Source organism: Carcharodon carcharias, chromosome 2, assembly GCF_017639515.1.
Source record: "Carcharodon carcharias isolate sCarCar2 chromosome 2, sCarCar2.pri, whole genome shotgun sequence".
NCBI lineage: Eukaryota > Metazoa > Chordata > Chondrichthyes > Lamniformes > Lamnidae > Carcharodon > Carcharodon carcharias.
In genome coordinates, this window is record NC_054468.1 from 19,025,252 (window position 1) to 19,157,405 (window position 132,154).

At 41.4% G+C, this 132,154-nt stretch overlaps 2 protein-coding genes and 1 long non-coding RNA gene across 4 annotated transcripts; 1 reads left to right on the forward strand and 2 right to left on the reverse strand.

The window, feature by feature from the left end:
- Positions 1-1,627: 1,627 nt before the first annotated feature.
- On the reverse strand, positions 1,628-31,641 carry LOC121274267 (thioredoxin reductase-like selenoprotein T). Its single transcript, XM_041181482.1, has 6 exons — positions 31,436-31,641; positions 18,311-18,421; positions 16,524-16,650; positions 13,698-13,785; positions 10,415-10,570; positions 1,628-3,890 (listed from the first exon to the last, which is right to left on the reverse strand). The coding sequence occupies exons 1-5, from the start codon at positions 31,567-31,569 to the stop codon at positions 10,446-10,448; spliced, it is 585 nt and encodes a 194-aa protein (XP_041037416.1). The 5' UTR covers positions 31,570-31,641; the 3' UTR covers positions 1,628-3,890; positions 10,415-10,445.
- Positions 31,642-59,151: 27,510 nt separating this feature from the next.
- On the reverse strand, positions 59,152-104,129 carry eif2a (eukaryotic translation initiation factor 2A). Its single transcript, XM_041179253.1, has 14 exons — positions 103,988-104,129; positions 98,792-98,861; positions 97,253-97,327; positions 96,389-96,507; positions 83,899-83,998; positions 81,938-82,020; positions 79,663-79,736; positions 78,137-78,281; positions 75,907-76,023; positions 70,742-71,313; positions 62,691-62,801; positions 62,351-62,467; positions 62,071-62,136; positions 59,152-59,513 (listed from the first exon to the last, which is right to left on the reverse strand). Exons 1-14 carry the CDS (start codon positions 104,013-104,015, stop codon positions 59,448-59,450), a joined length of 1,743 nt encoding a protein of 580 aa, XP_041035187.1. The 5' UTR covers positions 104,016-104,129; the 3' UTR covers positions 59,152-59,447.
- A 154-nt stretch (positions 104,130-104,283) lies between these two features.
- Positions 104,284-121,478, forward strand: LOC121272602. 2 transcript variants are annotated; one of them, XR_005941893.1, is made up of 4 exons: positions 104,284-104,523; positions 108,803-108,919; positions 109,918-109,993; positions 120,449-121,478. It is a non-coding gene; the product is annotated as an uncharacterized LOC121272602 (long non-coding RNA). The 2 variants fall into 2 exon arrangements; XR_005941894.1 differs by lacking the exon at positions 104,284-104,523 and adding an exon at positions 106,513-106,637.
- Positions 121,479-132,154: the final 10,676 nt, after the last annotated feature.

The following is a 132,154-nucleotide window of genomic DNA, read 5'->3' on the forward strand; positions in this document are numbered from 1 at the left end:
GTTATGTGGATAAATTTGAGAGATGGGATTGTTCTTGAAGCAGAGAAGGTTGAGAGATGTGATAGAGGTGTTCAAAGCTGGAGGGGTCAAGAGCCAGAAGGGACAGATTAGTGATCAGCAAAAGAACCAAAGGCAAAATGAGGAAAAGTTTTTTTTTTAAATGTAGTGAATGATTATAATCCAGAATGCACTGGCTTGAAAAGGTAGTGGGAGCAGATCCAAATCATGGTTTTCAAAGAGAATTAGCTAAGTACTTCAAATGTAAATAAGTTCACCTGTTAATTTTTGTTAACTGATGGTAGAGGCACATTGACTGCCTTTCAAAGCGGACAGAGAAACATGTTCGATATCTCAGGTAATCTTCCATAAAATGTAACGCTAAATCTTTACTTATCCCGTTGAAGTCACACACGAGCTTTCAAGATTATTTTTACAGGAGATGAGCTTCCTTGCTGTGAACACAAGGAAAAGTCTGAATTGTACACAGTGATTAACTGCCTTATTCACTCAAATCTATTTGATTATGTCAGGCAGAAAGGCCACATTACATTAACAATTGAAATGTAATTGCAAAGGCTTGAAAGCACAAAATAGTTGATTGTGAAAAGATAATTCAACTCTGTTCTACTACAGTTGGGGGGGGTCTTGATGAATTAAAATTTTTAACCATTTTAAAGCATAAAAAAGCATTGATCAGAACAGAGTTCTTTTTTAGGGTCATATCAAGGATGTACAGTGCCTTCCTGCAAATTCATTTGGGGCCAAGGACCATTGGACATGAATGCAAACATACAGGAACACAAAGACAGCCAGTAAATCATCCCTTTAGGCACAATGCTTTTAAGATATGCTAATGTGAATGCTGCAAAGCAGTCTCCTCTATTACACATACTATGCATAACAGTATGGGATAAATTTCGACTGAGCATTCAGTGGGGAAGAAACAGGCATTATAGTGCAAAGACATTTCTCCATCTACCTTTTAAAACTATTCTTGAACAGCCTCTGGCAAATATGAAACATCTCAACCATTAAAAATAGAATTGATTTATTAAAATTTGAAACTCTTACTTCAGAAGAATGCAGAGAGATCAACATTTCCAAGGTCAGCGATGGAAAAATGCAATGAAGTCAAAGATTTTTTATAACACCTAAAGTAGCAATTATGAAGAGAAATATGGGCTCAGGTTTTAGATCTGATACAGAGACAACAAACAGTTTAAACTTCAGCGCCATCAAAATCATGGTAATTTGGACTCACCTAATTGTGTCACCCAATACAAAATGACATTGCCAAGTTTGTGACAGCCTGAACACTTTCACCAAAACCCTGACTGCCTAGTCTGGACAAAAGCAGAACGTTTGAGACGCAGCTCAGACTTTGAATGTAATATAAATACTATATTAGGAATGAACACTCCTCCTGCATGGCTAAATATAAAACACATTAGCTGACCAAATCTGGCTGTTGCTCCATGACATCCAGGCCATCAAGCTTACTTATGGTTCAATCAAGTCCTAGGACTGGATTGTGCGAGGAAAGGTATATAAAGTAGTAACTTTTAGATGGGGTTGAGGGGGTTGGGGGGGTAAGAGAGTAAGAGAACAAAAAACAGACACGAAGATCAACAGTCTTTTTCAATTTACTTGCTTTAGAAAAATCACCATCATCAAGCATCTTGGTAAAAGCAAATGCCCGTGTCTCAAAAACAGACTTTATTGAAAGGTTTGAGAAGAGATTTACTAAGGATGACATTTTGTAACTTGTTCTGCAAAAGATGAGAACTCAGAACAAGACAATTAAGATGGTCTAGGTGAGACACAAAACGTTATTTCAGATAAAGCAGAGGGAAAAAATTGCAATCAAATTACAAGGAGAGCAACACAACACATGAATGTTCAAAACACACTAAATTGACAAGACACTTACATCATGTGAATTCAAAGGTCTAAAGTAATTCAAAATTTTTCAGCAATATTAGGAATAATGATACTTTTTTCTCATTTATATGTGGAACTATGACCAAAGGGGTTTTTATTTTATAAAGGAAAGATATCAATACTCTTTAAAAATAAAGTGCATTTTCTAATGGGTTTAAGATAGTACAGAATGTAAAGATACACACTGTTTGAAATCATCTATATTGAAGAAAATATTGTATAGCAAGTAAACTCAAGCTGCAAAAGTCAAAAGTCACATGCTGGCAATCTCATCTTAAGTCTTTCAGCACAGTGACCAAGTATAAAATAATCTCTGAAAATCTGATACATTAAGTTGCAACTGAATTTACTGTATGGGGAATATCTTTATGATTTGTGATGTATTTTATGTTTATCCTCGCTCCTCACCATCATCACTCTCACCCATCCCCTACCTCCTCAAAAAAAAACTTACATGGTGGGGAGAGGAGATCTGTTGAGAAATAATGACATTACTGGGCATGGTGTCCTGGGGCTGCTTGACTTTCTTTCCATCTATCCCTCAAAAGTTTAGTGAGTGGTAACCAATAATTCACTGAATTGACATATTTTATGTTCCATTTGATATTGCAAATCGATACAGACTGTCAAAAGGTGGTCTAAGGTATTAGAAGTATTTAAAATATTTAATTGAGACTGTGTGCATCATCTCAAAGTTCAGCACAGTGCAGCCTTCAAGGTATTCAGGGAATGTTGTGGGTATCTCCATTTATAACAAAAAATAAGATGTGAATCAGGAGATTCACAAAGAAAGGTATATCTGACATTAGCAAAAATTCATATTAAATTCTGCCAAGGTACACAAATAATCAGAAGCAGACGGAAAAATAAAAATAAAATTCTAATGCACGGCAGCGGCATTATAAAATTGAATTTTGGCCAACAAAAATGTGTTTTCCATTATGTTTCAAAATAGATTTCAGAAATGCTGTCCACGTATGAATTTTTTTTTTGCCACCCCTACAAATAAGATCAATTGCCAGTTTACAGTTGATCCAAAGTCGTCAAGGACTAATTATGCATTCCAATTAAATTTGAGGGATTTTTCTTCCTTTTAAATTCCAACTTCAACTTCTAACACTAAACTGTGTTTAAACATGGTATTTTGATTCTTTTATCTGTTAGCTTTCCAATTCCCTAGGCTCAGGGTTCAGTCCCCTGGTTATATTATTCCATGTACAATCAAAGACATATTTAAACTGACTTTAGGCAGCATTCCACTGGTGTTATTTTTCCCTACTTGGCTAGTTACACCTTCTGAAACAAGACTGAAACAACTAAACCCCAAATTTAGTTTTAAAAAATCATAAACTGAAATGGTTATTTGCTCCATCATATGATAAAGTGTTCAGGCTGCTTGGAAGCTCTGGGATAGGGCATTAAAAAAAAACCTTTTCCTTGTTGGCAAATGTTTCAATGTATGGTTTCAAATTAACAACACTTGTACAATGTACAAAAGATAAACCGAAGCCAACTAGAGTGGACTTGAATAGATTTTCACCAGGGCTACAGGTTAAAATGCACCTGCATTTAAATTATAATTAAATTCTAAAGTACAATATCAAACATAAAATTTATAGTATACCACTCATTTAAAACACAAAATAACAGAATTGTTATTTGCCATCTGTATTATTTCATTAAATGTTGCCATAAAGTCATATTAAATTACATATAAAAAAGAAACTATGTTCATATTACAATCTGATATATGTGCAGTACACTACAAGGTGAACATGATCAGTGTATCCGAGCACTGAAGTCCTTTCCATTTTTAAGAGGAGGTTTTCGAAGGCATGGTACGACTGATGTGGAGAACATCCAGTCTGCACAAACAGTTAATGCTGCTTTAAGTGCAGTCCTTCATAGTCATCAGTTTTACCCTTCTCAGAAAGCATCCACTAAAATACCTGCAAGATAAAAAAAGTAAAGTAAGAAATGAGAACTTTGTCTTACCTTTCAAGAACTGAGGTTGCACAACTAGTTACGTACTATCCACTACAAAATACAAGAACGTTTTTAATGCATTTAAATAGTAATGAAATACCAATATCTTGTTAAATAATTCAACTATTCAACTGTAGATTAAATGATTGCAATAATAAACTCCATCTGAATAGCCTTGTACTTGTCTTGAAATTTGTCCAGAAACATTAAAGGATTGTGGTCTGTACAAACAATTGTTTCTGACAAATTGTTTGCCACATAAATTTCAAAATGTTGCAATGCTAACGCCAAACCCAAAGTCTTCTTTCCAATCGCTGAATATCCTCTCTGTTGTGCATTCAACTTCCGTGAAAAATACCCTATTGGTTTTTCAATTCCAGTGTAATCTTCTTGTAACAGTATGGCCCCAATGTTTATATCACTTGCATCAATGGCTAACTTAAATTACTTGGTGTAATTGGGTATTGTCAAAACTGGTGTTGTAGTTAATAGTTTCCAAAGTATCAAATGCCTTCTGACATTCCTGCACCCATTGAAACTTTTTGTTCTTTTTTAATATTCAGTCAGTGGAGCAACCACACTAAAATTTGGTACAAATTTCCAATAAAACCCACTCATGCCCAGGAATATCAAAACTTCTCATTTTGTTGTAGGCACTGGGAAATCCACGATAGCTTTGACTTTCACATCTCTCGGAGCCACCTTACCATGTCTAATGATATGGTCTAGATACAGAACTTGCAGAAATTCACTTTTAGCCATGTTCATCACCAAATTAGCTTCTGGTAATTGAGTAAATAATTCTTCCAAATGTTGTAAATGCTCATCCCATGTCTGACTGAACACTATCAAGTCATCAATATAAACAGCACAATTGCTTAGACCTTAATTACTTTGCTCGTCAGTCTTTGAAACGTTGCAGGTGCATTCTTTATACCAAATTGCATGACTTTAAACTGATATAGTCCATTTGGCGTCACAAATGCTGATATCTCCTTTGCTCTCTCCAATAACTGTACTTGTCGATTTCCTTTTAGCAAGTCAATCTTTGTAGTAAATTTTGATTGTACTGCGAAAATGGGACAATCTTCCAACCGCGGTATAGGATATGAATCCACTTTTGTCACCTCAATCACTGTTCGATAGTCTGTGTTCTCCATCTGGTTTCGGTGCCAATACAATAGGCAAACTCTAGTTACTGCAACTAGACTCGATGATATCATTTTGAAGCATGGAGTCAATTTCTTTCTGTACTTGTGATACCTTTGCTGGATTTAATCTCTAAGGATGTTGCTTTACCAAAGATGCAACTTCTGCAGACACATCATGTATAGCTAAATCTGTCTTCCCCAACTTATTTCCACAAATAGGTTTGTGTGACTGCAATAGCTTTTCTCAATCAATGACACTTATCTGAAAGCTAACTTAATATGACATTTAAATTTTAAAGTGCCCCTTAATTATCCAATTTGATTAGAGGAAAATCAATTTCAGAATCCCACATTTCTACTTCCTTCTCACTATCTACCACCACTATTACCTCCTTTTGATCCTCTTCCCTGTCAAAGTAATTTTTAAGCATATTTACATGACATACCCTCTGCTTCTTTCTTCTATCTGGAGTATTTATTAAACAATTTACTTCACTCCGTTTCTTTTAAATCCTGTTAGACCCACTAAACCTTGCCTTTAAAAAGTCACTCAGTACTGCTAACAAAACTAGCACTTTCTCTCCAGCAACAAAATTGCAAGCTATAGCTTTTCTGTCTACTTTCACTTTCATCGCTTACTGTAATATCTTTAAATGTTCCCTAGCCAACTCACATGCTCTGTCTAATCTCTCTGAAGTTTGATGCGTGATCCAGGAGAGTAGTTTCTGAATTTTGACCCACCAATTTCTCATAAATTAATTTCAGTGATCCCCTTGCCTCATGACCATAGAATAGTTTGAAAGGACTAAAGATAGTCAATTCAATAGGAGTGTACTTAATATCAGACAGCAAGAATGGAATTCCTCTATCCCAATCCTGTGGATAATCCTGACTGTATGCTCTCATCATGGTTTTTAGAGTTTGATGCCATCTTTCCAAAGGCCCTTGTGACTCAGGATGCTAAGCTGTTGACTTAAATTGTTTCATCCCCAAACTGTTCATTACTTCCTGAAACAGCTGAGACATAAAGTTTGAACACTGATCTGATTGTATTCCCTTAGATAAACCACATCTTGTTCAAAAAATTCAGTTAACTTTTCCAGTCTCCTTTGTTGTAATGTTTCTCGAAGGTATTGATTCAGGAAATCTGGTAGACACATCCTTTGTCAGTAAATACTGATTTCCACTTTTAGTCTTAGGGAGGAGTCCTATAAAATCAATAATGACCCTAGTAAAAGGTTCTTCAAATGCTAGAATTGGAATTAAAGATGCCAGCTTAATCACTGCTTGTGGTTTCCCCTATCACCTGACATGTGACATGTTCTACATAATTTGACTACATCCCTTTGCAATCTAGGCTAATGAAAATGTTCTTGCATCTTCACCTGTGTCTAATTCCTAAATGTCCCCCCCCATTGGAATTTCATGAGCTTACTCAATCTCATTTCTGTACCCAACAGGGATAACAATCTGATGCAACTCCCTCCAGCTTTCATTTGCTGAAACGTGATATAGCCTCCATTTTCTCATTAAAATATTACCCTAAGGTAATTCTGGAATACATTTCACCTTTGTTTCTGAGTAAGCTGTCTGATATAAATGTTGTAATGCAAATTTTTTTTCTATAAACCCCAGTAACTGAGTAAAATGCCGAGCTGAATTGTTCTTTGGTCTTTCTTCCTGAACAATGTGATCAAACACAGTGTCAGCTAATTGGATTTCCACACCAGCTCCCTGCCTTTGAGCTTCCTGCTTTTGTTTCAACTTATGAGTCTGTGATCTCATGATTTCATAATCTGAAAACAACCAGCATGTTCTCTGTGCAATGCTTCTGTTGCAGGCTGCTCAACTACCATAGGCTTCACCCACATTTGCAACCTAGCTATTTCATCACCCAGGATAAATTGAACCCTTACAATGGGCAATTTTTCCAACAGTTACTTTACCTGTTTTCCACGTACTCTTTAAATTTACCTTCCACAGGGGAATAGGTTTAACATCTCCATGAACCCCACTTACTATCACTGGTTCCTGCAATACTCCCTCTGAACAACAGATATCACTATCCCACAATATTAAGGATTGACTAGCCCGTGTCTCTTAAAATTTTAAGATCTTTACCTATTCCACCCTACACACACGGAAAGACTTTCCCTTCACATACAAAATCTCTAAACATTTCTGCAACCTGCTCCTCTGAATTATCTTGGGTAATTAATGAACACATTCCCACTTTTTTCCCTATCTCTTATTCTCTATTTTTTACCTGTGCACAAACCACTGGTTTTTCCTGTGCCTGAACCTCAGAACCCACAGTACTTTTATTTCCAGAACTTTTAATTCCAACAGATTTTCCTTGCAATTTCCAGTGCAGTGTCCAACTTTGTTACAATGAAAACACCTCATTAGAATGTCACTTTTACTCTCAGCACTTTTTTTATACTGAAAAAAAAGCTTCCTAGGAATTTCCACCTACTCCTCTTCCCTGACTACCCACCTTCCTTTCACCTCCCACTTTCTATCCTTTTCCGATTTAAAAGGGTGACATAAAAAAGATTTCGCTCTATGAACTAACTCAATCATCAGCTAACTCTGCTGCTTGCCTTACCATTTGAATCCTCTGTTCCTCCACGTGAATTCTCACTACCGAAGGAATTGAATCTTAAAATTCTTCCAAAAGAATTACTTCTCTAAGAGCTGCAAATATGGTCTCTATTTTTATTGCCCATATCCACCAGTCAGAATTACTTTGTTTTACTCTATCAAGCTCAATATAAGTTGCCCAGGCTGTTTTTTCATATTCTTAAATTTCTGCCTGTATGCCTCAGGAACCAACTCTCATGCACTCAAATAACCTTTTTTACCACATCATAATTCACCGACATTTTTTCTGACAGCGAAGCATAAACCACGTGCTCTACCCACCAACCTAGATTGTAACAGCCGCCTCCAGTTTTCCTGTGGCCATTTCATCTGCTTAGCTATCTTCTCAAATGAAATAAAGAATGCTTCAGCATTTCTTTCCTCAAACTTTGGAAGAGCTTGTACAAATTTAAACATCTTCCCACTAAGTTTTAAGTTAAAGGTTTTTTTCATCATCAGAATTTTCCTCAGAATCTTTGGTTTCATTTTTTAACTTCCAGCTTTTTAAGCTGATATTCTATCTCTTTCCTTAAATTTCTCTCCCATTGCTAACTTTTCCCTCTGGAGATCAAATTTTCACATTTCCATTTCTTTTTGAAATAATCTCTTTTCCCTCACTTTCTGCTGCCTCTAATTCCAGCTTTTTCATTTCCAATTCTTTTTCCTTTTCGTTTGTCTCCAATTTCTCAGTTCCTTTGCTTGTTCAAATTCAAGCCTCTTCATTTCTAACTGAAGCCTCACTACCTCCAGCCGTGACTCACTAGTGTCAGGTTTCAGTTCCAAATTTAAATGCTGTGCTATACTTTCAATTCCATCTGATTTCTTAGCCCCTGCAGGTAACCCCAATTGTAATTTTTCCACCAATTCCAGTAGCTTATCTTTAGTTACCTTTTGTAAACCAGCCAAAATTATAACTTCAACTCCCAAACAAGTCTGAGCAACTGCCAAAGCCATATTGTGGTCTCACCACGACAAAAAACCTCACCCCAGCTCCTGAATTCAAAGTGCTTCTCGTACTCGTAACCTTAAGATTCACCAACTCCAAAAAAAATCAAGGAATTTCAAATATATCCTGCAAAGAGCCCCCAATTTTTGCTATGACAAAGCCGATGGTAAATGCTGTTCCTCAGAGGGAAACTTGAAACAACTGTCACAAATAATTTTCAATTTGTATAAATTTCGAGATGCATGCCTTGAATTCAGTAGTAATGAGACCAAGATCTTATAGGCTTTTTTATAAAACTAGATTAAATATTTATTAATGAGAAATGATTTTAAATACATAGGTCTAAAAATTACTATGATAATTTCTAAATCCCCTATTCAATCTAACTCCCACTTACACTTTCGTTAAGGCAACATAAGATACACAGATTTTAAATGACCCAGGCAAAGAAACGTGTAACCCTGAACAAGTCGAATTCCAAGAGGGTTTTCTTAATTTTAGTCCTTTGAGGACAGCAACTTGAGGCATAGATGCTGAAAGCTTTTCAGACACTTGTAAGATCTTAAAACTGTGTACACTTACAAACAGTCTTCTTTGTTTTATACATATGTTCCTCTTTGAATGCAAATACCCATTGTTTCACTATGTCTTTGAACTTAATTTCCCTGATAATAAAACCCTTTCATAGCACTAAGTTTTACCAGTAATCTTTGGGAAAAATAAATACACTTTCTAAACTTCACCTGGCTAGGTGACACATTTCACACCTCTGAAAACAATCCTAGCCTGGTTTATTTAAAATTGTAAATGTCCCCATCTATGTTTTTAAACTTCTCCATGTTTACCTAATTAACATTTCAAACCTAATCTCTCTTCTTAGATCAAAGCACCCAGACTAATTCAATAAGTCACACACAGACACATCCCACTATTATTCTATTTTACAATAAATTCCAATAACATTATGAGAATTATTATACTTTTCTTGACAACTGCGCGAACCATAAAAGATTCATGGCACTATTTGAAAATCAGAAGCTGTTCTTGGGTCCCAGCCAACATTCTTCCCAAATAAGACAAGTAAAATTAGATTAACTGGTCATTCAACTGTGTATTACTCGACTCTGCTAGATGGGATCCTCAACTGGTCACAAATTATAATTCATTCCTATGGAGCAGCCTGTGTTCTCACCCACGCAAAGGCAAACCATCCCATGACTGTATCCTCTCTAACCTGACTTGGTTTCTAAGTCCCTGTAAATTAATTTCAAGATTCTCATTCTTGCTTCCAAGCCTCTCCGTGGTCATGCCTATTCAACCTGTTTTGTCGATTCATTTATTCATTGCCCCCCTCCGCTATGCCATTCATGGCCATTCAGTAGATCCCCATAGATGCTATCTCAACGCCACACTCCCCGCATTCAACAATCCCATGTTCAACCACGCCTTCAAACATTTGCCCTATTCCTCTCAATTATTCTTCCTGCTCAAAATCCAAATTTTCCTTCCTTGTAAACAGAAGAATGCTCCTGTAACTGAAGAAAGCTATAGAAATATGTAACCTTTTCAAGCAGTTGGTTTAGTTTCATTAATACCTAAGAAAGTTGATGATAAAAAGTAATGTCAGTAAATATCCCAAGAAATCAATGGTAATTAGGCTGAAATGGATGCTGTATTTAACAAAAGACATTTCTCCAAATATATTTCACACATTAAATAAAATTTTACGTTTGGAAGGATTACTCACAGAAAAGGCTTTCCAATGCCTTAAGGTCTAGCTAAGATCGATGAAGTGGGATTGAATCCATGTGTACATTGAGTTTCATTTCATTGTCCAGAATCTGCACAAGTTGTTGCATGGATGGAAGATGACCAGACTCGAGTTTGGACCACACTGGGACATCTAAAGAAGAATAGAATAAAAAGCTCTTAACCACAAATTATTATCACTTTGGATATGACCGGAGGGAGAACTTCAGATCTGGTAGGACAACTAGTTCAAATCCACACAAAACAAAATGTGTAAATCCTACCCCAAAACAAGCTTTTAATATAAACACAATACCATAATGGATGAAAGATATGTGAAGTTTTTGTTCTTGGTTGAGTTTAAGGTCTAACTTAGCTGCGTGAATCAAACATTATGCTACACCAAGAAAAAGTTGGAACAAGAAGTCCAATTCACAAGGGAAACTGCTGCTGAGGGCTATGATTCTATCTGATCATGTGGATAGGGTGTGTTTAGGAAACTCTGCTTGCTAGTTTCTGCTAATGCAGTGGAGCATGTTTTTGAAAATCTATACATGATGGAATACACGTTTATCACATACCTGAACATAACTTATTCATGAAGTCGTGTCTGAGAAATTATGTTGCTATCCATCACTGGTTACCTGCATCGGTGCAGGTAAAATTTGTATAAATAATGGTTAATCAGAAAATAGGTTTGAATATTGTTCTGCAACTGACACCTTTGGTGGCACCTGTGCATTGATGGTGTGTTATCCTATTGAGTGTTACAAATTCACTCATATCATTATACAGAATTGGCAATTTTTCAATTTAAGCTGCATCTTAAGGGTGGAACAACGAAAAATGGTGGTTCTCAAGATATATGCAGAAATCATTTAGCAGTCGAGATGGGGGCAGGGGGTCAAGTAAACGGAGTTTCCCATTGGTGCCTTCAGACAATTCCAACAAGCTGGGTTAAAAATGTCATTTCCAAAAAACAGATAGCCTTAACCTATCATGCCCTCACAGTATTGCACTCATCAGCATGGCAACAGAAAGACAGGATCTAAAGAGAGCGGCCGGCAGCTTTCCTATAATGGCATTAAAATTGCAATGGTCAATCAGGTAAACAGAGCTGCAAGATTTCTGTAATGAGATTTATCTCGAGCTCGTAAAAGAAATAAATGTCACTTTTTGAGAAAGTGATGCTTGCTCCCGCTACCTACCAACTTACAGAGCATCCATCCATCCATCACTTGCTGGTAATTAGGCTGCTCCTTCTACATTAATAGGTGTAGCAAAATAGGAGTATTTCTGTGCGATCATGACTCAAGGATTACATTTTTTTTTTACAATGTTTAAGATAAACACAGCAAGCAACAAGAGTTGACAATGAATGTTGCAGACTAGTAGCGCAATAGAGAAAGCATCAATTGTACAAAACTAATTCTTAACCAAATGGGATCTACGGCAGAAAGGTCTCAACTTAGAGACCTTGAATATCAAAGAAGTTTGCTTAATTACTCGGTAGACAGCTTATTACACTAAGCCTATTCTTTTAGCAATACTGTGAAAGTCAATGTGTCCTGATGAGATGCACTCTAAACCACTGAAGGGAATCAAAGATGAAATGGAAAAGCTCTTCTTACAATCTTTTAATCATCACTAGCTATGCAAATTGTTTTAAAGGGCTCAAATGTAACCAATTTAACAGCTTTGCTCAAACACAGAGACAATGATAAACTGGGTAAATAAAGATCAGTTAGTTTTATCAATTAGGAACATAAGAAATAGGAGTAGGCCGTTCAGCCCCTCGAGCCTGCTTCGCCATTCAGTAAGATCATGGCTGATCTGATTTTGGCCTTCATTTCACTTTCCTGCCATAACCCTCAACTCCCTTGTCAGCCAAAAATCCGAATATATTCAAGATTGAAATAGATGATGCCCCAACCTGCATGGCCTAGTGGGGAAGAGAATTCCAAGCACTAAAGACCCACCGAGAGAAGAAATTTCTCATCTGTCTTAAATGCCTTATTTTTAAACTGTGTCCCCTGCTTCTAGCTTCCCCATGAGGGGAAACATCCTCTCAGGGTCTTATAAGTTCCAATAAGATCATCTCCTATTCTTCTAAACTCAATGAGTAAAGGCCTAACTTGCTCAACCTTTCCTCATTAGATAAACCCCTCATCCCAGGAATCAGCAGAGTGAATCTTCTCTGAACTGCTTCCAACAAGTCTGTCCCCACTTAAGGTGACCAAAACTGTACACTGCACTCCAGGTTCAGTCTCACCAATGCCCTGTATAGTTGGAGCAAGACTTGTATACTCTAACCCCCTTGCAATAAAGGCCAACACTTCCATTTGTCTTCTCAATTACCTGCCATACCTGCTAACATTGTGTGATTCGTGTACAAGGACACCCTCACATTTTCCCACATTATTTACGCCCAAATTGAGGAAAACTTTAGAATTCACAAGCTAAAATGGAGTATTTAGATTGATCAACCTGATAATTTGTTAAGGCAAGTCATGTTTGACAACTCCATAACACCTTTGATTATCAAAAAGCTATCAATCTCAGATTTAAAATTAACAATTGACTTATCAACTGCCATTTAGTGAAGAGAGTTCCAAACTTCCACCATGTATTTCCTAATTTCACTCCTGAAAGACTTTAACAGACAGAAGAAGAAAGGGTTATGGTTAATGAGAGCTGCTCAGATTGTGGACGGGTTGGAAGAGGTGCACTCCATAGGTTGCGACTACTTTTATGGACTTACGCAATATGGAGCATGAGAGTGAAATTTGCTAACACAAAGGAAGGGAGCCAGCAAGGGTGTAAAACAATTCAACAGAATATAAACAGATTAATGGGCAGAAGTTGCAAATTTAACACAGAAGTGTCAGATAATGCCTTTTTTGAAGGAAAAGCAAGGAATGGGATTAAGGAACAGGAGCATACGCTGAACAGATAGATACTGAAGGGTTAATAGTTCAAAAGCTGTGATCAAGAATTATCCTTATTCTGTTGATGTCATTGAAGGAGACAAAAGGAAACAAAGAAACATTAATACACCATCAGAACAGGATGAAATTATGATTCAAACTGCAATCACTTTTTGTTCCTTTGCATTCCTGGAATTTTTTAAAATGGCATCAAAATGATTTAACATTAACTGATGACACAAAAGATCTTGTAGCCTCTCACTGATATACAATTTAGTTCAGTTTCAGGATTTTTTTCACATTTGCTGGACTGCCATATTTAAATAGAAGCACAAATGGAGTCTTATTACTTACCATTTAATGTAATCTCAAATGCACCAGTAGACATACACTGATTTTCAATCATGTTACTAAGGAAGAACACCATCATACATGCATAGATCTAAATAAAAAATAAAATAAATACTGTCAGTTTTAATGCAATTGTTTTACTTGAAATATTTCCCAACTACATGTTTCTTCTGTCATTGTCTGAAGTCAGGTTAAAAATAGATGACAAAAAATGCACTGAAACAGAGACTCCAATACTTCTTGAGATTGTAGATTCTACACAAGGCAAATTAATGACACCAACAATAAGGAAAAGGAGGGCATGGGGAAATCCAAAACAGGCTTAACAGTAGATTACAGGTTTGAATCTAAGTTTGTGGTGTATCATCCCAGTTAGTGATGCAGCAATCGGTGTCAATATTTCAGGGCTGACAAAGAAAATCAGCCCTGGAACCAGCTAACTACACTCCAGTAACTCCTGCGAGAAAGGATTCAGTTGTCGGCACGGCATCACGCTCAGCCATGATGCCATTCCTCAATAATCAGAGCCTGCTGCCATTTGCTGTTTGGCCTCACACATAAAGGGTGGCCACTTGGGAACTAAAAGAATAATGCGTTTCTGCTGTAACTGTGTCTTACACATTAGCAAGCACCTTCAGAAATAGTGAGTGGGGTGAAGGAAAGGGTTAGAAAGAAAAATATTGGAAAGAAACTCAAAGTATACAGCGTAATATTTTGACAATGTAAATGCATTAAAGACAAATCTTGACACAGGAGCTCCCACAAACAAAACTGTCCAGCACTACAAGATTTTATATCTTACAGGAAATTTCTATTTGTTCTATCAAGAGGTGCAGACCCAAATGTCTATTTTTCCATAAAATAATATTTAGATTCTATCAAAAATACTTCTTCACATAAATAATTGCATCCAGCCTCTTCTGAAGTGGTCCATTTTGCTCAAGCATGGAAAGCAGGCACCATCTGGTGGTAGGTTACAGTAATAAACTTATAGAAACTCGAACTCAAGTTCTGTCGAAGGGTCATGAGGACTCGAAACGTCAACTCTTTTCTTCACCGCCGATGCTGCCAGACCTGCTGAGTTTTTCCAGGTAATTCTGTTTTTGTTTTTAACTTATAGAAACTGTTTAGTTCATTGTTCTGCTTCCATAAAAATAAACCAGTCTTCTCCAGTTTTTAAGGCGGAACGTCCATGCAGGTGGCGCTACCATTATCCATTAATTGTACTGCAAGTGAGTTTTTTTTTTAATTCATTCATGAGATGTGGACGTCCCTGGCTAGGGCAACATTTATTGCCCATCCCTAATTGCCCTTGAGAAGGTGGTGGTGAGCTGCCTTCTTGAACCGCTGCAGCCCATGTGCTGTAGGTACATCCACAGTGCTGTTCGGGAGAGAGTTCCAGGATTTTGACCCAGAAACAGTGAAGGAACGGCGATATATTTGCAAGTAAGGATGGCGAGTGGCTTGGAGAAGAACTTCCAGGTGGTGGTGTTCCCAACTATCTGCTGCCCTTGTCCTCCTAGATGGTAGAGTTGTGGGTTTGGAAGGTGCTGTCTGAGGAGCCTTGGTGAGTTCCTGCAGTGCATCTTGAAGATGGCACAGACTGTTGCCACTGTGCATCAGTGGTGAGTGAGTGAATGTTTGTGGATGAGGTGCCAATTAAGTGGGCTGCTTTGTCCTGGATGGTGTCAAACTTCTTGAGTGTTGTTGGAGCTGCACTCAGCCAGGCAAGTGGAGGGCATTTGATCATACTCCTGAATCATAACCTGAAAGGGTGGTCAGGGTGGAATCCCTCATCACATTTAAAAAGTACTTAAATATGCAATTCAGGTGCTGTAACCCAAGGACTATGGAACAAGAATTGGAAAGTGGGATTAGGCTGGGTAGCTCATTTTTGGCTGACACAGAGGTGGTGGGCAAAATGGCCTCCTTATGTGCTGTAAATTTTCAAAGTTTCTACCTCAATACTGCAACAGTCACTGTGTTAAAGATAATCATTTTCAGCCAACTATTTTAGGTCACTTCATGAAGTTGGTAGTCTAGTTCACTGTTTACTAATGTTCCAAGTCCTGCACCATTGCTAAACTGCCAAGTAGTTCTGTGTACAACTCCATCGTGAGCTTTTATATCTAACTGCCTGTCAAAACATCAGCAGCAAATGTGTCTAAAACAATGTTATGTGGATTTTAAACAGTAAGATAAGCACTTACATATATAAACTTGCTGTATAACACCAATTGCAACCACAGTGAAAGACACATGCTGGCAGCTTCAGTTGCATATCAATGAATCCTGATCACTTATTAGTGCCTTTGGGTAGAAATTTAACAAACTTCCAGCCAATAATTCATAGCAGGAAGTTTAACATTTTCAGAAATTTATCTTGTAAATGATTTGTTAACAGAAGAACACACATGCTGTTGTGGGGCAATTTGCAGAACTGAGCAAGAATAGCCAAAAGTTTCTTCTCCAATTCTAAAAATGACAGCAAAGTTTTGCACAATATGTATAATCCACGATCTTGTTTAGTGCTGAGTTGCCAATCTAAGGTATGCTTCTATGGACAGCTCGCATGCACCTCCAACCAACTGGCTCAAGGGGCACCTCTACCGTCAGTTTGTCCCTGGCATGACAATTCAAGGGAAAAGAATGACTTGGGAGTTTAAAAAAAACCCAAGTATTCTTAAACAATCAAGGCTAGTCATGTTGCACAAGTAGAGAACTTTACAATATAAACACAACTTACATTTGGTTGCCCGAATTGTTTTTAAACATTACTTTTGAGGAGAACTTTTCTATAGCTGTAGCAGTTTTTTCTGCTACTTTTACCTTGTTCTGCTGACTCCATTGCCAGATGCCAGGTGTTTCCATGCCCAAACTAGGAAAGGGGTCTTTACCAACTATGATTAGTCCTATTAAGACCAGCTTGAAGACTGATAGAAAGGATGCTACGTGTCTGTAAATAAGAAAATACAAAAAAGTTGAAGTTAAGTCCTTTGCTATATATTATTTATATGGTCCTGCTTTCTATGCTGTGCTCTTCCACTTCAATACTAAACCCTTTGATCAGAACAGAAAAACATACGCTACATATGACTGCTGGAATACAGTCAATGCTCCTCACCAGTCAGTTCATTGAACTACTGGATTAACAAGACAACCCAAGAAAAGCAAACAACAACAACATCATCAGTTGGGCTCATCATCCTCAAAAACCACATCATCTTGGCTCAGCGACAGTACCCTCACTTTGGAGTCGAAGTTGTGGGCTTAAGCTATTCTTTAGGGCTAGCGCATACTATCCAAGCCGAACACCATAGCTTGTACTGAATGCGCACTGGATTATCAAAGGTGCCGTCTTTTGGGCAAGAGGTGGAATAGAGATCCCATCTGCTTGTTTAGTTAGACATAGAAGATCCCATGACACTATTCAAAGAAGCAGGTGGAGTTCAGTATCTTGGCCAACATTATCCCATGGCAATAATACCAAACAAGAGATTTATTGATGATTGATTTAATTTTGCTATTTGTGGGGCCTTACTGTGTGAATTTGGGTATGATGGTTGCTTACATGATAAGAGTAACTACCCTTTCAAATAAATTGGTTATCAAATACCTTGCAACATCCCAAGGCCTCTTTTTAGCTATCATAACTTTGTCAACAGAGAATCCGGCTGTGTTTTGGACATCTCCAATGTTTCTGCTTCTACCACCCTGCAAGCTATATTTCAAGCATTTATCCATCTTTGAATAAAGATGTTCTTCATACCGATTTTAAATTTCCTCTCCGCTAATTTAAGTTTCTACGTCCCCAGGTTTTACACTCCTGGCTTACTTTAAAGTATTATTTGACATTTATCTCATTTAATATTTTTGTAAACTTCAATGAGCCATTTATTAAGATTGTAGCTTCACGCCTGGAATCTCTCTGCTTGCTTTTCCCTGCACAATTATCATGACAGTGATCATAAACGAACACATTGTTCTGGGTCTGAGCTGTGAATTGTAAAGCTGAAACATAACCTCAGGAACTTCCAGTGTTTTGACACTATATCCTATCCTTCTACTAAACAGTTTGCTTTGTAAAATAAAGTTTTCACCATATTGTTCCAAGAACTCAAAGTTTGTCATCAGTTCTATGACCCTTCCTAAAGTTCCTGTTGTCAATTTGATTCAAACCAACTCTCAAAACTTTAATTTAACAATGATCAAAGAAGTCAGGCATTTAGCAAGTGACACAGCCAGTCAAAATCCTTCTCCAAATCTGTATCCTCAGTCACCCTTGGTTTTGTTATAGAGCCCATTTTTTTTTTAAAGTATCACTAAATGGAAAAACTTATTTTCTGAGGAAATTACCTTTCATTTCTGACGGATAGTAAAATTATAAATCAAACTCTAACAGAAGTCTCTAAATTAATGTCTCAAAGACAAATGCATGTGTTCATGTCAAAAAAACACTAAATACATGTTCAGTGCTGCCAGGATATACTCAAACAACACTTGCTAATCGCCATCCAGGGAGAAGGTTGCCACAGTGGGATATTGGAGAAAGGCAAGTCACTTTTTAAAACGAAAACTTAATCCACATTTTAAAACAACTATAAAACAGAAAATACCTGTAGATAGGTTGTGGAAGGTAATTTTCTCCTTCAATACGGATGTCGGGATACCGCTGGCTAATAACCCGCGTATACTCCTCAAACACCTTCCTGTATCCTCAGGAGATACTAGTGAGAAAAGAAGAAAAATTAGTTGAAAGGACTAAATTATCTGTATCAGCAAGATGTCTTCTTCATATGCTGTTTTCTTTGGACATCAATGTAAAACTTAAGATTTTAAGCTATCAAAACAGTTTTACACCAATAGTTTTATAATTGGCAGCTCCCCTGATAGGCTTGTGGATAATGACACTGCTCATTCAATACCAGAGCAGAAGGCACCAGATTTAATCTGTCTACAGATCAGAGTGCCTGGGATTTAAAAATTAGGCAGGGTTTCCTATCCTGACAGTTATCCCATTACTGATACTGGTAAATGGACAGTGAGCCAGACAAATTCAGCTTCACTGCTTTCCACATTTGCAAATTCTACATAATCAAGAGGACTGACTACCACACCGAAGTACCAGAAAGCTGCCAGCACTCCCAGCAAGAGTCAAGCATCTGCAGTAAATGGGGAATGGGAGGAAATTATAAATAGGTCATATGCTATGATTTCTGACATAATGCAGTGCAATCTAAAGGAGGGAGCTACATATTTTACATCATGTACACCTAACATGATAAAATAGACAAAGCAGCAAGACTGAAGAGGTTTTTTGATTCCATAAATCATGTAACCACAAAAATGTTCAAATAACATAAGTTAAAAATAGATAAAATATAGTTGAAACTTATTAGCTCTGCCAGTACATTACATACGCACAACAAAGCACTTTGGTTCTGATTGCCATTGTGGCAGAAATAGCAGACAGCCATCCACATCACACATGAAAGACTAATACCCAGCATGGAAGCACAACAGATGCCGGAAGTGGAAAAAACCTAAGCTCCAAATAACTATTTAATGTGCAGAACACTGAACCTGTACCTAGTTCCTAACACTTACATTTGATCTATAGAGGAGAATGAGCAACCAAGTGATGTTTATCATTTACTGAGAAAGCCAATCACCGTGGAGCAAATATTAATTGTCCTAGACGGTTGCACAGTTGCATTACTTATCCTGAAAACAAATTTTCAAAGTGATGCCTTAGTGTTTCAGGTGATGAGCAAAGAGGACTCAAATGGAGACTGGTAGCTTCTGCTCACCATTTTCCAAATTCACAAAGTTGTCTCTGTAGGCCCTTTTTTGGTCAGGTTAAAATTTTGAGAAAGCCAGAATACAAGTTGCTAAATTTGAAATTGCTAAAACATGCTCACTGATGCTCAGTTTGAATTCTGCCACGGTCACTCAGCTTTAGACCTCATTACAGTCTTGGATCAAACATTGACAAAAGAGCTGAACTGCAGAGGTGAAGTGAGAGTGACTGTCCTTGACATCAAGGCAACATCCGAATGAGTGTGGCATCAAGGAATGCTAGCAAAACTGGAGTCAATGAAAGTCAAGAGGAAAACTCGCCGCTGGTTGGAGTCATACCAAGCGCAAAGGAAGTTGACTGTGGCTGTTGGAGGTCAATCATCTCAGTTCCAGGACATCACTGCAGGAGTTCCTCAGGGTAGTGTCCTCAGTCCAAACTTCTTCAGCTGCTTCCTCAATGACCTTCCATCATAAAGTCAGAAGTGGGGATGCTCGCTGATGATTCCACAATGTTCAGCACTATTCGTGACTCCTTAGATACTGAAGCAATCCATGTCCAAATACAGCAAGCCCTGGACAACATCCAGGCCTGGGCTGACAAGTGACAAGTAACATTCGTGCCACACAAGTGCCAGGCAGTGACCATCTCCAACAAGAGGGAAGCTAACCATCGCCCATGACATTCAATGGCATTACCATTGCTGATCGTGGGGGATTCAACATTCTGGGAGTTACCATTGACCAAAAACTGAACTGGAATAGCCATGTAACTACTGTGGCTACAAGAACAGGTCAGAGGCGAGGAATCCTGCGGCAAGTAACTCATCTCCTGACTTCCCAAAGCTTGTCCGCCATCTACAAAGCACAAGTAAGGAGTGTGATGACATATTCTCCATTGCCTGGATGAATGCAGCTCCAATAATGCTCAAGATGCTTGACACCATCCAGGACAAAACAGCCTGCTTAACTGGCGTCCCATCCACAAACATTCACTCCCTCCACCATTGATACACCTTGGCAGCAGTGTGTGCCATCTACAAGATGCACTGTTGGAACTCACCAAGCCTCCTTAGACAACATTTCAAACCCACGAGCACTGCCATCTAGAAGGGCAGTAGTTACATGGGAACACCACCACCTGGAAGTTCCCCTCCAAGCCACACACCATCCTGACTTGGAAATATATCTCCATTCCTAGTGAATTCTAGGCAGGCATGAAAACTTGTGAGCTGCTTCCATACACCATTTCACCACTTGATTAGAATGCTTGTAATCAGTCAGGAGTTTGGATCCTTCATATTAAGAGTAACAGATTTGGCAGAAGTGATATGTTAGCACACACTCAATGCAAGGGTGCCAAAAATACAAATCCGCAGTCGAGAGAGAGATCTGGTTAATAAAATATCTCTAGCAACATCTAAATGCTCTTAATCATGGAACAGATACTCTTCTGCTAAACCCCTCTACATTGCAACTTCCACCTCTGTTTTTAGAAATTCCCTTTACAACCCTTTTCTTTAACTATGCTCTTGCCCTCTCCTTCCTGGATTCTTCTGTTCCTATTAATTTTCTTTCTTCCTTGGCATCCACCTTTTCTTTCCTCTGGCCCATAAAGTGTGAAGTATTTAGACATTTACTTATGCCCACATGTCCGTCCTTGGCCTGCTGCACTGTTCCAGTGAAGCTCAACGCAAACCGGAGCAGCACCTCATCTTCCGACTAGGCACTTTACAGCCTTCTGGATTGAATATTGAGTTCAACAATTTTAGATCATGAACTCTCTCCTCCATCCCCACTCCCTTTCCGATTCCCCCCTTTTTTCCCAATAATTTATATAGATTTTTCTTTTCCCACCTATTTCCATTATTTTTAAATGTATTTCCATCCGTTGTTTTATCTCTACCTTTTAGCCTTTTTCGATTCCTCCACCCCACTCCCACCAGGGCTATCTGTATCTTGCTTGTCCTGCTTTCTACCCTTAATTAGCACATTCCTTAGATAATATCACCACTTTCAACACCTCTTTGTCCTTTTGTCTGTGACATCTTTTGGTTATCTCCACCTATCACTGGCTCTACTTGTCCCACCACCCCTTAAACCAGCTTATATTTCACCTCTCTTCTATTTTTACTTAGTTCTATGGAAGGGTCATTTGGACTTGAAACGTTAACTGTGTTCCTCTCCGCAGATGCTGCCAGACTTGAGTTTTTCCAGGTATTTTTGTTTTATAAGTGTTTCTTCCCTGACTGCCTTCAGCTGGAACACACAAATTATCTGCTTTTCAAATGGCACCAGAGAAAAAACAATCTTTCCATCACTTCTTTTGCTGAGCTTTATATTTTTTCTGCATACCTAAATGTAACCCGTGTCTTACACTGCCAGCACATTCCAGGCTGGTGGTACAGCATCAAGGATCAGCAAAGTATACTTTGAATTTGGACTGAGCACACAGCAACACAAATTATTACAGATCAACATTTTGCTGTTTTTCCCCCAGGCTTCAGCTTAAAATGAGATTTCTTTTCGATAAAGGAGCCCTGAATCTTTAACACATTACCACTTCCAATATTACAATAGTAACTACACTTTAGAGTACTTCATTGGCTGTAAAGAACAGAAGAAATAGAAATTGGCCATTCGGCTCTTCGAGCCTGCTTTGCTATGCAATACAATTATGGCTAATCATCTGCCACATCTCCGCTTTCCTGCATTATCCCCATATCCCTTAAAATCCAAAACACTTATCGGCTTCTTTCGGGAATATATTCAATAACCGCACTTCAACAGTCTTCTGGCTAAAGAATCACAAAAATTCACAAACTTTTGAGTGAAGAAATTGCTAATTTTAGTATAAAATGGCATACCCCTTTTTCGGAGACTGTGACCCCTGCTTCTAGACTCCCTGGCCAGGAGAAACATCCCTCCAGCATCTATCATATCAAGCCCCTTAAGAATTTTATGTTTCAATGAGATCATCTCTCATACTTCTATGGAATAGAGGCCTAGTCTACTCAATCTCTCTTCCAAGGACAATCCCCTCATCTCAGGGATCTTTCGAAGTCAAGCATATCCTTTTTTGGGTATGACGACAAACAGTTCACAGTACTCGTGCGGTCTCAGTAAGATCCTACACATTTGCAGAAAGACTCCTTCACTCTTATACTCCAATCCCTTTGTAATAATAACATACCACTTGTTTTTCTAATTGCTTGCTGATCCTGTACATTGTGATTCTTGTAAAAGTACACCCAGATCCCTCTGAATGCCACCATTTCCTAAACAGAATTACCTGGAAAAACTCAGCAGGTCTGGCAGCATCGGCAGAGAAGAAAAGAGTTGACGTTTCGAGTCCTCATGACCCTTCAACAGAACTAGGTGAATCCAAGGAAGGGGTGAGATATAAGCTGGTTTAAGGTGTGTGTATGTGTGTGTTGGGGGGGGAGGTTGGATGGTGGGGAGAGAAGTGGAGGGGGGTGGTGTGGTTGTAGGGACAAGCAAGCAGTGATAGAAGCAGATCATCAAAAGATGTCACAGACAAAAGAACACATAGGTGTTGAAGTTGGTGATATTATCTAAACGAATGTGCTAATTAAGAACAACACCTCATCTTCCGACTCGGCACTTTACAGCCTTCCGGACTGAATATTGAATTCAACAACTTTAGGTCTTGAACTCCCTCCTCCATCCCCACCCCCTGTTTCTTCCCCCTTCCTTTTGTTTTTTTCCAATAAATTATATAGATTTTTCTTTTCCCACCTATTTCCATTATTTTTAAATATTTTTAAATCTTTGACGCTCCCCCCACCCCCACTAGAGCTATACCTTGAGCGCCCTACCATCCATTCTTAATTAGCACATTCGTTTAGATAATATCACCAACTTCAACACCTATGTGTTCTTTTGTCTGTGACATCTTTTGATGATCTGCTTCTATCACTGCTTGCTTGTCCCTACAACCACACCATCCCCCTCCACTTCTCCCCACCCCCCCACCTTAAACCAGCTTATATTTCACCCCTTCCTTGGATTCACCTAGTTCTGTTGAAGTGTCATGAGGACTCAAAACGTCAACTCTTTTCTTCTCCGCCGATGCTGCCAGACCTGCTGAGTTTTTCCAGGTAATTCTGTTTTTGTTTTGGATTTCTAGCATCCGCAGTTTTTTGTTTTTATATTTGCCACCATTTCCTAGTCTCTCACCACTCAAAGAATGTTCTGCTTTTCCATTTTTGCTTGCAAAGTGGATAATTTCACAATATATACCATCTGCCATGTACTTGCCCATTCACATGATCTAATTACATGCCTTTGCAGCCTCAATGGGGTGAATGGCCTCCTCCTTTGTCATAATGGCTCTATGCATTCTCCTCACAGTTTATTTATGCAACTTAACTTTGTAATGTATCCAAGTTTTCTAACTATGCATTCAGTCCCCTCATCTAACTTGTAAATAGGAAAGGTTCAAGTACTGATCCTTCCAGTATACCACTTGTTGCAACATGAACAGTCGGGAAATGACCTATTTGTTCCTACAATTTTCTATCTATTACCCAATTCTAAATCCATGCTAATATATTATACTCAATTCCATGAGGCCTATTTTTGTAGTAATAATCTGTTTTGTGGCACCTTCTATAATGCTTTTTGAACATTCAAACATGCTACATCCACTGGTTCCCCCTTATCCGCCCTGCTAGTTATAACCTCAAAAAACTAATTAAACACATTTGGGATGTTCAAGGTTGTAACAGGCACTATATAAATGCAAGTTCTTTAAAGTCTTTCTTGGCCTTTTTTAATGTTTAAAAACACCACCTTGCATGGTACAAACATATAAAAAGGATGGGTAATATAAACCTGGCCCCATCACATATGGTGCAACAACCCAATGTACCATTTTTCCACTCCTTAACCCATCAAATCCCTTGGGAGAGGCTAAAAAGCAAAACACTCCTAGAAAAACAACACTCCTCAGTCCAAGCTGAAGCAGAATCAACCTGACACATGATGCAACAAAATCTACATCATACACATTGATCAAGAGGTCGACACAACCAAATTGGTCAGATCCAACTGCTGAACAATTCAGATGTCTTCAAAATTATTTTTTTTTTTAAAACTTTCTGGAAAAATAGCTGTGCAGCAAATGGACCTAAATCAGCCATCTTATTGGAAAAGTAGTGCGATGCATTGTGCCAAATTGACTCTGCTTGAGAAACTGTTGAAAGTTAATCAGAAATAACAAGATTAAAGCTCAGAAATGTTGCAAGATTAATAAAAGGCCAATTCAGGTGATATGCCAAGTACAGACAAAATGACAAACAACAAGCTGCCATTTCAATAAGCAAAACTATTACTGGTCCTGAATTTACAACTACAAGTTTTACCATATTTAATAGGTTGAAATGTTGAGGCTCCTGTTCAGAGATTGCAGTGCAACTGCAAAGGGACCGTTTACTGTTCTGTAGCGCACAGAGGGAAGTGTGTTACCAGAGTCTAACCATTCAGCACATTTTGCTCTGCTTATACAAAGGACGGAAAGAATTTGTAAATATCCTGCATGATGGCGGCACCTCATGGGCTGATCAAAGTAGACCTGACATCAAATATAATTGGAACAATCTGGTTACTGAGCAGCATGGAAGGCCAGAGTTTTGGCTGTTATTTGAACTTCATTCCACATCATTGGTCATGTTTTGCTATCAGCATTTTTTTTTGCCAGGTGGAGGGTGGGGAGAGAAACCTTTTGTAAAAGCCTCTTGAAATGAGTAACGATGGCAAGAAAGAGATTAAAACTTTCTGGTAGCACATTATATTTATTTTAGTTTGCAAACTCCAGTGCACATTTAAGAAAATAAAAAATCTCAGAATATTTACAGGGCTGGAAGCAAGGTTTATTTCATAAACCTATAGAATGATTAATCAGTTCAGTTAACCTCTGGACAATCCTTCTGCTCCCTCATCTTACTGAGAGAGATAAATGCAGTGAACAAATAAGCAAGCAATGGCACAATACTGCTGCATCATACCTGACCAAAACATATCAAGGCCTACAAAAGCACCTGCAACTGAAAACCTCAAAGCAGCTACTTATTCATTGATAATTGTACCCGGTGGAATTAAACTCCATCCGTGTTATCATGAAAGACAGCAATATGTTCTAGCCACAATGCCTATATTGTTAACCAAAAACCATAATATAACTTGGCATTATATAATTTGCTGTGTTGTATAATTTGGTAGGCTGTTTTTTTTTTAAAAGAAAAATGGTGGAAAAAACAGGAATTGCTAGCCAACATTATAAATATTTCCTTCTTCGCAGGTACTCTCTCATTCTCTTTTAAATCTGTCATCATTTGCAAACTACCACACCATTTGTAACCTCTCTTTCCACGTCAAAGTCCTTCAACGCGTTTGTAGGTCTCAAATCCATGCCCATCTGTCATGCAACCGCATGTTTCAAACTCATGAATCAGCTTTGATTTGGGACATTGAAATGACTCTAATCAAAGTTCACTGTGAATGTAACTGAGATACATTCATCCTTCGACATAATCAAGCACACCCCATCCTCCTCCAATGCTTATCGTCCATTGTCCAGCTGAGTTTCCCCCCAGTCCCAAGTTTATCCAGCTAGTTGTAGCCACAGAATCTCCTGCAATGACTTCTTTTCCAGACCCCATGCCATTATTTCTGGAGTCTTCCAAGGATCTCTTTGGTTGCCTCATTTCTTATCTACTGTCCCCCACACAACTTCGGCAACAAATGTTGGCCGTAACAGCAATGATCACAATCAATTAAAAATTAAAATTAAAAATAATTGTCCAAAGTCATAACATCAGGTTCCATATGTATGCCGACGACACCCAGCTCTAACTCTCAATTTCTTTGGATTCTTCCACTGGCTGTGTTGTCAGCCTGACTGTCTATCTTAAGAAGCCTCAATTTCCTTCAAGTGGCAAAATAAAGTCACAGTCCTTGACTCCCATCATAAATTCTGATTCCTTGCTACCAATGTTATTCCTTTTCCTGGACATTGTCTTGGGCTAATACTGTTTTCAACCTCAACATCCTAACTGACCCACCCCACATACTCTGCATCACAAAGACCTCCATTTTCATCTCTACCCCTACCTCAGCACGCAACTCTGCTGCCCATATCTTAACCTGCTTACCCATCACTGTTCACTGACCTATAAAAGCTCCAAAGCCAATACCTCAAATTTAAAACAAAAACAGAATTACCTGGAAAAACTCAGCAGGTCTGGCAGCATCGGCGGAGAAGAAAAGAGTTGACGTTTCGAGTCCTCATGACCCTTCAACAGAACTAGGTGAATCCAAGGAGAGGGGTGAAATATAAGCTGGTTTAAGGTGGTGGCAGTGCGGGGGGGGGGGGGGGGGGTGTTTTATGGACAAGCAAGCAGTGATAGGAGCAGATAATCAAAAGATGTCACAGACAAAAGAACACAGAGGTGTTGAAGTTGGTGATATTATCTAAACGAATGTGCTAATTAAGAATGGATGGTAGGGCACTCAAGGTATAGCTCTAGTGGGGGTGGGGGGGGCATAAAAGATTTAAAAATAATGGAAATAGGTGGGAAAAGAAAAACCTTAAATTTAAACTTGTTTTCATCACAATCAGATTCCTCCATAGCCTCACCCCTCCCTATTTCTAGCCTCTGAGCTCAGCAACCCTTCAAGAACTCCTCATTCCTCCAACTCTAATCTCTTGTTCATTCTTCATCCTCTCACCTACACCCATGCCTTCATCTCTCTAGCTGCCCAAGCTCTGGAATTCCCTTTCTCTCTCCTCCTCTTTAATACTTACCTCTTCACTCACCACAGCCATTGTACCTTGGGCTCAGTAGCAATTTATGTAACTCCCATTAAGCACCTTAGGATGTTTTTCTATGTTAAAGACACTACATAAGTGCAAGCTGTTGTCATATAACAAATCCAATCTCAGTAAGCTTGTGTGAATTCTAGATATTTTAAAAATTCAGAAGTACATCCATCACTAAGCTTAAAACTACTGGTGACAATGTTACTGATACCATTGTATTTCAACAATTGAATCTCAGGGCTCAAACAAACTGTTCAAGCTCCATCCAGACTATAAACATCCCTTTATTCACTACATAACATAGTACTCTGAAGTGTGTTTCACGTACCACCAAGTGATTAGTGAACCTTCATCCCTTCACAGCTAACTCATACCACCAAACAGATTCCACAGGCCCCAGAACACCTGGATGAGTGTAGCTCCGACACCATCCAGGACAGAGCAGCCCACTTGATAGGCTCCCCATCAGAAACCCCAACAACCGCTGTGGTAACATGGTTGCAGTGTGCACAACCTACATGATGTACTGCAGCAACTTATCAAGGCTTTTGAAACAGCACTTCCCAAACTCATGATGTCCACCACCTAGAAGAAAAAAAGGTAGAAAGTGCATGGGAACACGACTCCTCTAAGACCCTCCAAATCACACAACATCCTGACTTGGAAATATAATGCTTTTCCTTCATTGGCATTGGGTCAAAATACTGGAATACTCTACCTAACAGCACTTCGGGAGCACTTTCACCACAGACTGCAGTGGTTCAAAAAAAGCATATCACCACCTTTTCAAGGGCAATTAAAGCTAACCATGCCAGTGACACCCAGATGCTGTGAATTTATTAATAAAGAAGCCATCAGTACCACACCTAGCATGCCATTCTTCACTAGGCTGCACACAAAATCAACAGCCTACTAAAAATGTACAGCATCAAAACAGAGCCCAACTCTACTCACACCCAAAGTATGCAAAGCAATAGCGTCCAACAGAGTTCACTGAGCATTAGGAACAGAAACCCTGGATGAACTTTCCACACACTATCCAAGGAATTCCCTGGCCATTTTTGGGCATAACTGGGATCAACTAATTAAGCGCAAATTAGGGACTGAATCGGGGTAATTTACCACACTGTGTGCCAATGTTATGAATGTGCTATCTTGGTTGCTTCTCTTGCTACTGCTTGAAAATATTATGGATTTGAGCCCATACCTAGGCTGACATTCCAGTTCAATATGGCAGTGTGGTTGCAACGTTGAAGGTACAACAATGAAGACAAAATATTCAACCAAGACCATGCAAGATCTGATGAATGTTAATGGTCACAATGCATTATTCAAAAAGGAGTCAAAGCCTCCTCCAGTACCCTGACCAATGTTCCTCACTCTACCAATATAACCTTAAAAAAAAGTATTAAACTGGTCATCTCTGATGAAGGATGTTTGCTGCATTTGCCCAAGTAACATCATCACACCTTGGTTTGTGAGCTGCAAACTTTTATCAACCCAATAAAGGCTGGGCAAATTTGCAGATGATAATCAATTAGCAACACAATTCAGTAAATACAAAATGTGTGAATTAGTAGAACAGGTGACACGTAACATATAAAGTGCTGCACACAAATGCTGCATTAAAATGGTGTCAAAAAAGCAAAAGATCAAGTTAAGAGATTTTGGGTTTTAACAGATACAGCTAGGCACTGTGCAGCATAGAAACGAGACTACTCAACTCTATGAAGTACAATCACAGGAAATCACAGACAAACCATGTATGGTTTTGGTCAGACCACACCTTCCATACTGAGGACTTGTCTGGGCACTTAGCACAAAAGTGATATTCAAGATACGATAGCAGACTACAGAAGATCCATAAGGCTGATAGCTAGCATAATTAATGCGAGGAAAGTCTAGGGGAAGGTACTTGAAAGGAACTGACGAAGAACTAACCATATGACCATAAGACATAGGAGCAGAAACTAGGCCATTCAGCTCATTGAGTCTGCTCCGCCATTCAATCATGGCTCATAAGTTTCTCAACCCCATTCTCCCGCCTTCTCCCCGTAACCTTTGATCCCCTTACCAATCAAGAACCTATCTATCTCGGTCTTCAATACACTCAATGACCTGGCCTCCACAGCCTTCTGTGGCAATGAATTCCATAGATTCACCACTCTGGCTAAAGAAGTTTCTCCTCATCTCTGTTCTAAAAGGTCTTCCCTTTATTCTGAGGCTGTGCCCTCGGGTCCTAGTCTCTCCTACTAATGGAAACATCTTCCCCACATCCACTCTATATCTGAAAGAGGCACATAAAAGTTGGTAAAATGGTATAGAAACCATTTCAAACTAGATTTCAAGAAAAGAACAGGGCACAGTCTTCAATCCAATAAAAAGCACGTTTAGATCTGTTGCCAGGAAGTAACTCTTTGTACCAAAAAAACCCAAATGGAATAGACTTACACAGAAATTGCTGGACAAATAATGACCAATGGTCCACCTTCTACCATTCTGGTAACTGTATTACAACAACTCTATTATTGCTGTTGTCAAGTAGTGGAGGTGAAAACCCTGGAATTATTTAAAAGCAACTAGATACTGCAATGGAGGGGCGGGTGGGGAAGCAAGTATAGGCCTTCCTGAGTAGATGAAGTAAGAGGAAACTCAATTCATTTTTAACTTAAGATATGATTAGAGGCCATATAAACAGAAGTAGTACTGACACCGAACAGAAGTTGAAAGAGGAAAATATCTTCTGTTTTTGGTCCCCATTTATTTGGTGCTTGCTGACAGCAGATTTCTACAATAAAAGACCTGTGTACAGCATTCAACCCTGTCTGCTCCATTATGCATATATACACACCAAATATGTATACAGATACACCATTTTGCCAACTTTTATATGCCTTTTTCAGCTTAGTGCTTAGTCACTTTCAAAGTTTCTCCAGCCTTTCCACATAGCTCTCAAAATCAGCCTCACAGATCACTCCTGGTGTTTGCCACCATAAGTGCTCACATGTATAACATAAGACAGACAGAAAAATCAAAACTTACTAGATAAAAACTTAAAACATTCTGAAGAGGCTTGACAGGTTAGGTGCTAAGAGGCTGTTTCCCGAGCGGGGAAATCAAGAAGCGGAGGCACAGTTTAAAATTTAAGGAAGAGATGAGGAGAAATTTCTTCTCTCAGAGAGTCATTAGTCTTTGGAATTCTATCCTCCAGTGAGCAATGGAGACTGGGTCATTGAACATATTCAAGGCCAAGTTAGACAGATTTTTGATCAACAAGGGAGCTAAGGGTAATTCGGGGGAGGGGGGTGGCTCCAGGAAAATGGCGTTAAGGCCACAAATCAGATCAGCCATGATCTTATTGAATGGCAGAGCAGGGTTGACGAGCCAAATGACCGATGGGTATCCTACTCCTATTTATCTTCTTATTTCTAAGCCTGCAAATGTTATAAAACACTTGAGTATGATAGTGTATTACGTATCGGACATTTCCAAACGATTAAGTTTCTCCCCCCCCCCCTCCCCTCCCCACCGCTCTCCAGTGAAGAATCAGCCTCGTCAAGATCTTCCCACCGTGCCATAAATGTTCACGTGGACGACAATTTGATTGAAAAATCAAAAACTTACTGCACAAATAACTAATCTTAGCCTGAAAACGTTTTAACTTTGTGTTTTTTTTTTACACTAGGTGTGTCCTATCAGGCTTCTCCAAAACACAAATCGGTGAAGAAAATAGAAGTCAACAGGTCAAAATCTAAAAAAAAAAATTATAGTAAAAATATAAATTAAAATTATAGTCAACGGGTCAAAATAGAGAATTTCCATACGCAATTCCTAGAGTTTAATTTTTTTTTTGCAAACCCCCCCCCCCCCCAAAAAAAAATAAATATGCTGTTAGCATCTTATGCAACCTCCTCCGCCCTCCCCAAGATTTCAGTGTCATGTGGACGACATGCAGAGCCACTTCCTACTGGGACTCGGGCCTAGCGCCTCTCGAAGCTGAGCCCTCGCCTCTGGGTGGGTGAGTGAGTGAGTGAGTGAGTGAGTGCCGGGCTAAAGACACCCTCCCGCGGGCTCCAAGCCCCCGCCCTCACCCCGGACTCACCAGATCTGGAAGCGCAGCACCGGCCCGGTAACATACTGCATCTTCAGCCGCTTGTCGGCCAGCCCTTGGCCCAGGTTGCCGAGGCAGGTGAAGGCGACCAGCAGGAAAGAGAGCGCGACAGAACCGAACGCCATTCTCGCTGCGGATCCAATGCCGTCACCGCGGAGACCGAGCCGGCTGGGGGAGGGAGGAGTAGCAGGAGGAGGAGGAGGGAGGGTGTGGGAGGGGAGAGGGGGCGGGGCGGGCGAGAGGGGGCGGGAAAGGGCGGGGCGGGCGAGAGGGGGAGGGAGGGAGGGGGCGGGGCCGACGAGGGGGTGGGAGGGAGGGGGCGGGGCCGACGAGGGAGAGGGAGGGAAGGGGCAGGGCGGGCGAGACGGGGAGGGAGGGGGCGAGGCGGGCGTGAGGGGGAGGGGGCGGGGCGGGCGAGAGGGCTAGGGGAGGGAGGGGGCGGGCGAGAGGGGTAGGGGAGGGAGGGGGCGGGGCGGGCGGGCGAGAGGGGGAGGGCCCACTGCTGCCTGGCTGAGCGACACGTGACCGTCCTAGCACGTGGCCCAATCTAGACGCGGCAACTTACTTTGAACTGGCCTCCCTCAAGTCTCTGTTCAACAACATTTCTCTGGGTGTGTTTTGTATGGGAATAGGATAAATACTTGGAAAAGGAAAGACAAATTGCAGAGTTAGGAATTGAGGCACCAACTGGAGGGCTCTTTTATAGAACCAGTATAGACACCAATGGGCAGAGTGAAGTACAAGAGCAGGTCAGAGGCTGGGAATCCTGCGGCGAGTAACTCACCTCCTGACTCCCCGAAGCCTGTCCACCATCTACAAGGCACAAGTCAGGAGTGTGATGGAATACTCCACACTTGCCTGGATAAGAGTAGCTCCATGAAACTCGATGGAGCCCGCGGGAGGGGAGGGGAGGGTGTCTTTTGCCCTGCACTCAATCACTCACTCACCCAGAGGCGAGGGCTCAGCTTCGAGAGGCGCTAGGCCCAAGTCCCAGTAGGAAGTGGCTCTGCATGTCGTCCATATGACACTGAAATCTTGGGGAGGGTGGAGGAGGTTGCATAAGATGCTAACAGCATTTTTTTTTGGGGGGGTTTGCAAAAAAAAATTAAACTCTCGGAATTACGTGTGGGAATTCTCTATTTTGACTTGTTGACTATAATTTTAATTTATATTTTTACTATAATTTTTTAGATTTTGACCTGTTGACTCTCTCTCTCTCTGTTATATTTTGTTCACCGATTTGTGTTTTGGAGAAGCCTGATAGGACACACCTATGTGTTGTTTTTTTAAAAAAACTTAAAATGTTTTCAGGCTAAGATTAGTTATTTGTGCAGTAAGTTTTGATTTTTCAATCAAATTGTCGTGGACGTGAACATTTATGGCACGGTGGGAACCACCAGGGAAGATCTTAACAAGGCTGATTCTTCACTTGAGAGCTGTGGGGAGAGGTTGGAGAAACTTAATCGTTTGGAAATGTCCGATACGTAATACACTATAATACGCAAGTGTTTTATAACATTTGCAGGCTTAAAAATAAGAAGATAAATAGGTGTAGGTATAGGCCATTTGGCCCATCAACCCTGCTCTGCCATTCAATAAGATCATGGCTGATCTGATTTGTGGCCTTAACTCCATTTTCCTGGAGCCACCCCCCTCCCCTCCCCTCCCCCGAATTACCCTTAAGCTCCCTTGTTGATCAAAAATCTGTCTAACTTGGCACTGAATGTATTCAATGACCCAGTCTCCATTGCTCACTAGAGGATTGAATTCCAAAGGCTAATGACTCTCTGAGAGAAATTTCTCCTCACCTCTTCCTTAAATGGGAACCCCTTATTTTAAACTGTGCCTCCAGTTCTTGATTTACCCGCTTGGGGAAACAGCCTCTTAGCACTTAACCTGTCACGCCTCTTCAGAATGTTTTATGTTTTTATCTAGTAATTTTTGATTTTTCTGTCCGTCTTATGTTATACATGTGAGCACTTATGGTGGCAAACACCAGGAGCGATCTGTGAGGCTGATTTTGAGAGCTATGTGGAAAGGCTGGAGAAACTTTGAAAGTGACTTAAGCACTCACCTGAAAAAGGCATATGAAAGTTGGCAAAATGGTGTATCTGTACACATATTTGGTGTGTATATATGCATAATGGAGCAAACAGGGTTGAATGCTGTACACAGGTCTTTTATTGTAGAAATCTGCTGTCAGCAAGCACCAAATAAATGGGGACCAAAAACAGAAGATATTTTCCTCTTTCAACTTCTGTTCGGTGTCAGTACTACTTCTGTTTATATGGCCTCTAATCATACCTTAAGTTAAAAATGAATTGAGTTTCCTCTTACTTCATCTACCCAGGAAGGCCTATACTTGCTTCCTCCCTCACCCGTCCATTGCAGTATCTAGTTGTTTTTAAATAATTCCAGGGTTTTCACCTCCACTACTTGACAACAGCAATAATAGAGTTGTTGTAATACAGTTACCAGAATGGTAGAAGGTGGACCGGATGTTCATTGGTCATTATTTGTCCAGCAATTTCTGTGTAAGTCTATTCCATTTGGGTTTTTTTGGTACAAAGAGTTACTTCCTGGCAACAGATCTAAACGTGCTTTTTATTGGTTTGTAGACTGTGCCCTGTTCTTTTCTTGAAATCTAGTTTGAAATGATTTCTATACCATTTTACCAACTTTTATGTGCCTCTTTCAGATATGATAGAAATTACCCTGCAATTTGAGAGGAAAAAAGCTGAAATCAGATGTAACGGTATTACAGTTGAATAAAAGCAACTTCAGAGGCATGAGGGAGGAGCTGGCCAGAATTGACTGGGAGATGAGCCTAGCAGCAAAGACAGTGGAACAGCAATGGCAGGAGTTTCTGGAAGGTAATTTGGGAGACACAGCAAAAATTCATCCCTAGGAAGAAGAAGCATACTAAAGGGAGGACGAGGCAACCATGGCTGACAAGGGAAGTCAGGGACAGCATAAAAGCTAAAGAGAAAGCATACAATGCGGCGAAGAGCAGTGGGAAACCAGGGGATTGGGAAGCCTACAAAGACCAACAGAGGACAACTTAAAAAAAAAGGAGGGCGAAGATTAAATATGAGGGTAAACTAGCCAGTAATATAAAAGAAGATTGCAAGAGGTTTTTAGATATAAAAAGGGTAAGAGAGAAGCAAAAGTGGACATTGGGCTGCTGGAAAATGACGCTGGAGAAGTAGTAGTGGGGAACAAAGAAATGGCGGAGGAACTGAATAGGTACTTTGCGTCAGTCTTCACAGTGGAAGACACGAGTGACATCCCCAAAGTTCAAGAGAGTCGGAGGGCAGAAGTGAGTATGGTGGCCACTACCAAGGAGAAGGTGATAGGAAAACTGAACGGTCTGAAGGTGGATAAATCACCTGGACCAGATGGATTACACCCCAGAGTTCTGAAGGAGATAGCTGAAGAGATAGTGGAGGCATTAGTGGCGATCTTTCAGGAATCACTGGAGTCAGAGAGGGTCCCAGAGGACTGGAAAATCGCTAATGTAACCCTCCCTGTTTAAGAAGAGAGTGAGGCAAAACTCGGGAAATTACAGGCCGATTAGACTGACGTCGGTCGTTGGTAAGATTTTAGAGTCCATTATTAAGGATGAGATTTCAGAATACTTGGAAGTGCATGGTAAAATCGGGCAAAGTCAGCATGGTTTCATCAAGGGGAAGTCATGCCTGACAAATCTGTTAGAATTCTTTGAGGAGGTAATGAGTAGGTTAGACAAAGGAGAGCCAATGGATGTTATCTACTTGGACTTCCAGAAGGCCTTTGACAAGGTGCCGCACAGGAGGCTGCTCAGTAAGATAAGAGCCCATGGTGTTAGAGGCAAGGTACTAGCATGGATAGAAAATTGGCTCTCTGGCAGGAGGCAGAGAGTGGGGATAAGGGGGTCCTTCTCAGGATGGCAGCCGGTGACTAGTGCAGTTCCACAGGGGTCAGTGTTGGGACCACAACTTTTCACTTTATACATTAAAGATCTAGATGAAGGAACTGAGGGCATCCTGGTTAAGTTTGCAGATGATACAAAGATAGGTGGAGGGAAAGGTAGTATTGAGGAGGCGGGGAAGCTGCAGAAAGATTTGGACAGGAGAACGGGCAAAGAAGTGGCAGATGGAATACAACGTGGGGAAGTGTGAGGTCATGCACTTTGGTAGGAAGAATAGAGGCATAGACTATTTTCTAAATGGGGAGAGAATTCAGAAATCTGGAGTGCAAAGGGACTTGGGAGTCCTAGTCCAAGATTCTCTTAAGGTTAACTTGCAGGTTGACGTGGTAGTTAGGAAGGCAAATGCAATGCTGGCACTTATTTTGAGAGGACTAGAATATAAAAGCAGAGATGTGCTGCTGAGGCTTTATAAGGCTCTAGTCAGACCACATTTAGAATATTGTGAGCAATAGTTGGGCCCCGTATCTCAGGAAGGATGTGCTGGCCCTGGAGAGGGTCCAGAGGATGTTCACGAGAATGATCCCAGGAATGAAAGGCTTAACATATGAGGAACGTTTGAGGACTCTGGGTCTATACTCGATGGAGTTTAGAAGGATGAGGGGGGGATCTGATTGAAACTTACAGAATACAGAAAGGCCTGGATGGATTGGACGTGGGGCAGATGTTTCCATTAGTAGGAGAGACTAGGACCCGAGGGCAGAGCCTCAGAGTAAAGGGAAGACCTTTTAGAACAGAGATGAGGAGAAACTTCTTTAGCCAGAGAGTGGTGAATCTATGGAATTCATTGCCACAGAAGGCTGTGGAGGCCAGGTCATTGAGTGTATTTAAGACCGAGATAAGATAGGTTCTTGATTGGTAAGGGGATCAAAGGTTACGGGGAGAAGGCGGGAGAATGGAGTTGAGAAACTTATGAGCCATGATTGAATGGTGGAGCAGACTCGATGGGCCGAATGGCCTAATTTCTGCTCCTCTGTCTTATGGTCTTTACACAGATGCTGCCAAACCTGAAAGAGTCATATTCAACAACAAAAACAAAAATAGCTGGAAAAACTCAGCAGATTTGACGGCTTCTGCAGAGAGGAACACAGTTAACGTTTCGAGTCCATGTGACTCTTCATCAGAACTAAAGAAATATAGAAATGTGGTGAAATATAAGCTGGTAGAGGCGGGTGGGACAGGTAGAGCTGGATAGAGGGCCAAAGAAGAATTGGAGACAAAGAAGAGATTGCCAAAGATGTCGTAGACAAAAGGACAAAGGGGTGTTGACAGTGGTGATATTATCTAAGGAATGTGCTACTGGTGACATTAAGGGTAGAAGGCAGGACAAACAAGTGGCAGATGGCCCTAGTGGGGGGAAGGGATCGAAATGGGCTAAAAGGTGGAGATAAAACGATAGATTTAAAAATAGGTGGGAAAAGAAAATATATTTTAAAAATATAAATTATTGGAAAAAGTTGGATCGGAAAGGGAGTGGAGATGGAGGAGAGAGTACATGATCTGAAGTTGTTGAACTCAATGTTAAGCCCAGAAGGCTGTAAAATGCCTGGTTGGAAGATGAGGTGCTGTTCCTCCAGTTTGCGTTGAGCTTCACTGAAACATTGCAGCAGGCCAAGGACGGACATGTGGGCTTGAGAGCAGGGTGGAGTGTTGAAATGGTAAGCAACAGGGAGGTCTGGGTCATGTTTGCAAATAGACTGAAGGTGTTCCACAAAGTGATCACCCAGTCTGCGTTTGGTCTCTCCAATGTAGAGGAGACCGCATTAGGAGCAGCGAATGCAGTAGACTAAATTGAGGGAAGTGCAAGTGAAGAGCTGCTTCACTTGAAAGGAGTGTTTGGGCCCTTGGACGATAAGGAGGGGGGAAGTAAAGGGGCAGGTGTAACAGCTTATGCGGTTGCATGGGAAGGTGCCGTGGGAGGGGGTTGAGGTGTAGGGGCTGATGGAGGAGTGGACCAGGGTGTCCCGGAGGGAATGATCCCTGTGGAATGTCGCCGGGGGTGGGGGGGGGGGGGGGGGGGGGGGGGGGGGTTGAAGAGAAGATGGGAAGATGTGTTTGGTGGTGGCATCATGCTGGATTTGGCAGAAATGGCGGAGTTCTAGCAAAAAGGGTAAATAGGGTGGTCAACAGGACTTTAAACTAGAAAGTGGGGGGGGGGGGGAGGGTAAAACTCCAAAAATAAGACTAATGGGAAACAAAGCAGCAGGTTAGCGTGTGTGTGTGGGGGGAGGGGGATGGATTCAACTTCATGGAAAATTATGAAAAAAACTGAAAAGAAAGGAGAGCCCAGGAGAGGCTATTAAAGTCTCTAGAACACAAATATCGGACAGAGTGTTTGGAAAAGGCTAGGAATCTAACTTCAAGCACATCAGATAAAGGGACAACAATGAGAAAGGGGACAGGAAATACAGGACTGAAGGTGTTGTATCTGAATGCACGCAGTATATGAGATAAGGTAAATGAGCTTGTAGCGCAGATTGAAATTGGCAGATATGATGTGGTGAGCATTACGGAGACATGGCTGCAAGGGGATCAGGACTGGGAGCTAAATATCCAAGGATATACATCCTATCGAAAAGATGGGCAGGTTGACAAAGGGGGTGGGGTTGCTTTGTTAGTAAGAAATGAAATTAAATCAATAGCAAGAAATGATGTAGGGTCAGATGATGTAGAATCTGTGAGGGTAGAGTTGAGGAACCGCAAAGTTAAAAAAACCATAATGGGAGTTATGTACAGGCCTCCGAACAGTAGTCAGGATGTGGGGCACAAGATACACCAGGAGATAGAAAAGGTGTGTAAGAAAGGCAAGGTTACAGTGATCATGGGGGATTTCAATATGCAGGTAGACTCGGAAAATCAGGTTGGTAGTGGATCCCAAGAAAAGGAATTTTTGGAATGTCTACGAGATGGCTTTTTGGAGCAGCTTGTGGTGGAGCCCACTAGGGAACAGGCAATTCTAGATTTAGTGATGTATAATGAGGCAAATTTGATAAGGGAGCTTAAGGTGAAGGAACCCTTAGGAGGAAGTGACCATAATATGATAGAAATTACCCTGCAATTTGAGAGGAAAAAGCTGGAATCAGATGTAACGGTATTACAGTTGAATAAAGGCAACTACAGAGGCATGAGGGAGGAGCTGGCCAGAATTGACTGGGAGATGAGCCTAGCAGCAAAGACAGTGGAACAGCAATGGCAGGAGTTTCTGGGAGTAATTTGGGAGACACAGCAAAAATTCATCCCTAGGAAGAAGAAGCATACTAAAGGGAGGATGAGGCAACCATGGCTGACAAGGGAAGTCAGGGACAGCATAAAAGCTAAAGAGAAAGCATACAATGCGGCAAAGAACAGTGGGAAACCAGGGGATTGGGAAGCCTACAAAGACCAACAGGGGACAACTAAAAAAGAAATAAGGAGAGAGAAGATTAAATATGAGGGTAAACTAGCCAGTAATATAAAAGAAGATTGCAAGAGTTTTTTTAGATATATAAAGGGTAAGAGAGAAGCAAAAGTGGACATTGGGCTGCTGGAAAATGACGCTGGAGAAGTAGTAGTGGGGAACCAAGAAGTGCTGGAGGAACTGAATAGGTACTTTGCATCAGCCTTCACAGTGGAAGACACGAGTGACATCCCCAAAGTTCAAGAGAGTCGGGGGGCAGAGGTGAGTATGGTGGCCATTACCAAGGAGAAGGTGCTAGGAAAACTGAACGGTCTGAAGGTGGATAAATCACCTGGACCAGATGGATTACACTCCAGAGTTCTGAAGGAGATAGATGAAGAGATAGTGGAGGCGTTAATGGTGATCTTTCAGGAATCACTGGAGTCAGGCAGGGTCTCAGAGGCCTGGAAAATCGCTAATGTAACCCTCCCTTATTTAAGAAGGGAGTGAGGCAAAAGACGAGAAATTACAGGCTGATTAGCCTGACCTCGGTTGTTGGTAAGATTTTAGAGTCCATTATTAAGGATGAGATTTCAGAATACTTGGAAGTGCATGGTAAAATCGGGCAAAGTCAGCATGGTTTCATCAAGGGGAAGTCATGCCTGACAAATCTGTTAGAATTCTTTGAGGAGGTAATGAGTAGGTTAGACAAAGGAGAGCCAATGGATGTTACCTACTTGGACTTCCAGAAGGCCTTTGACAAGGTGCCGCACAGGAGGCTGCTCAGTAAGATAAGAGCCCATGGTGTTAGAGGCAAGGTACTAGCATGGACAGAAAATTGGCTATCTGGCAGGAGGCAGAGAGTGGGGATAAGGGGGTCCTTCTCAGGATGGCGGCTGGTGACTAGTGCAGTTCCACAGGGGTCAGTGTTGGGACCACAACTTTTCACTTTATACATTAATAATCTCGATGAAGGAACTGAGGGCATCCTGGTTAAGTTTGCAGATGATACAAAGATAGGTGGAGGGAAAGGTAGTATTGAGGAGGCGGGGAGGCTGTAGAAGGATTTGGACAGGTTAGGAGAATGGGCAAATAAGTGGCAGATGGAATACAACGTGGGGAAGTGTGAGGTCATGCACTTTGGTAGGAAGAATAGAGGCATAGACTATTTTCTAAATGGGGAGAGAATTCAGAAATCTGGAGTGCAAAGGGACTTGGGAGTCCTAGTCTAGGGTTCTCTTAAGGTTAACTTGCAGGTTGACGTGGTAGTTAGGAAGGCAAATGCAATGTTGGCATTTATTTTGAGAGGACTAGATTATAAAAGCAGGGATGTGCTGCTGAGGCTTCATAAGGCTCTGGTCAGACCACATTTAGAATATTGTGAGCAATAGTTGGGCCCCGTATCTCAGGAAGGATGTGCTGGCCCTGGAGAGGGTCCAGAGGATGTTCACGAGAATGATCTCAGGAATGAAAGTCTTAACATATGTGGAATGTCTGAGGACTCTGTGTTTATACTCGATGGAGTTTAGAAGGATGAGGGGGGATCTGATTGAAACTTACAGAATACTGAAAGGCCTGGATAGAGTGCATGTGGGGAAGATGTTTCCATTAGAAGGAGAGACTAGGACCCGAGGGCAGAGCCTCAGAGTAAAGGGAAGACCTTTTAGAACAGAGATGAGGAGAAACTTCTTTAGCCAGAGAGTGGTGAGTCTATGGAATTCCACAGAAGGCTGTGGAGGCCAGGTCATTGAGTGTATTTAAGACCGAGATAGATAGGTTCTTGATTGGTAAGGGGATCAAAGGTTACGGGTGAAGGCGGGAGAATGGGGTTGAGAAACTTATGAGCCATGATTGAATGGCGGAGCAGACTCGATGGGCCGAATGGCCTAACTTCTGCTACTATGTCTTATGGTCTTAGGATGATCCTTTGAATGCGGTGGATGGTGGGGTGATAAGTGAGGACAAGGGGGACCCTATTATGGTTCTGGGAGGTAGAGGAAGGAGTGAGGGCGGATGCGGGGGAGATGGGCCGGACATGGTTGAGGGCCCTGTCAACCACCGTGGATGGAAAATTCATATTCAACCTCGGCTCGAAATGTTAACTCTGTTTCTCTCTCCACAGCTGCTACCAGAGCTGCTGAGTATTTCCAGGACTTTCAGTTTTTATTCTTTCTGAGTTGCTTTGTTCCATGATTATATGTGCATAAACACACACACATATATATACACTATCACATCCCAGTACATATAAGAAGAAAAACATGAAAGTCTTATAAGCCTGCTAGATTCAAATCCCACTCAAGGACTTGAGCATAAAAAAATCAAAGCTGATGCTCTGACGCAGTTCTGAAGTGGTGCCGCACTGCTAGAGGTGACATCTTTCAGATGAAATGTCAAACTGAAGTCTTGTCCTCCCTCTCAATTGGGTGTAAAAGATCCAATGGCGCTATTTCGAAGAAGAGCAGTGGAGTTATCCCCAGTGCTTTAGTCAATATTTATCTGTCAATTAATGTCACAAAAACAGATTATCTGGTCATTATCACATTACTGTTTATGAGAATTCGCTGTGTGCAAATTGTCTGCTATGTTTCCTACATTGACTATAGTTCAAAAGTACTTGATTGGTTGTAAAGCACTTTGGTATATGCTTTGGTTGTGAAAGGTGGTATATAAATGCAAGTCTTTTTTAAAAAAATAGGAAGCTGAGGGAGTTTTAATATAGGTATATACAATTATGTGGGGCCTAAATAGTATGGATAGGTTGAAGGGTCATGAGGACTCGAAACGTCAACTTTTTTCTTCTCCACCGATGCTGCCAGACCTGCTGAGTTTTTCCAGGTAATTCTGTTTTTGTTTTGGATAGGAAAGACCTGTTTCCCTAAGCAGAGTTGGCAATAACCAAAGGGCATAGATTTAAAATAATAGATAGAAGGATCAGGGGGGAAGTAAGAATTTATTTTCACCCAGAATGTGGTGGGAGTCTGTATCTCACTTCCTGAAATAGTGCTGGAGGCAGAAACCCTTAAAGCATTTAAAAATACTTGAATATGCATTTTAAGTGCCATCACCTGTAAGGCTATGGACCAAGGACTGGAAATGGGAAAAGGCTGGATAGCTTTTTTGACAAGCACAGGCGCAATGGGTCAAATGGTCTCCATCTGTGCTGTAACTTTCTATGATTCGATTATGAGTGTTGCAAGTAAGTATCCAAAAAAAGCATTTAAGGTACAGAGTAAATAACTTCACCAGTAGTTACGGAAAGGCCAAATGAAGTTTAGGGTACAGAGCTTCCGCTGGAATTGCAACTTCAGTCATTACTTATTTCACTGATATATTTTAATCAAACAGAATTTATTAAGTGTTTTGGAAACTCATGAGATCTGGGAGCCTAAAGCAGTCCTTGACTTTACAGCAAGTTTGGTGGTTTTTTCTATATTTGTGTTCGGTCATTTTACTACAAATAACACATGGAGATCTTCTCCAAGATTATTCTCCTTAAAGATGGTCGAGAGGAGATTTGATAGAAGTTCAAAATTGTGAGAGATCTAGACAGAGTACAGAGAGAAATGGTTCTCTTTGGCAGCGGAGTCAAGAACTAGAGTGGACAGGTTTAAGGTGAATGGCAAAAGAACCAAAAACAGCATGAAACATTTTTTTACACAGCCAGTGTTTGGGATTTGGAATGGTTGAATGTGGTGGAGGCAGATTGAATTGTGGCTTTCAAAAGGGGTTTGTCTAAGCACCTGAACATATATAAAAGTGCAGGATTACAGAGAAAGGGCAGGGGAGAGGGACTCGCTCAATGCTCATACAAAGAATCAGCGTGGATTCAACAGGCTGGATAACCTCCTTCTGAGCTGTAACCATTCGATGATTTGATTCTAGTTCAGATGTTTTCTCTTTTTTTTTACACTGCAGTGTGCTTTACGAAGGGTTCAATAAAATGTATAACCTATCACACATGCATTATTTGCTACTTATGAGTGAATATCTGGGTTGGACTGTAAACTAATCTGAGTTCAAATGATCTGAGCACCAATGAACATTATAAATGTCTCAGGCTTTCCTTTAGTGTTTAATTATGTCACATGATATCTTTGGTCAGGTTACTATCTGTAAACATTCCTTCGTATCCATGATTCCCTATGGAGCTACATAAATATCAGAGCTGCTGGTGCTAAAAAATACTTGAGAGCATTCCCTTTAAACACATTCCAATGTCTACAAAAGCTTTGTCTGATAGAAAATGAAGACTTGTATGTAGATACAGATATCATAAAAATAGTTGGTGGTCAAAAGGGAATGATAGACAATGCATGCTGCTTCCCACCATGCAATTAATGGATTAACCTTACAACTGGGATGTTATAAAATGCCTGAAATTAAATAATCCAATTAAATGCATCAAGTTTGGGATGTATTAAGGCACAACAAAAATACCAAATTTTGAGTAGATGACTCAATGCCCTTCTGCTCTACGGGAGGTTTCTGTCCTCCCTGAGCTCGCCTTAGGACACTCAAGGGTGACATTGATATCATAAATCATTCGGCCCATTGTGTCTGTGCAGTTCTCCGCAAGAGCAACTCAGCTAATCCCGCTTCCCGCCCTTTCCCCATAGTCCGGCAAGCATTCTCTGTTCCGGTGCTTATCCAATGTCCTTTTGAAAGCCACATTTGTATCTGCCTTGACCACACGCTCAGGCACTACATTCCAGATCTTAACCACTTGCTGCATCAAAAAATCTTTCCTCCTGCCACCTCCGGCTCTTTTACTAATCATCATAAATCGGTGTTTTCTATTTCTTGACCCTTACACCAAGGGGATAGCTTCTCCAAATTTACTCTGTCCAGACCTCTCATGCCTTTGAATGCCTCCATCAGCTCTTCTCTCAAGCTTCTCTTCTCCAAGGAGAACAGCACCAACTTCACCAATTTATCCACATACAGAACAGTTCTGATGACAGGTCTTCGACTTGAAATGTTAACTCTGCTTCTCTTCACAGATGCTGCCTGACCTGCTGAGTTTTTCCAGGATTTTTTTGTTTTTATTGAAGGTGATTTAAGGACTGGCCACCAATGGTGAGGTGAAGAGGAAGGATGCACAGAAGACTAGAGTCAGAGGACTGGGGAGGGACGTAAGGCTACAAGAGGATGCAGAAATAGTGAACTGAAGCCATGAAATAATTTGAATAGGAACCATCTATATTCCAGGGAAAGCAAATCTAGGCTATGTAATTCTTCTTTGTCATCTAACACTTAGAGACCTGATATCATTCAGGTGAATCTGCACTGCATTCATTTCATGGCCATTATATCATTCCTGAGGGGCTGTGCTCAGAACTGTACACGATACTCCAGATGTGGTCAAACCAGGAATTTGCATAGCTGTAGAAAATGTAATGCCTTTTATATTCTATCCCTCCAGTTATAAAGGCTTATTCCATTTGCCTTTTTGATTATCAAATTGTGGCTGAGTAATGGTCAACCTGTAACCATTCCAAAATGTGAAATACCCTTTTATGAAGGCCAAGCAAATGTATGGTAAAGGTATAGGGTATGGTACCGTTGTGATAATGTAAATGGACTAGTAATCCAGTAATTTCACCATGGACGTCCAATCCCTCTACACCTCCATCCCCCACCAGGATGGTCTGAGGGCCCTTAGCTTCTTCCTCGAACAGAGGCCCGAACAATCCCCATCCACCACTACTCTCCTCCGTCTGGCTGAACTTGTTCTCACGCTGAACAATTTCTCCTTCAACTCCTCTCACATCCTCCAAATAAAAGGTGTGGCTATGGGTACCCGCATGGGCCCCAGCTATGCCTGTCTCTTTATGGGGCATGTGGAACATTCCTTGTTCCAGTCCTACTCCGGCCCCCTTCCACAACTCTTTCTCCGGTACATCGATGATTACTTCGGTGCCGCTTCATGCTCTCGTCGGGACTTGGAAAAATTTATTAATTTTGCTTCCAATCTCCAGCCCTCCATCATTTTCACGTGGTCCATCTCTGACACTTCCCTTCCCTTCCTTGACATCTCTGTCTCAATCTCTGGTGATAGACTGTCTACCAATATCCATTACAAACCCACCGACTCCCACAGCTATCTCGACTACAGCTCCTCACACCCCGCTTCCTGTAAGGACTCCATCCCATTCTCTCAGTTCCTTTGCCTCCGTCGCATCTGTTCCGATGATGCTACCTTCAAAAACAATTCCTCTGACATGTCCTCCTTCTTCCTTAACCGAGGTTTTCCACCCACGGTTGTTGACAGGGCCCTCAACCGTGTCCGGCCCATCTCTCGCGCATCCGCCCTCACGCCTTCTCCTCCGTCCCAGAAACATGATAGGGTCCCCCTTGTCCTCACTTATCACCCCATCAGCCTCCGCATTCAAAGGATCATCCTCCGCCATTTCCGCCAACTCCAGCATGATGCCACCACCAAACACATCTTCCCTTCACCCCCCCTATCGGCATTCCGTAGGGATCGCTCCCTCCGGGACACCCTGGTCCACTCCTCCATCACCCCCTACTCCTCAACCCCCTCCTATGGCACCACCCCATGCCCACGCAAAAGATGCAACACCTGCCCCTTCACTTCCTCCCTCCTCACCATCCAAGGACCCAAACACTCCTTTCAAGTGAAGCAGCATTTCACTTGCATTTCCCCCAACTTAGTCTACTGCATTCATTGCTCCCAATGTGGTCTCTTCTACATTGGAGAGACCAAACGTAAACTGGGCGACCGCTTTGCAGAACACCTGCGGTCTGTCCGCAAGAATGACCCAAACCTCCCTGTTGCTTGCCATTTTAACACTCCACCCTGCTCTCTTGCCCACATGTCTGTCCTTGGCTTGCTGCATTGTTCCAGTGAAGCCCAACGCAAACTGGAGGAACAACACCTCATCTTCCGACTAGACACTTTACAACCATCCAGACTGAATATTGAATTCAATAACTTTAGGTTGTGAGCTCCCTCCCCCATCCCCACCCCCTTTCTGTTTCCCCCTTCCTTTTCTTTTTTTTCCAATAACTTATATAGATTTTCCTTTTCCCACCTATTTCCATTACATAAAAAAAAAATTTTTTTTTTTACATCTTTTATGCTCTCCCCACCCCCACTAGAGCTATACCTTGAGTGCCCTACCATCCATTCTTAATTAGCACATTCGTTTAGATAATATCACCAACTTTAACTTTAACACCTATGTGTTCTTTTGTACTATTGTTGTTGACATCTTTTGATGATCTGCTTCTATCACTGCTTGTTTGTCCCCACAACCACACCCCCACTCCACCTCTCTCTCTCTCTATCTCTCCGCCCCCCACACACACACCTTAAACCAGCTTATATTTCAACTCTTTCTTGGACTCGAACTCAAGTTCTGTCGAAGGGTCATGAGGACTCGAAACGTCAACTCTTTTCTTCTCCGCCGATGCTGCCAGACCTGCTGAGTTTTTCCAGGTAATTCTGTTTTTGTTTTTGTTTTAGTAATCCAGTAGGCTTGGACTAATAATCCAAAGATTTGAGCTCACCCCCACCACAACAGTTGTGGAATTTAAATTCAGTTAATTAAGTAAATCTGGAATTAGTGCACCTGGAGTGTGACCTGATATCTGGAGTGGTAACAGTAGGAACTCATTGTTTGACTGTAGACGGAGTTGACTTACTCCTCGGAAATGATTTAGCTGGGGCGAAAGTAATAGCTTCTCCAGTAGTTATGGAAAGACCAAGTAAAGTCAAGGAGACAGAGCAGTTGCAGGAAAACGTTTCAGGAATTTTTACTTGTGTAGTAACCCGAGCAATGGCTAAACAAGTTGCATCATCAGAGGTAAAATTGGCACCACAAACAAGTACTTGGCTTTCTTTGTGGATTTGGACAATCCAAAGGAAACGTTCGGTAAGTTGTCTCTGATTGTGGCTCAGCAAGCCAATTCAGAGTTAAGTAAAGTGGCATAATCAGCTCAAACTGAAGCTGAAGCAGTAGGGGTTCTGGAATGCTATTATATTAAAAGTGGGATTCTGATGAGGAAGTGGAGACCTCACAGACCTGCGGATGAAGAATACACCGTTGTTCATCAGGTAATGGTACCGCCCAAATATCGTCAGGAAATATTAAGGGTAACTCATGAGATTCCTATGGCAGGACATTTAGGGATCCGAAAGACCCATGCATGTGCAACATTTTTACTGGCCAGATCTTTACAGGGATGTGGTGCAGTTTTGTAAAACATGCCAAATGTGAGAAAATCAAAACTTACAATCAAAACTTAATCCCCATATCAGCTTTAGGAGAACCGCTTACTAGGGTGTTAGTAGATGGTGTGGGACCGTTACCGTGCACGAAAGTGGGACGCCAATATATCCTTAATATTATCAATATGGCAACTCGATTCCCAGAGGCTATCCCTTTGAGAACAATTACAGCAAAGGTCATGGTAGAGAAGTTAACCTAACTTATTTACTGGATATGGATTATTGATGGAGAATCAGTCAGATCAAGCTTCCAATTTTATGTCTAAAATTTTTCAAAACACAATGAGTAGTTTAGGTATAAAACAGTTAAAGTCCACGGCGTACCATCCACAGATACAGGGAGCTTCAGAGAGGTACCATCAAGCTCTCAAAACAATGATTAAAGCATATTGTCATGAATATCCCCATGATTGGACAAAGGACTGGACTTTCTTTTATTTGCCACCCATGATTCACTGAATGAATTTACCAGTTTTAGTCCTTTTGAATTAATCTATGGACATGAAATAAGAAGTGCTCTGAAATTAATCAAAGAAAAGTTTTTAGGACAGAGGGACGAATCTTCAATGTTAGATGATGTGTCCGTGTTCCAGGAATGGCTCACAGGAGCCTGCAAAGTGGCTCAAGAACACCATTAAAGCTTCTCAAACAAAGATGAAGGAATGGGCGGATAAAAACAACTGAGACCCAAACATTTCAACCAGGGGATGAAGTGATAGTGTTATTGCCTTTGCAGAAGGATCCTCTGAAAGCACAGTTCACTGGTCCATACCAGGTAGTTAAGAAGGTTAGAAAAGTAAATTATTTGATAGACACCCCAGATTGCAGGGAAAAGAATCGGCTATGTCACATCAACATGATAAAACCATGCCATCATAGAAAGGAGGATAGGAAGGAGCAGGTATGTCAGGTAGTAAGGAGAGTGGAGGATGAAGGATACAAGAGAATGAGGCAGGAGATTTAGACAATTGAACCTGTTTCTATTCGATTAGCTAATTCTGAAATATTAGGACAGTTAGACACCATGTTCTTATCGTTAGAGGTAGAAGATCTAGAGAGGCTACTTACAAAATTCAAAATAATCTGCAGGGATGAACCAGGGTGTACAACTTTAGCCACGCATGATGTGGATATGGGGAGGTCCTCTCCTATAAAACAACACCCTCATTGTTTAAGCCCGAGAAACAGGCTCAGGTAGAAGAAAAATCCAACATGTTGAAAAATCACTTAACTGAACTTGTATTGACTGTCCCTAACTTCACTAAACCCTTCAAGGTGGCAATTGATGCCAATGGCTTGGGGATGGTGCAGACTTATTACAAGAAGATGAATCACACATAGAAAAGCCAGTGTGATACTTTTCTAATATGTTAAATCAGCATGAAAAAGATATTCTACCATAGAAAAGGAAACCCTGGGATTATTACTGGCTCTAAAACATTTTGAGATATATGTCTGTCATGGCTGCAAAGAAACCCTAATATATGCTGACCATAATTCCCTGGCCTTTATAGAAAAGTTTAAGACTCAGAATGCCAGACTGTTTCAATGGAGTTTGCTGTGACAGCCTTATAACTTGAAGGTTGTCCATATTGCTGGAAAAGGTAACATAATTGCTGATGTGTTATCCAGGGTGTAATTTTTGTTACTTTAATATAGAAATCAAAAGATCAGAACTTATACAGAGATTCCGTATAAGGAGTGAGTGGGAACGGGTGAATGCATGTTTACAATTTTTACATATATATTGTATTTGTAAAACATATTGTATATGTTTTGTAATGAAACACATTTGAAAATGGCGTTTCATTTCTTGCGGGTGGGGGCATGTGAGGAACCTGGTTTTTTGGAAAATTTGAAGGACATTGAATTTTGGACATTCTTTCTCCTGAGTTATTTTTAAAACTTTGCAATGTTATTTTGGGGCTGTGAGTATGCTATTATTAAGATGTTAGATATCTGGCAGGGAACACATGAAGAGAGAAGAGATACTTTGTACATCTAAGTTACTAAAGAAATGCTGTTGCCAGGCTAAAGACACTTGCTGCTTGGTTAAAAACACCTGGCCAAAGAGAAGTATTCTTTGAACATCTTAGTCTAAAAGACTGTCAGTCAGAGAGTGAGTGTGTGGATGCCGTAGAAGCAAGTTGCCAGAAAAAGACTCTCTCTTTCCCTCTCTCTGCCCCACCTTTGTGTTAAACTTTCCTCAGAAATGTCTCATCAGGATAACTCATATGTTTTTTTGAGAGTTTGCAAAGTTATGATAAATAAGTCATCAAGGACAGCTTCACCAAAAAATCCATCTGAAGGAACTTCCAGACCTACTATGACCAGGATTGTGTGAGATCAACAGTGTTGAGATCTCTTCAAATTTTATCCTTTTAAAAGAAACTTCCCTGTACTCCAGCCTCTGCATGGGACTTTTTGTTTTGTCCTGTTTGTGTTTGTGTGTCTGTACGGAGGTTCAAATATCTGTTTTTAAACAGGGGAAAATCGTTACACATCAAAACTACAACTTGTATGTTAACCAGTTTATTAAACTTGCTTTAGAAATGTAGCTTGTTTTATAATAAAACTGTTTTTGTGTTTACTGAAAGGAGCCTGGTTGGAGCCTTTTTTACGCTGGGAACAATAGTATCGAAGGGTAACAATTGGCCAGTTTTGTGGGTGAACTAAACATTTAAATTATTGTTGCAATCTGTGGAGAAGTGGGGCTAGAATTAACTGTGCACTCCTCCTATCATGGTCTGTAACAACCACCTCAGTCCATGTGATGTAGGCACACCTACAGTGCTGTTAGGAATGGAGTTCTAAGTCTCTGTCCCAGCAATAGTGAAGAAACAGTGTTACATTTCCAAGTCAGGGTGCTGTGTGGCTTGGAGAGGAACTTGCAGGCTCACCACCACCTTCTCAAGGGCAATTAGTGATGGGCAATAGATGATAGCCTTGTTAGTGAAGCCCATGTCTTGTGAATAAATAAATAAATAAAAACTTCTCTTGTCTGGTAGCACTTGTTTCTTTGAAGGATTCTGGTAATTCTGCAATCAACAGTTGTGGACTGAGTTCATCATTGGTTTTCAGAAGACCAGCTTATGGAAGTCAACCAACATCATGGGAATAAAACTCTACTTCAAACTTGCAAACCTGTCAGCAACAATCAAAGACTTGCCTGACCAGTCTCATTGATGGGAACAGCTTCTTCACATTTGTTGCACAATTAAAAATGGCACTGTTACACTTTCCTTCAGGTATTTTGAATATGCAAATATGTCTCTAGAGTTTGGAGTGATTTGACTTTGTGATTTTCAAAGCTCTAGTTGCCTTTTCTCTTGGTTGCACCAAATCCATAGTTTATGGATCAGGACTTTATTTTTTTGTTTAGTAAAGCAAAAGAGAAGTAAAACTGAGTGTAATAAAGCACAGAGCGTAAATTTATGACAAGCAGTTTTGAACCTTTATTCATAGAATGAACACAGCATATGTGTGCTCATTCTGTTAATGTCTAAAGCATGAATTGAATGAGATGGATGTATTCACTAAGATATTACACTGAATTTTGATTCAATTTTTATAAACCAAAAACACTCTCTTCCTGGTATATACAGGACCTTTGTTTGGAAATGATGTGTTGAAATTCTGCTGGTAGTATTTGGATTGCTAAAACTGAGATTCTCAATTCCAGAATGCCCTAAACTTTTATCACATCAATTTTAACTCTGGGGAATAACCTATAACCATGGTTCCTTCATACATTTCCCCCTGCTTCTCTCCTAACATTGCTGACTCAATGTGGCCAGTGGCCAACTTCCATCCAGTACCTCAGCTAAGTGGCTTCACTTCACATGTCAGCATTTCTCAAGTCTGCCTAGAGTGTAGGTCAGGAGGTAACTGGACTATGAGGGCACAGAAAAGTCCAACCCCGTTCTCATTCAACATGCATTTCACAGGAGAAGTCCTTCAGCAGGAATCATGTTTCCCTCAGACTTATTTTTATTAATGAATCATTAGTTGAGTGATTTTATTTTTCCAAAATACTGCATTAGTCAATGAGCATTCTGCGACTCTGCATTTTCCAATCTAAAAATCTGCAGAAACCATGCAATGGTGGGATGTAGATTGCAACCCTCAACATTCTGAATTACCAAACTAAGCTACAATGCTGTAAAGACTTGCATAGAACTTACAACACAAAAACAGGCTATTCAGCTGGGCAGATCTATGCCAGAGTTTATGCTCCACATGCCTTACTTCATCTCACTGCACCAACATATCTTTCAATTCCTTTCTATCTCATTTCTTTATTTAGCTTTCCCTCAACAGTGGCAGAATGAAAGGAAGATACTTATTGAAGTGATGGGAAAGTTACTGGGTGAGACAACCAGTTCAGGCAGGGATCCACTCATGCAGCTGGTTTGACTATGATAGTGACAAGAGCCTGGAATCAGGGGTCATTCATGGCTAGGAATTGTGCATGGTTCAGGAAAGCCAATGAGGAAGGTATATTGCACAAAGAGGGAGCGGCTCGGTTCCACTGATGAAACAGTGGATAAAGGGACTGTCCACTCTAAGGCTGAAACACTATCCCTCCCTTAAGCAGCAAAGAGGTGAATGACCAGTGATTCTTTTTTATGTATTTATGTAGTTACTGGGGGAAAAAAAATGAACATGCACTTGAGTAGAATCACTAAGAAGGATAAAAGCAAAAAAACTGCAGATGCTGGAAATCTGAAACAAAAACAAAAATACCTGGAGAAACTCAGCAGGTCTGACAGCATCTGCGGAGAGGAACACAGTTAATGTTTCAAGTCCATATGACTCATAAGTAGAACTAAGGAATAAAAGAAGAGGTGAAATATAAGCTGGTTGAATTGGGGGGGTGGGGGGGAGGTGGTGGTGGGACAGGTAGAGCTGGATAGAGAACCAGTGATAGGTGGAGATAGCCATAAGATGTCATAGACAAAACGACAAAGGGGTGTTGATGGTGGTGATATTAGCTAAGAAATGGTGATATTAAGGGTAGAAAGCAGAACGAGCAAGGTACAGACAGCCCTAGTGGGAGTGGGGTGGGGAGAAGGGATTGAAATAGACTAAAAGGTAGAGATAAAACAATGGATAGAAATACATTTAAAAATAATGGAAATAGGTGGGAAAAGAAAAATATATATAAATTATTGGAAAAAGCGGGTGGGGATAGAGGAGAGAATTCATAAGCATCACTATGAAGGAATGTTAGCCAGTACAGCAGAGGACTTCTTTGTAGTGGCATGGGATCTTCAATATCTGCTTTAACCACCATGATAGATGGGGACATCCAATAGCCCAACACACCCACAGTACTGCACCAGTGTTAACCTCAGAGTTTGAACACTAAACCTGCTTTAAGCAAGACGGCTACCATTTAAACGAAGCTGATGCTGCATGTTAGTTATTCAATATGATTTCACTCATATGCTAGACTACTGTAACTTAGTTAAGGTTGTGCGAATCTTGAATTATGGCATCACCTAGTGGTTTAAAAACCATGTCAAAAAATACATGGATATGTAACAACCCTCTATTTGGCTCTGTGGGTAGTACTCTTGTCTGTCAGAAGGTTGCAAGTTCAATCTTCACTCCAGGACTTGAACGCAAACAGGGGAGCGTTTCCTGTGTCTGTGCCCAGGATCATTTGAACTCAGCAATAATCAGAAAAATGGGCACGTCTGTAAAAGAATGCAACCGATTTTCCTCATTTAACATGAAATTGTAGCCTGCATGTGTTATACAAGAACTTGTATACGCCATTCAACCCAATGGACTTGCTCCATTATACATACACATTATAGTATGTACTTTGTGGCCTGAGGCTGGGTTCCAATCTTACCTGTCCCGTTGAATGTGTCCTTGTCTCCCTTTGTTCCTCATCCACATGCTGCATCTTAGCAACATAATTTGTAAGTATGGGGCCAGTTTCACATCTAGGCTGACAATATCCTTTAATCTTAATCAATCCCTTCTATACCCTAACTGTGGTCTTGATAGCCTTCCTAAACTAGGGTGCCCTAAAAACTGGATACAGTAGTCTAGCTGTTCCATTTGTATAGCTTTAGCATTACCCTTTTGCTTTATATTCTTTCCTATACTTATAATACATAGGATCCATTTATTCAAAAAAAACACATTCCTGTCACTTTTATAGATTTGCATATACCAGCTCCCAAGCCTCTCTGTTCCTCCTAAAACCTTATCATCGACTGGAATGCTTGCACTCAAGCAGAGGAGAGACCTTATCCTGAGTGAGACACAGCCAGAGTGAGTGTGGGTATTGGCAATTTGGTGCACAGTGGGACTTGAACTGGTATTTCTTCCTCTTTAATTTTTGTAAGTTCAGTAGTCTAGTTAAAAGGTTGGTAAGGTAGTTGACTCAGCTGACTGTTAACTGTCAATCACCTGAAGCCTGATTAGAACAGAATTACCTGGAAAAACTCAGCAGGTCTGGCAGCATCGGCGGAGAAGAAAAGAGTTGACGTTTCGAGTCCTCATGACCCTTCGACAGAACTTCCAGTTCTGTCGAAGGGTCATGAGGACTCGAAACGTCAACTCTTTTCTTCTCCGCCGATGCTGCCAGACCTGCTGAGTTTTTCCAGGTAATTCTGTTTTTGTTTTGGATTTCCAGCATCCGCAGTTTTTTTATTTTTATTTTGAAGCCTGATTAGGGCTTGAATAGGTGTTGATTACTATTTGAAGCTTAATCAGTGTGAGTCACCTCAGCTCTATTTAAGAAAGGGACTATTTAGAAGCATGCTATTGTGCTTGCACTTGAGCAGGGGAGAGACCTCATAGTGAGTGAGTGAGTGGAGTGAGTGGAGTGAGTGGAGTGAGTGGAGTGAGTGAGTGAGTGAGTGAGTGAGTGAGTGAGTGAGTGAGTGAGTGAGTGAGTGAGTGAGTGGATTGGCAATTTGGTGCACTGTGGGAATTCAGTGCAGAGGGGAAGAGGTGCTCTTTGCATTTTTTCTTTGCTGTCCAACTTCTTAAATCTTCAGAGAGTGGTCTTTCCCTGCTGCAGCAGAAGAGACTACAAGGGAAAGGAATCATTGCTAAGTATTGGGCAAGGTTGGATAAGTATTTACTACTTTAATTGCTTATAGTTTCAGGTCTTTTTGTGGTTTATAGTTTGTATATTCTGTAGTAACGAGGATCAGGAAAGAAGGGCCCTAGAATAATTGATTTAAAAGATTTAATTTAAAGGGATAAGTGATGGCAGAAGAGTTCAAAGCCGTGGCATGCTCCTTGTCCTCCATGTGGGAAGCTGGGAACATTTCCACTGCCTGGGATCAGCATGTATGCAGGAAGTATGTCCAGCTGCAGCTCCTGGAAGCTTGAGTTTCAGAGCTGGAAAGGCAACTGGGGACACTGTGGAGCATCCGTGAGTCTGAGAGCACCGTGGATAGCACGTTTAGAGAGGTGGTCAACACTGCAGCTGAAGGGACTTGAGGAAGGGAATGGGTGCCCACCAGACATTCCAAGAGAAATAGGCAGGTAGTTCAGGAGTCCCCTGGGGTCCCGCTCGCAAATCGGTATTCCATTTTGGAGGCTGATGAGGGTGCTGGTTCCTCCAGGGGGTGTAGACAGAGCCAAGCTTCTGGCACCATAAGCAGCCTGTCTGTACAGGAGGAGAGGAAGAGCAATAGTAATAGGGGATTCTATAGTCAGGGGAACAGATAGGCACTGCTGTGGCCGTCAATGTGACTCCAGGATAGTGTGTTGCCTCCCTGGTGCCAGGGTCCAGGATGTCACTGAACGGCTGCAGGGCATCCTGAAGGAGGAGGGTGATAAGGCAGAGGTCATGGTGCATGTTGGTACCAATGACATAGGTAGAAAGAGGGATGAGGTTTTGCATCAAGAATTCAAGGAGTTAGGCATTAGACTGAAAAGCAAGACCTCTCAGGTTGTAATCTCTGGATTACTCCTAGTGCCACGTGCTAGCGAGCTAGAAATAGGAGAATAGCACAGATGAATATGTAGCTTAAGGGTTGGTGCAGGAGGGAGGGTTTTAGATTCCTGGATCACTGGAGCCATTTCTGGGAAAGGTGGGACCTGAAGAAGTGGGACAGTCTACATCTGAACCAGGGCGGGACTAACATCCTTGCAGGTGGGTTTACTAGTGCTGTTGGGAGGAGTTTAAGCTAATTCAGCAGGGGAGGGGACACAGAATGTTAGCAGAATAGGGACACGTCATCAGAGGGAGTACAGCTGCATTAAGTTTCAAGGGATTAAGGCAAGGCTGAATGGCCTCTACTTTAATGCCAGGAGTATTACAGGCAAAACGGATGAGTTAAGACTGAGGATTGACACAAGGAATTGTGATCTAGAAGCCATCACTGAGATGTGGTTGAGGGAAGGGCAGGATTGGCAGCTCAACATTCCAGGATATAGAATCTTCAGGCGAGACAGGGGAGGGGATAAAAGAGGAGGAGGCATTGCATTATTAGTTAAGGAGTCAGTTACTGCAGTAAGGATAGATACCTTGGAAGCGGCATCGAATGAAGCTTTGTGGGCAGAGCTTAGGAATAAAAAAGGGGCAGCTACATTGTTAGGTCTTTATTATAGGCCTCCAGATAGTCAGCGGGAAATTGAGGAGCAAATATGTGCACAATTTGCGGAGGTGTGCAAAAACAATAATAGGGTAATTATATTAGGTGATTTCAACTTTCCCAACATTAATTGGGATAGACATGGTGTCAAGGGCTTGGATGGAGTGGAGTTCTTGAAATGAGTACAGGAGAACTTTTTAGGCCAATATGTAGAGGGTCCACCAAGGGACGCTGCATTGCTGGACCTAATTCTGGGGAATGAAGCCGGACAGGTGGCTGGCGTGGTAGTGGGCGAGCATTTTAGCGATAGCGACCACAACATAGTACAGTTTAAGTTTGTATTGGACAAAGAAATCGACAAGTTGCATAAAAATGTTTTGGATTGGGGGAGAGTGGATTTTAGTAAAATAAGGCAGGATCTGGCCAAGGTAGACTGGGAACAACTACTTATGGGGAAATCTACAGAGGAACAGTGGGTGGTGTTCAAAAAGGAAATGGGGAGGGTACAGGCTCAACATGTTCCATCTGGGGTGATAAGAAGAAGTATCAAGCCCAGAGAACCATGGATGACCAGGGATATTCAGGATATGATTAGAAGAAAGAGGGGCTTTTAGCAGGCACAAGGGGAGCAAATCAGTGGAAGCAGTAGTGGAGCAAAGACAGTGCAGGGTGGAGCTTAAGAAAGCAATTAGGAGAGCAAAGAGGAGTTATGAGAAAGCTCTGGCTGGTAAAAGTAGGGAAAATCCCAAGATATTCTGTAAGTATATCAATGGGAAGAGGATAACCAGGGAAAGAGTAGGGCCCATTAGGGACCAATGGACAATCTATGGGTGGAGCCAGAGGACATGAGTAGAGTGTTGAACAAATACTTCACATCCATCTTCACCCAAGAGAATGAGGATGAAGGTATGGAACTCAGGGAGAGAGACTGCGAGGTTCTTGAGCAAATTGACAAGGTATTGGAGTTGTTGGCAGGCTTAAAATGGACAAATCTCCAAGTCCGGATGATTTGTGTCCCAGACTGCTGAGGGAGGCAAGGGAGGAGATCGCAGAGGCTCTGACCCAAATTTTTAATTCCTCTCTGACCACGGGAGAGGTACCAGAGGACTGGAGGACAGCTAATGTGGTTCCACTATTTAAGAAATGTTGTAGAGATAAGCCAGGGAACTACAGGCCAGTGAGTCTCACATCAGTGGTAGGGAAACTATTGGAGAAAATTCTGAAGGAGAGAATCTATTTCCACTTGGACAGCCAAGGTTTGATCAAGAATAGTCAGCATAGCTTTGTCAGAGGGGCGTCATGCCTAACAAATTTGATTGAATTTTTTGAGGAGGGTAGTGCAGTTGATGTAGTTTATATGGATTTCAGCAAAGCCTTTGACAAGGTTCCACATGGGAGACTTATAAAGAAGGCAAATGCACATGGGATACAGGGTAATTTAATAAGATGGATTCAAAATTGGCTTAGTTGTAGATGACAGAGGGTGATGACAGAAGGATGCTTTAGTGACTGGAAGCCAATGTCCAGTGGCAAATCACAGGGATCTATGGTCCCCTATTATTTGTCATTTACATAAATGACATAGATGACTATGTGGGGGGTAGGATTAGTAAGTTTGCGGATGACACAAAGATTGGCTGGGTGGTTAACAGTGAGGTTAGGGTCTTGGGCTACTGGAAGATATAGACAGGATGGTCAAATGGATAGATAAGTGGCAGATGGAATTTAACCCTGAAAAGTATGAGATGATACACTTTGGAAGGAGTAATTTGACAAGGAAGTATTCAATGAACGGCATAACACAAGGAAGTTCTGAGGAACAAGGGTTCCTTGGCATGTGTGTCCTTGGATCTCTGAAGGTGGAGGGGCATGTTGGTGGGGTGGTGAAAAAGGCATATGGGACACTTGCTTTTATCAATCGAGGCATAGCTTACAAAAGTAGGGATGTCATGTTGGAGATGTATAGAACCTCTCACGTGTCGGTGAAGACTCGATGGGCCGAAGGGCCTCTTATGCACTGTGAGATTCTGTGAATTTTCTCTTGTTAACTTTCCTAAAATGTATCACTTTCCATTTCTCAGATTTAAATTTTACGTCCCTCTGGGCAGAAAAGCTCCTGCTAGCAACTAGTGTGTTCTATCCTTTAACTGATTTCCTACCCATGCTGTCATATTGACTTTATTTCTCCACTTTAGTTATAAGTCTCCTATCTGGCAACTCATCAAAAACCTTTTGAAAATTCACATATGCAGCTTCGGTCATTTACTCGAAGGAATATTACATTTGTCAGATGGACCTAGCCTGGGTAACCACAGGTTAAGTCATTTCAACATCTCTGGTAGGAACATTTTGGAATTATTAATTACAGATGCAATCACTAAATATCGAAATGATCAGAAAATAACTAGAAGCAGCTAATACAGCTTTCATTAATTTTCAAATAAAATTATACTTGACAAGCTTGATAGAGTTCTTTGAGGTGGTGACACATGATAGATGGGAAAAATACAGTGCATTTGGTGTATGTGGACTTTCAGAAAGGTTTTGACAAAGTACCACGAAAAAGAGACTGTGGGAGAAAATCAATGGGGTGTAGAATAATGGGAAGAGGGGAGAACTGGTTTATAGAGAGGTAAAACAAAGAGTAGAAGGGTGGGTGGAAGTGGATAACAGTATTTCACTGTATTTTGTTCTGGGACTGTTTTCATTTACACGAACATATTAAATAGCATGAGTAAACCATTTGGCCTCTTACATCTGCTTTACCATTCAATAAGATCATGGCTGATCTGATTGCGGCCTCAACTCCATATTCACGCTCACCTCCAATAACCTTTGGCTCCCTTGGTAGTTAAGAATCTACCTCTGACTGAAAAATATTTAATGTTCACTGTCTATATCAACAAATTTGGTATGCAGGGATTGAGAGAGGTTTGGCAAAGCCTTTGGAAGAAACTAAAATAGAGGCACACTAAATAATTCTGAGGGCCAAACAAAAATGCAAGATGAAATTGACAAGGTAGTGGAATGGAAAAATAAAGTGGCAGATGCCAGTAAATGTAAGGTGGTATATTCTTGTTTAAAAAAGTCTATAAATCAAATACTTAAAAAAAACTTTGAAAAACCAAAAATTGTACATAATATTTGGAAATAATTTTTCACTGAGTTGAGATCTGAACTTTCTTAACTTGTGCCACGGAATCAATCCTGGCTCAGTGGTAGCACTCCTGCCTCGGAGTCAGAAGGTTGAGGGTTCAATAACTACTACAGAGATCTCAGCACATCATCTAAGCTGACACTATAATGCAGTACTGAGGGAGTGCCACTTTTCAAGAGAGTACTAATCCTCGGTGCCAGTTGTCCTCTCTGGTGGCTATAAAAGAGCCCATGGCACTATTCGAAGAAGAGTTGGAGCGTTCTTCATGATGTCTTGACCAACATTCAAATCTTAACCAAAACAGATTATCTGATCATTATTTCAATACTGTTTGTGGGACCTTACTGTGTACAAATTGATTGCCTCATTCCCTGACATGACATAATGACTACATTTTATTGGCTGTATAAACACTGCAATGTGCTGAGTTTGCAATAAGCATGATATAAATACAATTTCCTTTTATATTGAATAGCTAAATGTTAATCTTTGACTACAAGACCAAAGAAGTACATTTTACTGGCAGAACACAGTTTCTTTTATTCTCTTATACTAATTTATTTTAACACTGTCCAAATCTTTTACATTGCATAGAATTTAGATTTTTATCACACAAATTTCACAATGAAAATAATTTTCCAATGCACGTGAAACCAGTGCCTTTTGGGTATATTTACAGACCCAGTTCCAGGTCTTCTAGCTCCTTCAAAAGAGCATCTTCTTTCTGCATTTTCTCCATCTGTAAATAGACAGAGTTGAAGTTAAAAAGAAATCACAGATAATAATAATGATACAGTTATAACTAGGTAGCCAGAAAAGCTCCTATCAAGAAAAATCAAATTTGGCTTCCCCAGAAGCTCAATTGGTAAATTAACTGACATGGAATTGAAACTAAACACCAGAAAGGTCTGAGATTTGATCTTTATTCTTCCCAGAACAAGCTGGTCTTGGCCAAGCTGGCATAGCATGTTCATTTTATCTTGATATCCCAGGATCAGATGGAAAAAATAAACCAGAGTTTATGTTTGTGGTTACTAAGCAGTGACGCCTGTTGCAAAGTGTTTGTTTGTGGATGCTAGGCAAAAACAAGATTGCGTTCAGAAATAAAAATAAAAAACTGCGGATGCTGGAAATCCAAAGCCAATGTCAACTCCAAATTAAAGCTTGACTGGTTTAAGGTCACAAATAAAATAAATGTCTACCAATGGAGGAAATTGGAGGGCCAACAATAGTTACATGTTAACCATATACTTGAAGAATGAAAAATTGCTTTCTATTACACTGCTTGATTGAGCTGGTTCACGGAAAATTTTACTTTTGCGATTATGCAAATCAATTTCTGTGGCAACTCAAACTGCAACCTAACCGGTGCAACTTGAAGCGGATTTTGGGCACCATTTCTCAATGGTGCCCAAAATGGAAGCTCTGCCCCTAGGACCACACATGATAAGTTGTGACTTATGATCTAATTTCATCTACAAGGGAGTCAAGGCCACAATCAAATCAGCCACAAACTTATTGAATGGTGGAGCAAACTTGAGGGGCCAAATGGCCTACCCTTGCTCCTACTTCTTATGTTCTACATGCCTGGACCTCCTCAAGTCTCTTTGAACCTCTACTGTTTCTAGTTTTTCACCATTTGGAAAACATGCGGTTCAATCCTTTTTACATCCAAAGCGGATGACCGTGTACTTTTCCACACGCTAATTCATTTTCCAAGGATTTTCCCATTCATTTAATCTACAAACATGCCTTTGTAATTTAATGCTTCCAACCACACTTACAATGTCATCTATCACTGTCACTGGCAAATTTGGATTTGTGGCTTTCTATTCAATCAACGTGCAAATTTCTCCTTTTTATCCAATTCCCTGCATTTTGCATGAAAATGATCAGAATACTGGTTATAAACAGTATTTCAATACAGCAAAATATTTTAAAAATGGAAAGAAAAATTTGCAAATGCTGGAAAGTCAGCAAAAAAAATCAGAAAATACGTAGTCGGCCTGGGCAGCATCTGAAAAGATGGGTTCCTATTTTCAGTGTGGAGACTTGATATTTGCAGCTTCTGTCTGTTCCTGTCAACAAGTTACATATGCATCTGTGTATGATTATGCACAGTATGTGCTGGTGTCTCATGGCAAAGTCTAGCCTCCAATCATCTTGGAATGTTCTTGCCATTGGATTGCCAAGATTGCATGGCAGTCGGTGTGCAATGACCATCCCACGTTAACAAAAATCTTGCACAGCCATGTTCCAATCATCAAAATGAAGTTCGGGACCTGGAATATCAGGACCCTCATGAACAACCTGAACAGTGACAGACCTGAGCGCCGCACCACCATCAAAGCTCTGGAACTCACGCGCCTCCACATTGACATTGCTGCCCCAAGTGAGACACAATGTGCAGGAGAGGGCCAACTGAAGGGATAAGGTGGCAGATATACCTTCTCTGGAAGGCCTTCCAGAAAAGGGACAATACTGCCATGGGCTGGACTTCGCCATCAAAAATGAGCTTGACTGGCACCTCAGCAACTCCCACTGTGAGAGAAACTAGTGCTTCATGCCTGCCTGACTCACCCTAATGAGGAATTAGCATGCCACTGTCACTCAAAACCAGTGATGCTGGGCAGGACATGTTGTTCAAATAGCTGACACCAGGCTCTTGAAGCAACTACTCTACTTGGAACTAGGTTATGGCAGGAGACTCCCAGGAGGTCAGTGGAAACACTTTAGAGATGTCCTCAAAGCATCCCTAAAGAGTAAAACATACTCGTCAAGTCATAGGAGACCTTGATTTGTGGCTGACCAAAATGGAGAAGGTTTATTCGGGAAAGCACCAAACACATTGAGAGACTTCTTTGGTAACATGGAGAGGTGAAATTGAGGCACCACAGAAACCTGCAAGGAACCAACCACCCAACCCTTCAAGCGCCACCTGCCCACATGTAGCAGAGTCTTCAGATCGCGCTTTGGACTTGTCAGGCATTTCAGAACCCATCGAACCAGAGTTGAAGCAAGTTATCCTCGATCTCGGGGGGCTGCCTAAGAAGAGATAGAGAAAGGGTAACTCCAACCTCTGTTTTCTCTGTCAGACGCTGACAAACCTGCTTTTGATTTTGGGGTTTTCTGTTCCAGTGCCTCAAACTGTTAAGACACTTTGTTGGGGTGGAGAACAGGGGCCTTTAGGAGACATCCTAATGAAGACAGAAACCAAACTGAGAATCGTTCAGTCCTTGGTTATCTGCAAGCAGTGTACAAGCCCCTAGATGTAAAACTTTAACTTCTTTTAGTACCTGATTTTTTTCTAGTTGCTTTCCAGATGCTTCTTGCTCTTTTAATTGTTCAATTGCTTTAAGTTTCTGCAACAAAAGGAGTCCTTTAGTTAAGTAGTGAACAGTCACAGGTTTTGAGATGTAACCAACAAACCTCAGAAACCCATTTCTGTGATAAATGAATTGCAAAACAGGCACTTCCCTCTGCGGAAAACTCTCTAATCAAAATAGAAACATGCCGACAAATGTACATCAGCTTGTGCTGCTGTTCCTCTTTCCCCATTTCTTCCCAAGAACTTACTTTTTTGATGTTCTTAATTTTCTTATCGACTTCTGGGTCACCGTGGCCCTCGGAATATTGCACAGCTCTAGGTTCTTGGTCAGATGGTGCTTCTTGTGTAACCTCTGACTTGCTCTCCTGCAGGTGGGGGGGAACAGGGAAAGAGGGTTATTAACATCAAGAATCCCTGTTAGCAGATCAATGGAGTTGTCCCATACACTTTCCTCCCTTGTAAATCAATGTTGTTATCTGCTTGCCTAACAACTTGCACCCACAGGGAGCAACTATGTGAAGAGAAGTTGTCGAAATAATGGTGATTGCGATGGTGTTTTATAGATGCTCAGCTAGGATGCAAAAATACCTGCTTTGCTGCCTTTCGGGCCTCCCGCTTCTTTTGATTTTTTAGAGCGGCTTTTGAAAGTTGCTTGTCTGTAGATTGTGGTTTCATGTTCTGAGGTGGCTCCTCTTCGTGCTAGTGGGAAAGAAAATAAGTTATGCACCAGATCAAATCTCGGTCCATCTGCCTCATGAAGCATTGTGTTAGCTGCAGGTGTACATGGTGTGTTTGTTTTTGTTCTTTATTAAGATCTGTCATCAACAGTTTTTGGTTCAGACGTACATATGTTCATTTTGCCATGAGAAAATTCAAAGTTGCCCAGCGCAGAGCCATTTCTCAACCTCAAGTAGGTTATGCAACATTTCTTACCAAATTTATTTTAAATCCACCCAACATCTTTCCTTCCCCTCTTGATAATTCTTGCTGGGTGCTATACCAGGTGGTCCTCCAGTACCTCACTTAAGCGGATATGTGAGAGTTTGACACTGAATGTTTGCAGGTTATTTGGCCTTTGGCCGTATTATTGCTAAGCCAGAGCCTGTCCTCACCTGACAAAAAACCTGACTGATTTTTCTATTTCTGGCACGAATACATTCAGGTTTTCCCTCTCTAATAGCACAGTGGGTGTACCTACACCGCATGGACTGCAGTGGTTCAAGAAGGCAGCTCACCACCACCTTCTCAAGGGCAATTAGGGATGGGCAATAAATGCTGGCCCAGCCAACGACGCCCACATCCCATGAATGAATAAAAAGGTAAATTATCCCAGTTGAGATCAGCAAACATAGAAAACCAGGGATTTTCTTTACCTGTGTAGCATACTGGACAATACTAGTATTAGCAGTGTCAACAAAGAAGCTAATTCTTATTAAATTTAAATGTATATGCATTTCTTAATTTTGAAAGCCAAGCATTTTGAAGGAACAGTGGTAACCATCGTTTTTCCTTGCTCATTATTACTGGAGGGAGAGATTGAGTAGAATAGGCCCATGCTCTTTGGGCTTTTGAAGAATGAGGGGCCATCTTATTGAAACATCCAAGATGCTGATAGTGCTTGACAGATGTATTCAAATCAATTTTTATCAAATACATATGTGAATCACTGAGCTTGACAAACTAGATACTGAGAGGCTATTTCCTCAGCTCAAAAATCTAGAACGAGAAGTGTCAGAATAAGGGATCAGCCATTTAGGACTTATTCACTGAGTATTGTGAATCTTTGGAATCCCCTACTTCAGCAAGCAGGGCATACTTAGTTGTTGAGTATACCCAAGGCTGAGATTGATGGATTTTTGGATTTTAAGGGGATCAAGGGATATGGATATTAGGTGGGAAGTGGAGGTGAGGATAAAGATCAGCCATGATCTTATTGAACAGCAGAGCATGAATCGAGGGGCCGAATGACCTATTCCTGCACCTATTTTTTTATGTTTATACTGATCTCTTGAATATATTTGACAGGGTGAGCACAGGCCAGACATTTTCCTGAGAGAGGGCTAAAATTAGAGGGTGAGTCACAAGTCATATTAATTACATAAAATATTACCATTACGAACTGGGAGCCAGCAAGATAGAGCCTTTGCCTGAGTTGGCGCATTTTCCATTTACCGCTGATCTATCTGACAGTCTCTGAATGAAATCAACAGTTTAGTACCTCATTTAGCAAACTCATTCTTTCATAGGAATGATTTGTAAGTTTTTGTAGGCCATATGGGTATGCTTCATTGAGCTCTGTGGTTCACATATGAATGTGTTCAAATTAATTTTTACACAACTCATTTTAGGGATATTAACAATCCTTGGGTGCTCTGATTTAGGATTTAACCACCTAAGAAGTAACAAGCCTAAAAAGACTACTCCACAAATACCAAATTCAAACAGGTCAAGCCAGTGAGTAAGAAATACAAGTGCAAATAGGACTGAGTTGCCATGTGGTCCAGGTGCTGCAGGTCAAGTATCTCTGTCGTATAGAATCTTTAAGACTGCCCTGATCATTCTCATTAGTCTGAGTTGGGATATGAATCCAGGAACCAAGAGCTAAAAGCATCACATCACCTGACTCCGCAAGCTGTTTCCAATCAATAGATTTTACTTCCCTATCATTAAGTGATCACGTGACTTTGCTTAATAGCTGCCTGCTACAGTAATCTTCATATTATAAAGAAAATGCAGTACACTGTAATAAAGGAAAACATTTCTGCAGTCTACTTCAATTCAAAAGTGAAGGGAAAAAAATTACTTTGAAATACTCAACAATATAAGGGCATTTCAGATGTGCATTTCAAAGATGAGTTGGCTGGTCCGTCAATCTTTTCTGTTGACGGTGCACCCTTACTAAAGAGATGCATGAATTTCACAATGGCTCTGATGCGTCATTTTTTAAATTAGGTGTTTGCTTGAGTTTTAGGACTGTCTGGAGTTGAATACTGCTTTTAATGTGCACTTTATAAAATATAGCTTTAAAATTTGTTACATCTTCATGCATGTACAGGGCGAGGCTACCCCACATTAGTGGGTAATCTTACTTAATCAGAATGACACTTCTGTATTCGAGCTTCCAGGTTAGGGTGGAACCTCATCTCCCTGTCACCTGAATGTCATGGGGAGATGGCTACATTGTTGGAAATGGTAATAGCCTGCTACTTGTGCAACATGTATATTTATCACCATTTGTCAACCCAAGCCTGAATGTTGTCCAGTTCTTGCTGCATGCTGGCACAGACTACTTCAGTATCTGAGATCCTGCAAATGTTACTGAACACTGTGCAATAATCAGCAAACATCCCTACTTCTGACCTTATGTCGTTAGGAAGGTAATTGTCGAAGCAGCTGAAAATGCTTGGGCCTAGGACACTATCCTGTGGAACTCCAGAAATGATGTCCTGGGGCTAAGATGATTGATCTTCAACAACCACAAACATCTTCCTTTGCGCTAGGTATGACTCTAGCTGGTGGAGAGCTTTCCCCAGATTCCCGTCACAGAATCGTTACAGAGCACAAGGAGGCTATTTGGCTCATTCATTGACTTCAATTTTGCTAGTGTTCCTCGGTACCATACTCAGTCAAATGCTACCTTGATGTCAAGGGCAGTCACTCAAACTTCGCCACCGGAATTCAGCCCTTTTGTCCACGTTTGGACCAAGCCGGTAATGAGGACTGAAGCCGAGTGCTCCTGGCAGAACTGGGCATCTGTTGAGCAGGTTACTGGTGAGTAAGTGTCACTTCGCAGCAGTGTTGCCGACACTTCCGTCACTTTGCTGATGACCAAGTGTAGATCAATGGGACTGTAAAAGGCAGGATTGAATTTGTTTTGCTTTGTGGACGGAAAAAAAATGGGCAATTTTCCACTTTGTTGGATAGATTCCAGTGTTGTAACTGTACTGGAACAGCTTGGCTAGGTGTGGCTAGTTCTGGAACACAAGTGTTCAGCACTACAGCCAGGATGTTGTTAGGGCTCATAACCTTTGCCATAGTGCGCTCAGCCATTTTTTGACGTCACGTTGAGAAAATCAAATTGACGGAAGACTGGCATCTATGATAACAGGGTTCTCAGGAGGAGGCCAAGATGGATCATTCAATCAGTACTTCTGGCTGAAGGTGGTTGCCTTATCTTGTCTTTTGCACTAGTGTGCTGGACTCAGGCAGCATTGAGGATGGGGATGTTCATGGAATCTCCTTCTCTGTTTGTTGTTTAATTGTCCACCAGCATTTGCAACTGAATGTGGCAGGATTACAGAGCTTTGATCTGCTCCACTGCTGTGGGATCACTTAGCTCTCAATATAGCATGCTGCTTCCGCTGTTTAACAAGCATGTAGTCCTGTGTTCACCATGTAGGCATCTCATTTTTTTGTATACCTGGTGCTGGTCCTGGCATGCTCTTCTACACTCCACATTGAACCAAAGTTGATCCTCTGGCTTGATGGTAATGGTAGAGTGAGGGATATGTCTGCTGTTGATGATGATGACGAGGCTAACAACACCTCATGGATGCCCAGTTTTGAGCTGCCGGATCTGTTCTGAATCTATCCATTCAGCATGGCCACCCAACACAAGTGAGGGTGTCCTCCATGTGAAGATGCGACTTCATCTTCACAAAGGCTGTGCGGTGGTCACTCCTACCGACACCATCATGGATAGATACATCTGCGACAGGTAGATTGGTGAGTACATAGTAAAGTAGGCTCAATCTGGCAGTTATGTCCTTCAGGACTTGGCCAGCTTGATCAGTAGTGGTGTATCCTCTATGATGGACATTGAAGTTCCCCACCCAGGAGTAAGTTCTGTGCTCTCCCTCAGTGTTTCTTCAAAGTGGTGTTCAACATAGAGAGGTACTGATTAGCTGAGGGGGAGGCAGAGTAATCACCAAGGCTCCTTTGACAGCACCTTCCAAACCCATGACCTCTCCCACCTAGAAGGGCAAGGACAGCAGATGCACGAGAACCCCATCACCTGCAAGTTTCCTTCCAAGTGACATGGCATCCTGACTTGGAAATATATTGCCATTCCTGCACTGTCACTGGGTCAAAACCTGGTACTCTCTTCCTAAGAGCACTGTACACCACACCGGTTCAAGAAGGTGGCTCACCACCACCTTCTGAGGGGCAGTTAGGGATGAGCAACAAATGCTAGCCTTTTCAGTGATACTCACATCCCAGCAAAGATTAAAACAACAAAAAAAAAAAAAATCGGCAAAAGATGTCATTGCCCATTGTTTGACTGGATGCCATGAAACTTCATGAGGTCCAGAGTCAAATGATGAGATCTCTACCCCATTATATACACTCTGTTGCCACCTTTGGTGGGTCTCTCCTGTCAGTGGGACAGGACATACACAGTGATGGTGATGGAGAAATCAGGGACTTTGCTGTAAGGTATGTTTCGGTGAGTATATCTATGTCCGTCTGTTGCTTGACTAGTCTATGGGACAGCTCTCCCAGTTTTGGGACAAGTCCCAAGATGTTCATGAGGACGACTTTGTGGGGCAGGTTGAGCAGGTTTGCTTTTGTTGTTTCCGGTGCCTAGGTCGATGCCAGGTTGTCCATCCTGCTTTATTCTTATTTGACTTTTCTGTAGCAGTTTGTTATAATTGAGAGGCTTGCTGAGCCACTTCAGAGGTAGTTAAGAGTCAACTACATTGCTGAGAGTCTGGTGTTGCATATTGGTGACACCAAATTCAAATGGCAGATCTTCTTCCCAAAGAGACATTAGTGAACCAGATGGGTTTTTAATGACAACCTGGTATCTTCACGATCACCATTAATGAGGCTGGAGTTTTTAACTCCAGATTTATTTAATTAACTGAATTTAAATTCTCCAGCTGCCAAGATGGGATTGAACTCATATCTCTGGATCATTCATCTAGGCTGACCACTCCAGGAAGATGACGATACTATAATCCCCTATTATCCCATTGCCTTTTGTGGTGCCTTGTTGAGTGCAAAAAAGGCTGCCATGTTTCCTACATTACTCTACAGCAGTGACTTTGATTGCTTGTGAAATGCTTTTGGACAAGTGAACAAAACTGTTGCCACTGTAAAATGTGTGAACAAACACAAGAATGCTAAACTGCTCTGTCTCCAGCATGGTGGTTCAGATGCCCTGAATGAATGGGAATATATATATTTATCTCCATCCCACTGTCCTGTGAATTTAACCCACTCAGAGTTAAATTTAGCTCATTCATTGTCGGAGGAATGGGGGGGTTCTGGAGCCAACACTCTCTCCTTCCACTTTTAGCACTTCTCCGCAGTAGAGTTTATGGGGTTAGTTTCCAATTGTGTTGTGGTTTGTTGGATGAGGTGCTGTCACATGGCAGTTTGCAGCAAGTTCTTCCCATGCACTGATTTAGCTCATTGCTAGCATCTTTAACATATTGCACAAATAATTCCCTGTAGTGGATGTAACAAGACAGGTTTGGGAGAAGGTAGCTCCTCAGTCCACTTGAGCTCCTCCTCCTCCTGCAGGTACCAAGCACTGAGAGGGTACTGGCGACCGGGGATTTCCATTGGATTGGTCCATGATTGGCAAAGGACTGCAGTGGTTTGCTGTTGCCTTCTGCAGTATGGCCGACCAGGAAACTCTCCCGCTCTTTACCGCCTGCTATTGGGCATATTGGAAGGATTTGCAGGCTGATAATCAACCTGCTTGGCCATGTAATGCATGCACCTTCCACAGCCATCAAGTCCTGGAGTGGGACTTGAAGCTGGAATTCCTGATCCAGAGGTATGGATGCTACTACCTTGCCATAAGACCTCCACCCACTTGAACATGCCCTGCTATTTTTATGTGTTCACATGAACCCCGAAGACAGACAAATAGGCCACAGCGTCATGTCCCATGCAAAGGGGCAATGTAACACTCTCTCAATACTGCCAACTGCACACAACTGGTGGAAGATTGAAAGTTCAAATCCCAGTATGGACTCCAGTACATAATCCAGGTTGACAATTATGCAGAGCTGAGGGAGTGATACAGAGGTGCCATCTTTTAAATAAAGCTCTAACTCCATCTGCCTTCTCTGATGATGTATAAGATTCCATGACCCTATTTAAAGAAGGGCAGGGAGTTACCTTGATGTTCTGATCAACATGGCTGCCTTGACCAACACCACTTTAATCAAATTATCTGGTCATTCATTCATTTGTTAGTTATTAGGATTTTCTGTGAAAAACAATTGCATAACAACAGCAATGAGGATTTTTAAAAAAATTCATTCACTGGATTTGGGCATTGATCATTGATGCCTAGGTCAGCATTCATTGTCCATCCCTAATTGCCCTTGAGAAGGTGGTGATGAACCACCTTCTTGAACAGCTCTGGTCCATGTGGTGTAGGTACACCCACAGTGCTGTTAGGGAGTTCCAGAATTTTGACCCAATGATAGTGAAGGAAAGGCAATATAATTCCAAGTCAGGATGGTGTGTGCTTGGAGGGGAATCTGCAGCCCTTGTCCCTCTAGGCGGTAGAGGTCGTGGGTTTGGAAGGTGCTGTAGAAGGCACCTTGGCAAGTTGCTCTACACACTGCTGCCACTGTTTATCAGTGGTGGAGAGAGTAAATAATTAAGGGAGTGGATGGGGTACCAACTAAGCAGGTTGCTTTGTCCTGAATGGTGTTGAGCTTCTTGAGTGTTGTGGGAGCTGCACGCATCCAGGCAAGTGGAGAGTATTCCATCACACTCCTGACTTGTGCCTTATAGATGGTGGACAGGATTTGGAGTGTCAAGAGGTCAGTTACTCTCAGCCGAATTCCCACCCTCTGACCTGCTCTTGTAGCCACAGTATTTATATGGCTGTTCCAGTTCAGTTTCTGATCTGATGAAGTGCTTTATAAATGCACTGGAGTGTCAGTGCTCAAATCTTGCAGTATCTGAACTGCAGTACTTGAATCCATAACTTTTGGACCCAGAGGTGAGAGTGAACTAAAGGGTGCTGATGCATTAACATCTAATTTTTCAATTTATCATTTCCTGTTACATTCATTCCTTTCCCTTAAACATTCAGGTGGGCCAGGAATATAGTGCATTTTTTTTAGGAGTCTCTCACCCTAAGTTCTGAAATGTTAATCTGGCTTCAATACACATGGGAGAATGTAGCGTAGTGGTAAAGTCACTGAACTAGCAGCCCAGAGGCCCAAACTAATGGAGACATACATGCTCTGGGGACATGGGTTCAAATCCCACTATGGCAGCTGGTTGAATTTAAACTGAGTAAATAAACCTGGAATTGAAAAGCTGGTCTCAGTAAAGGTGACAAATATTCTTTGGGGAAGGAATTCTGCCATCCTTACCCAGTCCGTCCTACACGTGACTCCAGACCCACAGTGATGTAGTTGACTCTTAACTGCCCTCTGAAATGGCCTCGCAAGCCACTCAGTTTAAAGGCAATTAGGGATGGGCAACAAATGCTGGCCTTGCCAGCGATGCCCACATCCCATGAAAGAATAAAGAAAAAAAATTCATAGCAGGCTTCTGATGATGGGAAATTTATAGCAATAGCAAATAAATTACTAGAAGTTGTACAAATTTTAAAAAGGGAATCCAAACTCAAATAAGCAAATGTACTGAATCACACTCACCAATTTTGAGCTAGTTATTGGCTTGTTTCTCAATGCTGGGGGTCTGTAAGCCTGTGCAGGTTTGACGTCAATACTAGGAACATCATTGGGAACAGTCTGATATTTGATGGCCTTTTCTGGGAAAGCCCCTTCTACAAACGGCTGCCACTGCACTTCCCAGAGTTCAGAGTTTGATGGCACCTCAATTTTGTGACGGACTGCGCCACTGTAGTGCCAGATCTTGTAGCCGTTGCTAACCCGTAGTCTTGGTGAGCAGGTTGCTGTGACAATGTGCTCTCCATCCGGGCACCAGGAAAAGAAGGTTGTATCAGCGGCTTGGGGCTTAGAAATCTGCTTGTATTTTTTTACGTCCCAGACTTCCATCTGTCCTCTGAGGTTTCCAAAGCCCGCTAGCACGAGGATGTGTCCCTGAGGGCTGTAGAATGCCGCATTCCGAGGGCCAGTGCCAAAGTCAAAGACTGGGTCACACTTATGGTTGAAGACAGTAGCTTTGGCAGGCATGAAACCATATACAGCGCAAAATTCAAGTGAGTTTGGATTCCAGACCACATCATAGATTGGGCCATTTTTTGCTGGAAAAAAAAAAAGAATTGTTTCAACAATAAGATGCTGGTACTCTACTTCAGTGCATAATGACAATAAAAATGGCTTCCATTTACACAGCATCTTTAACTGAGGAAAAATGTTGCGAATAACCTCACAAGGGGTAATCTGACAAAAATGATGCCAAGCTAAAGAAGGTATCAGGAGCTTGATGAATTGGTAGTATTCTTGCTTGAATCAGAGGATTGAGAGTTCAAACCTCCTAATATACTTCAACATATAATTTAGGTTGACATTTCTGCAGTGCTGGGTGTAAGGAAGTCCACGTTTAACAATTAGTCTTTGTTTAGATTTGTGTCATGATCAAGTAATAGAAGTATATTAATCAATTAACCTTAAACTATATTCCGCTTAATTGTAATCAATGCAGGATACTAGTACATCATTTGACTGGCTCTTTGTAGTTGACAACTCAGACAAACCACGTGGCCTGATGCAAGTGCAAGCCACCTTTTTATGGTTAAATTACAGAGTAAATGCTGCAAAGCCATCAAGGTTGAGCAGTCCCAGTCTAGGACCATCATACTCCCTGGTAATTAAAACTTATCAGTGGTACTTGATACCTATGACTCAGAGGGGAGTTAGAAAGGTCTACTGTGTAAAGGAAACAGTTGTAAAGTGTTGAACATTCAGCCTTATATCATAAATTAGTGCAGTTTTTAAACTTATAATGCCTTAAAGCAGTAAATATTTGTGTATTTATCTTTTGTCTATGTATCTTTTGCTTAGGATTAAGTTCTGTAATCAGTTTTTATAGCTATGTAGTCCTTCTGACTCATATTCAATCAAATGTGTCACGCTGTACAGGGAGTAGAGCTATATAGATTGAATGAACTTGCATTTATTTTGTGCCTTCTCATGCCTTGTAACGTCCTTAGGTGCTGAAGTGTAGTCACTGATATTGTTTACAAACATGGTAACCAATTAGCGCAAAACAGGGCCCCACTAACAGCAAATGAATCGATGATCAGATAGGTTGGTTGATCAACTTATGTTGGTTGAAGGAGTGAATGGTGGTCGGAGCATTGGGAGAACTCCTTCACTCCAGATAATTGTCAGTGCGTCTAGGCTGAATTGGGAAGCAAGAACCACGTTAAGCCAGTAAAGTTGCTGCCTAAATTTGTTAAGTATTACCTCTTGTTGAGTTACATCACTAAATTGTCTCCTATTGTCTGAATGATTTAAGTCTCAAAAGAACAAATTAATATTAAGTGAGAGCAGCCTTATGGATATGGAGGTTAAAATACCCTCAAAACCTTATGAGGGAATGCCAGATTTGGATTAGACATTAAACAAAGGTCCTGCCTACTCAATTATGTGAAAAGGATCCACTGACAACTATCTGGAGCGAAGAAGTTCTCCCAATGCTCCGACCATCATTCACCCCTTCAACCAACATAAGTTGATCAACCAACCTATCTGATCATCGATTCATTTGCTGTTAGTGGGGCCCTGTTTTGCGCTAACTGGTTACCATGTTTGTAAACAATATCAGTAACTACACTTCAGCACCTTAGGACATTACAAGGCATGAGAAGGCACAAAATAAATGCAAGTTCATTCAATCTATATAGCTCTACTCCCTATTGGGTATGACTATTCCAATGCTTTCCTGAATTGTCTCTCATCTTGCACCCTTCATAAACTTGACTTCACCCAAAACTACGCTGCTCATGTCCTAATTTGCACCAAGTTCAGTTCACCCATCATGCCTGTGCTTGCTGACCTACACTGGCTCTCAGTCCGTAAACATCTTGCTTTTAGAATTCACATCCTCATTTTCATTTCCTCCATGGTCTCGCCCCTCCCTATCTCTGTAACCCCCTTCACCATTACAACCCTCTGAGATTTCTGTGCTCCTCCAATTCAGGCCTCTTGAAATCCCTGAATGTAACTGCTCCACCATTGGGTGGCCGTGCTTTCAGCTGCCTGGACCTTAAGCTCTGGAATTCTCTCCCTAAACCTCCCGCTCCCCCTTTAAGAAATTTCTTAAATCCTATGTCTTTGACCAAGTTTTTGGTCATCTATCCTAATACCTCCTATGTGTCTCAGTGCCAAATTCTGTTCGATAACAATGCTGTGAGGCATCTTGGGACATTTTTATTAAGTTCAAGGCGCAAACGCAATTCGTTGTCGGCTTGAGGAGCAAAAACATGCATTACAGGCTAAACAAGCATATGGAGTTTTAGAGGTTTACAGCACCCAAGCAGGCCAGTTTGGTCTATTGCATCTACCCAGGTTCTTTGCTAAAGAGCAACGCAAAGCTAATGACACAATACACAACATGGTGGCCACACAGCCAGAGAGAAAGTAAGGCAAAGAAAAGGGAGTGGCTCATCATCCATTGGAGGAGCACAGCAGGCAGGGTGACTCGAACAATAAATTCCTGGTGACCTCAATTTGTCTCACCGGCATAGGGCAAAGAAAATCACAAGCAACAACACGGCAATTTTTCCTTTTTTTTTTGCTCTGGTTAATAGAACATATTGCACTGAAAGGGTCCTGGTGGAGCTCTTTCTGTAAAGTAATTTATATTTCAGAAGGTAGATACAGATGAGGAAGGTCATTCAGCCTATCCTTGCTCATCCATCTATAGACCAACTTCATTACAGCATCCAGCTGTTCCTTGCTTCCAACCAAGGCTGTTGCTCATTTGAGCACGTGTCTTTGGCCTTCTCTCACACTTCATTTGGAAGTAATGTTCTATATTTACGTTTCCTGTACAGTTTTGCTAGACTGCTCCATACCCAAGGTCACTCTGTCAATTCTAGAAACTGCACAATATTTACATCAGTCCGAAATAGCCTGGTCTGTGATTTGTATACAGGTGCAGAATCAGGAACTTTTTTGCTGTTCAAGGAACATCCATTCTATCACAGCACAAAACAAAGCAATCTAATGCATGGCTCCTCTCCTCAGCACAGGATATTTGAATTAAATAACTAATACAATAGTGGGAAATCCCCCCTTTCCCCTAACGTTAAAGTCCAAATGAACTGGCCTGGTAAGTCTTGAAAATGTTAATCTTGAGCGAACCTCTAGGTGTTGACCTCCGTCCATTTTACTTTCCTTATTGTAAGGGAGTGCATAGATTTTGTTTGATACTTCCCCTGACAGCATAAGCACAGTGAGGAGCTCACCATCCTGACTTGGATATATTCCTTCACTTGTCGCTGGGTCAAAATCCTGGAACTCCCTTCCTAACAGCACTGTGGATGTACCTACACCACATGGACCACAACAGTTCAAGAAGGCAGCTCACCACCATCTTCTCAAGGGCAATTAGGGATGGGCATTAAATGTCGGCCCAGCCAGTGAAGCCCACATCCCGTGAATTGAAAACCAAGTGGGAAATCATGGATACTAATCCAAATCCAATCATTGCATGAAACCAGCAAAGCATTGGGGTTCCCAACTCTGGTTGGGCACTTTCCTGGGGTGGGGTTTGATCGCATGACAGTTGATCACATAATTTTATTGCAGTTTGCAAATGTTATTACATTCACGGTATAAAGGTTAAGCACCATGCCCTCACCAACACATTTACCCCACTCTCCAATTTATTGAAGCTGCAATGTTGATACTAAGCTCAGGTATTTCCATTAAATGATTATTGCATTGTTAGGGAATTATAACGATTGCTGGTGATCAGTAAAAAAACTCATTTTATTTCAGCTGTAACCAAAAGTGCAATTAAAAAGTAAACAAATTTGACAAAATATAAATCAGAGATGTCAGAAATCATGTAACCATGTTAGCAGCTTTAAATTACTAAACTTAGTCAATCAAAAAGGTCACAACATTAGTAATTGTGCAGTGGTAACAAAACAAACACATATCAAGAAGATTTATTTGACTTCTGTCACCTCAATGTGTGAAAGTTACTGTTAACAGTGGACAAAGTTGAAATTTTCGGAGAGCAGGCAGGCAATTCCCAAGCCAGAAGACAGGCAGAAATGATTGTGGGGTGGGAACTGCAAGTACTAACCACAAAGAGACTGAGACAAACCACAAATGCAAGGTGCTTTTCTTCCAGGTTGTGAGCAATAGTGCTCAGAAAGTCAAACTTTAATTCTGAGAAACTCCCAGTTTAAAATATTAAATAAACAAGCTGCAGGGCAGTTACTTTGATGTTAATACATTCAGGCAAAAGACTGTACTCTTATGCTGGGATGTTAATGTAGCTGGAACATATACAATAATCAATTAGCAATCACTAACCTTTTTAAATTATCGGATTATAATCCAGCACAGGCCAAATGTCTCAACTCAAATATCTCTCAGAATTTTCCTTTGACCAAATGTGTGCATCAGGGGACACAAATATCTTAGCACTCAAAAGTTGTCATTTCCACAATCCTATTTTTCCAGTAAATCAACCGTTATCTACTAATAACAAGCAAGTTTTATTTGTTAAGGGGAATACTAGAAATTTACAGTCAATTACTGTGAGTACCTTTGACATAGTTGTGGGAAACCGAAGTTACTTGAGCAAGCAACTGGCAGGCATCAGTAGCTTTTGTGGCTTATTTAAAAAGCAAATGTGTGAAAAGAATACTCACGCAGCTGCACTAATGCACTTTCTCCATTGGATGCAATATAGTGCAGGGTTTGTTCACCGTAATACGATGCTCCAGACTTATCTACATCCGTGCTGGCAATTACCAACACAGCAGTTCCTGCAGGAAGGCAATATCCATTAGAAACCTCAAGACTGCAACAATTTGCATTAATATAGTGCCCTTAACATGGTAAAACGTCCCAACTTCACACAGTCCTGGTCAAACACCAGAACACATCGGAGATATTAAGACTGGTGGCCTTAAACTTGGTCAAAGAAGTAGGTTTTAAGGAGTATCATAAAAGGAGGAGAGAGCGGTAGAAAAGTTTAGGGAGGAAATTCCAAGCTTAGGGTCTCAGTGGCTGAATGTACAGCCGTCAATGGTGGAACAATTAAAATTGGGAATACCCAAGAGGCCAGAATTGGAAGAGCACAGGGATCTCAGAGGGTTATAGGCCTGGAAAAGGTGACTGAGACAGGAAAAGGTGACTGAGACAGGAAAAGGTGAAGCCGTGGAAGGATTTGAAAACAAGGATGAAAATTTTAAAATTGAGGTGTTGCCTGACCAGAAATGAATGTAGGCCAAAAAGCACAGACATGATGGGTGAATGGAACTTGTTGCAGGTTAGGATATAGGTGGCAGAGTTTTGGGTGAGTTCAAGTTTATGAAAACTGAGAGATCATTGAAATAGTCAAGGCTGGCAATAACAAAGGGCAAGGGTTTCAGCAGCAGAGGATGTGAGCCAGTGACAAAGATAGGCAATGTTACAGAAACGGAAGTAGGCAATCCTGGTGATGGAATGGATATGTGGGCAGAATCACACCTCAGGGTCAAATAGGATAGCAACTATGGTCTAGGTTAGCCTCAACCAGTTACCAAGGCAAAGAATGGAGTCAATGGCAAGACAGCTGAGTTTGTTGAGGGGAAACGAAGGCAATGGTTTTGGGTCTTCTCAACATTTTCCCAAGACTATGAGAATGTTTGGATATTTATAATTTGTTTAAACACTTCATACAATAAACTTTGTTTTGCTCCCTCTTTCTCTCTCCCCATTTCTGGCTACTCCTGCACTAAGGATGTTGACTCATACTCAGGTATCTGGGACACAGATATGGCCTATGATACTTGACCAAAGGAGCCATTCTGGTTTGAATCAGTGCCATGAGGCTATTTAACAATAGGAGGGGAATGAAAGTATTCAGTCGTAACTCCTAACCCTGATCCTACCCTCATCCAGCATCCACACGCATGTACTTTCGAGCAGATTCACTGGATAGTAATGTGAAGCAAGAATTCTGCCTCATTTTTCTCTTCCTAATTGACTGGCAATTGCAGCACTCCTATTGTCAGGTCATGCAACTTTGTGTGATTCAGTAGCAAGATGGGGGAAATTACTTCATCCATAAAGTTCCTATTACATCATTACATTTTCGTGATGACTTACTGGGTTCTTCCTCTAAACCAAAAACCCCAATTTCTGAAGTTGACAGTCCCCAGGAGTAATTATCCATAAAGCTGGGAATTGGAGCTGTATTTCTCTGCAACTTACATTAGTTTAAGAAATCCAATTATTAATAATATTGAAATATTAACATAGACAAAAGCTAAATTTTACATGTCTTTACATTAGAGACCACAAGAGGGCAATATACTGGGCAGCAGAGCAAAGGGAAATGGGTTCACATCCACAGGGAAAATCCCTAATCTCAACATGGCAATTTGAGAAGGACGATGATTGGAAATGAAGGTGGTCATATCAGAGGGCAAGACAAACCTGCACATCTACTACTGGCTGGCTCAACCTACAAACAGCTTGTTTGCCCACCTTGTCTTTCATGGTATGATGTATGGCATGAAGCAGCCTAAAAGAAATGTGGCGAAAAGAAAAACCTGGAATATTCAGAATGAGACTTGGGAATTGTGGAAGTGAAGCATACTCTAGCAATACTTTCCAAAATCTGCAACTACTCCTTTCTGAGAGTTATACCAGAGATCATCCCAGTCATTCAAACAGGCCCTGGCATTCAGTTATTATCTTCATGTGTCCTTCTTCACGGGGTGAAGTGACAGTACAGTTTTTTTCCCCACTTTGTAAGCTGTGACATTGAGCACTCAAACTAGCTATATAATCGTTCAACTTAATGATAAGTGCCTTAACTTTGGAAATATGGCCTTTTTTTTGCAAGGATGGCAACTTAAAAGTATTAGTCTCAATTCAAGTAAACCTTACCTCTCTTATTCCAAAGCATTGTCACTTTGTCAGCCTTAAAAAAACTTTTATTTGCCAAAGCAGAGGCAGGACCTTCAAAGTTTGGGTATTGATACAATCGAACAAATGACGGCGCACCCTTTGATCCAGGCACGTAAACTGCGACCTTTTACAATAAAGAAAAAAGTTGGATCTGGTCAATTTTGAATTTGTAATTCAAAGTATCGTCTACACAGGCGTCTACTACCTCATGTACAAACCCCCCCACTTTATGTAAATACATCATCAGCCCATTAATAGACATGACCGTCCTATTTACAGACGTCCTAACGTCACGTCCAGATGTCAGACGTCACCAGCTCACGTACAGATATCATCACCCTTCTTCCTTAGCGTTGTTACGTAGTATGCTGAGCTCAATGTAATTCTGTCTTCCACTTAAATTCTGATAACGTCTGCAAAAGTTTCATGTCTGCCTGAAATGTCACAAACTTCTATGGACAAGTTCCTCCTGCTCTTTGGCAACCCACTACGTGAAATGTGCCATGTTGGGTGGATGTATTGGGGCGGAGATGGGGTGTGTCAATCATCAAAGGACAAATAATGCCCTGGAAGGCAGAGCTCCAAATAGTCAATATGAAATGTCATTGACGGACACTGTGGAAAATTCTATAAATAGAAGATAAAGAAAAGACAGGTAGTTTGAGAAAGAGACCAGAATGATGGATATTTTTAACACTAACTCATATTTCTTTTTTAAATAAAGCATTGTTTTATCACGTTTAACATCACTGACAGAATCTTTCCTCCACATTGAATTGTTGATTTAAAACCCTAGCCTCTTCCCAAGTGAGCACACATAAGATCTGGTTGTTGAAACACAGGGAATCATTAAAGTTCCGGCGGTTGTGCAAAGAAGAGCCGTGAGGCAGGCCCCTAGTGTTGGCGTTTATAATGCTCGACTATAAGAAAAGGTGGCAAATTTGACATTTTCCACTGTTGAATGGAGGCAACAAAGAGGGAACCTCAACAGAGTAGACATCTTGGGCCAAATGGTCTATTTCTGTCCTGTAAATATTATGTATGTTAATGTCAACAGTATGGGAAAGGTGAATCCAAAAGTCTACTTCACATTAAATTGTGGTAGTAGCATAAGGGTACAAAGGTCCAAACCATCAAAAGACAAAAGACTGGCGTTAGGAAGTTCATCACAAAGAGCGACCAACACTTGGAGCGAATCCTAGAATAACTTAAGAAACAATTGGATGCTGTGATGCAACTGGTTGGGTTGGTGAGAGGGTATTGAGAGGTGTGGTCGGTACTTTGAGCTGGGATGAGCTAAATCTCCTTCCTCATTTTCCACAGAAACAAGATATGCAATACAAATGTGCTAGCTAAATTGATTCAAATAATCAGCCAAATTTAAAAGCAATCAGAATTTTAACTGCTATTTTGTTTGGAAATGTCTTTACCCAACAATCACTTTATGAACATACCAGTACAAAACACACAGCAACACACAAAACTAGAAGCGAATGATGTAGTACCTTGCAGGGCCAAGGTCCTGACGACAATGCAAAATCTGTCACCTTCTGTAAATGGAGTTTGTTCGCTATTTTACCTGAGGTGGGGACAAATCAACATCAATTAAAATCCTGCACTGAACATTGTTTTACTAAATTCTTCTACAATATTTATATAAGACTATACAGTATTATTAAGTGAATTTTGCCTAATTTTCCTATAATACATATTATTTCAAATTCCCTACAGGGAGTTTTCCACAATAGAACAAGTGGAACAGAGTGGATGATGGGAATCAGTGAGTTATGGGTTACTTCATACAAATGGGAATTAACGGGTCTTTTTTTACAAGTTTAATTTAATGTGCATCTCATCAGATTCCACTAAATGCATTATCTAGACAAATTTATGTTAATTTTAGAATTAAAAAGATTATTTCAGAGTGACCATTTAAAAACAAAATCTTAATTTTCTCCCAGCCTCGCCTTAAAATTTGCCAGTTCTTGAGGAGGTACTCAGTCCTCCAGGTCCTCTCCCAAATGGCCATTCTTAATGTCTGATAGCGAATATTAACAGGATAGCAACCAGGAGTGGGAATCCTGGCTAATGTTTTGCTTTCCTCCTTCTAACCCTGGTATCCTGAGGATTTTCCAACAACGAGATCAACCAACCCGGTGCAGATTGTGGATTGAATTAAGATTCTTCCGCTATGTATGCTTTATACCACATGATATATTTCTTTACATCTAGGGAGCTATGCTCATTTAGTTTTTTTTTTAAGCTATTCAGGCTATTTTTGTGGAGAACTAAGTGGTGAAATTTAAAACGCATATTTTGGAAAACAACCTTATTTTAGACAATGAGTTGCGGCCATTGAGCTACTAAATTGATCAGCGTTTTTATGGTGAAACCATGTAATCATTGGGGAAAGGCTTTTTTGAAAATAGTGACAAACCCTTTTCCCATATACTCAAAATAACATCACAAAATCACAGAATTGTTATGGTGCAGGAGGCCATTTGGCCCATGTCCACACTGGCTCTCCAAATGAGCATCATGACCCTAGTGCCATTCTCCTGCCTTTTCCCCGTACCCTTGCATTGTTTCTATTCAAATAATCATCCAATGCCCTCTTGAATGCCTCGATTGAACCTGCCTCCACTACACTTCTAGGCAGTGCATTCCAGACTCGAACCACTCGCTGTGTGAAAAAGTTTTCTCATATTGCATTTGCTTCTTTTGCAAATCACTTTAAATCTGTGCCCTCTTGATCTCTGTCCTTTTACGAGCAGTAATAGTTTCTCCCTATCTGCTCTATCCAGCCCTCTCATGATTTTGAACACCTCTATTAAATCTCCTCTTAACATTCTCCTCTCCAAGGATAACAGTCCCAACCTCTCCAATCTATCTTCATGACGGAAGCTTCTCATCCCTGGAACCATTCTTGTAAACCTCTTCTGCACTCTCTCCAATGCGTGCACATCCTTCCTATAGTTTGGTGACCAGAACTGTACACAATACTCCAGCTGAGGTCTAATTAGTGGCTTATATAAGCTCAGCAGAGGCCTCCTTGTGCTTGTACTCCATGCCACTGTTGATAAAGCCCAGGATACTATATGCTTTATTAACTGCTCTCTCCACCTGTCCTGCCACCTTTAATGATCTATGCACATATACACCCAGGTCCCTCTGTTCCTGCACTCCCGTAAGAATTGTATCCCTTATTTTATATTGTCTCTCCATGTTCTTCCTACCAAAATGCATCACCTCACACTTCTCTGCATTGAATTTCATCTGCCACCTCTCTGTCCACTCCACCGACTTGTCTATGTCCTTTGAAGATCTATGCTGCCCTCCTCACAGTTTACAATTCAGGTACAAATAATTCCAACAGCCGAGCAGTACCAGAATATTCAAAGCCTGGGAACGTTCTTGGGATCTGCAGTCACCTGGTCTGCTTATCAACCTCATTATGTAATTTTTCTGTGTGTTTCTTAATAAATCTAAAAGCCAACAATTATTTAAAGTGAATCTTCAACAACGAACAGTCCTAAAAAGAACTTCAAAATGCACCAATTTTTTTAGTGCATCTTCAAGCACACACTTTCCCCCTTTGGGAGTAGTGGGCAAGTGGTGGAAAGGTCGCTGATTAGACTGTGTCATGAATGCACCTTCCGTGGCCAACAAGTCCTGGTGGGGACTTGAACCTGGAGCTTCTACAAGGTACCAATAATATTCACTGATTAATGTTCTGCACATTTTAACTGGCTTCTTAGTGATTTGGATGAGATCACATACCAAATTCATTGCCCTCAAAAAACTGCACTTCATTGTTTACATTTCGAGCGCAAATACTTTCATCGTCTGACCAACAAGGGCACCTAAACACAGAAAAGAAGGAAGTTATTAACATCCACAATACAAATGACTAAAACAGCAGAGATTTTGTTTTCAAAATTGCTCAGCTAGTACTGTGTACTAAGAATCGTTAAAAATTTTTTACACTTTTCTATAATTACTGTCTGCTATCTAATCACCATTTCTTCAAAATCCTTTTTAATTTGCTTCCTATTGCAGTACATGGGAAAAAATCAAGCAATCTTAGAGCAAGGCAGAATGGATGCTCAAATTTGTCAGCAGGGGCAACTCTTTAGGCCCAGAGAAGTGAATCCTATTATGTGCACTGAAAACATTACTAAGGTGAGCTAGTCTCCGCAGGTATGGGCATCAATTAAGTTGCTTAAGTACTTAAGTTGCTTTAGAGTATATTAACTGGCAATCTCTTATGTATTTTTCATTTGAATTTTGCTAATGACATTTTATTGCCCTCTCATTGATAGCGACTGAATCTTTTGATGCACTGTCCACAGAATGTACATTTTGACAGTTTTCACTACTTTGAAGTTCCCACTTCAGCAGCTAAATCCACTGCAGCTTGTGTGAGGACAGCTGTTGTTACTGATGTTCCAAGAGTCCAGTGCGTAAGCGAGGACCCACAAACAGCAAGTTATGTTCTTCTGCACTTGTCCTGGGCTCTATGTGGGCATGGGAAAGGGGACTATCAAAAATTGGGCCTCAGCCTCTGCCAGGGGTGTTAAGTTTGCTTAATTGATATTAGAAAGTTTCATGCACAGCACCCCACCAATATAAAATTACCTAGACATGTAAACATTTTGGAACATAGTGCATGAGTAATTTGAGCCATGACATATGGTAAGTCTAGCAAACTTAGAAGGAACTTAGATTTTGGACCTATGGTTCCCAAAGCTCTACACAATTAGAGGTTTCTCTAATGGCATTTCTGGGTCTGTTGTCAAGTAATGTGATTGAAACTGACTGCTTTTCATTAGTCAACAACTCCATTATCATTGAATCATGTAACTACCAGGCTGGTAGAAGACAAACTAAAGGGACCTTGGTCTTTTTTTCATCTAGTAGCTACTTAATTCCTCAGCATGCAGCTCTTTAAAGCATCTCAGCTGAATATGACTGCTCCTGAACACATAGCCGTCTTTACTGGAACTCTTGACCCAAACAGTTCAGCTGTCATTAGGAGGCAAATCTGATATAAGGAATCACAGAATCGCTACAGTGCAGTAAAGGCCATTCAGCCGATCGTGTTTGCACTGACTCTCCAAATGAATAATTCCCTTCGTTCCATTCTCCCGCCTTTTCCCTGTAACCCTGCACATTCTTCCTTTTCAGATACCAGTATTGTGTCCTTTTGAATGCCTCAATTGAACCTGTCTCCACCACACTCTCAGGCATTGCATTCCAGGCCTTAACTGCGTGAAAAAGTTTCTTCTCATATCGCTTTTGCTTTCTTTGTCAATTACTTTAAATCTCGCTCTCGATCCTTTCATGAGTGGGAACAGTTTCTCCCTATCTACTCTGTCCAGATTTTGAATACCTCTATCAAATCTCCTTTTCACTAAGTAAAACAGTCCTAACACCTCCAATCTATCTTCAGAACTAAAGTTCCTCATTCCTGGAACCATTTTCGTGAATCTTTTCTGCACCCTCTCTAAAGCCTTCACATCCTTCCTAAAGTGCGGTGCCCAGAACTGGACATAATACTCCAGCTAAGGCCGAATGAATATCTTACTGTCTTGATGATATAAACCACCTTTCATTTGTACACTATAATTGAAGCAATCAAGTTCAAAATCCCATTTAAGTACCTAACACATTGAAAACAGTTTCTACTGTGATAATATCATGCACACTGTAAATTACTATATAACATCTCTCATATTTACCAGCCTTGCATTTTCTTTTGGAAGAATGACTTGAGACATTTTCCAGTTTTAAGATCCCAAATCTGCAGGTTTGGTTCCCCTTGTGGATTATTTTTGGTTGCTAACGACAAGAAAAGCATTTTAGAACTTTAAAACTTCTTGCTGTGCAAAGGCATATTGTTATTTTTGATGGCTTCCGTTAGCTACATTTCTATCACATGTACACAATTTCTCTCCCGATACCAACTCACTTAAGTTGTCAAAATTTAAGCAGTGCCACCCTTTCAATTTTTTTTTTTGGCCAATTTTTACCCCTCCCACCCTTCCATTCTATTTTGGAAATATTGATTCCTTCCTGGATGCAGCTCTGGTGCTGTGACCATTATTCATGTACGTGCCTTGGCAGTGAGTGTTTGTAGGAAGACTGAATATAGGAACATCACAGTATCACAGAATTGTTAGTGCAGAAGAAGGCCATTCAGCCCATCATGTCCACATTGGCTCTCCGAATGAACAATTCCCTTAGTGCCATTCTCCCGCCTTCTCCCCGTAAGTCTGCACACTCTTCCTTTTCAGATAACAGTCTGATTTCCTTTCGAATGTTTGATTGAATTTGCCTCCACCACAGTCTCAGGCAGTACATTTCGGACCTTAACCACTTGCTGCGTGAAAAAGCCTTTTTCTTATATCACCCTGCTTCTTTTGCCAATTACTTTAAATTTGCGCTGTCTCGTTCTTTCACGAATGGGAACAGTTTCTCCCTATCAACTCCATCCAAGCCCCTCATGATTTTGAAAACCTCCAACAAATCCCTTCTCAGCCTTCTTTTCTATGAGTGAAACAGTCCTAACTTTTCCAATCTATCTTCAGGACTGAAGTTCCCCATTCACCATGCTCGTGAATTTTTTCTGCAGTCTCACCAATGCCTTCACATCCTTCCTAAAGTGCATCCCTGAACTGGACACAATACTCCAATGAGGCCAAGCAAGTGTCTTATACAAATTCAACATAACCTCCTTTCTTGATTATATAAACCATCTTTCATTTGTACACCATAATTGAAGAAAGCAATCAAGTTCAAAGTCCCATGATATAATTTAAGTATCTTGCAAATTGAAAACAATTTCTGCTGTGATAACATAATGCACACTGTAAATTACGACCGAGCCTGATAGTGTTCTTACTCAATGTTTGCACTCATGCACTTCCAGAAGTGTGTCATAGATAGTGATGAGAGAGGGTAGGAACCTCTGCCAAATTTTTCCTCCCTAAAACAGGCTGACTGAGGCCAACTAAAGTGTTCTATAAACACAGAATAAGCTTGGATCTTCCTGCTCTGTGCAACTCAGCTGGTCTTGGTCATGGAAAAGGGGGGGGGGGGGGTGGATCTTGGGCGCTCCCTGTGCTTTGAAAGCTGTATTCATACCATGTTTATATGCAAACAGAAATTTACAAGTTATTTTTTATACTTGTGAACTCCCCTTCACTTAACACTGCAGGAAGTTCTTGATCAATGCGTCGATTGCTAGTAAACTGAGATGACCTGAGCTTTTTATGGCAAAGTCAAATTGACACACGCCATGTCAGGAAAACAAACAAAGTCGCTGATGTCTGAATTGATTGTAACTGCAATGAAAAACAGCTGCAAAAGCACATTTATAAATTACACCTTCTTGTGTTTTTACATACTTTAGCTGTAAGAAGTTGTATGCCGATAGTGATTTGTAGTGATTTGGTTTAAGAATTACATAGAGTTTAGAGAGAAGAAATTGGTCATTTGGCCCAACTGCTCCATGCCAGCATTTGTGCTCCACACTGGCTCATTTTGCCCTCTCAACAGATTCTTCCATTCCTTCCTCTCCCATATGTTTATCTAGCTGTCCCTTAAATGCATCAGTGCTATTTGACTCAACTACTCCCTGTAGTGTTGAGTTCTGCATTCTTACCACTGTTTGGTAAGTAGTTTCGCTTGTACTGTTTATTAGTGACTATCTATCTTATACTTATGGCCCCCTAGTTTTGGTATCCCTCAAAAGCGAAAACATCTTCTCCATATTATCTCATCAAATTTTAATTAGGTCTCCCCTCAGCCTTCTTGTTTCTAGAGAAAAGAACTCTGTCTTGTATAGTTTAACCTGATCAGAATAATCTCCCAGTTCTTGTATTGTCCTTGTATAGCTTTACTGCACTTTTATTGCCACTGAGAAAGTAAGAAGCAAGTTATACATTCATAAAGCTTATATAACAGATCTCATAGCAACGTAAAAGCTTTAAATTTCACTTCTGCAGAGCTGAGGTAGAATATTCTCTTACAAAATGCTGGCACAGCTATCATGTGACCCAAGTAAACACACAGCAATGCTTATGTTGTAAAAGTCTTGGAAAACATTCCAATATTGAACTGTTTGCAAATTGTAGATATTTTACTGTGCTGCTGGGGAACAGCATAGCTGGGAAAACATACTGACTGTTTTCCTGAGTGATACTTACACTCCAAAATATAACTTATTCTTATAAGTGCCTTGAGATAAATTTACTACTTTGCCTAAGGATGGGGCAAAAAAATACTGTACAAAGAAACATTAAGTTAATATATTTAAGAACTAAGTTGTTAAACAAGTAATAATATACATATACACAGATTTTGTTTAGCCTTTTAGAATAACACTGAATAAATGGAATAATCTATAAATAATCTATCATGACACTTTAAAGAAAGAAGTGGCAGATGGAATACAACGTGGGTAAGTGTGAGGTCATGCACTTTGGTAGGAAGAATAGAGGCATAGACTATTTTCTAAATGGGGAGAGAATTCAGAAATCTGGAGTGCAAAGGGACTTGGGAGTCCTAGTCCAGGATTCTCTTAAGGTTAACTTGCAGGTTGAGTCGGTAGTTAGGAAGGCAAATGCAATGTTGGCATTTATTTCGAGAGGACTAGAATATAAAAGCAGGGATGTGCTGCTGAGGCTTTATAAGGCTCTGGTCAGACCACATTTAGAATATTGTGAGCAATTTTGGGCCCCGTATCTCAGGAAGGATGTGCTGGCCCTGGAGAGGGTCCAGAGGAGGTTCATGAGAACGATCCCAGGAATGAAAGGCTTAACAAAGGAGGAACGTTTGAGGACTCTGGGTCTATACTCGATGGAGTTTAGAAGGATGAGGGGGCATCTGATTGAAACTTACAGAATACTGAAAGCCCTGGATAGAGTGGACGTGGGGAAGATGTTTCCATTAGTAGAAGACACTAGGACCCGAGGGCACAGCCTCAGAGTAAAGGGAAGACTTTTTAGAATAGAGAAGAGGAGAAACTTCTTTAGCCAGAGAATGGTGAATCTATGGAATTCATTGCCACAGAAGGCTGTGGAGGCCAGGTCATTGAGAGTATTTAAGACCGAGATAGATAGGTTCTTGATTGGTAAAGGGATCAAAGGTTATGGGGAGAAGGTGGGAGAATGGGGTTGAGAAACTTATGAGCCATGATTGAATGGCGGAGCAGACTCGATGGGCTGAATGGCCTAATTTCTGCTCTCATGTCTTATGGTGTTATTTATTTACCCTGTCTACACTTGAAATACAATACAACCAAACATGAGTACAAATTGGTGGAAATCTGCAGTCATGGAGTTTTAAATGACTGAAGTGGGATTCCCACGGTTTCAATCAAAGCTCTGCGCTTAAGAAATCTTCACAAAATCCGTTTAAATCTTTGCACTAATGGGGAAAATATTTTCTTAATGGTTTAGCTATTTTTCACGCTGTTTATCAGCAAGATTAAAATGGTCACACAGCAGCAATTTACCAATAGAAAACTACCACCTCATTATTTATCTATGCAACTCCTCCTTTAATTCTTTATTTCCCAGGGACTCCAGAAAGTAAATGGCCTTACCCGTTGCCCCAGGTTTGGTGTCACCTGCCTGTTACTTCCTAATTCACTTAGTCTGGAACAGTCCCAGCAGATTGGAGGGTGGCAAATGTAACCCTACTATTTAAAAAAGGAGGGAGGGAGAAAACAGCGAATCACAGACAGGTTAGACTAACATCAGTAGTAGTGAAAATGCTAGAGTCTATTATAAAGGATATGATAACAGCACACTTAGAAAACATCAATGGGACTAGACAAAGTCAACATGGGTTTATGATAGGGAAATCATGTTTGATAAACCTACTGAAGTTTCTCTGAGGATGTAACTAGCAGAATAGATAAGGGAGAACCTGTGGATGTAGTGCATTTGGATTTTCAGAAAGCTTTTCATTAAGTCCCACATAAAAGAAGTTAGTGTGCAAAATTAAAGCACATGAGATTGGGGGTAATATATTGGTATGGATTCTGAATTGGTTAGTAGACAGGAAACAGCAGGAATAAATGGGCCTATTTTTTGGAGTGGCAGGCAGTGACTCGTGGGGCACTGCAGGGATCAGTGCTTGGGCCCCAGCTATTCACAATATATATCAATGATTTGGATGAGGAAACCAAATGTAATGTTTTCAAACAAAAACAGAAAATGCTGGAAAAACTCAGGTCTGACAGCATCTGTGGAGAGAAACAGAGTTGTTGTTTCGAGTCCGTATGACCCCTCATCAGAGCTACAGAGAGGTAGAAATGTGATGAAATTTATACTGTTAAAGGGGGTGGAGCAGGTGAAGCTGGATAAAAGGCCAGCGATAGGTGGGGGCAAAAGAGAGATTGACAAAAATGCCATGAACAAAAGGACAAATGGAGTGTTAATGGTAGTGGTAAGGGCTAAAAAAGGTGCTGATAGTGGCAAAGATAAGAAAGCAGAATGTGATAATAGCAGAGCAAGGGTGCACACTCTGAAAAGAGCAACATGAACAAGCAACAGATGGCCCTTGTGGGAGTGGAGTGGGGGGAGATGGCAGTGGTGGGAGGGAAAAAAGGGATAGAAAATGGGATAAGATGGGGGGGATAAAACAGGGGGATAAAACAATGAATAAATGAATGAAAATAAAAATAAAAATAGTGGATATTTCTACTTATCTGTAGCTCTGAAGAAGGGTCATATGGGCTCAAAACGTCAACTCTGCTTCTCTCGCCACAGATGCTGTCAGGCCTGCTGAGTTTTTCCAGCATTTTCTGTTTTTGTTTCAGATTTCTAGCATCCACTGTATTTTGCTTTCATTGTAATGTTTCCAAGTTTGCTGACGCCATGAAACTTGGTGAGAATACGAGTAGCAAAGAGGATGTTAAGAGGCTCCCAGGTAATTTAGACAAGTTGAGTGAGTGGCCAAATATATGGCAGATGCAGTATAACGTGGTTAAGTGTGAAGTTATCCACTTTGGTAGGAAAAACAGAATGACAAGAGTATTATTTAAATGGTGATATATTGGGAAATGTTGATGTACAAAGGGACCTGGTGTCCTTGTACACCAATCACTGAAAGCAAGCATGCAGGTGCAGCAAGCAGTTAAGAAGGCAAATGGTATGTTGACCTTCATTGCGAGAGGACTTGAGTACAGGAGCAAGGACGTCTTACTGCAACTGTACAGGGCCTTGCTGAGACCACACCCGGAGTATTGAGTGCAGTTTTGATCTCCCTATCTAAGAAAGTATGTACTTACCATAGAGGGAGTGCAGCGAAGGTTCACGAGACTGATTCCTGGGATAGCAGGATTGTCATGTGAGAAGAGATTGGACAACTAGGCCTGTATTCACTGGAGTTTAGAAGAATGAGAGGGGATCTCATTGAAATGTATAAAATTCTGACAGGGCTTGACAGACAGGATGCAGGGACAATGTTTCCTCTGGCTGTGGCTGGGCGGGGGGGGGGGGGGGGGGGGGGGGGGGGGGGGTTGGTTGGTCTAAAACAAAGAGTCACAGTCTCAGGATACGGGGTAGGCCATTTAGGACTGAGATGGGAGAAACTTCTTCACTCAGAGGGTGGTGAACCTATGGAAGTTTCTGCCACAGAAGGCTGTGGAGGCCAAATCACTGAATATATTGAAGAAGGGAAATAGATTTTTAGACTCTAAAGGCAGCAATGGGTATGGGGGGAGAGCGGGAGTATGGCGTTGAGATAGAGGATCAGCCATGATCATACTGAATGGCGGAGCAGGCTCAAAGGCCTGGATGACCAATTCTTGCTCCTATTTTCTACGTCTATTAGAATCATAGAATGCTACAACACAGGAGGTTGCTAGCTCTTGTAAAAGCTATCCAATTAAGCCCACTCCCCTGTTCTTTCCCCATATCCCTGCAGATTTACTCCTCTTCAAGTATTTATCCAAATCCCTTTGTAAAGTTACGATCAAATATAACTCTCCACCATTTCTTGCTCGCCGCCCCCCCGGCCTCACCTTTTCAGGAACTGCATTCTAGGTCATTGTAAGTCACTGTGTAAAGAAAAAATCATCATCTCACCTCTGGTTCTCTTGCCAAACACGTTAAATCTGTCTCCTCTGGTTACTTTTTGCCACTGGAAAAGTTTCTCCTTACTTACTGTATCGAAACCCTTCATGGTTTCGAACAGCTTTATCTAATCTCCCCATACCTCCTCTTCTCTGAGGAGAACCATCTCCAGTCCCTGCAAATAACTGAACTCCCTCATCTCTGGTATCAGTCTAATAAATTTGGAGGCTAGTTAGCTCAGCTGGCCAAGTCAACGTCATTGTTGGCTGTCCCTTGATTCGAGGATGATGTCTAATCAGGGTTGTGAGTTTCTGCCATGAGTCTTCAAGTGAATGAACAGGCCAATTCTCGAACCATAGAACTTGGAGCACATGAGACAAGATGGTGGGATCTGGAATGCAGGACTTGCTTCATTTATTTTTATTTCCTTCGCTGCTGCTGCTCTGCTTCAACATTAAGACGTTGTAACTCAAAGCGTGATACAATTTGATGGGCAAGTTGTTACTATTTTGAGTGATTGGTAGCAATCTCCTCCCAGTCATTAATGTCAATGCTGCTACGCTTCAAAGAGTTGGAGTGTCCTTGAAGCTTTTTCTCTGTGTTTTCCGGAATACGTTGAGCACTTCCCATACCTTGACAACCGTCTCTCTCAAAAGGCCACCATTGACGAGGAGATCCAACACCAGATCAACTGCGCCAGCTCAGCCTTCTACAAATTATAGCAGTGTTTGACAACAAAGACCTCCGCAAGTCAACAAAAGACCTAGTGTACAGAGGAGCTGGCGTCAGCACACTCCTACACAGCAGAGAGACCTGGCATATCAGTGGCACATAAGAGCCCTAGAGAAATTCCATCAGCAAAATGCCTCTGCTGCATCCTCCAGATTCAATGGGAGGGCCTTGAACAAATGCTAGTATCCTTCCTGAAGCCAGCTCCACAAGCATCAGGGAAAACTCCTGCAAAAATCGATGTTGATGGACTGGACACTGTCCAAATGGTTGAAAAGCATCTTCCCCACCAGGTATTGTTTTCTCAGTTCTCAAATGGACAATGTTCCACGGGACTTGGCTAAGAATGTGGTGCTGAAAAATGCCAACACCACACGTTCAATCCCCATACTCACCGAGGTAGTTCTTGGGGCCTTCCTCCTTGCCTTGGCCCATAGTGATTTCATGGCACAGGCCATGATTAGCAACCCTCGGCGGACTGCAGCAAAGGGCGAAAGCAGAGAAACATCCTGTACCTATACCAGTCATCCACTGCAGCTGTTAAGCTATCCAGACATCTCAGAACCTCCTCACTCCGAGGATCATGTGAAAGCAGCTGAGAAAATGGGGAGCAGGAGAATACACCCTTCCTCCACTAGAATCAACTTTCTTAGCAGAGGTTTAGCTATAAAAAGTGCAACCCTTGAAATCACTTACAGATTGGACATACTCGAACAATGATGAGTCTACCACTACTAGCAGTAAATTGGATGTAGTTCACGAGACAGAAAGAATGGGGATATATGGGAAGATGGTGGTGTCAACACCCTTCCCCACTTCCAGGTTTATTTGGGTCCAAATAGCTTTTCACTGTTCTTAAAATTTAATACATACATAAATAAGTGAAATAAGATAAATGGGCCTCTTTACAACTATGGTTATGTCATACACATAGAGCTCTTGGCCTTTCATCCAGAAGGCGGGAGAATGGGGTTGAGAAACTTTTCAGCCACGACTGAATGGCAGAGCAGACTCGATGGGCTGAATGGCCTAATTTCTGCTCCTATGTCTTACGATCTTATGGTCTTATTTTTCTATCTCAAGAAAAGGAAAAGGCATTTTCAGGGTTTCAGTTTAGCGTAATGGAAATAGTCACCAGCACTACTTTGATCAACCCATGAATGGCCTGCCACAATATACTTCACATGAATGGATGAATAAAATGCTTGTTTTCAGTTTAATTGCAAGGCCAGTATAGTAGCCACTTGCATTGATATAATGAGGAGAAAAAGGGAATAAAACTCAAATGTTACTGATGAGAAAATTAGTCACAGGAGAATTGGCCTTCAGATGGTACTCAATATCACCAAGTTCTCTGCAGATTTCCACTGTTTTACAAAAATTATTGAATTAATTATAGAAGTTTGGAGAATCAATATGGTTTCACAGCACATCTTAAAGAACAGGTGGGGTTCTCAAATGCTAAGTCATTAGACTTTCAATAGGCTGACTAAAATTTAAATCCCTCAACCTTTATACTGAGGATTCCTGGTAAAAGCACAGGGGTAAGAGCAAAACCGGAGATGGATAAATCTGTTTGTGTACCAGTCAATGTTCACTTTTTAAGAAGCACTGACCCCATCTGTGGATGGTCCTCACGCCAGTAATGAGGCCAAATGCAGGCCCAACTTGGGCAGAGCAATAGAGTAAATTATTCATGATTATACCTGGTGCATCAGTAATAATTACCTGCCATGATTATACTTGCACACAACAGCCTGTATTTATATAGCACCTTTAATATGGTAAAATGTCCCAAGACGCTTCATAGGATATTATCAAACAGAATCTGACACCAAGCCATGTAAGGGAATGCTATAGCAGATGATCAAAAGCTTCGTCAAGAGGGCGGGGTGTCTAAGGAGCATCTTAAAGGAGGAAAGAGAGGCAGAGAGGTTTAGGGAGGGAATTTCAGAGCATAGAGCCCAGGCAGCTGAAGGTATGGCCACCAATGGTAGAGCAATTAAAATCGGGGATGTTCAAGAGGCCAGAGTTAGGGGAGCACAGATATCTCAGAGGGTAATGGGGCTGGAGAGCTTACAATAATAGGGAGTGGCGAGGCCAAGGCGCGATTGGAAAACAAGTATGAGAATTTTATAATTGAAATATTGTCTGACCAGGAGCCAATGTAGGCATGAGTAAGGACACAGGCAGCAAAGTTTTGGATGACCCCAAGTTTACAGAAAGTGGAAGGCTGGACCAGACAAGCAAGGCTAATTTCATAGCACCAGAGAGCTTGCCTTAGGCCTTCCATTAACAGCATTCTGTAACAACTCATCAGGAGCAAAGGCTTAATGAAACAGGCTAGTGTGAGGGTATAATAGCAGCAGAATTGGGGTATGAGAAATAGCGATAAGCGGGAGAAAGGAGATTCAGAAAAGACATTCAGCAAACACATGGAAATTACATTAGGCCAAAGAATTATGCAGGATAGTGGAACAGGACTGCAGATTAAAATTCTGGCACTCAAATTAATTAATTGTGTACAAATAGCCTTTTGTGGGAAATCATATTTTAATATTCTTTGTCTGTACATGATGCTGTTAGGGTCTTTTCATGTTCAAATGGATGCAATATGGCAAGAGAGGCTTGGGAGATTTTTTTAATCCTTTCACGGGACTGTAGGCCTCACTGGTCAGGCCAGCATTTTTATTGCCCATCCCTAATTGCCCTTAAGAAAGTGGTGGTGAGCTGCCTTCTTGAATCGCTGCAGTCCATGTGGTATAGGTACACCCACAGTGCTGTTAGGGAGGAAGTTCCAGGATTTTGACCCGGCAACACTGAAGAAACGGCGATATATTTCCCAGTCAGGATGGTGAGTGACTTGGAGGGGAACTTCCAGGTGGCTGTGTTCCCATCTATCGACTGCCCATATCCTTCTAGATGGTAGTGATCGTGGGTTTGGAAGGTGCTGTCGAAGGAGCCCTGATGAGAATTTTGTGGATGGTACACATTGCTGCCTCTGTGTGTTGCTGGTGGAGGGAGTGGATGTTGAAGGTGATGCCAACGTGGGGTGCCAATCAAGTGGGCTGCTTTGTCCTGGATGGTGTCAAGCTTCTTGAGCGTTGGTGGAGGTGCACTCATCCAGACAAATGGGAAGTATTCCATCACACCCCTGACTTGTGCCTTGTAGATGGTGGACAGGCTTTGGGGAGTCAGGTGATGAGGTACTTGCCACAAGCTTTCCAACCTCTGACCTGCTTTTATAGCTATGGTATTTATAGGGCTGGTCCAGTTCAGTTTCTGGTCAATGGTAAGCCCTAGGATGTTGATAGTGGTGGAATTCAGTGATGATAATGCCATTGAATGTTAAGGGAGGATGATTGGCTTCTCTCGTTGGAGATGGTCATTGCCTGGCACTTGTGTAACACGAATGTTACTTGCCACTTATCAGCCCAAGCCTGAGTGTTTTCCAGGTCTTTCTGCATACAGACATGGACTGCTTCAGTATGAGGAGTTGCGAATGGTGCCGAACATTGTGCAATTATCAGCGAACATCCCCACTTCTGACCTTACGATGGAAGGAAGGTCATTGATGAAGCAGCTGAAGATGGTTGGGCCCAGGATAGTACCTTGAGAAACCTGGAGCTGCGATGATTGACCTTAAACAACCACAAGCACCTTCCTTTGTGCTAAGTATGACTCCAACCAGCAAAGAGTTTCCCCCCCCGATTCTCATTGACTCCAGTTTTGCTAAGGCTCGATGCCACACTCGGTCAAACGTGGCCTTGATGTCAAGAAATGCCATGTCATTCCTCCAAAGTTCATCTACCCAGAAAGAATGTGCAATCTATGCTTCCCCATTTCCCACTCCCCTCAATTTTTAACTTATTCCAGGTTATCGCCTCCACTATCCGACTCAGAATTGGCAAGGCCAGCATTTGTTGATCATTCCTAAATGTCCTTGAACTGAGTGGCTTGCTAAGCCATTTCAGAGGCCAGGTCAGGGTCACCAACATTGCTGTGGGTCTGGAATCACATGCAGGCCAGACCAGGTAAGGATGGCAGATTTCCTTCCCTAAAGGACGTTAGTAAATCTGATGGGTTTTTACAACAATCGATGATACGGTCATCATTACAGAGACTAGCTTTATATCCCAATTTACTAATTGAAATTAAATTTCACCAGCTGCCATGAGGGAATGTGAACCCTTGTCCCCAGGGCATTAGCCTGGGTTCTGGATTACTAGTTCAGTAACATTACCACTACGCAACCATCTCCACATTCAAGAATAATTAATGATTTAGGGGCGCCCTAATGCCATTTACATTTTCATCACATTTCTATCAAAAGCTACAAGCAATAAATAACAGGAATAAAATTGCACAATCTACAATCAACCAGGCTACAAAGTAGATCTAAAATAACAAGAAATAATCACCTTGCTGCAAACATTGCTACTTGCATAAAACATCAAAGCTGTAAGCTTTACCAGCTCCAAAGTGAATAATTACAATAAATGTTTGTTTTGCTATTAAATGACCTTGGAAATGCTCAGGGACACAGGCTTTCACAATCAGATAGAGTCTGTACTGTACATGCAATAAACAAGCTGCCACTTTGCCATATACATTTCATTTTGACAAGACTTCGAAAATATCACTGATTAATTTTTAAGGTTTGCACTTAAAAATATTTGTTACATGTTGATTCAGGTGTGATGTTTTCATACTTCATGTTATGAAAAGCCAAAACAGCTACTTTAGACACATTTTCTTGCTAATGATCTCTCTCTCTTCAAGGAACTGATTCCTTGTGGTTGAGTATAGTTCCTCAGCTAGCATATACTCCACAGTACCTTACTCAACTGGCCATTATAATCATTTGTGAACTTTGAGAGGGAGTGCTGGCAGATTTTTCAATTGCAGGCATCACCATAGCTGAGCCTAATCCTGTTCTGTGCTTTGTGGGCTTTGATGGCTGGACTGGGCTGTTTTAAACACTGTTGCCTCATTGCTGGATAAATCTTAAGTCTGAACTCCTACCAACTTGAGACATGCGCACTTTAACTGGAACATGGGTTTAAACTTTATATATGGTTCTCAAGCCTCCATGGTTTGCACTTGTGGCCAATGACAACAAAAAGTTTGGATAACCGTGGCCAAGGGTGCTTGTTCTCTGGCTGCCTGTTCTCACTTGGTGGCAGCAGTTCCTCCCCAACAGGCATTCACCTCATGGGGCAGTCACATTCTACCATTCTGATGAAGGAAGACAGCATCGAAATAAAATAAAAACTGCTGCTTTGACACTTTCCCTGAACCAAAAGATAAATGCCAACCCACCCCACCTCCCTTCAGGCAGTCACGCGAAAGCTAGTTGGTGTAATTACAACAAAGTACCAAACACAGACTTACTGTAAATCGAATTACTCACTCATATAAGGTTGCCATGTCGCCAAGATGTGGCTTTGAGGAGAAAATGCCAGCAAAGCCACTCTAGGTAGGTCAAGAGAGTGCAATAACCGACCGTCTAGGGTGCCCACGATATTTACACTGGAGAAAAAGAGAAGAAACTATTCAAACAAAGATTGGTTACACAGTGATCAATATAACATGGTATTGCAAAAGGAAAAGGCTTGGCTAACTGGTTTAGTAGGTGTTTACTCACTCACTTTATCCAATTCAGAGTCGCAGGGAGTCGGAGCCTATCCCAACAGGCAATGGGTGCTAGGCGGGGTACACCCAGGACAGGACGCCAGTCCATCACAGCACGCATGCGTGCACACTAATTTAACTGTAGCCAATCTACCTAACCAGCATGTCTTTGGACGGTGGAAGGAAACTGGAGCACCCAGCGGAAACCCATGCAGGCACAGGGAAAACGTGCAAACTCCACACAGACACGCACGCGAGGTCAGAATTGAACCCGGGTCCCTGTTGCTGTGAGGCAGCAATGCTAACCACTGCGCCACCGTGCCACACATTGTAGATGTTTACATCATGTTGAAACATACAAATGTAATAGTGATACATGCAGGTGGAGTAGTATGCTTATTCATCTAGTGTTATCTTGTCTGTCAGGGCTTCGCCTTCTCATGTTCTTCTGTTCATTCATACATCGCCACAACACCTTTAAAACGCTACCTCAAAAACTTAAACTTTTAAGCAGCATAAGGCTCCACAGTAGTCTGAATTTTTTTGGTGTGACTGGAACATGATTAAAGAAGGAAACTTAAAGTACGAGATTGATTTTACAAATAGAAGGCTCTGTGGCTAGAAATTGAAGGTCGCTACTGACTTTTCCCCATTGCACCAAGCAAACAAAGAACCATCTTTGCTGAAAGTGAAGCCTTTGCAATTTCTCCTGTCATCTCTGCAAAATACAAAAAAAGAAAGAAAACAATTACCAGGAGAATTCAAAACGAGATGCATTGAAAATATTCTTCCAGGCTCCTCCTCCAGAGAAACAACTCAGACATATTTAAAAAATAGGAAATCAAATGAAGTATTATCCAGATGTGTGATATGCTGTGGGTAAACTGATAAGCAATCAATACAATTGGCTCTTTGAACTTAATTTAATTCTGGCTCTCTCATGATTAAAAAGCATTCATTTTTTGTGAAGGATGACTTTCCACAGAGTCCATCATTTTCTGCCTGAAGGGGCAGAGAGAGACATGGTCTATTTCTGGACCTCTGTCATTTTTCTTTTTTTTGCTTTGCCCATTTACTTGGGGTAGCCACAACGCTGGTTGATTACCATTCTCCACCTCCTCCTGTCAGTCACCTTTTCCAATCTGGCTGCGTTTTAAGTGTCTCGCCATTCTATCTTTTCACCAGTGGGCCTCTGTCATTGCCATACTATAACTGGGCTAAAAAGATCAGAAAGAGTGGTGCAGACCAAATCAAACTCTGAATCTTCCTGCTTAGACAGAAACGCCAGGCTTCTGCTCTTGGCACTGATCCCTGTCCCCATCAATATTGGGAATTTGTGCCTTGGGGCTGCAGTTATAATTCCCCATATCCTGTTATTCATGCTAAAGCATGATGCTATGTTCGCTGGCTGTACCACTGGGCAAAGTTTCAACTTCAAAAGATAGACAGGCAGACTTGCATTTACATATAGATAAAAGCAAAATGCTGCAGATGCTGGAAATCCAAAGCAAAAACAAAAACTCCTGGGAAAACTCAGCAGGTCTGACAGCATCTGTGGCGAGAAAGACAGAGTTAACGTTTCGAGTCCTTAGGGAAGAAGAGTCAAACAGACTCGAAACATTAACTCTGTCTTTCTCTCCACAGATGCTGTCAGACCTATTGAGTTTTTCCAGCAGTTTTTGTTTTTGTTTTGTATTTACATATACTTTTCATGCCCACAGGATGTCCCAAACTGTTTTACAGCCAGTGAAGTACCTTTAAAGTGTCATCACTGTCGTAATGTAGGAAATAGAGCAGCCAATTTGTGGGCAGCAAGCTCCCACAAAAAGAATGCGATAATCCCGACCTGGTAATCTGTTTTTGTGATGTTGATTGAGAGGTAAATATTGGGCAGTACACTGGGGAGAACTCCTCTGCTCTTCTCCAAAATAGTGCCATGGGAACCGAGAGGGCAGATGGGGGCTCAGTTTAAAGATGGTGCAGCCATCCCTCAGCTCTGGCGTTTGTGCTCAAGCCCTTGGAGTGGGGCTTGAACCCACAATCTTCTGACTCAGATGCGAGGTTGCTACCAACTCAACCACAGCTGACACTAAAGTAATTTTCTTGCTATAATTTTCATCAAGATATTGTGCCACAATCAATGAAAGATTCACAACTGTGATAAAAATGCAATATAAAATACCTTGTGAAAGAGGTATTTTCTGTATAAGTTGGAGGGCCATTGAGCATATAAATTCCTTCGGAGCCTCGAACTGTAACACACAATCAAAAAAATCCATTGTAAAACTATTTCATACTCAGTTTGTAAAATTACAGTTTAACTATTGCAAAAGTGAAACTGGCATTCAATATGGATTCAAGTCTAGTGATAATGTATGTTTGGTCAAAAGATCATTAGCAAGCTGAGGATTGTACAACATTTATCAATATCAGATTCATTTATTGGGAGATTCAGGACAGCACTAGGTCATTCCAGCTGTGAAACATATTTATTTCAACTTTTCCTCTTCAGAATACTGCAATTCCTGGTAAGTTAGCTGGTTTCAAAGCAAAAATGGAACCATAGACAAGTTATGGTGCAGAAAGAGGCTATTCAGCCCATCATGTCTGTGCTGGCCATAAAAAGAAAAAAAACTAGCCACTCATTTTAATCCCACTTTCCAGCATCTGGTCCGTGGCCTTGCAGGTTACAGCACTTCAAATAAATGTGGAGTTGTACGTTTAAAAAATGGCACTCTCTACCAATCAAAAACCAAACAGAATAATATTCAAAGGAGTAAATCAACCCTCACTAACCTCCTTTCCCCCATCCCTACTTTTCACCATTTGTATTTTGCTAAGCTAATTCTGAGAAATGTTTGTTCAGAGACATGTATACAATCTAGTGGCCCAGATATCAAATCCATACCCTTCACTATAAAGAAGTTTCACTCTTAAATCCTTTGACCCCTGTTGAACGTTCTCCTCTCCTCGGTGATTCCTCGTAGTCTAGTGGTAATCCAACATTTCAGAGTAGAACAGCGCTGTAAAGCTGTTCAGCTTGTTACAGTTGTGGCTCAGTCATTATGGGTTCCGATGACACAGTCCACTTTTTAATTCTGGGATACCGCTCTGAAGCTGTCACTCACTGCAACATGTACAGGAAGCATCAGCACTGATTTCTGAGCTTCATCAGCACTCAGAAATGCAAAGAATGTTGCCTCCTTCTTCCCCCTGCTCCAAGATCTGTTCAGTGAAATCTCTGACTAAGTGGCTCTCCTCAAACATCAACCTAAAATGCTGGATCTCTAGGGAAATGTGCAAAGGAGATAAAATGAGAATTTCTCCAACGACATCTGAGAGCTTTTACCCGTAAAAAGAGGCCTTTTCAAATAAAGTAATCTCACAACCAAACAAGGGCAAGAGTGGACCATGCGGCCCCTCGAGCCTGCTCCACCAATCAATAAGATCATGGTTGGTCATCTACCTCAACTCTACACTTCAGCTTATCCCCAAATCTTTTGATTTCCTTCGTGTCCAAGAATCTATCAATCTCAACATACTCACCACTGAGCATCCACAACCCTCTGGAATAGTGAATTCCAAAGATTCACAACCCTGTGAATGAAGAAATTTCTCCTCATCTCAATCTTAAATTGCTGCCCCTTTATCCTGTGACTCTAACCTGTACTTCTAGATGGTCCAGCCAGGGAAAGCAGCCTCTGATTGTCCAGCCCTCTAAGAATGTCATACATTTCAATGAGGTCACCTCTCATTCTTCTGAAGTCCACAGAATATAGGCCCATTCTCCTCAATCGTTCCTCATAGGACAATCCACTCCTTCCAGGAAACAACCTAATGATTTATAATGCTCCCTAAAGTTCAATCTCTAGGCTATTGCATAACTATTGGAAACTTAGGTTAAATATTTCAGGGCTACCAACATCCATGGAAAGATACTCCACAATGGGTTCGTGCCCTCTGGAAAGGAGAAAAGCAAAATTGGAAACAGAAACCGTACAGATTAGGGAAAAAAAGTTTGAGATGAATGTAGAGTAAGCCTCTCATGCTTTAGGAATACAGTGTATGATAAAACCTCTGAATGGCTGGTTACACACTATAGTGCAATCACAACCAAGGACACAGCTACTCATTTCCAACTACTTTGAGAAATCGACCTAAATTCCAACCCGCCATTTTTCCCTTCGGAACAGTTTTTAATCCACTTTGCTACTCTATTCCTAATTCGCTTCAAGTCTTGTGTGGTAACTTCATAAAGGCATTCTGAAACTCAATGTACATTGTATCCACTGCATTTCCAAAACCCACTACTTTGTTTTAAATAACATCTTCGTTGTTAAAAAAAATCACAAAGAATTGTGATGAAACTTGAGCGTCTTTTCAATAGCAACTTGTATTTATATTGTGCCTATATTGTAGTAAAATGTCCCAAGGTGCTTCGCGGGAATGATTGTTAAACAAAATTTGACACTGAATTGGGTAAAGTGGCCAAACGTTTGGTCACAGAAATAGGTTTTAAGGAGTGTCTTAAAAGAGGAAAGAGAGGCAAGGCCATGGAGAGATTCGGAAACAAGTATGAGAATTGTTGCCAAACCGAAAGCCAATATAGGTGAGTACCTAAAGGGGTATTGGATAAATGGGACTTTGTGCAAGTTAGGATATGGGCAGCGGAATTTTGGACAAGCTCAAATTCACAGAGGGTGAAAAATGAGAGGTTGGCTAGGAGAGCTTTGGAATAGTCAAATCTACTTTTGCTGTTTCATTTTTGTTTATTCAGTACATCATTGGAACAACCAACTTGAAGAAGTCACGAAGTGCAATAGTGAACAGAACCTGGATTACTTTCAGTAACAATGAAGTAATTCGCTGAGAGTCACTGAACTGTCTAACCGTGCAGTTCCTACCACTCAGTTTCTATTAATGAGGTCATCTGCAAACATCCAATGAATAAAAAGTTAACAGAGACAAACAAAAAAGTTGTTAAACTTAATTTTCTGTTTTAAAGGAAGCAGTATTATGAGCTTCCTATCTCAAGAGTATAAAGAATTCTCTCTAATGTTGCTCAATATCAATCATGTTGCATCTAGGACAGGCAGATCTTTGCAGAGGGCATTATTTTTGCCTCCTATATACCATGGGGACATGTGCTTTTTTCCCCCAAAATATGGCTTTCTCCTACAAAAGAATTATAATGGGCCAAAGAAACTTGGACTGGTCAAATGCTTGAAACTTCTGCCAAGATTGAGCACAGCTACTGTTTAACTATGGGTTCAAGTGTTCCACAGAAGCAGTTAATGTCTATGCAGCCCCTTCACCAGAATAAATTGTACATGATTGTAAACTACTTCTGGATAATTTGCCTCCTTAAAAATAGATGTAAAATATCCCTTTATTTTGATAGTGTAATTTTTTTCTTTTTTTGATATGTAATCATCAGAAAATAATTCATTACGTGCAAAGTATTTTGAAACTTAAGATGTACGACAAATCACATTTCTACAAACCTTTTGTTAACTTTAAAGAAAGTAATGCACAAAATGTTATCTTATAAACAATTACAATTGTCACTTCCTCCAAATACATCTGTAACATTCATGGCTTAACTACTTTGGATGTAAATCACACCACTCTAAATGTTTTACACTCATTTTTGAAAAGTAATTAATATTGTGATTTATTAGCTTGGGAGTCAGGAAGCCTTTTCTCTATGTGCCTAAGGTAAAAAGAACTACGTCCCAAAGAACGAGGAAGCCTACACTAAGCTATTTTGACAAAGGTAACAACTCACACTTACATAGCATAAACAGCCCAAGGAACCTCATATGGGAAGAGTAGATAAGTATTAGAGGAATTCCAAGAGATGATCCGAAGCATAAAGGCACATTTTAAGCAGTATTTAAAAGTGGGAGAGAAGTAGCAGGGTGACAAGAGTTAAGTTCCAGAGTTAGACTGTGATGGTCCAAATGCTTTTCACCACAGTCAGTGTAGACCTGCTATTGTCATCTGTGTGCTAAATATAGATCAGGAACATCTATTTATTTCTGGGTTACACTGCATCTTGCCTCAGTACATGTACTCTGTACGCCCTCTGCAGTTTATTCCAATTTTCAAAGTTTAACGTATTCTGAACAAACAGTTTTGCTGGGATCATCTATCAATTGGGATTAACGTTTATTCAATTTAGGATTGACTTGCTCAGGAATTATTAAAATGTAAACAAGAACCCAAAGCCTCATTTATCTACTATTCTGTCTGGTGATCTGAAAGAATTAAAATATTGCAATTCACTCTCATCAGAAACAAACAGGAAAAAAAAAGAACCCAAGACACAATTCCTCTTTCAGATGAAAGGCTGATGACTTGAAACAATAACTGTCTACCTCCCTCTACAGATGCAGAATGATCTGGTGAGTATTTCCAGCATTTCTTTTCCTTTCTTTTTCATGTATTCATTCTTGGGATGTGGGCATCACTTTCTAGACCAGCATTTATTGCCCATCCCTAATTGCCCATGTATAGAAGGCATTTAAGAGTCCATCGCATTGTTGTATTATTTCACAATCCTTCTGATTGTCTGCTTTACTTTCAACTTGGCAAACTCAGCAGCTTATTTCTCACCCCATCTCTCGAAATAAAGCAAACTTCCATCCAAACTTTAGGCATCCAAATGTGATGTCCCCCATCCTCACTAATGTCAATCATAGGAAAATAGGAGCAGGAGTAGGCCATTCGAGCCCTCGAGCCTGCTCCACCATTCAATTAAATCATGACTTATCTCCAACTTCAAAGCCGTTTTCCTGCACTGTCCCGATAACCCTTGATTTACTTAACATCTAGAAATCTATCGATCTCTGTCTTGAACATACTCAATCATTGGCCCTTCAAAAAGCCCTCTGGGGTAGAGGGTGCCAAAGATTCACCACCCTCATTGAAGAAATTGCTCCTCATCTCAGTCCTGAATGGCCTACCAGTTACTCTGAGACTGTGTCCCCTGGGTCTGGGCACCCCCAAGCCAAGAGAAACATCCTTCCTCCATCTACCCTGTCGAGCCCTATAAGAATTTTATACGTTTCAGTCACCGCACGATGTTCCCTCACTTGGCAACAGTGACAAGCCTGTGATCATGGATAGAGGCAGTCCCTGGGCCTCTCAGTCAAGATTCAATCCCAGTGCTTGCAGCCCCTCTGCACCTTCCCCCCCATCCCCCATATTGATGTGTAGAAAAATGTCTGTAAAAATACTTAATTGAAACAGAGATTTCATTTTCACCCATCCCTCCGGCATCAACAGCGTACGAACAGTTTAAGTATATATCTGTAAAAAGCAGAGGCCGGGTCTCTCCATTTAAAATAAACCCGCAGTGATTGAAATTTCCAACCTGCCAACAACGGTGTGGAGTGCGCCATTTTCAACCGGAAGTCCCTTCATTCGCCACGCCCCCTCCGCGGGGTGCAAAGGTCACGACCCTCACGATTTCTCCCCGCTCAGCTGGGTTCAGAGGTGTCGTCACTGCCCCCCCATCAGCTCCCCCCGCCCGTTGTCCCGTCCCGTTTCCCCTCGCCCCGCCTCCTCCGGGTTTAGCGGTCACGCCCCGCCCCCCTACCCTCCCTCCCCGCGCCTGAACAACACGTAGCTCGAGCGGCTTCTCAGCTCCGCCTCTTCCGATTTCCAGGTTAAGTTTAATACGGAACGGCACCAGGGTCAACTCAAGACAGATTGTTATTCAAACTATTCCGTTCAAGATAAATCAGAGTTGTTTTTGTTTTTAAAATGGGATTGTGTGCGCGAGTTGTTGAGGGAGATGGGAAGGGACTATGTTGTCCAGGCGGAAGGTGAGGTATATATTTCCGGTTCCGGCGGGTCACTCCTTTCAGTCTCCTCGATCTCCGGGTGGCGACGGTAGCAGTGACCAAGGTGAGGGGCTCAGACTGTCTCAATAACCAATATCAACCAGGCTGAGGGGCTCAGACTGTCTCAATAACCAATATCAACCAGGCTGAGGGGCTCAGACTGTCTCAATAACCAGTAACAACCAGGCTGAGGGGCTCAGACTCTCTCAATAATCAATATCAACCAGGCTGAGGGGCTCAGACTGTCCCAATAATCAATATCAACCAGGCTGAGGGGCTCAGACTGTCCCAATAATCAATATCAACCAGGCTGAGGGGCTCAGACTGTCCCAATAATCAATATCAACCAGGCTGAGGGGCTCAGACTCTCTCAATAATCAATATCAACCAGGCTGAGGGGCTCAGACTCTCTCAATAATCAATATCAACCAGGCTGAGGGGCTCAGACTGTCCCAATAATCAATATCAACCAGGCTGAGGGGCTCAGACTGTCCCAATAATCAATATCAACCAGGCTGAGGGGCTCAGACTGTCCCAATAATCGATAGAGACCAGGCTGAGGGGCTCAGACTGTCTCAGTAATCAATAGAGACCAGGCTGAGGGGCTCAGACTGTCTCAATAATCATTGGAAACCCGGGTGAGACTATTGTGTATAACTGGAACTATCTTTCATTTGAATTAGTTTTTCCCCTTTCACCCTCCCCGCTCCCTGTTCTGTTAAGTCCCTGGTCTAACAGCTGCTGCTGAAGGCACAAGTGAGCATGCCACTCAGCCTGCCTCATAAAATATGTTGACTTCTTAAAAAAAAACTTGGTAGATTTATAATTTTAAAACAATGCCTTAACGATTGCCCACCCTTGCTTTAATTAGATGTGTTGCTGTGATGTTAGAATTATTTGTACAATAGTGGAATTAGTTGACCAGACTTGTGATTACTACTTAATATCAGTTATTGTTGATTACAGCATACTTGTGGTTAGAGTTCAATGTGTTCATCCTTTTTTAAGTTTTCATTTTGTTTTGCGTTACTTGCGTTTTGTAATGTTTTTGGGATTTTCCTGTACTTTGGAGTGCTGAGGATAGGGTTGTGCTGATTCGTGTGTATTCTGTATTCTTTTGCATGTGGCATGTCGGAGTAAATGGAATAATTCGTATTTGTGTGGTGCCTTCTGACTTTGAGAAACGTTTCAGGTAGAATGTGATTATGTTGGGCAGTTACTCTTGTAATGTGAGCAAGTGGAATTTGGCAACAGCAAAATCCAACAAATGACAAGCTGATGAATAACCAGTTAATGTTATTTGAGGGTATTAGTTGGAATGTTGTCCAGGGCACTTGAAGAGCCTTTGAAGAGTGCCATGGGACCTTTAAACATTTGAATGCCATACCACAGATGGTGCTTTGGTTTAATGTGTTACGCCAAGGGTTGAAACTTTGATGCAACATTCAATAATGTATTGAAGTACTCAGACCTTGGAGTCTAAACCTTCTGCCTCTGAGCTAAAAATCTTTACAATTTAGCCAATCCTGTTTATTTCCTTTTTTCCTGGTTAGGTTATGACAGTAGTTCCTCTTTTTCTAGGTGTGAATTTGAATTTTCATCCCGCATGGAGTATTGTACACAGTTGGATACTGGTAGTTGTCAGTTGTAATTGTGCAATGATTTATTGACAGAGCCAAGATGGTCATGTGTTGTGTCCACGTGGTCTGTGGTTGCCACTTTCTGTGAACCTTCTAGCGTAATAACATACTTCCCCAGAAGAGGAAACATGTTTCTGGTAATTCCTTTTTGGAGGAGCAGTGAACGAAGTGAAAGCCAGCTGATTTTATTTTATTTTTTTCAAATGAACTCCTTTCCCACTTCAAGTCTCTACGCATCATTCCCCACCAAGCGATGTATAGATGAGCTATTCCTGAATGCAAGCGGTACTATATAATCAACTGCTTGGAAGGGTGAGGGTGAAACCTGGAGAACCAGTACCTGTCCTCCATTTGGAATCTGCTTTGTACATCTTCTCCCACATTCTTATGCCCAAAAAGAAATTGTGTAAAGGTGGGAATTTGCCATGTGGAATTGGATCAATCAGCTTAGCTCATGTGACTTGCTTCCATTGAAATGTGCCACCTTCATCCACAAAGATCATAGCTTCAAAGTTTAATTTCTGCTTTTTTTCAGTTGGTATGTAAGAGCTGTTATTGAAAGACTGTTTTTCTGCCCGTGAATGACTTTAAAATAAGGAATGAGTAAATAGAGAATGTTACCTGCTTCAAAATAAAAATTGACTTTAATATTAAAAAGCTACGAATTGGTATGTAACATGTTGTTTTATGCAAAACCTGTATGTGAGGGTGGATAAACTCTTCTTTATCAAATCAGGTTTCTGACCTTGTCACAACGCTGAAACAGCCCTAACCAAAGATATAAGTTACATCCCTTGTGGGTGCAGCATTATCCCTCTTTGACCTCCCTGCAGCCTTTGACATTGTCGGCCACACCATCTTCCTCCAGCTCTTTACTTTCATTGTCCAGCTCAGTGGAAATGCCCCACTTAGTTTCACTCTCGTATGTCCAATCAAATGAATCTCTAGCAATGGCTTCTCTTTCCACCCATCTTTGTCACCTCGAGTCTCCCATGAATCTGTAGCTGCATGCTGACCCTAGGTGACATAATCTGCAGACACAGGTCCACTTTCCACAACGACACTAGTGACACCAATTTCTTCTACTCTTGTGGCCTCCATTATCATTGTTATCAGACTGTTTGTCTTGGATGAGCTGCAATTTCCTCCAGTTAAAACGTGGAAAGACTGAAGTTCTCCCCCAGTAAGCTCTGTATCTTCCCCACCACCTCGCCCCTGTCTATGGTCATAGTCTCAGGCTGAAACACCCTAGTGCAATCTCTATCCTATTTGACTTTGAGCTGAGCTTTTGCCCATATATCCTCAACACAAGAATTGTCAGCTTTCCATCTCTGTTACATTGCTGTTGAAACCCTCATATGTGCCTTTGTCGTGTTCCGGTTAGACTGCTCTTAGCTATCCTGGCCAGGTCCTTGCTGTGCCTACAATTTTCACTTCACCCAAAACTCTCCCTATCCTGTATCAGTCTGGCTCACCCATCATCCCTGTTCTTGATGACCTGTGTTGGCACCTGGTTCCCCTCGCCTCCCATTTTATATATTTCATTCTTGTGTTTAATTCCCTTCATGGTGTTGCTGCACCCTATCTCAGCCTTCTATAGGCCTACTCTCCTTAACTGCCTCTGGTCTTATATGCACCCTCTTCATGCCCCTGAATTAGTGGCCATGCCATCAGCTGTCTGGGGCCCACTCTGTGGAATTCCCTCCCTAAACCTTGAATTTTTTATTTCTTACTATTTGGATCAAGCTTTGCTCGTCTTACTAGTACACCCTTCTTTGTCTTGGTATCCATTTTTGTCTAATTTATGCCTTTTTATTGAACCACCTTGAGGCTTTTTTCTATGTTAAAGTTGCTATATAAATGTCTTTATGTTTGGGTAGGTAGAAGTGAAACTATACAAGGCCAACCCTACAAAATGGAGGAAATGCAGTCTTGGTTATTAATGATTGGGTTGTTTGACTAACTTGTTCATTGGTAATTGTTCTGGGTAATTGCCTCACATTTGCCTCCCCCTCGCTGCTTCCCAACATTACTGGCTGCCTGGTCATTTCCAGGCTGAGTTTTGACAATGCCATCTTTGATCTCCATAAACTGATCTGCACAGTAAAAAAACGGCAGCTTATTTGACAACCCCGGTGTAGTAGATTTGAGTAAAATATGCAAGCTTTTGTAGTGACTGGGCTAATTCAGTAGGAAGAATATGAACTCCGAGGGACTAAGGACATGAGGTTCCATTCGAAGAAGGGAGATCAATGTAGTCTGGTGGAGTATCGCACTCCCTCTCCTCTCACCACAATTTTTCATACCACGTTAATGGGGTGTGGGATTAGACTTGGTTGTCTATGCGTAGCTTCCAGACTCGGCTACCACTGCACAGAAAGATGATAAGTAAAAAGTCAGCCACTTTTCCTGAGGGAAGAGGGGGAAAAAATTAGACCATCCTTGGGCTTTTTGTTATTTATGAATTTCCAAGACTTTTAGTAAAGTCTTGGAACTGCTCAGAACGATGAGGGGGAAATCCAGGAAAGGAACAGAATGAAAGTAAACTTCAAATAAATTAGTGATAGTCTTTTGAGATTGCCATTTCCCTTTTTGAATACATTTTGAGCTTTTATTGCAAGTACAAATGGCTACAAATGTTAATTAAAACACATTTCCTTTCGTTTGAAATTGGAATTAATTCACTTCTTTGCTGAATTTTAGTCAGTTTGTGTGGCATTTTGGCCCAGCAAAACAATGGTGGCCAAACAGAGGATCCGGATGGCAAATGAGAAACACAGTAAAAACATCACGCAGCGAGGGAATGTTCCGAAAAGTTCGGTAAGTTTTTGTTTAAGTCTCTCGCCAAATGTGCCATAAAGTTGAGCTTAAATCACTCGTGTACATCTTGTCCTTCTGTTCTGTGGAATTGCATGATTTATGGCTAATTACAAAATTACATCGAGTCTGCACCGACACATGAGAAACAGCAGACCTACCTACCTAATCTCCCCCATGGTAAATGGGATTAGGTAGGTAGGCCAGGTGAGGTGTTTTGCAGACTTGATGGGCCGAAGGGCCTCTTCTGCACTAAGAGATTCTGTGAAAAGAAGCCTCAATTAAATTTACCCCTCCAAAGTGGTTCCATAATTAGACTGTACAACTTATAATTGAGGCTTTAAGTCTAATTTCTTTCCCCTTCCACACCATGTCTGTGGGGATTTACTGTGGCATTGGAAGTTTCAGGCAGTACTGAAGTAGTCTTAAGTTTTTGTATCACTCAGAAAATTGAAATTAAAAGCACCTAAAAAGTGTGCTTTTGAAAAGATGGTTATGAATTTCTCATTACTCTTAACAAAGACCCTCGATACACCATTCCCTTTGTCGCAGATGTGATTTTTCAGTTCCATGCCTACAGATTGTCGCCAAATTCCTCACAATACCCATTGGTTATTTAGTCTATACCACTCTTCCATTACCACTGAGGTTCCCTAGGCTGGGATGTTTGTGCATCAGCATTTCTGTCTCACTTTGTTGTAAGTGGGAAAACCTGATGACGCCTTCAAAAATGGTACAACTCTGAACTGATTGTGAAGTTGTATTTCTGTCTATTATCATCTTGAAATCAGTCGAAATATTGTGTTGAATTGTCTTTTTTTAAGCTAATCTGTGCATTTCAGACTTAGTAGTAATGTGTTTTGTAACTTAACCTGTCTGGTTGTTCAGGAGAATCTGTCATTGCAAGCTTACCCAGTCTCCATTTTACTTCAATTGGTACATATTCCTTTTGTGAAGTAATTTCTTTTGTGAAATAATTAGTGAAGTGTTTGTCATTACAGAAAACAACACCAGATGAAAAATCATCGGTCGGTCCCTGGCTCTTGGCACTTTTCATTTTTGTTGTTTGTGGATCAGGTAATTTTTTTTTTTTTACTTTGTAAAACTCATCTGATGTTTAAATTAACATTTAAACTGTGAAACTTTGCTTATTTGTGAACTAAATCTGGTTAAAACTGCTAAAAAAAAAAAACCTCAAATAGAAGAAGAGTAGATGAGCCAGATTAAAATAGCCAATGAAATTGTGTTCATGGCTGATCTGGTTTGTCTTGGATATTATGTTTAATGTTTTATAGGCGATGGTTTGTTTTCAGGCAGCCTGTTTTGAATCAAAAATTGAGAAAGTTCAGTGGAAAATAGAATTCATTTCTGTTGATTTAACTGTCACATTTTTTTCTGGAAGTCTTGTGTCATCTTTCAGTTTGAGTTTTATTTCATTTCTTTCCACCCTCCTGCTTAGGGTTTTTGGAGCATCTTGTCATTATTTTGGTTGACTGCTGTTTCCTGGCCCCTCTGGTGAACTTTTTTTTTTTGCCACCCAGACCCCTTGCTTCCATCGACCTGAGTTTCCCTGGGACTCCTTAATCAGAAGCTGCCTTGATATTGGAGGCCGGTATTCTCGCCTCTCCTCTGGCACGCAGCTCTTGTCACAGCTTCCATCCAGATGATACAAGTTCTGGAGTCGAATGGTTCTGGTGGAACTCAAATGCAGCATTGTTGAGCTGCTTGACTGTTGATGACACCTTCTGTCGCTTTACTCATTGGGAGTAGCTAACATGGTACTAACAGCCCTATGTTAGATTATCCTTTTTTTGTGAATTGGACATATGTGAGCAGTCATCCACAGTTTTTAAGTAGATGCCAGTGTTAGTGCTGTTCTGCAACAATTTGGCCAGGGGACAATGCTGAGAGAGCATTGAACGGAGAGGTCAGGGGTTGGTGCTGGGGCACTTGCATTGAATTTTTCAGCACAGAAAGAGGCCATTCAACTCAACTGGTCTGTCCTGGTCTTTTTGCTCCACATGAGCTTCCTTCTACTCTTCATCTAGTTCTACCCGAATAACTTTCTATTCCTTTCTCTGACATGTACTCTTCTAACTTCCCTTTTAAATGCATCTGTTATTTGCTTCTTACTCTGTGGTAGCAAGTTGCATGTTCTCATCACTCTCTGGTTAAGAAGTTTCTGCTCAATTCCTTATTGCATTTATTAGTGTCTGTATTGTATTTATGACCCTCTCTAGTTTTGGACCTTCATTCATCTTTTATTGTTTACCTATTTAAGTGACCTGGATTCAAATATTACTCTCCAGTAAATCAAATTCTTGAAATATATGTTAAATTTGGGAGGAAGAGGTGGGGAAGTAGAGGTTGGAGCATTTGAGAAATTACAGAAGAACCTAGACAATATGTGTAAGCAGGCAGAACCAGGTAGGAAGAAATCAAAGGGTTTGTACATTCGAAGAAAAGTAGGAACTATAATTAATGAATGGTGGTGAACAGTTAAGAGATTAGAAGAGATCAGAGATATGAGATTGACCATATCCAGTCATTGAGGAACAGCAATTGCAAAACCAACAGAATGCTGAGCATATGGCCAAATCTACAGCAACTGCTTACATTTATATAACACCTTTTTAGTATTGCTGGAAAAAGAGCCATGTTGAAGCTTTTCTTCTTGCACTCATAGGGCACTTCGCAAGAATACTAATGAGTGGAAAACAACAACTTACACTATATGTGAATAGGGTGCTTATTGGTTGACAAGTGGACTTCTCCATGGCAACGCCTCTACCAATCAACCAAAATTTGACCAAGATACATGAGACATTAGGATAGGTGGCTGAACGTTTTCTTAGAGGAAGGTTTTAATGAGTGTCTTAAAGAAGGGTTGGAGAGTAGGGAATGTTTGACAGAATTCCAGAGCTTAGCACTTTGACAGCTGAAGACTTGACCACTATTTGAGGAGCAACATAAATCAGGGAAGCGCAAGAAGCCAGAACTGAAGGAGCATAGAAATTCCAGACATTTGTGGGGCTGAAGAAGGTTAGAGCTGTGAGGGGCAAGGCCATGGAAGGACATGTAAGCTAAGATGAGAATTTTAAAATCAAGGCATGGCTGGACCTTGAGCCAGCGTAGGTCAGCGAGCACTGTATCAATGGGTGAACTGGACTTGGTGCACATTAGCATATGGGTAACAACGGTTTGGATGCACTCAGTTTTACAAAAAGTGCAAGGTGGGAGACCGGCCAGGAGAGCATTGGAATAGTCGAGTCAGGAGGTGCCAAGGCCATGTATGAGGATTTCAGCACTAGATGAGCTGAGGTGGGGTAATAGAGTTTAAGTCTGAGGCCCTCATGTGAGGTATATAGCATTCTAGTCAGGCTGCTCCTGGAACACTGAATTCAGACCTGGTCACTGAGCTAAAAGAGGAACATCAAAGCTGTGGAAATGGTACAAAGAGGGTAAAGAGGCTGATTTCTCATATATCGGGTGAACAGCTATGGAGGTTGATTTGAAAATTTGTACTCTTCAGCATTGAAAGCAGATGTATGTTACAAGTTCTAAGTTTTTAAAAGTTAACCAGAAAGCACTTCTTTGCATGCAGTGGCTATTATCTGTAATGATGCTCTAGATGGTAGAGAGTCATTCAAGAGGCACTTGGATGCTGTTTTGGAATTGTAAGGCTTTATGGAAAGATGAGTGAAGTGAACCGACTTGCCTTCCTCAGCCAAATTTATCTTTGTGAACCTGTAACTCTTTGTAACCAACTTACTTAATTGGGAAAAGTCAGATTGTTTTTATTATGTTGTATTTGTTTCTATTTTGGCTTCCAACTTCTGCCAGGTTGCATTGCCACATGTCCTGGGATGACTTTAATTAGAAAATAAATAATTGGCATGACAGACAGAGTACATTTATATTTTTTAACCAGGATACTTGGCTAAAGTGATATAGTCTGTTTGTTTCTTGGCAGTTACTGCAGGTTGTTTTGTGGTGTGATTTTCTGCCCAGAGGAGACTGATTAACATAACACATAGTTGGAACCAGTGGTGATTTAATTTAATTTTTGTTGTTTTAAAAAAAAATTATTGCTAATGGGGGAAACTTTCATTCCAGGATTACATTAAATCAGTTACTTTAACCATTGATTTTTGCTGAATCTTCTGCACTTCTGCTTGCTGTTAATGCATTGCTGTTCTATAACTTTGACACTTGGCCATTTTGTTATCAAGATCTCCATAGTATAAATATTTTCACCTGGATTGTGAAAAGAAACTACCAGCGACCAGTTTGGTGAGAAGTTCCCTGCATTCTCCACGTTCCTACAGTCTTTGCTTCTGTTCTCCATTGATTATCAGATGTGCACCCGCTCGCTGTTTTTCCAAGCGGGAAAATATGCTGTTCCTTAGATAAAAGACTGGACTGGTTAACCAGGCTTTGGAAAATCCTGCTGCTCAGACAGGAGGTCTGTACGGGATGCAGGAGTGGTCTGGACCAATTAGTTAAGATAACTGACACAAAAAAAAACAGCGGACGGATGAGTATTTTGTTTATGCAGCTCTACCTTATGATCTGGAGTGCACTGGCTGAAATAGTGGTAGGAGCAGATTCACCTGTAAATTTCAAAAGGGAATTGGATAACTGCTTGAAAAGGAACAATTTGCTGAACTAAGGAGAAAAGAGTGAGACTTGGATTTCTTTTACAAAGAGTTAGAATGGACACAGTGGGTCAAATGACCTCTTTCTATGCTATGATTTTATCACTCAATCCCTTTCTTTTCCACATCCCAACCCATGTGAGGGAATATTTAATTTTTGTTTGACTGCCTTTCCGATAGCATGCTAATATCAAATACTCAAGCTGATCTAATTCTATAGCTAACTAACATAGATATTAAATGTGACCTTGTTTGTATTTGGAATATGGCTGGGTCACCTTGACTTTTTTTCTCCTAATTCCACCAGCTTTATCTAAAAGTGACCTTGAGGCGGTGGGGGGGGAAGCTCCAGTCAGTTTTAGAACAGTGAATGTTGACAAGCCTAGTTGCTATGGTTCCATTCTCTCATTTGTTCTGAGCTCCTGGGAAAAATGACTGTTTCTTCACAAAGGTAGTGGCTACTCTTTCCTGCAGTGCCTGTTAATCAGTGAACCCACCCACATTAAAAGCAGGTTAGGGCACTGGTGTGCAAAATATTGCCCCAGCTAATCATCTCAAATGCAAAATCCCAGAAATGGGCACCAGGCTGATGGGAACAGAAGTAGAACATTTAACCCCACGAGCCTGTTCCACCATTCAGTAGATCATGGCTGATCAATGACCAAATTTCCATACACCCCACTTTGCCCACAACAAAAATCAACCAACCAATCTGAATCCAAATTAAAATTAATGTTTCCTAATTTCATTCACTCCTAAAAATCCGGGATCTCATTTTTAGATAAGGGGTGAAATTTTACAGCCCTTCCTGCCAGCGGATTTTCCAGCCTCGCCAAAGCCAGTGAACTTCTGAAGGGCTCGCCACATTTTCCAGCCCTGCCCCCGCTTCGATTGGACGGTAAAATTCTGCCCAATGTACCCAATTCTATATTCCAAAACTTAGAGTAGATTGGGAGAAACTTGTCCTCTCTTTTTTCCCCTTATATATCTTGAAAACTTCGATCAAATTGCCCCTGAACCTTCTAACTTCCAGGGAACATAATCCTAGTTTATGTAATCTCTGCTGGTAATTTAACCTTTCAAATCCTGGGACCGTTCTGATCAATCTACGTGGCACTCCCTCCAAGGTCAATCGATCTTTCCTGCAATGTGGCCTCTCGAACTGCTCACAGTGCTCCAGGTGTGGTCTAACCATAACTAGTGTTACTCCTATCTCCTTTATTCTAGTCCCTCAGATATAAAACCCAGTATTCCATTAAACATTCTGATTTTTTTTTTTGCACCTGTGCATGATATTCTAATCTATTTACCTGGACTGCCAAGTCCCTTTGCACCTCTCCTGTTTCTAGCTTTGCTGTATAGAAAGTACCCAAATCTATCCATTTTAGATCCAAAATGGATGACTTCACATTTGTCTACATTGAATTCAGTTTGCCGCAGTTTTGTCCATTCATACAATCTGTTAATATCTTTTTATAATTCCAGCCTCAGTGTTTACAATTGCACCTCCCTTTGTCATTGGCAAACTTGGATAAGTGGCTTTCTGCCCCATCATTTAAGTTCATTAAATAGGGTGAATAGTTGAGGCCCCAACACATTCTTGTGGAGCACCACTAGTCACATGCTGCCCTATTCTCTTGTGCTTCTCAACCATTTTTCTAGCTAGGTCAGTAATTTGCCTTCAATTCCATTAGTCCAGCTTTAGCTAACACTGATTTATGTGCATGGACCCACTAGCATCAGATCAGTATCTGAAAGAGAGATTGATTAATGTCCCAGATTTTGCAAAGGGTTTGGGGGCGGTGTAGGGCATTGATAGCGAGCTGTCATTGTCCCAATGAAACTGACTGCAACTTCAAGATGTTGGACGTGCCAGGTTAACGTAGAAATGCTGAAGTTGTGGCTGGTCACTCAGGACTTTCAGTGGCTGCTCCCAGAGCCAGAAATCATGAAATGAGTGCGAACTTCAACTTTCCCACTTTTCACTTTGCTGTTTGAATACCCTTTTAAAAAGTTAACACTTCATTCCATCAGTTGTAGCTGGATTTTTAATGGTGATCTGATAAAATTTGAACAACAGAGGTGGCCATGAAAATATAATTTTATGATCGTGGAGTGTTGTTGAATGACTAATGAGATTTTTTCATCTGAATTTTTTTTGAGAAGTTTGAGAATATTAATACAAAAGCAAAATATTGCAGCTGGTGGAAATCTGAAATAAAAACTGAAAATACTGAAAGCACTCAGCAGATCAAGCATATCTGCAAACGGAAAGAGTTAATGATTCGGGTTGATGACCTTTCATCAGAACCCTTCATCGACATGAAACATTAACTCTGTTTCTCTCCACAGACACTTAAGAACCTTCACCCATGCCCTAATTTTTAATTTGCTCCCTGTAAAAATTAATACATTAAGTGATTTTATTTTAGTGTTTTTTGTTTCCTGGTTGGGTGTCCTTAAAAATCCTTTTGATGTGATTGGTTGCTTGGACAGCCTCATGACGTCACTCCAGTTCCAAGCTGTGGAGGCCCAGTAAGAGTGCTGCAATCAGTTATAGTAGCATTGCGTGGCAATAGAGGTGAATTCTTGTCAGAGATCACTGGAGCTCTCAGTGAGACTTAATTTGAGGCCAGCAGCGAGTGGTCTTGCTTAACCTCTAACTGCAAACTCTGGTTTCATAGAATACATTTATCATAGAATTATGCAGGAGGTCATACTGTCTGAATACTTTCACTTCCTTGCTGATTTCTAATAGCTTTGTTATTTTATTCCCTTCATGTGTTCCCTTCATTCAACTTCCTTTTTGAAAAGTTATTAAATGTGCTTCCACTGTCCTTTCATGCACTACATTCTAGATCATAACTTGCTACATTAAAAAAAAACCTCATCTTCCCTGCTGGTTTTTCTTTTGCCACTTAACATGATTTCTGACCCTATGTCAGTGGAATCAGCCTCTCCCTGTTTGCTTTTATCAAAACCCTTCATATTTTTTATCCCTTTGAAGCATTTCTGCTCTTTTTTAAAAAAAAAAACAGTCCCAACGTTTTGTGCCTCGGTACAACATCTTGCTGTTTCTTGTAACACTGCCTGCAAGATCTCTTCCAAATCTCACACTGTTCTGACTTGGAACTATATCAGTGTTCCTCTGTTGTCGCTGGGTCAAGATCCTGGAACGCCCTTCTTAACAGGACTCTGGGTGCACCTGCACCAGATACACTCAAAAAGGTGGCTCAGCAACGCCAACATGGGCAATTAGTGATGGGCAACAAATCCTGGCCTTGCTGGCAAATGCTCACGTCCTGTGAAAGAGATTAAAAAATATATAGTTTCTCCAGTGTGCCCAGTATGAGTGGAGTGGAGTGGGGCGGGGTGGGTGGTGGTTGTTGGCAGACAAGTCGTAGGACTTCCTCATGGGTCTGCTCTGGACCTGTGGGGTACTGTTGCTCCAACTGCCTGCCTCGCTTTTGCTGTCTAATCCATGTCTGGGTATCCTTGGAGAGGGAACATGTAATTTTCTAAAGCCAGTGGGCATAAGGGAATAGTGTCTCATCAACACCAATAATATTGTAAATTGAAGTTCATTTTAGTTTAATTATTTTCTTTAATTATATTAGCAGTGTCTCCTCACATTTGTGTAGATATCTTTTTGCCAGTGTCACCACTGTTGAGTTTGTTGAAGCGGACCTTGAAGGAAGGGTCAGTGTTATTGTTAGGGAGTATTTTAATACAACTGAATTTCATCAAACCAAGTAGCTGTTAAAATTTTACCTATTAAAATAGGAGGTGGAATCCATGGTGATCAGCATAGGAATTCTCCTTTATTTGTAATATTTATTCCCATTGGCAGAGGTTTCACAATGCTATTCAAACATCACTGCTGTGTGTACCAGGTCACAACTTCCCTAATAAAATATGCTATTTTATTGATATTTTTGTACACTGCCCGGGGTGCAGTATAACAATTCTGCCATGTATTTTCTTGCTTTTTTTAAACTGAATACATATGACATTATATAACTTGCAAATAGAGGCTTAGCTTTCTGCCATCGTTTTCACAGATCCCCTTGTAACCAGCAAAGTTGCGTTGGTCTTGGAAAGGTTCATCAGAATGTTATCAAGGTTCCAAGGGTTGAGGTTGAGAGATTGCATCAAGCTATTTGTTTTCCCTGGAATACAGAGGTTAAAGGGTGATTTGATTAAAGCTTGCAGGATTTTAAACAGAATTGACAAGGCAGCTAGAGAGCAACTATTATGCAGGTGGGGGAGTTTGGAGTAAGGGACAATTTAAATTATTATCGTTTGAAATTTGGCATTCTTCATTTGTCCTGATGAGTGCAAAATGAAAAGTTTCAGCATGCCACTCTCCAGCAATATTCAAGTTCTGTACTGTCAAGTGACAAAATCCTTAAAATCAGTGCCTGATTATTCAAGAGAGAAGTTCAGAAACATTTCTGCATTCAAAGGATGGTGGAGGTGTGGAGCTCTCAAAATGCAGTAGATGCTAGCTCACTAAATAATTGGAATCCATGTGAGTCGATTGAGTTAAGATACAGATCAGCCATTATCTCCTTGAACGGTGGAACAGGCTCGAGGGGGTGAATGGCCTACTCCTGTTTCTATGTAGTAAAAGTTTTGGTGGGGGGAGGGTGCAGGAGAATGGGCCAAAACGTTATCCATAAGCCTTTTTCTTGAGTATTGAGTATGAGGGAGCAATCATTAAGTACTTTAATTAAAATATTTCAAGTATACCTATCCTGTGCTATCTAAGGTGTCCAAAGAACAGCTTTATTCAATTTATTTCCTTATTTTGTTTCCTTCCCAGAGTCGTCTTTACTAACTAGGTGAAGAATAGGCCAGAGACTTGCTCCCATGCACTCAGTACTGCTGTGGGCTCATTTCTAGGTTATGAACATACGAAATAGGAACAGAAGTAGGCCATTCAGTTCCTCGAACCTGCTGCACCATTCACGTGGCTGATTTGTTTGTGTTTCAAGTTTCACGTTCCCATCTACTCCCGAATAAGCTTAGATTCAATCAACTCACCCCTCATTGTTCTAAATGCCAGTGGAAACAAACCCAATCTGTCTCACCTTTCCTCATAAGACAACCCGCTCATTCTAGTTATCAATCATTCCAGGTAATCCAAAACTGCCTGCATGTCTTCTCTCCTCCAGTTGTTAGGGTATTGAAGAGGCTGGCTCCTTCTGAATACCTGCTTTCATAGAGTCGAGTCAGGAATTTGCTGTGTTGAAATGTAGCTGAGTGCCCATGCCCCCCTCTTTCTGTCTTCCATTCCTCTAACTATAAAAATCCCTTGCTGAGGCTGTAGACTGATTCCAGCTCTTAAACAAACTTCCAGAAGGCGTACAAGAGTGTGGAGGCTGTAGGGCTCTGTTGTTCCTGAAAGGATGATGTAAACAAGTAGATCAAATTGGAGCTGTCTTCTTCCTCTCTTCTTCCTCAGGCCCACTCCATGGCCTGATGTCATGTGGTAATTGGGTGCAAATCCAAATCTTGAATAGATCCCAGCACTAGATGTTCTGTGGCATTAGTGTAAACCCTGGGCTTGGAATAAGATTGAAAGGTTCCCTGCTCCTCTGCATGTTGCCCCTGTAGAATGTAGGGGAAGGGAAACTAGATAATATGGAATGGGACAATTTTAAAGAGGCTCTTTTTTTAAAGTTTACTTTCCCAATGCTGGGTGAACACTGCAGCACTGAAGTGCTGCTTGCTTTTCAGCAACCTAATGAAGGCTTTGAGCAAACTTCAGCTGGCTGATACCATTAATGTACCAGATATATATGTCCCCAAGTAATCCAACCTTTTTTTTGGCCTTGGTTCCCAGTTTAGGAGCCTTGTCAGGTCTGATCATCCAATAGTGGAATCCAGGTCCAAGGTCAACAGATCTGTAATAACGAAAGCTTCATATCCAACGCTTTCATCCTCCAGTAATTAGCTGTAGGCTCTCATTAGGATGGTGCATCAACAGAGAAGAGATTGGCACATTTTGGGATCTTAACACTTTTCCACAAAGAAGGTTTGGAGAAAGAGTTGCTTTAAATGTTGTGTATTCATTGGTTCAATTTTTTTTGAAAAAGGACTGACTGTATTTAATTTCATTATTATTTTAGTAACTAATTAACATATCATTATGTTGGGGTGCCACTGATCGTAGACATGTTTGACATGGAAGATGAATTCCTTCAGATTTTTTCAAATATGCTAGGTAGTGATAACATCTGCAGAGTCATTGTTCCAGGTTCATTTTATACACTATTTCTCCAGTACCTTCTGCAGAATAATGTTTGACATTTGCAGCTTGCTAGAAGTGCACCTTGTAATAGCCCACCGGATAATCCTGCAATTCATGGCTATTTGATTTGCCACCCTATACTAAGAAACCTATTTTAAATCCATTTGGTAAAGCAAATCAGCAGATGGCCATTAACTTCCACAGTATGCATTTCCTTTCCCTGAACAGCCGCCTACCATTGTCTAGCACAGTAACAGCTTTCTAAATGTTAATTGAAGCTGGGGCTGGGGTCATGCGCAGTGTCTTCAGTAGAAGCACCTTTGGGTTGTTGAGATCGAATTTGCAGTTCACTCCAGAAGTGTGAAAATATTGGATTAATGCACAAACGAAAGCTGCACCAGCCTTCACATTTCAAAAGGTGCTAATTAATTCCGTTCCCTCGCAGCCCTAGGATTCCTTCAAGTCAGCCCTGTGCTGATGCTGTCTGCACTTACGCAAATCTGCTTTTTTTTAATATATAGAAAAGCAGTCTTGGTAGTGACCCTAATTCTTCCAAAATTTGTAATTCGCTTTTCATTTGATAAACTAACTGACTCTCTGTTTTTCCTTTTCCCGCAGCTATCTTCCAGATTATTCAGAGTATTCGGATGGGCATGTGAAATGGACAAAATTCAAATCTCTGTACCTTTCTAAGTGTCTTGCTGTTAATTCCAGCTGTGAGTCTGACCATTCCAACACTTCCTTTGTCTTACAAACGATGGATTTTACAGAATTGATCTTTCTGTAATTGTTTTTGAAGAAACTTTTAATTCCATGGTGTTGCTAAAAGTCTAGTTCATTCCTTCGTGTGTCCCAAGAAGGCAAGGATACAGTAAAAAGCCATCCAGCAGTTTAATTTTGTATTTTAATCAGGGAAATAGTTTGTAAGATCATATTTAATGTGAATACTTTATCATTATATATAGTCGGTATGTAGGTAAGAACCCTTTTGGTGTATTTGGATTTTTCCCCATTCTTTCACAAATCCTTTAAAATTGTAGAGAAGGTGGTTCTGCTCCCTGTCCAATTTGAGATACAAAATGTGCATCTTTCTAAATTAAATTTATAATTCCGGAAAAGTGCCTTCTTTTGTATATTAAAATGTACAACCATTTTAGGACTTAGGCGGGAATGCTTCTCTGATTTTAGAACGTGAATTGATTTTGTTTTTTTTTTTTGTCGAAATAAGGGTGATCAATCTCTAATGTCTTAAAATGTTTGTGTCTGATCGATCTAATAACTTGCTCCGATTTTTTTAGGGAGGGAAGAGGAGAATGGTTGTGGGGTGGGTTCTGTTTTAGGAGGACCTGAGGCAGTTTGGGTGCTGAACACGTTCGCCTACATGCTTAGAGTCGACAGCTCCTCTTGAGGGGCAGGAGCAGCCAGTTCAAAGTTGTGTCCGCAGTGGTAACTGAAATGGGCAAAATATAAGAAAGCTTCTCCATTGCCAACACTGTACTGTCCGATAATGTTGTAAATCATGGCATGCTGATATCTCCACATTTCTTGACTGCTTGGTTGCTGCTCTGTCTTATCAGGTCCAGTCGATTTGTGTTTGACTGTAAGCAGCTGCAGCATTTGTTGCCCAAATAAATATATTTTTGCTTGATTTGGCTGATGTGTTCATTTAAATCTCATGGTCTCCGATATAAATGACTTTTTGGATCAGTTAATGAGAGCAATAAATGTCTATCTTCAAGGACCATTCATACACACTGATTTTCCATTGGGAGTTGAGACCAGTAGTTTTCTAGTGAACTGGGATTAGAGGGCGTGGTGGGGAGATCATGGAACCAGGGCAGATGGATGTAATTTAATCCTCGTTCTATATCATTATATTCAGTCCTCGTTTATTTGTTTTCATTATAAAAATGTGGATAAGAATTTGTAATGCAAATGGCTCGAGTGGAGCGTCAACACCAGCGTGGACTGGTTGGGCCAAATGCCCCCTTTGTGCCATATATCGTATGTAAATTGCCTGTGTAAACCCCTTGTATTCTCCCACCAGTGGTGGTGTTGCTGCAGTCATAAAGCCTGTGTTGCACTGACATGCCTCTCTTACACCAATTGGCTGAAGTGTCCTGTTCATAAAAGTAATCAACTGAACGGATGGGGACTCTTCTAATAAATAAGTGGCTTATCTTCCCATTTGCTTCCAATCAAGAAGTACCAAGGAGGCATGAAGACAAACAGTGATAGATGTGTAAAACTACCGGTGAGTGAAGAGGGACCAATGGAATGACAAATCTATTTTTTAAAAATACTGTTAACTCCCATCTTGCTGTCTCAGTAACTCTACATAGTACGAAGAAGGTTTCTCACAACTAACGGAGAAAATGACTTGATTCACAAGTTATACTTGCTAATAGTGTTGCCTTTTTTGTGCATTTATATTCTCTCCAGTAATATTTTCATCTTCATCCCAGTTTACAGACCTCTATGCCAGGTATCGGTGATTTGAATGAAGATCACTGTAGAGATTGATTAACGTTTAAAAAGAATTCGAACATCCAGTTAATAGCTGAAAGAATGATGCAGCAAGATTTCATCTTTTAAACTTTTACTGCGGCAAATGATTTAAAAAAACACTATTGACTAAACTATCTTCTTGTAACAAAAACTTCCTTAAAGTGACATTCCCTATTATCCTTATCACCCATAGCACTCTCCATTGAATTACAATACTTTTATACAATAGCAGCCTACAGTTGTTCCCAGCTTCCAGGGGGTTCCCGTATCCCTGCTTTGCTGAGTAACTTTGAGTGATTGTCTTCAGACGTTTTTCTCAGTTTTCAGAATTTCTTAACTCTCACCAGCAGCAGTAAAACTTGTTCTGATGATGATGCTTCTCCCTGGCCGTGCCAGAACAAATCTACGGGAATCTTTAGATACCTGCAGGATGCGTCTCTTCGACTAGAGATTGTCTCCCTCACTGATCCAGCTGTGGTAGCTCGCAAGGTCAGCCTTTTCTCTCTGCTGACCTCAGCTGTCTGTCTGTAGTATTCATTGATTTGCAGGGAAGCCTGTAACCTGCTCTCAAAGAAAAGCTTCCTCTGCCCTCGTCCCTATAGCAGCGTGAAGCACAATCTTTTATCCAGGTAGAAATGCTGACTATCTATCTTTGATCCCAATTCCCCTTCACTTTAGAAGTGAATGGACAGCATACAGCACCGTTATTTACAACCCGATACCTATGACACCTTTCTGGGACTTTGGGAGACTGAGCCTACTCATTATAAACTCGGACTGCTGCCATTATCTCCAACCCTAAATACATTGCTCCTTCTCAGTAAAACAATTAGCCTTCCTTTTATCTCTAACAATCAAATCACCTGTGCTTATTGTCAGGCAAAATGCAGAGCAGATAACATGACCCTCTATATTTGCCCTCACTATAAAGCTACAGTCCCAAAATAAAATCTTTTAAACCTCGTAATTGTAACAAACTCAATTGGGTAGCAAACTACAACTCCCAGGACATACCAGATTAACTGCAAGTATTCTGGGGAGCAGCTCCCAGGATACAGGCTCAGAGCACCTCCCATCTGAATAATCACTACCAGGCTTTGGAGAGGATGATGCTTAACCCAACAGGATTAAGAATAAGAGCATTCTTTACTCAATTGCACCATTGCTCTGACCTGTCCTGGACTGAGATTTTTTTTTTGCAAAACCCTGTACAGTCATTGCCTTAAGTACAGGAAGTGGTTGCTCATCCTTTTATTGGACGGGCACAACATTCTACTGGATTAAAAGGACTGGTTTATATTTATTTTGGGGTGAGGGGGGTGGTTAGGTGTGTTTCTAGTGCATGACAATACAGTTTATCTTTGAACCACACTGCTGCCTTTTTTGTGCATTTCTCTCCAGTAATATTTTCATCTTCATCCCAGTTTACAGACCTTTAACTATGCCAGGTGTCAGTGATTTGAATGAAGTTCACTGTAGAGACCGATAACGTTTAAAAAAGAATTCAGACATGCAGTTAATAGCAACAAATTTAAACAATTCTGGGTAACTGAAAGGCTGGTGGAGGCAGATTCAACCTGGCTTTCAGAAGATAATCAGGTCCCTGAACAGAGAAATTGCAGGGCCATAGAGCATGGGAATGGGACGAGGTGAGTCTTGCAGAGAGAGATGGCATAGACACAATGGGCCAAATAACGAGCTCCTGTGCTCTAACCATTCTATGAAGTAGAATTTTTTTTTAACCTGATAAGAGTGCACACATGCTCGTAGATAGTCTGTGTTTATTTGCATTAAATTCCAAGGTTGTCTGGAACTGCCTGGGAAGAATCCATTGCTAGGTCAAATGTAGGGAGCTTTATGTATTGATTACCAAAAAGAAGTTAAAAGTTACCCTATTTCTCTAGCTCAGCTAGAGTAGGGTGGCCAACACCACCCTTTAGGAAAAAAATAAAATACTGTGGATGCTGGAAATCTGAAACAAAAACAGGAAATGCTGGAAAAACCCAGCAGGTCTAACAGCATCTGTGAAGAGAGAAAAAAGTGTTAACGTTTTGAGTCCTTATGGCTCTTCAGAGCTCAGGAGAAGTAAAAATGTGATGATATTTATACTGTTTAAGGGGGAGTGGAGCTGGTGAAGCTGGATAGAAGGTCAGCGATAGGTGGAGGCAAAGGAGTGACTGCCAGAGATGTCAAGAAGAAAAGGACAAAGGGGTGTTTAATGGTAGTGGTACTGATGGTTGCAGTAAGGTCAGAAAGCAGAATGTGATAATAGGACAAGGGTAAGCACTCTGGAAAGAACAGCATCAACAAGTGACAGATATGGGGTATGATTGGAGGAGGGGCTGATGGTGGGGAAAAAAAAAATCTTATCCCCACCTTTTATCCTATTTTCAATGAATAAAAATGAAAATAAAAATTTAAAAAATGAAAAAATAAACATTGTAAATTGAATATAGAAAACAGGGGGTGGGAGTGGAGGAGAGAGTTCACGGTCTGAAGTTGCTGAGCTCAATGTTAAGCCCGGAAGGCTGTAAAGTGCTTAATTGGAAGATGAGGTGCTGTTCCTCCAGTTTGCGTTGAGCTTCACTGGAACATTGCAGCAGGCCAAGGACAGATATGTTGGCATGAGAGCAGGGTGGTGTGTTGAAATGGCAAGCGACAGGGAGGTCTGGGTCATGCTTGCGGACAGACCGAAGGTGTTTCGCAAAGCGGTCACCCAGTCTGCGTTTGGTCTCTCCAGTGTGGAGGAGACCACATTGGGAGCAGCGAATGCAGTAGACTAAATTGAAGGAGGTGCAAGTGAAGAGCTGCTTCAGCTGAAAGGAGCGTTTGGGCCTTTGGACGGTGAGGTCTCTTCCCACCTACATCCACGATTCCTCTGATGCCCTACATTATATCAACAATTTCCAGTTCCCTGACCCTAACTACTGTCTCTTCACCATGGATGTCCAATCCCTCTACACCTCCATCTCCCACTGGGATGGTCTGATGACTCTCCGCTTCTTCCTTGAACGGAGGCCCAAACAATCCACATCTACCACCACTCTCCTCTGACGGAAATTGTTCTCTCACTAAACAATTTCTTCTTTAACTTGTCTCACTTTCTCCAAATAAAAGGTGTGGCTATGGGCACCTGCATGGGCCCCAGTTTTTCCCTGTCTCTTTATTGGGTATGTGGAGCATATGTTCCAGTCCTACTCAGGCCCCCTCCCACAACTCTTTCTCCGATACATCGACTGTTTTGGTGCCACTTCATGCTCTCATCTGGATCTGGAAAACTTTATCAATTTTGCTTCCAATTTCCACCCCTCTATCACCTTCACATGACACTTCCCTTCCTTGACCTCTCTGTCTCAATTTCTGGTGATGGACAGTCCACCAATATTTACTACAAGCCCACCGACTCCCACAGCTACCTCATCTACAGCTCCTCACACCCCACTTTCTGTAGGGACTCCATCCCATTCTCTCAGTTCTTTCGCCTCTGTCACATCTGTTCCGATGCTGCCACTTTCCAAAACGGAGCTTCTGAAATGTCTTCCTTCTTCCTTAACCGAGGTTTCCCACCCACTGTTGTTGACAGGGCCCTCAACAATGTCCGACCCATCTCCTGCACCTCTGCCCTTACACCTTCCTCTCCCTCCCAGAACCATGATTGGGGCCCCCTTGTCCTCACTTTTAACCTCACCAGCCTCTGCATTGAAAGGATCATCCTCCGCCATTTCCGAAAACTCCAGCATGATGCCACCACTAAACCCATCTTCCTTCACCTCCCCCCGTAAGCATTTCGCAGGGACCATTCCCTCCGGGACACCGTGGTCCACTCCTCCATCACCCCTAATCTCCCTCCCATGGCACCTTCCCATGTAATCGCAGGAGGTGCAACACCTGCCCCAATACCTCCTCCCTCCTCACCGTCCAAAGGCCCAAACACTCCTTTCAAGTGAAGCAGCATTTCACTTGCACTTCCCTCAATTTAGTCTACTGCATTCGCTGCTCCCAATGCAGTTTCCTCTATATTGGAGAGACCAAACGCAGTCTGGGTGACTGCTTTGCGGAACACCTTCGGTCTGTCCGCAAGCATAACCCAGATCTCCCTGTCGCTTGCCATTTTAACACTCCACCCTGCTCTCATGCCCACATGTCTGTCCTTGGCCTGCTGCATTGTTCCAGTGAAGCTCAACGCAAACTGGAAGAACAGCACCTCATCTTCCGACTAGGCACTTTACAGCCTTCTGGATTTCATTTTCCAATTTTTATTTTTTCACTTTTTAATTGTTTATTTTTTACCCATTTTTATTTATTTCATTTTTATTCATTGTTTTACCCCCACCTTTTATGCTATTCTCGATCTTTTTCCCCATCACCGTCCCCTCCCCCAACCCCACCTACACTAGGGCCATCTGTCACTTGTTCATGTTGTTCTTTCCAGAGTGCTTACCCTTGTCCGGCTATTATCACATTCTGCTTTAGAACAAGAACAAAGAACAAAGAAAAATACAGCACAGTAACAGGCCCTTCGGCCCTCCAAGCCTGCGCCGATCATATTGCCCCTCAACTAAAACATTTTGCACTTCCGGGGTCCGTATCCCTTTATTCCTATCCTATTCATGTACTTGTCAAGCTGCCTCTTAAACACCACTATCGTACCTGCTTCCACCACCTCCTCTGGCAGCGAATTCCAGACACTCACTACCCTCTGCGTAAAAAACTTGCCTCGCACATTTCTTCTATAGTTTTCTCCTCTCACCTTAAATCTATGTCCCCTAGTAATTGACTCTTCCACCCTAGGAAAAAACTTCTGACTATCTACTCTGTCCATGCCACTCATAATTTTGTAAACTTCTATCAAGTCACCCCTCAATCTCCATCGCTCTAGTGAGAACAATCTGAGTTTCTCCAATCTTTCCTCATAGCTAATAACCTCTAGACTAGGCAGCATCCTGGTAAACCTCCTCTGCGCCCTCTCCAATGCTTCCATATCCTTCTGGTAATATGGCGACCAGAATTGCACACAATATTCCAAGTGTGGCCTAACCAAGGTTCTATACAGCTGCAGCATGACTTCCCAGCTTTTTTATTCAATACCCCTGCCAATGAAGGCAAGCATGCCATATGCTTTCCTGACTACCTTATCCACCTGCGTTGCCACTTTCAGTGACCTGTGGACCTGTACTCCCAGATCCCTCTGTCCATCGATGCACTTAAGGGTTCTGCCATTTACTGTATAATTCCTGCCAGTATTAGACCTTCCAAAATGCATTAGCTCGCATTTGTCCGGATTAAACTCCATCTGCCATTTCTCCGCCCAAGTCTCCAACCGATCTATATCCTGTTGTATCCTTTGACAATCCTCTTCACTATCTGCAACTCCTCCAACCTTAGTGTCGTCTGCAAACTTACTAATCAGCCCAGTTACATTTTCCTCCAAATCATCTATGTATACCACAAACAGCAAAGGTCCCAACACTGATACCTGCAGAACTCCATTAGTCACAGCTCTCCATTCAGAAAAACACCCTTCCACTGCTACCCTCTGTCTTCTATGACCAAGCCAATTCTGTATCCATCTTGCCAGCTCACCACTGATCCCGTGCGACTTTACCTTCTGTACCAGTCTGCCATGAGGGACCTTGTCAAAGGCCTTACTGAAATCCATGTATATAACATCCACTGCCCTTCCATCGTTGATCATCTTTGTCACTTCGTCGAAAAACTCGATCAAGTTAGTGAGACACGACCTTCCCTTCACAAAACCATGCTGCTCTCACTAATGCGCCCATTTGCTTTCAAATGGTAGTAAATTCTGTCACGAAGAATCTTCTCCAATAATTTCCCTACCACTGATGTAAGGCTCACCGGCCTGTAATTTCCTGGATTATCCCTGCTACCCTTCTTAAACAATGGAACAACATTGGTCATTCTCCAGTCCTCTGGGACCTCACCCGTAGCCAGTGAGGATACAAAGATTTCTGTCAAGGCCCCAGCAATCTCCTCCCTTGCCTCCCTCAGTACTCTGAGGTAGAACTCATCTGGCCCTGGGGACTTATCCACCTTAATATTCTTCAAGACGTCTAACACCTCTTTTTTGATCTCAACATGATCCAGGCTATCTACACACTCTTCCCAAGACAAATCAACCACTAAGTCCTTCTCTTTGGTGAATACTGATGAGAAATATTCATTTAGTATCTCTCCCATTTCTTCTGGCTCCACACACAGATTCCCACCTCTGTCCCTGAGTGGGCCAACCCTTTCCCTGGCTACCCTCTTGCTTTTTACATATGTATAAAAGGCGTTGAGAGTTTCCTTAATCCTGGTTGTCAGTGACTTTCCATGACCCCTTTTAACCCTCTGGACTCCTTGCTTAAGTTTCTTCCTACTTTCTTTATTTTCTCCACGGGCTTCATCTGTTCCCAGCCTTCTAACCCTTACGAATGCTTCCGTTTTCTTTTTGACTAATCTCACAATATCCTTCGTTATCCAAGGTTCCTGAAACTTGCCATGCTTATCCTTCATCCTAGCAGGAACATGCCGGTCCTGAATTCTTATCAACTGACGTTTGAAAGCCCCCCACATGTCAGTTGTTGTTTTGCCCTCAAACATCTGCCTCCAGTCTGGATTCCTCAGTTCCTGCCTAATATTGTTATAATTAGCCTTCCCCCAATTAAGCACCTTAACCCGAGGACTCCTGTTATCCTTATCCACCAATACCTTGAAACTTACTGAATTATGGTCACTTTTCCCGAAATGTTCTCCTACTAAAACTTCGACCACCTGGCCGGGTTCATTCCCTAATACCAGGTCCAGTATTGTCCCTTCCCTAGTTGGACTATCTACACATTGTCTCAGAAAGCCCTCCTGGATGCACCTTACAAATTCTGCACCATCCAAACCCCTAGCACTAAGTGATTCCCAGACAAAATAGGGAAAGTTAAAATCAAACCACCACAACAACCCTATTGCTTTTACATCTTTCCAAAATCTCCCTACATAACTGCTCCTCAATCTCCTGCTGGCAATTGGGAGGCCTATAGTAAACCCCCAACATTGTGACTGCACCCTTCCTATTCTGGAGCTCTACCCATATTGCCTCGCTGCATGAGCCCACCGAGGTGTCCTCCTGTCGTACAGCTGTGATATTCCCCTTAACCAGCAGTGCAACTCCCCCACCTCTTCTACATCCCTCTCTATCCTGCCTGAAACATCTAAATCCTGGAATGTTTATCTACCAATCCTGTCCATCCTTCAACCAAGTCTCTGTAATAGCAATAACATCATAGTCCCAAGTACTAATCCAAGCTCTAAACTCATCTGCCTTGCCTGATATACTTGAGCTTGGATCCTTTAGCCAATACCACCACCATTAACACCCCTTTGTCCTTTTGTTTATGACATCTTTGTTAATCTCTCCTTTGCCCCCACCTATCGCTGGCCTTCTATCCAGCTCCACCAGCTCCATCCCCTTTAAACAGTATGAATTTCATCACATTTTTACTTCTCTTTAGCTCTGAAGAGTCATAAGGACTCAAAACGTTAACACTTTTTTTTTTCTCTCCACAGATGCTGTTAGACCTGCTGAGTTTTTCCAGCATTTTCTGTTTTTGTTCCACTCTTTAGGAAGGAAGTCAAGGCCTTGGAGAGGGTGCAGAGACCATTTACTAGAATGGTACAAAAGAGACTTGTATTTATATATTTTGCCACCACCAGGTGTCTGTGCTTTGCAGCACTTTTTGAAGTATGGTCATCATTGTAATGTTGGAAACGTGGCAGCCAGTATACACAGCAAGCTCCCCCAAACACCAATGTGATAATGTTGATTGAGGAATACGTATTGGTCAGGACACTGGGGATAACCCCCTTTCTCCTCTTCAAAGTACTGCCATGTGATCTTTTACGTCCACCCAGGCAGGCAGATGGGGCCTCAGTTTAACATCTCAGCCGAAAGGCAGCACCTCTGACAATGCAGCACTCCCTCAATTCTGCTCTGAAGTGACAACCTTGATTTGGATGAGGGATATTTATTGTAAAGTGACTGGAGAAACTGGGATTGTTCTTCTAACATAGCAGGTTATTTAATGTACATGCTGAAAGCAAGGGATTTTGATCAAGCAAACAAGGAGAAAATGTTTCCACTGGTAGGCAGGTTGATAGCCAGAGAACCCAGTCTTAAGATAATTGACTGAAGAATTAGAGGAAAGATGAGAATTTTTTAAGTTTATTATGATCTGCAGTGCACTACCTGAAAAGGTGATGGAAGCAGATGCAACAGTAACTTTCCGAAGGGAATTGAATACATTGGTGTGAGTGCTCTAATTACCTGTCTATTAACTCCTTACTTTACTATTAACCCCTACTCTGCACTATGGCTTTGATAAAAGCAAAAAAACTGCGGATGCTGGAAATCTAGAACAAAAACAAAAATACCTGGAAAAACTCAGCAGGTCTGACCGCATCTGCGGAGAGGGACACAGTTAACGTTTCGAATCAGCATGATGAAGAGTCATGCGGACTTGAAACGTCAACTGTATCCCTCTCCGCAGATGCTGTCAGACCTGCTGCGTTTTTCCAGGTATTTTTGTTTTTGTTCCTTTACTGTTACCATTCTCATTCTCTTTGCCTTTTGTTCCATATCTTTTGTAATTTAGTCTCCCTCACCCTCTAACCTCTCCCTTACCTTCCCTTTCTTTGTTGCACCTGACACCCCCTCCACTATCTTGTCAACAGCATAAAACCCATCACATATATGCCTCCTCTCAGTCCCGAGGAACAGTCACATTGGACTCGACATTAACTCTATTTTTCTCCCTCCCACAGGCGCTGCCAGGCCTGCTTAGTTTTTCCAGAACTTCTGCTTAACCCGCCTGTTCCTCCCAGTGCTGATTTCCCCTCCAGTTTAGGAATCTGCGTATCTCAGCCTTGAATAAATTCGATGTCTCCGCTTCCACAGCTCTCTGGAGGGGGGGGGTGTGAAGAGTTCCAAAGATTCATGACCTCGAGAGAATTGCCTCCTTGTTTCCACCTTAAATGGGCCGCCCCTTATTCTGAAACTATAACCCCTAGTTTTAGATTCCCCTCCCACCATGGGGGGGTGGGGGGGGGTGGGGGGGGGGGTGGGTTGCGGGGTGCCGGGAGATTTTCAGCAGGAAACCTGCTCCTTCCAGCATTCTTTGGGGCAGCCCATTCTGGCCTTTTGTTTAACCTGGGCCAATGGTTGCATGTTGGTCATTGTTGGGGGGGGGGGTGATGGGGGAGTAGGTGCATCACCTTTAATCTGCCTCTATCTCTATCTCAGCTGATTTCGATGTTCCCCACCCCTATTTGCCCTTGAATCGAATGGCTGGCGAGGCCATTTCAGAATCAGCCACACTGCTGCAGCATGTAGGCCAGACCAGGTAAGGACAGCAGATTTCCTTCCCTAGAGGACATGAGTGAGCCAGGTGAGGGGGCTTTTACAACAATTGTTTCCTTTCATGGTCGCCAGCTCTTCAATTCCAGATTATAATTTAAATTCAAATTCCACCAGCTGCCGTGGTGGGACTTGAACCCGCGTCATCAGAACAGTGCTTAATAAGAGAGTCCTTTTCAAACCTCCAAGCTCACAAAATTCAAGCAACATAAACCAGCAAAAACCAGCCCCAACATGACAGTTGTTTAGACTGTGAATGCTGACTTGCCATGGTTCAGTTTGCATACTCCAGCCACACTGCCAACAAGCCCTGGTACATACTAATTACTGAAAGCCTCAAAAACATTGGGCTTTTTAAAAAAAATTGCTATTTATAGCTGAGGTTTCTCACTTTCACATGCTTAGTG

Coding starts and splice junctions, on each gene's coding strand:
- eif2a (XM_041179253.1), bottom strand. CDS start 104,015: ATGGCGCACTCCACACCGTTGTTGGCAG. Junction 71,314..75,906: donor AAGTGCATTAGTGCAGCTGC/GTGAGTATTCTT, acceptor TTTTTTTTCCAG/CAAAAAATGGCCCAATCTAT. Junction 62,802..70,741: donor CAATAACTAGCTCAAAATTG/GTGAGTGTGATT, acceptor CTTTCCCACTAG/CACGAAGAGGAGCCACCTCA.